The 141,128-nt window shown below is 49.8% G+C and overlaps 3 protein-coding genes, 1 long non-coding RNA gene and 1 pseudogene across 6 annotated transcripts; 3 read left to right on the forward strand and 2 right to left on the reverse strand.

The window, feature by feature from the left end:
* The first annotated feature begins 2,482 nt into the window (after positions 1 to 2,482).
* Positions 2,483 to 45,357, forward strand: PRPSAP1 (phosphoribosyl pyrophosphate synthetase associated protein 1). The gene is made up of 10 exons (XM_090059432.1): positions 2,483 to 2,853; positions 20,929 to 20,981; positions 23,693 to 23,759; positions 27,991 to 28,163; positions 28,583 to 28,698; positions 30,233 to 30,288; positions 31,038 to 31,183; positions 39,028 to 39,098; positions 39,891 to 40,037; positions 41,443 to 45,357. The coding sequence occupies exons 1-10, from the start codon at positions 2,603 to 2,605 to the stop codon at positions 41,599 to 41,601; spliced, it is 1,239 nt and encodes a 412-aa protein (XP_089915558.1). The 5' UTR covers positions 2,483 to 2,602; the 3' UTR covers positions 41,602 to 45,357.
* Positions 45,358 to 51,433: 6,076 nt separating this feature from the next.
* On the forward strand, positions 51,434 to 101,769 carry QRICH2 (glutamine rich 2). Of its 3 annotated transcripts, XM_090059477.1 has the most exons (16): positions 51,434 to 52,100; positions 58,289 to 58,393; positions 60,738 to 60,809; positions 61,551 to 61,667; positions 64,399 to 66,382; positions 67,079 to 67,173; positions 73,394 to 73,516; positions 73,897 to 73,971; positions 74,861 to 75,025; positions 76,729 to 76,850; positions 80,294 to 80,359; positions 82,381 to 82,482; positions 86,355 to 86,517; positions 88,242 to 88,329; positions 92,325 to 92,447; positions 94,152 to 101,769. In XM_090059477.1, the coding sequence occupies exons 1-16, from the start codon at positions 51,672 to 51,674 to the stop codon at positions 94,343 to 94,345; spliced, it is 4,023 nt and encodes a 1,340-aa protein (XP_089915603.1). In that variant the 5' UTR covers positions 51,434 to 51,671; the 3' UTR covers positions 94,346 to 101,769. The 3 variants fall into 3 exon arrangements, with proteins under 3 accessions (XP_089915603.1, XP_089915604.1, XP_089915605.1); XM_090059478.1 differs by lacking the exon at positions 82,381 to 82,482; XM_090059479.1 differs by lacking the exon at positions 58,289 to 58,393.
* On the reverse strand, positions 76,858 to 92,330 carry LOC149858902 (uncharacterized). The gene is made up of 3 exons (XR_016443762.1): positions 89,466 to 92,330; positions 88,396 to 88,496; positions 76,858 to 80,493 (listed from the first exon to the last, which is right to left on the reverse strand). It is a non-coding gene; the product is annotated as an uncharacterized LOC149858902 (long non-coding RNA).
* A 6,787-nt stretch (positions 101,770 to 108,556) lies between the features above and the next one.
* Positions 108,557 to 108,792, forward strand: LOC149858903 (U2 spliceosomal RNA; annotated as a pseudogene).
* Positions 108,793 to 118,251: 9,459 nt separating this feature from the next.
* On the reverse strand, positions 118,252 to 132,021 carry UBALD2 (UBA like domain containing 2). The gene is made up of 3 exons (XM_090060546.1): positions 131,498 to 132,021; positions 130,074 to 130,136; positions 118,252 to 120,024 (listed from the first exon to the last, which is right to left on the reverse strand). Exons 1-3 carry the CDS (start codon positions 131,615 to 131,617, stop codon positions 119,704 to 119,706), a joined length of 504 nt encoding a protein of 167 aa, XP_089916672.1. The 5' UTR covers positions 131,618 to 132,021; the 3' UTR covers positions 118,252 to 119,703.
* Positions 132,022 to 141,128: the final 9,107 nt, after the last annotated feature.

Below are 141,128 nucleotides of genomic sequence, written 5' to 3' on the forward strand. Positions count from 1 at the left end.
GCCAGCCCCGACCCTTCTCCCCATCCCAAAGAGACTCATCACTTTTACTTACCTGCCTCCCCAAACCCAGAGACTCAGGCCATTTGAGTGCACACAGCCTCCTTGAGAAGAAGCAGCTACTGAACTTGGTACCGCACAGCTCATTCACTGTAACGCGATTGTCCACCTGCTCCAGCCAGTCAGTCTCTCCCCCATTCAGGAGCCAACAATGGCCATTGTCATGCATACAAATCAACAGAGCTGTATTAACGCATAGGCAAACTAGGCACATGCCTGGGGCCCTAAATGAAGAAGGGGCCCAGTTGTGCTTACTTTTTTTCACTCCATAATTAGAACATGTAAAATAAGGGCCCACAAGTTTGTGTAGGGCCTGCTAAAGGGTTAATCCAGCCCTGCAGATCGAGGCTGAAATGCAAATTATGGAAGGTCAGGCAAACAATGGAAACTTCTCCGGGTTCTCCGAGGTGTTTGCCTCCCTACACCTGGTTTCTGGCCCCCACAGCTCAAGGGGTCGAGGCTCAGTTTGTGTTGTGGGGGTGACGTGGAATGGATCTCAGCAGCTCCTGGTTTTCAGAGGTTTGAATGTAGCCACATGTCATTGTGCTTTAAAGGGCACAAGACACCACAGGGCAGGTTTAACTTGGCATTTATGATGTTTATAGCCCCGACAAGCCAAAATCTATATTAAAGCATGAGGAGATGCAAGATCTGTTCATCCTTATCTTTTTTTCAGATTGATGCTATAGTTGGGAGAGATGCTAGATAAGCTTTGGGGCATAAAATGCTTACACACAGGGCTAAGAAGCAGAGATATCTTATCTGATGTCTCTCTCAACTCAAGAGTTGGTCCAATAAAAGACATCCTCCAGTAACTGCCATAGCTCCAGGATCATCACAGCTACAAGACTGCTTAAAAGTTTGGGGGCAGTTAACAAAAGAAGCAGTAACGAGAAGACAGGTTTAAGGAACAAGGCAGGTGGAGCCATGTCATCAAGGGCAGCCATGCCCAGCTCTTTCTGGGATGGGGAAAGAAACCAGGGAGGTGGGGCTGTCTCCAGGGGTGGATCGGGGGGAGGCTAGTAGTAATAGTACAGTTGTACCCTGCTTTGATTCCTCCCCTACCCAAAGTTTAAAACCACCTGCCTGGCAGTGACAGCAGCATTTCTAGTCAGGCAGCGCTGTAGGAGTCACTTGATTTAGTGGCTTGCTGTCATCTACCCGAGTCCTCCTCAACTCTTCATTCCACAAGGTTAAGGACTCTCTGTCCATTTAAAAGGCCTTGATGTTCAGCTGGACAAACTAGCCTTTCTTCTGCACTTCCGTTGTCTGATCCCTGCTCCTGGTAATGTAGCTCCTATTTCACAGCCCTACAGACCATTTTTAACTCTTTCTAAAAGCATTAATGCAGGTATGGAAATAACTTTCAGCTGGAGGCACTGTCAAGACACTCCATCAGGCTAGAATTTGTGAATCCCAACAAGAGATGTCCATTTAATTCTGACTGCAGGCCGAATGAACCAACATCATCTGATTTTTTGCCTAGTTTGTTGTGGGTTTGTTATATATAATACATGATAAAGAAAACCAACGCACATTCCAATTCAGTCTTTTTTTTTTTGCTCTGATCTCAATCTGAATAATACAGACCTACACCACTAGTTTATGATTAAATCTTCTAGTGTACTTGGGTGTAACCAACCCCCAGTGCCTCCCAGGAAGGCTTACACATGTAGCAGGAGGGGCTGGTTACACCCAAATACACTAGAAGATTTCATTATAATCATATTATTCAGATTTCTATAACATGTATTATGTATAACAAAACCACAACGAACTAGGTAAAAAATAATCAGATGATGTTGGTTCATTAGGCCTGCAAAGCCCAAAAACCTGGGGAATCCCCATAGCAGGACCTAGGCATGGCTAGGCCTAGATCATCCCCCACCAGCGGCCGCCCCTCTTCTTGAACCCCTCCGTGGATGCAGAGTCCGCGGGCCTTTGATTCCTCGGCGTCAGGGCCCGGGAGGTGCTTTAGGCCGTGGGGGGGCCAGGAAGGCGGCAAGAGGCTGAAGCCGGCTGAGGTAGACACCTGCTGGCCCCCTCCTCTCCAAGTCACTGGTTCAAATCCCTCGGAGGTCACGGGCTCTCCAGAGCCCCTTAGCACAGAGGTTCTCAGCCCCCAAAAGCAGGTTGTACAAATATAGGAAAGGGTGGGGAGCAAACTTTAAAAAACCGGATTCTCCTTTAAAGGCAAAAAGCAGGAGGGTTTCCCCCGGCAAGTGGCTGCTCGGCGACGGCGACCGGGTCCTGGTCCAGCAAGGCACCGGCGGCCGCCGCAGGGGGCGCTGCCGCCCAACCCGCCTGGCGCCGTCCCCTCCCATCGCCACCATAGAGCCGAGCGGAAAGGGGGAGCTAGAGCGCCCGCCCGCGCGCGGCGGCCATTTTGGGTGTTGGCAACCGCAGCGGCCGCGGCACAGTCAGGCAACGAAGGGCCCTCCCGGCAGACGCCTGCTGCCAGGCGGAGAGTCTGGGCGGCTCCCCAAACCACCCCCCACGCTCGTGGAGTCACCGGTCCGCCGTGAGCTCCGTGCCCTCAGTCAAGATGGCGGCGGGGGAGGCGTCGCGGAGAAGATGGCGGCGGGGAGCGGGTGGCGCTCTAGCCCCGCCTCTCGCTACCCGCGCGGGGCCGGCCGTGAGCGGGCGGCGGACGATGCCCAGGAGGCTGCTGCCGCCGCCGCGCCGCCCCGCGCCCCCCCGCCCCCCCGGGGCCATGAACGCGGCCAGGAGCGGCTACCGCGTCTTCTCCGCCAACTCCACGGCCGCCGGCACCGAGCTGGCGCGGCGCATCACGGAGTAAGTGCCCGGCCCGTGTGAACGCTCCTTGATCCGGAGCGGGGCCCCGGGGGGGGCGGCTTCAGGTGGAGGCCCCTTAATCCGGAGCAGAGGTGTGCGTGTTGTGGTGTGAACGTCCCTGAATCCGGAGCAGGTGCTGTTGGGCTGCCAGAGTCCCGTGTAAAGCCCCCCTCCCCAATCCGGAGCAGGGCCGCGTTTGAGTCCTTGTTTCCTGCTCCCTGGAGCCGGGTTTCGCTCGAGTCCCGCTCTGTTCTGGGCTCCCCTGGGAACGGCCCTTAATCCGGAGTAGGGACCTTTCGCTTCACTCGCCTGGGGGCCGGGGTAGGTGCGTGCGCCCCGGTGTAAACGCCCTCCCCGGCCAGAGCAGAGAGCCTTTGGGGTTGCTCCCCTGGAGCCCTCTTCCATTTTATGCTTCCCGTGTAAACGCCCCCTCGATCCGGAGCAGAGCCCCGCTGGGTGTCACAGTCCCAGAGCCCTCTCAGTTTCAGGATGTCACGTCCTTAATCCGGAGCAAGGACCCTGCGGTGTCAGTGTCCTGGAGTCCGTGCCAGTTTCATGCTCCCGTGTAAATGTGCTCAGACCGCAGAAACCCGCTGTCGCGTCTGCCCCAGATCAGAGGCATGAGCCTCCCCCCGGGCCCCCTTGAAACTCCTTTCTCGGGGCACCTGTCTGGGATCTCACTGCTGAAAATGTTTCAGTGCTTGCCCAAGGGCGGCTGGTCGAGCTCCCCCGGCCAGGCTGGAGCGGGGGAGCGCAGGGTGGCGAGCAGGGAGGATGGGCGGCGCAGATGGGGAGACCAGGTTAGTTCAGGGACACAGGAGTCTGCTGCTTCCTTCAGCCCACTTTTCTAATCAGAGCCTGACCTTGATCTGGCAGAGGAATGTTAATTGTAAGTCATGTTTCACTGTAGGAACCGTATTCAAGAGCCAGCCACAAAATGCAGGGTGTTTTTCCTTTCCAGCCCAGGACAGCACTGTAACTTCCTTGTCTTTTGTCCTTTGCTTTGAATGGAGTTGGCTCAAAGGGGACCAATGAGTGGGATCTAAAAGGGGCTTCCCTAAGAGCAGAGCAGAGCAACGTGCTGTTGTCAACCTCAGAGGCCGTGTCCAGACGAGTGCAGATGTACGGTATGTAGCGCTACAGGCCCATCTGCAGTGCCACACATCGCACGTGCAGACCTTCCCTGCACTGAGCAGTGGGGGTTTGACCCCAAGAGGTCCCTGGGTCAAAAAAAAAGCCATGCCAAAAAAAAGCAGGGTGGCATACGTGGCAGCAGCATGCACTTCCCAAAACTGGGGTCTGACTGTGCTCCGGTTGCCAGCCAGGCTCCCTTATCCCACCTGGGGTAACCTACTGCGCAGCAGAGCACGTGTGGCACAGGTGCTCCCCAGGGACAAGTAGCAGCAGCACGAGATGTGCCGTGGCTGCTTGTCCCCAGGGGAACAAACTGTGCTTGTCTGCACTTGTCTGGACGCAACCTTCCTGGCTTTGGGTTTGGCTTCTGCTCTTGGGCTCTGTGCTGTAGGAGGCAGGGCAGGTTTGCACTTTATAGGCTAACCAAAGTGTGTGTCTAAATATATGCTTTGGTGAGAGAAAGCTCACTTCATCAGATGCTGTGAAAGGATGCACAGATGTAGTTCAGAGTCAGCAACTCAACATGGGGAGACCTCTGTGTCCTATTGTGAACAAATCACCAAGATTACTGATGTACGGGTGACATCTGAACTGCAGCATTTGTTGTAAGGAAGTGTATAGGACAGAAATGTTCCAAAAAAGCAAGGGTGCTATGAATTTACCTCTGCTATTTGAGTGCCTTGTCTAGCTGTCTTAGTAACTGTTGGGTTTTCCACTTAACACTGATAATCTCTTTTAAATGTAATGTGTAATTTGTTTGGGGGGTGAGGCTTTGAGGGGGAACAGACTTTAAGTGTCATTAGTGTAATAGTAGATGTTCGTGTTGCAGGGTAAAGGGGATGTACGTAAATAGGCGCATGCAGGTACTTTATTTAAAAAGAAAAAGCAAAATGTGCGAAACCTGGATCAACTGCTGGAAATGTAACTACTTGTCTTCACAAAGCTGTTTCCAAGATTTTTAAACACAGCGTTGCACAGCTCTGAAGACAAGCGTTGCACAGCTTTTTCCACGTGCGCGCATGAGGGACCGTGTTCTTGTAAACTTTATTCTATTTATTCTAGCGCAACTGATCTCCTGTGCTTTCATGTGGTCTGTCCCCCGTGCCTTAAAAATCTCTTGCTTCAACATAATAAACAGCAAACAGTTCCTGGAGGATATGGGAGTAATTTGCAAAATGTTCCCCATATGAATGGCAAATGCCTGACCTTCCTTCTCAAATCCTCTGGGCTTTTGTTTTCTAAATGAATTGCCCTCTGGAAGATGGAGTGAGAGAGAATCTGGCTTGGCTTCTTCAGCGCCTCTGCTTCCAAAGGTCAGCCTACAGGGTGCTGAGTCTGTATAGCATAACAGCCTTATCAAGTTTTGTTCTCAGGGGCTTTCCTCTTTAATTGGATCAAACAGTGATAGATGTGAGACTTTAAACATGATTCGAATTCTGTTTTTGCATATGAGAAGGCAGGTGTCCCTAGAAACAATACATGATTGTAAGCTGCTCCCTGGCTTCCAGTGGCATTTCGTTGATAAATGGCAGCAAAATCCAGGAAGTGACCTGCCAGCTGTTCTTCAGGAGAGACCCTTTTTTAAAGAAAAAAAGGCCTTGTCTTTGTTGTGCTGCCTCCAAATTGGATGTTCAGTTAGAAAGGTGGAAGATATTAGGGTCCTTACTGAAATTCTCAAGGCCTAAACACAGTTTCCTCCTCTTTAAAGTTGGGGGCTAGTGATATAAAGCTGTGACAAGCTTGTTGGGATCTAAAGATGTGACGTTCTCTAAGCAAGGTAGTAGTGGGATTATAATGATATAGAGAGAGAATATAGGATCTGGGTACTTAAAAGTGTTTTAAACAGTCGTCTGACTTTCACTATGCGCTGACTTTCTCCAGTAGGTTGAGGGACTATGGTAGCATGTGTCTAACCACTACCTTGTTTTTTCAGGTAGCAAAAGGTGTATGAGTTAGCTTCATGCTCAGTGTAATAACATCCTGGCACGTGCTCTGCTGGCGGTGTCAGGTGCACCTTATATAAGAGGTGGAGCAGGCTTAAGGGTGAATGCACCATCTAATGCTGGATTTACTCACATAGAGCATGCATTCCCCTCCCGTCTCTTCACTCCTGGTCTAGAAAAGTGGTCAGAGGGAGAGTTAATTGCGATGGCTCCAGATCAGTACTGAACCAGGTAATATGTTCTTCTCAACCTGTGAACTTTAAAACCTTACAATTGCCTGTGAGAAGCCACAAAGATCAGATCAATGCGTGTGTATTTGTGCTTTTGTCTCCCTTGAAACGTAGAGAATCGGAGTGGCACATCTGAAGACTAAATGTCAGGTGTTAACATGTTAATCATGGCAGAAATGGTAAGGGTGCTACATTTGCACTCAATTTAACACGCTGTAAAATGGCAAACCAGCCATAAAAGCAGTCCTCATACGATGTAGAAAGTTTTTATGACTGGTTTGTATAGCACATTAAATTGAAGCTGATTGTCAGCCCTAGCCCTGGACTTGCGGACACTCAACTTTCACCTTGCTGATGCAGTGATCCCAGGCTGGTAAGTAGAAAGGATGCGATTGGGATTTGATCCCCAATCATAGAATCACACCTCCTGCCACTCACGTGTGCTGGGGTCCCAGAGACCCAATTAGATCCTGCTCTCCGACTGCCAAATGGAATTAGCGTGGAGGATATAACACATTACACATCACTTGCTACTTTCTCAGTTGAGAGGATAGGTGATTGAAGTTAGCTAATGTCTCTCATGCTCCGGCATGTCAGCATGTTCTGGAATGTGATGTTTGCAATGAGTTAATGGTAGCTGTAAGCGTGTGTACATCCCAGGCCTTTAGTTGGCTTGCAGCATGAAAAGAGACAGTGATCTAAAGATAGAAGGAAGACTGTGAGTATAAACAACATGGGCTAATAGGGACAGGAGGGAGACTCTCGAGCTCTCTTCTTTCCATCTGGTGGGGGTAGCGAGCAGTATGCACTGTCTCTGGGAAGAGCCAGTGCCCTGTGAGATTTTGTAGCAACCCCCTTTAGCTGAGAGGCAGTATTAATGTTCCAGCACAAAGCAGTGACATTGCCTCCCTGTTGGGACCTTTTGGCAAAATGCAGAGAAAAACAGAGAGGGTGATGTCAGGGCGAGGGAGGACAGAAGATCATCCACTCAGACTTTTTCCTTCTGGCTTTGCTGTATTTTTTTCTGGGGTTATGGGAAGCCGTGGGGAATGGGACTGTCACTTCTTTCTTAAGTGCAGGAGGCTGGATCCAGCTTGCACAGCTGCTGTTACCCAGCCTGTCAAGCTACCGATGGACCACACCAACTTGTGGCACCTGGTGAGGGGCATGGACTCCCATAAAATCTAAGGGCCTTGGTCCCTGGTGGTAGCAGGAGAGTGAGTGAGGGATAAGGCTCTTGGTCACCCTCCAGCTGGCACTGCCATGTGCCCTGTGCCAGGCTCAGAGCCGGAGCTGTTGCTGCCATCTTGGCGTGAAACACAGCTTGGCACCAGCAGCTCCAGCTTCAGCATAGGGGACACGGCAGCATGTGCTGGGAGCAGGAGCCCCACAGTCCAGTTCCAGTCCAAGGCAGGAGGTGAGTGATACCCCTGCTTCAGTGAATCTTCACATCCTGGGATAAACTTCCAGGGACTTGAAGAATGCAATTGTATTGGAGCTGTTGGGCTTAAGGAGGCAAATGGATAGCTGACGGATAGCAGACAGCATCAAGGGAGAAGGGAAAGTGAGTGCAAGATGGTTCTTAGCTTGAATATTGACATTGAAGAGTCTAGCACAGGGCTTGAGGCACCTTGAGAGAGAGTTTCTGGGTGGTTGGATGAAACCAGTCACCCTCCCTGTTTGCATAATATTTTTACACTTGCTAGCACTAAGGTCAGGGAGAGCCACTCATGCCTAATGGATTAGTAAGAACAGGGTAAAACCTGCACAATGCTTACTGCTGACTCTAATGCCTCATTCTCCTAGTGACTGGAATGAGTGATGCCTCCAGAAAGCTGGTCTAGCTGATTAATTCCAAGTGCTAAGTGCCTCCCGTGAGGTTCATTGCTCAAATCTGTGGCCGTGTTGGTGGAGAGGGTGCAGAATTGTGCTCTCAAGAGAGCAGGAGTTATTTAAGCATTTGACCCGATGCTGTGAAACTGCATCTGGAGGGGAGGAAAGAAGCATTAATTCCTATTTATCTCCCTCTCCTATTCAAAATCAGGAGAGAAATCAAACTAGACTTGCAGTTCTTGCATTAGGAGGAATGGCTATAATCTGTATTCAAGAATTCACTTCAGTCTTGGACGCCATTCAAACTCAGGCTCTGGCTTTCCTTGCCCTCTGCTGCTCATGTTCAAGGACACTGTCGCTGCACTTCAAGACCAAACCTAGTCTAGAGTCCGTAGCACTTTGGGCCACTCTGAACAACCCACCACACTTTTGGTATAGGCACAGAATATGCACTAAAGGAAAGGGCACTGTTACTGGGATGCCAGTGCCAGAATAAAATTGTGTATCAAGTTTAAACAAAATTTTCTGTTTAAATTAATCTTTGCTTGCATTCAAGCCTCAGTGTGAATCATGTTGAGAGAGAATATATTTTGGGTTTGTAGCAGAGTGGAAGAAGAGCATGCAGCAGAGAAACCTACCCACGCTTTTGTGTACTTCATTACTGAGGACAAGTAAACCAGAAAACTCCAACCTGGTGCTGGATATTCAGGGTAGCAAGGCTCTGTGCTGCTTGGCCCGGCCATTTAGATGAGGTCTTGTCCAGCGGGGTCCATAATGGCTTCTGTGCTATGTGTTACTCGTTATAGTGTACAGAACTGTGCCAGATGCTTCCCAAAAGATGAAGCGAGACGCACATCTTGTCTTAAAGAGTTTACAGTGTGAATTGTGAGCGGTGCACAGCAAGTGAGGGTGCTGATGGGGAAGGGTGGGAGGGAGGCACAGAGAACAGCTTGTTATGCTGCTAACATGAAACACCTTCTGTGTATCTAGAAAGGGTTGGATGTATTCTGCAGTGGCACCAAATGTATCTCACGTGGCAGAGTTATGCTCTACAATTCAGCTCTTCAGAGGTATTTGGGATTGGGTTTTTGGGGTGTTTTCGTTTTTGTTTTTGCGGGGGTGGGGAGGGGGGCGGTTGGGAAGAAGACCTTAACCTTTGCTAGCACAAGCCAAGTACTTCCAGTCCACCTCCGGGTTTGCCACTGTGCACATGGAGGGCCCCCCCACACTCCTGTGGGACGCTCCATGCGCCCCAGCATCACGGCATTCAGGAGCCGCACCTGGTACCTTGAGGTATGTAGAAAAAACACTTAAAGCTGTGTCTGCGGCTGACTTGCTGATTCTCTGAATCGGCATCGAATCTTCAGATTTGGATTCGGCCAAATCAAATTGGGGGCAGTGATCCGAATCAATGAATGGAATCATTGTCTCTTATTTGGGCTGAATTGAATAGGGCCTACTTTACACACCTCTAGTGGGAACCAGCCGTAGTCCATCCTTTGTCACCTAGATCCTGTGAATTTGTGACCCAAAACATCTCTCCCAGTTTTGCAGTTGGTCCAGTAACAGATATCACTAGGAAAGTCTTTGCCTCGTACGTTTCCTGAACCATCATGGCTACAAGCAACATTCCAGTCTGCGTGTGCACGCGTGTGTGCACGTGCACACACACTTACTCTTGTGGGAACTGCCTACAGCCGACTTCTTGGTCTCTGGCTTTCCATGCAATAGGGAGCTAACTGGATTACAGTGCATATCTCCGTCCCTGCTCCGTGGAGCTGAGCGACAGAGGTTGCGCGTCGTGGCCGGGAGGGTGGGGGGAGTTGGAGTAGGCTGCTGAACTGAATTCCCTGAAGAAGAGCCATCATCGAGACCTGGGCTGGTGAGCTGACCTCAGTTATAAGCTTCCTTACACCGGGGGGGAGAAGGAGGTTCTGAGACGGGTCATCTGAATGAAGGTGTGGGAGATGGAGCTGGGCAGAGCAAATGAGCCCGTCCCTAAAAGTAAGCAATACTCCTCATCCCTGAGTGTTTTCAACCACAAGCTACTGAAAATGGGATGAAAAAGAGTCTTTTCATTGTTGATAGGGAGTTCATTACCATCTTGCCAGGAGTTGCTCTGACCGTACTGTTTGAATTCACGTCAGCTTGTTGCATGGTCTTCAGTGTTACTTCTTTATCACTGAATTTTGACTTGATTTTAGGGCCAGGAAAAATAAGTGACTGGACGTCACCTTGTGGGTCTTGGTCTTGTCTTGACAGACTCCCACAGAGATCTTTCTTATAAACAGCTTCTCATATAACCCAGTCACATCTCCAACAATATTATAACACAACATGATCTTTCTTCCCTCCTCCCCCACCTTGGTTTCTGAAGTCCATAATCAGAAAGAAATTAACTTTTGGTGATTTGTTGCTGTTAAGATTTGATGTTGCAAATGTTAAATCAAATCTTGTATTGGAATGCAGATTTGGATAAACTACCCCATGATCTTTTTAAATAATTAAAAATAGCCTGTAGTGTGCTTCTCGGGTCTACCTAGAGTTAAATTTCCTTCTCTGGACAACACATCCAGCGAGGTGCACTTCAGAACTGACTGACAGACTGGTTAAAAGCTGATTAATAGTTTGGTAGTTGCACTGGGAATGGGTGGCTGGATTTTTAGTGAAGTATCCTGTAAAGTGAGTATTCAAGTGAGGTGATTCGGCACCTTTCCAAAAATATACCATGACCATGACTGAGGTGGTATTGCAGGCCCTTTGACATCTGGGCCCAGTGCTAAATAATACACTGGTGCTGTGTTGTACCTAGTCTTTCACATTTATTTTTGTCACCTTTGTGACTCTGAATGTTCCTGCTTTGCTTTATTTAATAAAACACAGCTTCTGTCTCTGGTTGAAAAGAGAACTTATCACATGGCATAAAATGTGTATCACTGGTTGAACCTGCGATAGGATTGATGCTAGAAGTGGTCATCTGCTAATTTAGCAGCGACTGTTTGCTGGACAGGATTTTTCTACCAGCAGATGCCTGCTGTAATCAAAAGCATACTAGGCCAAAAAGGCTTTTGTTGGTAACACTTATTTTGCTTGGAGAAGTGATGCATGCTGCAATGGGAGAACTACTCTGCCTGCCCCTGTAGGCTGCATCCCCTCTCCAGGAGCATTCATTGGCCTACAAATAAATAATAAATAGGTTGGTAACCTTTTCTAGTGTAGGCCCAGCCCTAGTTTGCAAACGGATATTGTTGCAAGCTAACTCCAGTGCCCCACATTCATGTCATTTAGCTGTTAGTGTTAAAGCCCAATGTTCTCCTTTAAAGTGTCCTCCGAGACGGTTCCATCCCATTTGAAAGAGGGTTTGAGGGGTTTGGAAACCATGTGAGGAGGGAAGGCAGAGGAGGAATAGGGATGAGAAGAAAGAGAGGATAGAAGTAGTGCTCAAGATGAACATAGCACTGGTGAGTTTAAAAGCAGCCATCCGATCCTTAGCATTGTCACTTATCACTGTTCCGCCCTGGACTTATCACTGTCACTGTCCCACCTCAGACTTTTGTACCAGCTTCCCTTTGACAGTCTGCGATCACATGTGGAATTTGACCGTTACAAAAGGAAGTGTGATTCTCCTCCTTTTTTTGGAGGAATCAAGCAACTGTTAACACCTTTGGCCCAGGGCAAGGGGTCAGACTTGAAGAAATGGACTAAAGGGCCTGAACCTTCAGCCTCCGCAAGAGACGGCTGAGAGGGGATCTGGTAGCTGTCTACAAACTCAACGGGGGGGGAGGGACCAGCAGAAAATAGGTGAGTCTCTGTTCCCCCGGGCACCGCCTGGGATAATGAGGAATAACGGCCACAAATTGATTGAGAGCAGGTTCAGGCTTGATATCAGGATGCATTACTTTATGGTTAGGGCTGCCAAGCTCTGGAATAGGCTCCCAAGGGAGGTGGTGCTCTTCCCTACCTTGGGGGTCTTGAAGAGGAGGTTGGATAGATATCTGGCTGGAGTATTATGATCCCACCACTCGTTCCTGCCCAGGGCAGAGGTTGGACTTGATGTGTTCAGGTCCCTTCTGACCCTAGAAACTATGAAACTATGAAATCAAGGTTTTATTAATATTTCCTTGAAAGCTAAGGTCTTGGTCTTGCATGTAAGCACTGAGAAACTGGCTTGCTAAAAGGTGTAATGTAGATGCACATACCCATTTAGAGGGCGTTGTATCTGTTCCGTTTAAACAAAGGCCTGGATTTGTCTGAACTGCTTGGATCCTGTGGGCCCCAGTGTTTGTCAGCACCTGAATCAAAGGTGCAGAGATGAAACGGTGTGGCTAAAAGTTACCCTGAAAATCCTCCTTTAGTTTCTCTGCTGTTTATCCACAATCAGTGTTTTGGGCTTTTTAGGACTTGTGAACAGATTGGAGCAGTCCAATAGCTGCTGAATTCCGGTAGCCTCTTAACCAGGGGTGGGCAGTTATTTTGAGCGGAGGGCTGCTTACCCAGTTTTGGCAAGCTGTCAAGGACCACATGGATTGCCTCATCCCTTGACAGATGCCCCGTCCCCTGGTTACCATCTTGGGACCAGAAATCCTACCCCAAGCCCCCAACCTTTGGCATCAGAAGTCCCTCCCCTTGCCTCCAGCAATACTCCTTTCAGCAAGGGATTTTGCCATCTCAAAACTAGAAAAATACCAAATTATATTCTAAAAATCAAACATCTAAAATATTCATTGATTTGATTTTAAAAAAATGTTTTTGTCCTGATTTACATGCATTTGTGTAGTATACACAGAGGTGATCACACAGTAGCTTAAAATGAAGTCTTACTCTTGTATCCCCTGGGGGGGGTGGCATGGATGGAGAGGGGTGGGTATAGGTTTGTGCGGGTGTGGGGGGTTTAGATAGGTGTGTGGTTGTGGGGAGCATATGGGTATGTGTGGTTATGTGGGATGTGGGTGGGTATGGGATTTGTGGGGGGCTATGTGTGGGGGAGGGTGCCTGGGTTGTATGGGGGTGGAGATCTGCATGTATGTGTGGGTGTATGTGTATGGTGGGGTGTGCTTATGGGACTTGCCCTATGAACACGCACTCTGTGCCTCCCTCACTACACACCCACAGTCTCTCCCTCCCTCATTGCTCTCTCTCCCTCCCTGCCTGCATGGATGTGGACAGGGATGGACGCGCGTGTGCGCACGCACATGCACACACACACGCTCCTGGCTCTGGGGTACTGGCATGGCTCTGTGCTCCTGCACTCTGGTGAAGCAGCCCAGGGCTATGTGGTGCTGAAGCTGGCATGCAGCGAAGCAGTGAAAGCTGGGGCAAGCAGAGGCTTCCAGTTGGCGGCGGGGGAGGGTGCGGAGCCGGCCCAGCCTTACTTCTGAGTCCTGCCAGCTTCCCCTGGGTCCTACTGCCCCGGCTCCTGTCACCTTTGACAGGCAGCCAGGAGCAGATAAATATTATTTTTCTAAACTTTTTAGGTGCCCTGTGGGCCAAATAGACTGGCCTGGCCCTGCTCTTAACCCTTCTCTTGTTTCATTGTCCGCAGCATTGATAGGATGGGAGGTTGTCTCTGTGGCCCGTGCTTGTTGAGGGAGACCTATCTTGTAGCCTGTCTTCTTTCAGGGTGCTACTGCTTAGTCATTGTCCCCTACTCCATTGATTCTGAAGTCAAGTCTGGGAGCCTGATACTTTCCTGCTCTTTGGAGCTGGGGTCTTGCCAATATAACCTCTCAGAGCATTGCAAACCTCTTCTTTATTTTACACCATGCAGTGTGGAATCTGCCACCTTCCACAGGGTCTTTCACTAAGATCTCTCCAGCTAAACTACATTAAAGGTTGCCTGACTGCTTTGCTGCCATTGAGTCAGCGGTTGGCAGGGGCATCGGGGTGCTTGTCTCATTAGCAGACAAACATATCGAATTGCTTGCTGATGAAATCCAAATGCAGGTGTCTCCAGCCAGCTGCTCATGTGACTTTTTCTGCATGATCCTGGAGGAAGAAGCTTGAGCATTGAGGCATCTCTTCCCTGTGCATTTTTTTTGCTTTGTTTTTGTTGGTCTGGATTCATTTGACTTGGAAGTCTGGGCCCTGGCCTGGTAATAAAGCCAAACCTCAGGGGTGTTAAGGTTTCTCGCTATTTGTTGTTTGGAGAGCTGCAGGATCTTGTCAGGCTGCAGAATGGAAACTAATGCTGTCCAGGGCTCTCAGATGAAGAAATTACTTGCTGTGAAATAGCCAAGGAGTTACCCATTCAGGTTTATTGGAGCTTGACTGGGTATAGCGGACTGCCCACTCTAATTAGAAGCCATGGTGCAAAGGCTCTGTCTCCGCAGAAGTCATGTGGATGTACCCTAGCTGGCTCAGGTACTGAGAGCCGCGTACCTGCAGTAGCATGAAGCTCATTGTGTGCTGCAAAGCCTACCTGGGAAGCCAAATAAATTAGGGGTGCACCAATAGAGATTTGGGGGGCTGATACCAATAGCTGATTTTTAAGGAGGCATATCAGCCAGTACCAGCATATCAGGTGCTTTCCAATACAGCTGCCTCCAGCTAGTAAGTCCATTGTGGTAGAAGGGGAGAGGGGAGGGAACGGGGGGGCACAGATCAACACCCTTGCAGTGAGGGAGGGAGCAGAAGCAGGGGTAGGTGCTACGCAGCTGAGGTGGGGTGGGGTGCAGGACAGAGCTATGGCTGGGGGAGGGGGATGGACTCCTGCTGCTGCTTGCACCCTGGGAGGGCACCGGGGTGGTGTGTGCCCCTGGATCTGTGCAGGGCAGGCAGGCTGCAGCTGCAGGCTAGAGACAGGTCTGCACCAGGCTCTTCTCGACAGGTGCTGTGCTCGGGGCGGGGGCTACAGAGGGGACTGCAGCCCCTCCAAATTTCACTGTAGCCCTGCTCCCAGCACCACCACCACCACATGCCCAGTGCAGCCCCTGCTCAATGCCTTCCCTCCACCCATGAGCCAAGAAGAGCAAGGGTTGCTCCAGGTGGGCGACTCACGGAGCGGGGCTATAGCGAAATTTGGGGTGGCTGCAGTCCCCTCTAGCCTCCGCCCCAAGCTCAGCCCCCACCGAGAAGAGCCTGGCACAGCCCCAGCTCCAGCCCACCCACTGCACCTCACACAGATCCAGGGGCACCCCCCACCATGCCCTCCCAGGGTGCAAGCAGCAGAGGGAGCCACACACCGCCCCGATGAGCTGTGGCTCCGTCCCACACCCTGCCCCTGCACCCTCCCTCACTGCAGGGTCATTGATCTGCGCCCCCATGCCCCATCCTTCCCCCCTCTCCTTCCACCACCGTGGACTTACCAGCTGCACGCAGCTCTGCTCCTCACTGCCTGAGTGCTGTACTGCAGCTGCACATATGTGCGAGCATTTATCGGCCAAATTAGGGGCCACATCAGGCCGATTTCTGATGCAGCCAATTTTCTTTATATAGGTACCAATCCGATATCGGACCAATGTATCAGCGCACCTCTAAAGTAAATATTTGGGCAGTTTAATCTGCTCTGAGTTGTATGCTGTCCTGGCCACATTGCAAGCACTAAAGCCAGCTGGTTGCAAGCCATCTTAGATGCGTCTGTACACATCGTTGCTGTTTTCCAGGAAAGTGCATCTACAATCATAATAGATTATTACTGGCTGACAGGCTTCATGTAGCAGCAGGGTTTTGCATTTTGTACCCCAGGAGTCAAAACAGGGCCTGGATCATCTGTCTGATAGCAGATAAGAGCCCGGAGGATGAGACCTGGGACTAAGATTAGATCTGGCTCTGTACCCGCTTCCCTCGCTGACTATTATTGTGATGCATTGCCACAAACAAGTTACTTGGACTTTGGGCCTTGTTTTGCCCATCTCTAAAATGGGCATGAGGATTCCTTCCTGGATGAAGTAGTTTGTCATATGTGAACAAAAAATGTTATCAGTCCCCAAGCAATAGTAAAGACTGGGCAGACAGTGGGGTATCCATGTACCTGCTATGCTCCTTGCTAAACCAGACTTTGTTGGTTTTGCATACCATCTGCTATTGCCCTTTAGATGGGGCAGCAGTCAGAAAAATCCCTTGTGCCCAACACATATGGCAGTTCAAAACCTAAAGACAGCTACTGCAGAGTGACAGAGAAGTCCGGTATCCCAGCCTCTGGTCACTATTCCAGTATGTCCCTGGCTACATCCAACCTTTGCGGCCGGTGCTATTGCTAGACACTGCAAACACCTTTTAACTTGCTCTTTGTTTACAGCATCACTAGGCGGCAAAGAAATTTAACTTGCTGTTTTTTTGGGGGGGAAGAATTCAAATGCAAAGGTTCATTGAAACAGCCTGGCTTTCTTTGCACTGATGGTGCATTTTTAAATCAGGTCTGACCAGATAAACTTGCCCATATGCTGCCAAAAACCTCCTACCTTGGGCCAAAGTTTTATGTACAAAACATGATTTTTGTGGTTCTTAGCAAGCAGTAATAAAATTAATTATTACACACTTAACCTCACGCTGCACAGCTGTGCTAATTATGGGATGCCTCCTGGCTTTGCAGTCTAGCCCTCCCAAAGAGTAGCTAAAACAGGCTTGTGGTGTAAGCAGCCAGGTTCATTGTTCAGTCCAAAACTGGCTTTGTTGAAGTTAGTCTCAATTGCAGCAGTTGTGTGTTCATATAAATACAATGAAACAGTATATAGGGAAGATAATGGCATAATCCACACAGCAAAGAATGCATGTATCAGGCACAAAGCCACAAGCTGTCTGAAAAAGCCAAGAAGCCTTTTACCTTGTGCCTTTGTCAGCTGAACCGAAACCAAATGTGTGTCCCAAATGTTTTGCTTACACACAGATGCTGCATCTCAGCAGGGATCTCTAGCTATGCTACATCCAGAACCAAATGCCCATAAATTAATTACTTCTTAATACAGTTAAAGATTAAATCCATCCACCTAACCTTATAGAAGCTGTGTAGTGAAACCTACTTAAAGGAGTGCTTTTTTAAAAAGCTTATCAAAAGGATCTTTGTTGAATAACAACAGGTAAGTTTCCTAGCATATTAAATCAAAAAAATGCCCATTGCTGCGTGGTTTCATGTGCTTTTGACATAAAATAAAAAGCTGTGCTTGCTTCCCTCAGACATGCTGCAGAATGCCTTGCATTTGAAAGCTCATCTAACTTTATCCCAACCATGCAGTTGGTCCAATAAAAGAGATCACCCCCAAAAAATCCTTACTTTTTTGCAGTCTGTGAAATTGCAAATGCATAGCAGTGAGGATCAGAGGCCATGGGAGATGATAGGTGTGAGACATGCCCCCCCCCATCTGTCTCTGATCTATTGTCTCCCATCACCTCTGATCCTCACTGCTATGCATTTGTAATTTCACAGACACTTGCATATTGCATATTGGCTTCTATTCCATCCAGGAGAGCACAAAACACCAGCGGACTCCCCCTGTGCCTGAAGAAAGGTGTTTGCCCAAAAGCTTGCAAAGAACAATTTTTCCAGCTATTTAGTTGATCTAATAAAATATATCACATTTACCCAAAGAACCTTGTCTGCCTGTGTCCTGGGGCATTTAAGGCCTCTATCTGATGCAGGAAGTCTTCAGGCTGATGAGAGGTAAAGCGCTGCTTGACCTTGTACTGGCAACCGGGATGACCTAATCAGCGACCTAACGATCCAAGGGAAGCTGGGTGACAGTGACCACAAGCTGATCACCTTCACCATTTGCTGTAAAGCTGGCAAGTCAGTCAGTGATACAGAAGTCCTGGACTTCAGGAAAGCTGATTTGACAAGCTCAGGAGGCTTGTCAGTGAGGCCCTAAAGGGCCACAACCCAAAGGGGAGGGGAGTACAGGACGAGTGGTTGCTCCTCAAGGAAGCAATCCTGGATGCACAAGCAAAGTCCATCCCATCTCTGGGGAAAGGCAGCAAAAGGGCACAGCAGCCCCCTTGGCTCTCCAGGGAACTGGCAGACCTCCTGCATCTTAAAAGGAAGACCTACAAAGGATGGAGGACTGGAACCACCACCAAGGAGGAATACTCTGGTCTAGTCCAGACCTGCAGAGAGCAAACCAGGAAAGCCAAGGCTGTGACGGACCTCCAGCTTGCTACAAATATCAAGGACAATAAAAAATCCTTTTTTAGATATGTGGGGAACTGGAGGGAAAGCAAGGGCAACTTTGGACCTCTGCTAAACCAGATGGGACAACTGACAACCAACGCCCATGAAAAAGCAAACTTGCTAAATGAGTACTTTGCATCAGTTTTTCACCTGTCCCATGGGACGGCCCTGCCCACTGTGGGTCAGGGAGGCCTGGGTGAGGGAGATTCCTTGCCCTCCACTGAAGCTGACCTCATGATGGTATCCAGCCTGTCAAGGTGTTCCTTCAAGTCAGCCAGCCCTAACAATTTGCACCCCAGAGTACTCAGGGAACTGGCAAGCATCATAGCCCGGCCCCCGGCACGGATCTTTGAGAACTCCCGGTGCTCTGGTGTAGTGCCCGAAGACCGGAAGAAGGCCAATGTGGTACCTGTCTTCAAGAAAGGGCGGAAAGTAGACCCGGCAAACTACAGGCCCATCAGCCTGACCTCTGTCCTGGGGAAGGTATTGGAAAAGATTATCAAAGAGGCCATCCTTAACAGACTGGCTGAGGGCAACATCCTGAGGGATAGCCAGCGCGGGTTTGTTGCGGGTAGGTCTGGCTTGACCAATCTCATTTCCTTTTACGAGCAGGTGACCTATCACCTGGACAGGGGGAAAGAGATTGATGTCATATACCTTGACTTTAAAAAAGCCTTCGATCTGGTATCCCATGATCACCTCTTGGCGAAACTGGCTAACTGCGGCCTTAACCTCACCATGATCTGCTGGCTGGGGAACTGGCTCCGTGGCAGGACCCAGAGGTGGTGGCTGATGAAAGCTAACCGTCTTGGTGTGCAGTCACTAGTGGGTCCCTCAAGGCTCTGTCCTAGGGCCTATAGTGTTCAACATCTTCATTAATGATGTGGACATTGGAGTCAGAAGCAGACTGGCCAAGTTTACCGATGACACCAAACTCTGGGGTAAAGCATCCACACCTAAGGACAGGAGGGTGATCCAGGCAGATCTTTACAGGCTCATGAAATGGGCGGGTGAGAACCTGATGGTGTTCAACACTGAAAAATGCAAGGTTCTCCACCTTGGAAGGAAAAACCTGCAGCATCCTTATTGGCTCAGCAGTGCTATGCTGGCTAGCACTACAGATGAAAGGGACTTGGGAATCACAGTTGACCACAAGATGAACATGAGCCTGCAATGTGATGCTGCGGCTAGTAAAGCGAGCAAAACGCTGGCTTGCATCCATAGATGCTTCTCAAGCAAATCCCAGGACGTCATTCTCCCCTTGTACTCGGCCTTGATGAGCCTGCAGCTGGAGTACTGCGTCCAGTTTTGGGCTCCACAATTCAAAAAGGATGTGGAGAAGCTTGAAAGGGTGCAGAGGAGAGCCACGTGCATGATTAGAGGTCAGGAAAACAGACCTTATGACGAGAGACTGAGAGCCATGGGACTTTTCAGCCTGGAAAAGCGCAGGCTCAGGGGTGATCTGATGGCCACCTACAAGTTTTTCAGGGGTGCTCATCAGGATCTGGGGGAACATCTGTTCACCAAAGTGCCCCAAGGGATGACAAGGTCAAACGGTCATAAACTCTGCTGTGACCCATTCAGGTTGGACATAAGGAAGAACTTCTTTACTGTCCGAGCCCCCAAGGCCTGGAACAGTCTGCCGCCGGAGGCGGTTCAGGCACCCACTTTGAACACCTTCAAGACGCATTCAGTTGTTTATCTTGCTGGGATCCTATGACCCCAGTTGGCTTCCTGCTCCTGGGGCAGGGGGCTGGACTTGATGATCCTCTGGAGTCCCTTCCAGCCCAAACGTCTATGAAATCTGTGAAGGCATTTAAGGCAGGGGCGGGCAATTATTTCGGACAGAGGGCCGCTTACTGAGTTTTGGTACGCCATCAAGGGCTGCATGACAGGCAGCCCAGGGCAGATAAATAGTAATTTTCTAAATTTTTTAGGGGCCCTGCGGGCCAGATAGAATGGCCTGGTGGGCTGTATCCAGCGCCTGGGCCACATTTTGCCCACCCCTGCCTTAGACCAGCATGGCTACAAGCAACATGTCTGAAACATACATGACTCAGTGGAGCATTTCATTTGGATTCTGCCCTATTTCATCTTGAAACGTACTCTCAGCCAGAAAAATATGCCTTTTATTGAAACCCTAGAGAGATGGCATCTGATAAATCCTGAGAGAACTGACTGACACGCTAAAAACCGCAAGCTCTGTCATTAATCTGTAGCAAAAAAGTGTGCTCCAGATTCACCATGTAACTTTAGAGTAAATAACATGGTTAGGGGAGCAACAGTAGCATTAGTGAAGGGAGCCTTGATATTTTGGGTGGTCTGCCTGGCAGTGTTCAAAGAGGGCATCAGGAGCCATTCAGAGATGCTTGACTTAACGTAGACATTTGTTTGGACATCACAATTTGTACTTTTTTTTACCCGTTTTTTTTTTTCCTTTAGTAATAAGCTTGCCGTAATTTTCAGGCTCTGGACAATATCTCGTCTTCTGTCCATCTCTAGGGGATAGGCAGACATAGCAATTTTATCAGTATCAAATCATGCAGCTCTAGGCTGTCCTGTGTGTTTGCTTCTGCAGAGATACAAATGTAACAAAATCCTTATGACTTAAAGGGTTAAAGTTGCAACCATTTAGCTGACTTGTATCATTACAGGAAGATGCAGATATAACTGTTACATCCCAGCAGCTGATCTTGGAAGCAGTACTTCTCCCTCCTATATTAGAGCACTTGAAAGGTTTATTTGTTTCTACCCTCTTCATATGTCAAGACACCAGGGATATAGAAAGTTCAATTAATTTGATCTATAATTAACTTCCTCTGTCTTCCCTCCTCAGGCGGCTTGGTGCTGAGCTGGGAAAATCTGTGGTGTACCAGGAGACCAATGGAGGTAAGTCAGAGCTACTGTGCTTATGAAAATGTTCCTCAAGTAACTTTAGAAAAGAGTAGCAATTCTACTAACCACGTCAGAGAGTCATAAGGATGACCCGGTGACACGCGTTACAGTAAGAACTGTTATGACTTCAGCCAGGAGAGCACTTCTGCTCCTAGCTCTGACTAATTCATCTATGATGCTGAGCAGTTTGATTCAGTTTCTGTGCCTTAATTTGCCCAGCCTGTAAAGGGACTGCTTTGTTTGCGAAATACTGAGAAAGCAGTGGAGAACAGCTACAGTAAAAGCTTTGTTATCCGGCACCCACCGGGAATGGAGGGTGCTGGATAACAAAATATGCCGGACAACTGAGCGGCCCAAACAGGCATCTTTGCCTGTTCGGGCTGCCGCCTGTCCTGCTGCGTCTGGGGTGTTGCCAACCCCTCCTGTGGGCCCCGAGGGACAGGGAGGGGGGACGCATGCAGCCCGCTATGCCCCTGGACTGTGGGGGTTTGGCAGCAGAGGCTGCTTTCCCCTGGGCTGTGAGGGCTCCACGAAATCGGAAGTGCCACAGCGGGCACTTCAGGTTTCACTTTTCCCTGACAAACTCTTACAAGCTGGCATGCCGGTTAACCGAGCATGCTGACTTGTAAGGTGCTGGTTAATACAGCTTTTGCTATAAAATCTAAATTCAGATATTTGTTTTATTGCAAATGTCCTTCACATTAAACAAAAAAAGAAAGGAAAGGAAGAAAGTCCAGGGTCTGCTCTTTAAACTTATTTGAATCATAAGATGGGATATTTCTGTCCTGTCACACTGAAGAGAGTGCAAATTTGAAGAGTTCCAAGATGAAGTATGTTCTGCAGGTTTGACCTCATCTCCTACTTCATCATATTAAATGCTTGTCTTCAGATGTCAGAGTGCTCTGTTGCAACGCCTTTATCAGCCAACAGTAGAGCCCAGTGGCCTCACTATAATTTAGCACTTGCAAGCCCTTCTCTGCCATGTGTATTAAGGGAAAACAAAGAGAGGAGAAATGTTGTCACAGAGTACCCGAAGTGGAAGGCTAGACAGCGAGTTCTGTAACTGGAGAGGGAACCTAGCCCTGAGAGACGGTCCAACCCGAACAAGATGAAACCTTGTGCCAGAGCAAGGCCTGGCTGGCTGACCTTTGTGGCTGCATGGTGCACAGGGTGATATATAATCCTGTCAGTAACTCCAGTCCTAGGTATCAAGTGCTTTATATATCTGTCATAAGACCTTGCCATGTGGATACCTGGCATATTGATTTGGTGCAACTGTAAGTCATGCACCGCTAACATTGCATGGATGAGGCCCAGGAAGAAGTGGGTAATGCCAGTCAGCGTTCCTCTGAGCTGAATGGCGTGCACAGCCATGTAGATACTCTCATGCCGTGCTGCCAGGCACGCCTGCACATGCCACACAGCTTAGAGGGAATGCTGATGCCAGTGTGCTGACCCAGCTCCATCAAGAGACCCAGCGGGTGGTGGTGCTGCCTCTGTGCTTCCAGAGCATCACTCCTGGCTTGTTCTTGTATATTCAGGAGCTGCCATTCTAACTTCTGGGTACTGATTGGCTCCCTTCCAGCAACAGCACTAGCTTTGGTTCTTGCTTGCTGCCTCCTTGCATTGAGCCTACTGGGGCGTTTGCCCCAGGGTCCAAAGTACTCCTTCCTCATAGCAGATGGTGAATCTTTCAGCTATCTAAGCCCTTCGAAGCTATCAGGATTGGCCAAATGGTTGGACTTTGAAGTTGGCAGCTCAGTATACTTTCCCCTTCTCACTGCCTGTATCCTCTTGTAAGGTTTTTAAAAAAAATCTTTCTTGTATGGAAAAAGAATGGTTAAAAATAGCCTTCAAAACCCAGTGGGCCTGCTCTCACTTGCAGAGCTGCTTTAGAAGTGGCTTTATTGCAAATTAGCATTTGAGTGGTAGACTGAGATGAATGACCTGGAGGCTTTGATTTCCAACATGCAACTTTCCGTTCCCTGTCAAGGTTGACATTTCTGCTTGCTTCACAAGGAAACTGTGTGAAGGGGGGGACAGGGAGACTTATTCCCACTTTGAACTCAATATTGCTAATGGCCCTGTACCCTCTCCCACAGGCACAGAGCTGATGTTGAATTTAAGGCACATGCCACCCACTGTTGCCACCAAATTCAACTCTCCCCACTGCCACTGGGGACAGGAATTAGTGAGGTGGTGGTGGCAGCAGCAGGGTGCCTGGATGCTGTGGTGTAGGGGGAGCAGTAAAGGGTCTGAATAAAGGCTTTATAGCTGCTTTGAATGTGTTAGTTCTTTTTTCACTTGGTGTGGCACCAACAGCTGTCAGTGCCAAGAGAAAGGAGGTAAAAACCTGAGCACGGCTTCTTCATGCTGCCTATAAGGGTTGAATGGTTCCCTTCTCCCCCATAAGGTTATTGCTGTTCAGGCTAATAATATAGGGAGAACTAAGCTACATCACTGGGATTTCATGCAAACTCGGTTCCCAGGCTGGCCACCCTTCTGGAATATCCATTTGGCTCTTTCCTTCAGGCTTACCTAGGCTGATATGCAAGTCTCCTCTACATGGGTGGGTTTTTGTAACTTCTGTTGCTTTCACGCCTTCCCCCTGAACATAACAGCAGTTTTGCCCAGCTCGCTGCTTAATGCACTTCCTTCTTAAGCAGCTCGGTTGAGAATTGACTGCATGTTTCTGTCCTCTTCAGAAACAAGAGTTGAAATAAAAGAATCCGTCCGGGGCCAGGATATTTTCATTATACAGACAATACCCAGGTAAGCGACCTATGGCTTTGTTTTACAACTCTGATCGAGAGTCTATCTACAGGGAGTGTCCTGGAATTTCCAGCTCCATGGCCTTGTTCTGCAGCGGGTGTGGTGTGTCTGTCCCCGTCCCCCCCCCTTCTGCTTGTCAGCTTAATAATGTGTTTGGATTTTTTTCCCCCAATACTACTCTAGCGTTGACTTCATTTCAGGCTTGAAGGGGGGGTATTAAGCTGTAAAAATTCCCAGTGGGTGGGTTGCCATCACAATCAGCTGAAAAGCTTCTCATTAAATGGTCTAAGTGTGGCACTTCAAGCACCAGCAAATAAAACCAATGGTTTTCAATAAAAACTTCCCTGCTCTGTGCCCTGCTGTCCTCCCCAGCTCTATTGCTCTATGATCTTGATGGGCATTTTCATCTCAGGATGTGTAATTTCCTTTGCCTTCCAATTACTAAGCAGCAGAGCTGGCAACAACAGGAGTGATTGCTTTCATTACAGGTTGGATTGCTCTTGCCTTTGATTGTAATGATGTGAAGTTGAATTCATGCTGGAGCTCTTAGCTTCCTTCCTGTGCTTCTACAATTGTGACCCCTTCTCTTCTGGTTGTTACCCATGTGGTAGTACTTTCTTCCTCAGATGGGCCTAATTTTGCTTTCTGGTCAGGGCTGTTCTGGTGTTGGTTAGAAGAGTAAAGAAATACTGGAGATTCACTGGGGGTTAGAAACCCCCCTGCTAGTATGCCGAGAATCCTGGTGTCGAGGGTAGATGGGCTGTCCAGAGAGCAAAGAGTTCAGCTTGGAGTTGTGTAGCAGTTCTCAAGGGGTCTTGCCAAGTGATTAGTTAATATATCCTATGAACACCTTTTTTTTTTTTTTTTCCTGGCCTGTATATACAAGGTCCAAGTATTAAAACTTGCATCCTTCTGAAGGCCTGGCTTTTTTAAACAAAGACCTTCATGCGAAGGCAGCTTGGATCTTTCCCAAGAGGGGAGGCTGCTAGGCTTCTTTCTGTCCCTGGAGAGCCACTCCTGAGTTCCTTACATTCAAGTGGGGAAAGAAGTCATGTCCCTCTGAGCTTGCAGATTCCAGCTGGAAGAAAACCTGCTGATATTATCCAGTATTTGACACAAACTCCACCTTCCTGTCACACAGTCCTAGTTAGGAAGCTGTCTTTAATACTCTGTAGTTTAGAGCTGTCTAAATTTAAACTTAAAGACAGATATGGTATTTTAGTCAAAAAGACAAATCCAAAGACACTTGAGCAGAAAGGAAAAAAACCAAACAATGTCTCACTGTCACCTTATAAAGTCCGCTGCATTTGTTTGGACCTGAATAAATTATTCCGAGCAACAGAAATACTTTTCCTGTCTTTAAACACTTTCCCAAAGGGACAGGCCCTCTAAATGAGCAGTCACGGTGGTACAGGGAAGCAATCTCTTATTCCTCCTCCGCATTTGTACTTTGCTACATTGCTTCAAAAGGGTGGGCTGAAGGTTGACACTGTTCTATGTTACATTTCAGCCTGCTTTTCAGGAGTGCAAGGGGAGGGGCTGTATCAGATTGCATTCTTATTTTTTCCACCATGGTCATCTTAAGCAACACAGTTTGCTATGCCAGTATTTTTATATACCTGATGAAACGGTAGTATTTGCAAGATGGAAGAGTCGCTGATAAGTGGAGACGGCAAAAGCTGAAGGTGAACTGGTTGGTAGGATAAACGTGGAATGAGCCGCACAGCTCCAGAAGTGTTAGCATACATTGTATATAGAGTTGCTCTTTCATTGAGCTGGTTGCTTAGCCACTAAAATCTCTGGGAATTTTGCATGAAAGGCTACAACATTGTAGAGGTCTGGGATAAGAATAAAAGGTACTGGAGACCAGGAGACTGAGTGCTAGCAATGGGTGATGGCCCGCTTCAGGGGATAGTAAGTGGGTAGAGAGAGGAGGGAAGAAATATATGGTTATTAAAGGTCCCTGGTAAAAAAAAGCACAGACTCAAAGTATGCCAACTGCAGAAAGCCTTTCGTGCAGGTCTCAAGGGGAATAGGTATTTTTTCAGTATTGCCTTCAGAAAGGAAGCAAGCATAGGATGAGATGAATGCAAGGAGGCAGAAGTGATGATGACAAGCCAAGCAAATTTTAATTATTTTGACAGCTTGCACAAACAAGAACCATTTGGCCTTATAGCTTCAATCTAGAAACTTCCGATGCGCTTGCCACTGAAGGTTTTTTCTCTTTCTCCATTAGTCCTCCCTTGATTTATCACAAGGGATCTTTCTGAAGAAGCAGATATTACCTCCATTATGGAAGGTTTTTAAATTTAAATCAGTGGGACTTACCCCTATTTGCTTTGTCTGTGTGATTTAAAAATATAATGCAAGAAAAGATTTCTTAAAACATGCTTCGGAGTTAACTTATAACCAGGTTTTAAGAGGGGAACAAAACAGCCAAATACTGATCACTAATATCATCTTGCTCTCACCTCCCAGTACCAGTGCCCTGATGAAGCCACTGAAGGAAAGAAATAGTCCTTTGTCTTTCTACATGGTGGGAGGTTTATGAGTTTTATGTAATTCTTGGCGTGGTGTTTTGGGGCAAACAAAGCTTTCTTGTGCATAAATAGGATTGCGTCTGGAGCCAGCCGGGTAACAAACCAATTCGAATGTTTGTAAATGAAGGAGCACAAATGGAGGTTAATTTGCAGAGAGACGGGGAAGTAATGAAGAAAGAGTGATGGAAGTGGTTAGTTGTATAATACTGGACAAGCCAGGCGCAAAGTGAATGGCCTGTTGCATCTTGAGCACGTCAGCCAGGAAGGTTAGAGGGGGAAAAGGGCATTGTGTTAGAAAGCAGCACTTGCTCGCTTGAGACATCTACAGTGGCTCTTCTTCTTGCGGGGGACAGATGCATTTTGGGAGTTCCAGAATGGAGTCATCACCAGGATGTGTGTTACCACGTCCCACAAGAATTGGCTTAATTTGTGTTTTCTCCTGCTTCTGTCGGAGTACACAGCTGAGTTGTCCCCTAAGGTAGCTATATACATGCCTGCTACTGCAGCCTGGTAACCTGTTGCTGAATTGGTGCATCACTGGAGAACTTCCCCTGGGATAGCTAGTATAGTAGGTTGGGAAAGGACATCTTTGTTCCCAAGAAAATTGCTGCATTTGTTTGGCCTGTAGTGTTCATTTTCCACAAAGGTCTAAATTGCTTTTCTCTTCTAAACGGCAGCATCAAAGCTTTTTTTATGATAGACCAGAACAGGATGTGTGGAGAATGAGCTTACTAAATGTGAAGAAAATCTTTGACGCCACACTCTTCTTCTCTCCCAAGCAAGGCTTAAAATAAGATTAATGCAGATAAAGCTGTAGCTGGAGAGTTGCTATGGTACTTAACTTTGTACAGCCATTCAGTCTCTCCTGGGAGAGTTGTTGTTCTCCCAGGAGAGACCATGAGGCTGCATCCAGATGAGTGTGGACATGTGGTTTGTGGCAATGCAGACCTATCTGCAACACCACATACTGCACATGCAGGCATGGCCCATGCTGTTACCTTGCAGCGCAGGAAAGGGTTTGACCCCAGGAGATCCTGGGATCAAACCTGTGTCAAAAAAAATTGCAGTGATGCATGTGCTGGCAGTGCGTGCAGCCCCAAACCACAGCGTGACCGGCTGGAGCCATGCTCCTGCTGCCAACCAGCCTCCCTGCTATGACTGCAGCCCTGGGAGGCCCCCTGGTAAGGCTGCCTGGGCCAGCATGGTTGCTGGCTCCAGCCTCCCGTACCCCACCCGGGGTAACCTGCCATGCCCCAGAGTGTGTGGCACGGGTGTTCCCTGGGGACAAGTAGCAGTGGCACAAGGTGTACTGCTGCTGCTTGTCTCTGGAAACAAATGTCCGCGCTCATCTGATGCACCCTAAGCATACAACTAGTCAGGCTTTTTTCTCCCAAATTAAAAAATGGCCACTCCAGGAGAAAAATAAGCTGGGCACAACCAGGATTAAATCACTTTCAGGAGAGGTTCTCCTTGGACAGCAAATGTCTGTACATGCTGACAATGCAGGCTGATCATGGGCTCTCTGTTAGCCAGTCAGAGCTGCCCCATGTACTGCTATCTGTTTTGCCAGGCAGACTAAACACAAGCTCTTTTTTTTGTCAAAAGGATTGGTAAAGAAATGGGTTATTTGGGAGAGGATCTTTAATCTGAATTTGTCAATATTCACATTTGATGGTTTTTAAACTTTTCAGGGATGTGAACACTGCTGTCATGGAACTGCTGATAATGGCTTATGCCCTGAAGACGTCCTGTGCCAGGAATATCATTGGGGTCATCCCTTACTTCCCCTACAGCAAGCAAAGCAAAATGAGGAAGAGGGGCTCCATCGTCTGCAAACTGCTGGCTTCTATGCTGGCCAAAGCAGGTGCGTGCCCTGCAAGGAGATAGCCAAGAACACTAGCCTCCATCACTTGCTGACCTGCTGTAGATCTCAAGAGTCAGCTGCACTTGCATTGCCTTTTTTCCTCCAGTCTTTGGACAAGTTTCCAATCCTTGAGCCATCTAGGGACTGACTTCTTCCATCTGGGGAATATTCAGCACATACCTGAGTGGAAATGCTATATTCATCTGCCTGCATTATGCTTGCTCTAGTGCTGTTTTTATGCATGTTATTGATTGTCAGTATTTTTGAAAGCCTTTAACTTGTCTAGCAATTATCTTTGTTAAAACCTAGCATTAAAATATTACAAGTAGAATGAGTAGAGAAACTTAGACATAATTTCAGAATTTGTGAGACTGCCATTGGGGTAGAAGAGACATCATGACCTCTTGTGTTTTGTTTAGGTTTAACTCACATTATCACTATGGACCTTCATCAAAAGGAAATCCAAGGCTTCTTCAGCTTTCCAGTAGACAACCTGAGGGCATCCCCATTCTTGCTTCAGTATATACAGGAAGAAGTGAGGTTACTCTAGTTCTGTTGATACTAGATGGCATTTAACCTGTAGCTCATGTAACACGATTGCACTGTCTGTTCTTTTGCTTATGTGGGAATTGCTGTTATGGGCCATGCCAATAGTTGCTCTCTTTCTGTGTTCTGTCTCTGGCAGAATATCGCATGCTTCTCAGGGCAGAGGAAAAGCTCTTTAACTTACCAAATTAAGAAATGCTCAGCTGCACTGGCAATTACTTCCTGATCCCAAACTGAAAATTAGTCTGTGTCCTGAAGCATGAATTTCATTGTTGCATTCAGTCGTTTTCTTAGCATCATTTGATATGGTATTTTGCATTCATGCCTTTTAATCACTTTTTAAATCTTCTTAAGCTGTTCTGTCCCCAGTCTCAAGTGAATGGCTGAGTTATCTAAGTTCTTCATGGACTTTGTCATGTTGTTTCCAGGAGAACTGTGCAAAAGGGGCAGGGGGAGGAGGCCATTTTTTTTTTTAACCAAGCTATTAAAAAGACTGATTTGGACCCCAACATTGCGATGCAGATTGCAAGAGTGGTAGGTTTTAATGGAGTGCCCAGGCTCTCCAGAATAGCATGGTACAACCAGCTCAGCCTTTCATTCAGGATGGAAAGATTGAGTACAGTGAGTATAGCTTCCTTTTTTCAGGTATCTTGAATGAGAGACTGGAAAGAGGTCCTGTACCTCACAGATTTCATTAAAGGTAGGGAGCAATCCCAATGAACCTTAACCAGAAAAAATATTTTCCCATTCCTTCTCCCATTCCTTTCCTTGGACAGGATGTGCTGAGAGCTGGTTAACTCTTGCTCTTTGCCTTAGATATGCTGCATTGAGCTTTGTGCCCACTATACATACCACATTTTCTCACCTACATGATTTAAAATAAGTGTGCCTTGTTGGTTTTTTGGTTTCTTCTTTTAAAGGTAGAATGAAGAGAGAAAGATCTTTCCTTGCTTCTGAAACAGGTATCTCTGCTGGGAGAAAAGAGAAAGTGTCCACAGCCAGCAGCTAGGGAGCCCTACTGTAGCATTACTTCCAGACCCCTCCCCTGCCCCTCCTGACCTGCAGAGACAGGAAATGCTATTACCATATTTTTTCCATACTTATAATGAGCCCCCCAGTTTCCAGCAATTGATGAAGTTTGGGGAAACAATGTTTGTTGTATGCAAGAAAATAAGGTAGCTTAAATAGCCAGTAATGAATGGTGGCATAGAAAAGCCAAGTGACCCACAGTCATAAGCTCCATAAGTTTAATTTCCATAAAATAATAATCACCTTTCATTCGAGTACTGTCTTATCTGGGGGCAAAATATGCAGGTGCCTGGCCTTCCATCCCAGCTTGAGTCAGTATGATTACCTTACCCGCCTCCCTCTAAATATTAGTATGTGGCAGTTGTAGTGATTTTTTTTTAAAGCAGTAGACATAATTCTTCTTGGACCCAACTGTAATGTTAATAACAAGTGCTTACCTCATATATAGTTCAAAACATATAAATGTTTTGTATCCTTTCTGTCTCCTAATCCAGATCCCAGATTATAGGAATGCAGTTATTGTTGCCAAGTCCCCAGATGCAGCTAAAAGGTAAATAGAGGTAAATCTTACTAGTTGGCCGGGAGCAGCTCGTTGAACTCTCGTAACATTGAAGGTGCCTGTGAATGGGCAGGGTGTGAGCGGAGACAGTAATCCTATCTGTCAGACCCTCTTGACAGCAGGAGGATGGATTAACATTCTCATTGCTGCCAATATATGAGGAGCGAGTGTCTAGATTATCACAATACTGACCTTTGCACGTGTGGGAGTTGAGACCCAGTGTCTCTGTTCCCAGCAGCTGGAGTACTGAGCCATTTCTGTTCTTCTGGGTGTTAGAGGAAGTCCAGGCTGCTTACATCTATTTAAGGGGTCTCAGAGCCAAAACTGGGTATAGTTCGACATGTCACTTCCAACCACTAGTAATTTGGAGATCATAATTTGTGGGTAGCACCCAGATGAAAGGCTCGTGTTCAAGGTGCTGAGCCTGAGGATGGAAGTGATGTTCAGTCTTCTGTGAAGACAGCAGGAAGGAGAACACCAAGAACCTTGTGGAGCAGAGAGGTAGAGAAGAGACTGGGTGTTCGGGGTATGTGGGGAAGGATGAGCCAAAAATGCTTCTTAAATGCAAGTCTGTTAATGTGCAGGTTTAGTACTAGGGAGAGAGTCAGGCTGGAAACTTACTGGTACGTAGATCAAGTCTTACATTCCCCTGTCCAGTGTAGGGAAGGGTCATTCCATGTGATCAAAAAAAAAATTGAACAAACCTCGTATCCTCCACTTGCGCTTTTGCCTTCACACAGGGCCCAGTCTTATGCTGAGAGACTGCGACTGGGGTTAGCAGTGATTCATGGGGAAGCTCAGTGTACAGAGCAAGACATGGATGATGGACGCCATTCTCCTCCAATGGTCAAAAACACCACTGTGCACCCTGGCCTGGAGCTGCCCTGTAAGATTATCACGCTTTCTCCATTTCATTTCTGGGGTAGGCGTAGGGGTGGGAGCTGACCATTGGCTTAGTCCAGTGATTCTCAACCAGGATGTTGTGGCATATTGGGATGCCTTGTGGTGCTTTCAAGGCTGCCAGAGGGTGAAAAACAAGTGAAAACTAAAAGCTGGGATTTTCCCAAATGTATCTTGAGTCTAATGAGAGGTGCCTCGAGTCTAAGAAGGTTGAGAATTGTTGGGTTAGTCGTAGTGGTACCACTGAAATTGATATTACAGCTAGCGTCATGGTGGCAAAGCCATACAGACTTCAGTACAGAGACACCAGTGGGTGGCAAAATCTTCATTTGAATGAAACAGAGTGGACTCTGAACAGCCGCTGAGCAGAGAGATGGTTTTTGACTTGGTTATGAGAGCAGGCCTTTTCCTTTCTTGTGCTGCAGTCACCTTTTCCTGCCCACTTCCCTCTGAATACCAGGGCTTTTCCATTGAATTGCAGTAGCCATTCTGACCTGGGATCTGAACTGTGCCTGTTAGTCGTACTTAGCTGCTATATCTTCTTGCATACAAAACTCTGGAATATAGTACACATCTTCTGTTGTAGTAAGTAACAGTCACAGCAGCTACGGAGCTGAGTCTGCTTATTATTCTGCTCCTTGTGGATTGCTGCAGATTTTATTATTGGTTTCAACTTTAAGCTGGCAAAACCTGCTCTTACTCTATTTCTCACAGGTAATGCACACTCCAGTTTCCAGGTGCTTGTTTTTGGGGAAAGGTGTGAATTTCCCCAAGGACATACGATATTATTTCTGGAAGGGTTCTAACTTGGGTTGTCTGGCCAGTATAAATGCTTTTGTAGAAGTGGGAACTCTGGTAGCTGAAGGAAGGGTGTGTTCTCGATACCTACCACACTTGTTGCAATATTAGGATTCACAGTGTGACAGCAGGACTGGTAAGGAAGAAGTGCAACTCTTTCTTCCCTTTTGAGAGCTTTAGTTTTCCAGGTCTGTGTTGTGGCCAGTAGTCCCAAGATTTCAGAATCATGGCCACAGTGCATGTGGGTGAGAGTAAAATGGGAGCATGGCATGTTGCTGCTTGCAGCTGAACTGTCAAGCAAATTAATTGAGTGTGATACATGTGTCTGAAAAGGTGAGCAGTAGTTAGTTATAGATGGTTCACTGTTGTCAGGTTTAAGGGTGATTGTGTAATCAAAAATGTGTGTTCCTTTCTTGCCCTTGGTGCAGTGCATAGAGATAGTGTCCAAACTAGCTGATAAGTGCACAATCCTGGAGACGAGGTGGATGCAAAAGGGAATCATCATCGTCACAAATGCCACTTGTCTTGGTTTCTGACAGTAAATTTTGTTCTCTAATTCGGTCTCCTCTGTTCCCATGAAACTGAATCTGGCATCACTGCATTGGTCTGTTTCCTTCTTACCCGCATATGAGAGCAGTGTGTGCCCCCTTTATGTAGGTACAGCATGCAGATCCTGCATCAAGGCTTAATTGGTGATTGTGGAATTTTCAAAGTGATTTAAAATTTATAAAGTGACTTCCAGGAATCTGGGTTTTCTGTTTCCCATAGAAAAAAGAGAAAAAACTGTGGATTTTCCCTTTTACCTGAGAAGAACTTGGATTTCTCATTTCAACAGAGAACCAAGTAGACTTTGCTATTTTGCAAAAAGCTGTCTGCAGGCAGGCAGCAGAGTTGCAGCCTGCAAGGGGATGTGGGGAGCGGCAGGAGGGTGGTCAGCAGAGACGACCCAAGCAGGGTGCAGGGCCTGGGGCAAATCAGCCTGTGTGGGGCCCTGCCCCTGAATGCAAGGAAGAGCAGAGGAGAGGGAGAGGTGGCAAGCAGACAGACGTGAAGCTGGCAGCAGTGAAGAGCCACCTCATGGGTCCACCTAGCTCTGCGGGACCCCCCCAAAGTGCAGGGCAGTAGCCGGGGCTGGGACACTGCTGCAGGGGGCAGGGGGCTGTGGCCCCATAGCCCTGGCAGCTGAGGGCCTGCTCTGGCAGGATTGAGGAAGACAGGAGGCTGGGGGTGGGGAGTGAGGGGCACCAGCAGGGCCAGGGGGCTTTGGGAGTGGAGTAAGAGCCTTGGACCCATGTCCTGGTGAGCCAAGGGGGCAGGGGGAGCTCTGATTTTTTCCATGATAAAAGCAAAAAACAAAATCAAAAACCAAAATTTATAGGTACTTATCATTTATTTTACTATAGTGACTGAGGCACTGGTAGGCTTCCAAATTGCTTTAAAATTGTAAATATATCAATAAAACTTTGTGTTCAGTTGATACCTGTATATATAATGGTGTTTCATTGTAACCTCAGATTTTGGGGGTTTTATCAGATAATTTGCCATTTATTTATTTATTTATCAGGGAAAACCAGGATCCCTGGTGATTTCCTGTCTGGCAATACATGTGCAAGTGGGCTCATGTTCTTCACCTGCATTGCTTTGGGTGCTCTTTAAAAGCCTACGCAGAGATATGCCTGGTCCATTCTAGCTGTGGTATCAGAGTGTGGGGGGGGAACATATTTTCAGGCTTTGCTAATCCAGACACGATCTAATTCAGCAACTGTCACCTTCCTCTTTATTTATTCCTCCTGGTATCTTGACAATTAATGACATTCCAGTCCTCAATACCTGAAACACAAATGTAAAACTTTTGCATAAACTTGGCTGCAGTTGATTGACAAGGGGGGATTAGGATGAAGTTCAGGGATGATCCTTGCCAGTAGCATTTTGCTGTCATTTTACTGATTCCCTCTCCAGTCCTTGAGTTTTAATCTCTAGTGGGTTTTGAGCGAGTGCTGAGTTCTGCTATCCAGGCTGCAAGATACCAAAGAAACAGCTGGTGGCAGAAAAGTCCATGAGCTCTGTCTCTTTTTAGTAAATGCTGCCTGTGTTGAGATGCCTGCCATACATCTGTTTTTAATAAGCTAAAATTAGACATTTGGAGTTAACAAAAATAATATGAGGTCCTATGTTTATCCTCACTGTAGCTCTTTCTGGTCAGATTAGCTCAGCATGCAACGAAAGAGGCATTTTTCTAAATGTCAGTTCAGCAAAACCCTGGAGGTCTAAACGGGGCTGGATTCTTTCTGCCTTTGGCTCTGTCATCATAATATGCCCTCTGGGCATGGGACCTTGCTGCTAGTTTTGGTAACGGAAGCCTAATAGAATCCAGCTAGGTCTCGCATAGCGTTGTTGGCCGTGCATATTGTTTGTGAAAGAAAGATCGCAGCATGCACTGCTAACGAAGATCTGTGCACTCCTTCAAGCAAGATAGGACAGAGAAAAGCCCTAGGTTGTATGTGAAGGAGATGTTCCAGGTAGAAGCCCTCCTTTAGGGAATTTGGGAAGAGATCAGAAAGTTGAGGCCTTCCTTGGCATGACCTGCTTGCTCTAGACATGATCCACCCTTCCCTTTCCAGTAGGGTGAGGAATTCCTTGTAGACAACTGTAGGATTTCTTTCATGCATGTGACTTCTGAGTGAGCAAAGACTTGTGGACCAGAGACTGATTAATGATAGAGACCCAAACTGAGATGTGCCATTATATGGAACATGGGATCCGGGACCCCTGTGGAACTGAAGGTCTAATCCAAGTTTTATAATCGGTGCAATTCTGCATGGGTTTCCTTGTGAGCCAGCCATGGTCCACTCAGCATTGTCCCACAAGCCTTTCCTTAGGGTTATAACTCACAGCATGGCCCACAGTCTGAGCCAGTGATGCATAGGCCATGTATGTATACGGTGGCCAAGTTCTAACTCTACTAATAAAGCTTTAATGGCTCATCTCATTCACCAAGCCAGAAATGCTTGGTGCTTAGGACTTGAAAGCTGTTCTGTATTTGTTTTTGTCCACTCCATGGAGCCTGTATCTTAATGCTTACATCCAGCTTTGGGTTGTGCCTTATCAAAACGTATGTAGATCTGTGCTGGTTTCCTCTGTCTTGATAAGGTGCCATCACATGTTGAAATTTGTTCGTGCAGTTTTCAAGCTTGCTGCCAGTTGCAGGTCAGCAACATGCCCGTTTCACCCAGAATCAAACAGGCTGTCATAAGGAATGTGGCTGAAATTAAATGACTTTGCACTTGATGCATTGCTCCTCGTTTGTGCTTTGGGTATGGCATAAGCAAGTTATCTCTACTTCCCCTCTGGACATAATTACTACTCCTTGGATTTGCTTTCTGAAGATCTTGTAAATGCAGCATTGTTTTTCTTGGTGAATACCACTTTTTAACACATATGAACTGTCGTAACTATTGGCTTTGTATAAAGGCACCTGGATATCCCTTAAAGCATGCAGGCCATTTACTGAGACCGCTAGTCTGAAAGCTTGTGAAATGCCATATCCTCTTTGCATATCACATTGCTTTTAACAGTGTGCGTGCCAGTGCATGCCAGTGGTGCTCAACCTTTGGGCCCAATGGGCCAGATGAATGGCACAGGGCCAGCTGAGGCCCTGGGGCCCAGCACTGCCCCCTCTCCGACCCATGTGCTGGGATTGAGTCCTGGGGGCTAGCATTAGTCCCTCCTGCCCCCCATGCACTGAGATTGGGATTCTGAGGCCAAGAACTGCTCCCTTCCACCCTCTGCATGCTGGGATTGGGGTCTGGCACTACCCTTGTCTGGCCCTGCATGCTGGGATTGGACGCCCCATCCATTGTGCAGGGTCCAGGGCTCTTTGTGGGTCCAGAAATTTTAAAAGCCTACACAAAGAGATGCCTGGTCCATTCTAGCTGTGGTGGACCAGCAGTGCCCTGGTCCAAGTTCTGGACCTGGGGTGAGTCCCACGGGCTGGATCTGACCCACAGGCCACGGGTTGAGCACCCCAGTGTACACAGCACCCAAATCAAGGGAACAACTATTAGGGCTTTTTACTCCTCCATTGTGTATAAGTAGGATTGTTAAGACTATTTTAAAGGATATAGGCAAACTCAAAGTGGAACGTAGCCATTTTTATGAAATGAGCTTTAAAAAAAAATGCCACAGGCTGCTGTCCCGATTCTGCAGAAGCAGTTGCAGTCCAGTTCACTGGAGTCAATCTAGGGTTTCCATCAATCATGTTTAAATCCACCGTACTTGGTTTATATGTAGTCAAAAGAGATAAAGAGGTTTTGTACCTGGAAGAAAAAACGTTCATGACTTCAAGCAGTGTTTTTTTCAAGCCACCACATCCTTGCGCTCCTGCAAACATCAATACAGTTGAAGTTTGGGAGGTGGGATGGGGTGGGGGGTGGCCACTGTGATTACGACCTGTTTTACCTCGCACTGCAGCAGTCTGAGTTCTTTTGAGGTTTGATGCGGTTGTATGGATGGATATTGGCTTGTATTTTTTTTCTTTTCTTTACAGAGATAAGGGATCAAGAAAAAGGGAGAGCAGCTCTTTAGGATTCGGGTAGGTCTCCGTGCTGCCTACCCTATTTAGAAAAGCTAGAATACTACATTTATATGTAGAGGAAGGACACAAATTGCTGCTGATTTGGGTAACTGGCATTTTAAAATCTGGGCATAGTAAGAAATACTAAGTTTCCATAAGTTTCCATTATGGAATGCAAAAGCATAAGCTGCAGGCGAAGTTATGGATTTGCCAAGTTAAACAGTGCTGAATTTCAACTCTCCAGATTTATTATTCACGAAACTAGATAATGATTAAACTCCTCGTAGGAAGGAATGAGCGCTTGCATATCCAAAGGATTACTCTGATTCCTCTTCCATCCTTAACAATCATCCCCAGATGAGCAGGGTTTTTGTGCACAGCAGATAGGCCAGGGACAATTCCATTCTGAATTAGGGTGAATGGATTTTTAACCAGCTGATAGTGCTTGCAATTGAAATACTTAGCCTGCTTATTTCTTAGGAAGTTTAATCCTAGTTTATTAAAAGCACCTTCTCTAGTCTTCCTCTTTGGCATGAGAACTTTGTTTCTCTCTCAGTGTCTCTTTGCTACAGAAAAAATGCCAGAGATTGAGAAATCTCTTGTATTGAGAACCTAAGTGGCTGCATACATGTGGTTTTATACTAAAATTCAGAGCTAAGTAACACATGCTGTTCCAAACAGGATTCTGGTAGATTTTTTTTTGAAACTTCATTAGGTTTAAAGGGCAGGTTGTCTTTGGGCTATGGTTCAACAAAGTGTGCTGTCCCAACATAGACCTTTGAAACTGTACTCCTCATTTTTCATACGCTAAAGTCTGATTCACCTGTTCTCCAATAAATTACTGACTGGTGTCAGTCCAAATTACTGAGAAGTTACAGCTATCATTGGAAAAGTATGAGAACGATGTGACAGAAGGGGTTTTCAACAAATTGGATGTATATTTTTAGGACCTGGTAGAGCTAATGATGCCTCCTTCACCTTTAGCTTAAAATCCCCTTTTAATGAGGAAAGGCTTTTACTTTGGTCCTGGTAAATGGCTAAATAATTGGCAAATACTTTTATATTTCTTTGTAAACATGGTGTTTGAAAAAAATGACTACTTATATTTCAAAAATGTGTTTCTCTGAAACTTACTACAAGTTTCAGATTGTAGCAAGTTTAAGCACTTAACAGAGGGGAGAAGAAAAAGTATAGATGGTGTTTTTGTTTTTATTTTTAAAAAAAAATCTTTGAAACCATTTTAAGAAAGCTTTGGCAATGTTAAGAGTTTTTTGTGATGCCCATTGGTGTTGATTTCTTGCCTTATTCAAAATCTTGTCAATGAAATGTATATACCAAACTACTGTATTTCCTCTGTGTTATACACGAGCCCAGAGACTTTTGTACCTGGTGGATTGTTATAAATCGAGATGTTTTTGTATTGTGGGGGAAGAAGTTGCTGAAGGGTGGCCTGTCCTTGGCCAGAATCAAACAATTGCTAGCAACATGCCAGTAATCTGAGTGCTGCAACTCATGTGTTTCTCCTTACACCTAAAGGAGAAACCTAGAACCAGAGAGCCATTCCAAACACATGAATGCTCCATTTTGCTATTGATGCTGACCCCAAGGTAGAGCGTTGTCTGTTGTTTGTAGTTTTGAATGCCACAAATCCCTATGAAAAGGCAGTCCTTTGAAGACTGGCAGGGGGGAAATTGCACTGTCTTACTGAACAGATCTGTCCTTTTATGCATGTGATCACCCTCAAGAGTTTAGAAGCAAATCTCTGTACCACTTTCAAGTTCTGTTTGCTGTGCTGCATTGTAGAATTAAAACTGAAATGGACTGAATTCCTCTTTCCCTGCATCGGTGCTACTTGTGGAAAGCCAATAAATGTATGCCTCTGCATTGAAGTTGGCCAGCCCTGGTATCCTGAGGGTCTTATTGGTCTTTGGGATGCTGACTGGTGATGTGCATGAAGGAAAACTCCAGAGTCTCAGATCCTCGCAGGAGTTCGCAAGGCTAGCAGTTAGATACATCCCTTAAAACAGTTCATGTGGGCAGTGAACACGCCATGCCACCAATTCCTTGGTCCCTTTTTGGAGGAGAAGTGCATGCATAGAGCAGTACCATTGCTTGCATCACACTTAGATCAAAGGCTGCTTTAGCACTGGGGCATCTTGACACACAACTGCTTTTAAGAAAAGAACTCTCTTAAAGCCAGTGGGAGATGCAGGTAATTGATAGCTCTAGAAATTAAGCTCTTAATTTTTGTTAAGATGCTTTGTAGCTGCTCTCTTTTCAACCTCTGGGCTGAAATTAAGTTATGTAAGTTTATATGAAGTGCTAGCAGTTTCTGAGTATATAAAAGCAGCTGACAGGCTTAACAGAACATGTCTGGGCATCTCCTGCAATGCAGTAGATTGGTCTGTGCATGTAGCGACACAGATCTCACTGGGTTGTGTTGTGTTTTGTTTTGTCAGTGATGATGGCCAAAGAAAAACCACCAATAACCGTTGTTGGAGATGTTGGAGGAAGAATCGCCATCATTGTGGTATGAAACTGAAAGAGAGGACTGCAGGATGGGACCATGTGCTCCTAATCCAATTTTTAAAATGTGTATGCTAAAATATAGATGGGAGTCCTGTTCTGGTATAGAAACTGACTGCTACAGTACTGGAAAACTAATGTGCCTGTTCTTTCCAGTTTTCCTACTAAATATCAGTGCTCATCCTGCCGTTCAAATGGTTATATGTCCTGGAGAGAGAAACCCTGAACTGTTCCTTGTGAGTTATGCCTACCAATGTTGCATAAACCCAGTATACACAAACAAACCTGTAAAAGTGTAAATGTCTTGCTGCTCTTTTCATTCTCATCCTGCTGCAGGATGTTGAAATAAGTGTATTTTTATCTTTTGAGCAGAAGGTTTTGGCAGATGAAGGGACACCATCAAGGCCTTCTCTGTTCTGATTATTGTTTCCGCTCCAAACCTCCTGCGTGACCTTGAACAAGCGAGAGCCTCTCCCTGCCTTACTTTTCATATTTATCTGCAGCAATGTGCTACCTCTCAAGGGTGCTGAGGCTTGGTTCATCATTTCAGGGGCACTTCAGAATTGCACTGATGAGCAGCAGAAACATGCCTGCAAATAAATATAATGACATTGATTAGTAAAGGCTTTGTTTTTGGCTTGGATGGGTTTTTTTGATCTGCACCAGTGGCTGAGATGTAACTACTGTAGCTTTTGAAAATAAATATGGATTCTACAGCTGTAGGAATGGGGAGAACCAAATCTTACTCTTACTGTGACATGTAGCAGCCTTCTGATCCTGATGTCTTTTCCCTCAGGATGACATTATCGATGATGTGGAAAGCTTTGTAGCTGCTGCAGAGATCCTGAAAGAGCGAGGCGCTTATAAAATTTTTGTGATGGCCACTCATGGGCTCTTGTCTGCAGATGCTCCCCGTCTGATTGAAGAATCCTCTATTGATGAGGTATGGTCCCCTGTCTTGTGTGTAGGCTAGTTAAAAAATGCCAGGCCAAGAAATGCATTGGCTTTTGGCTTCCAAGAAGCAGCATTCCAGGGTCACCCCTACAAAACAGCTTCCATTTCACTCTTACCTGGTAGAACTTGTACAGAAGTAGGAGCACATGCTTAAAAATCCCTGTTCCTCACTGGGATTCATTTGAGGACAGATTTTTGACGCTTTGGGTTAAGCCTAACCTCCCTCTGGCTTCAAGTGTATTAGCTGAGGCTATTGATTACTTTTCCACGAGTGATTACAATTCACCTGACATCCTTGTGCTGATGAGGACAACCAAACTGATATTTGTCAGTTGGTGGGAAGGCCAAAGAGCCCAGGTATGGAGCACATGCCTTTAACTATAAATGAGGCTTCCAGTGTAGGTATCAGAAATGACTTGTTTTTCACTATGTTAGAATGGGGGTGTCAAACCTACAGTCTGCAGGCTGGATGTGGCTCCTGGAGCTGTCATTAGGCCTTCAGGGCTCCCAGAGGGACTGGGAGTTTGGGGCAGGGCCCACTGTGAAAGCTCTGGATACAGAGCTCTGCTGGAGACGCATGTCAGTGGTGGGGGGTGAGCACTGGCTGTATTGACTCCCTTGGCCAGAGCTCACCCTGTTGGCTGAATCCAGACCCAGTCTGTTGGGGAAAGCTGAGTTTGACACCACTGTTATAAGTATGAAAAATACCTTTCATTTAGTTTTGGTTCAGAGACAAATGACCCTTTTAAGAATCATTTCTCCGTATAGATGCCCCGTCTGCCTAGAAGACGATCAATCCCACCCATCTAGGCTGAATGGAGAGGCTACAATACAGCCACCATTTCAGGAGCAATTCTTTCACTGCCAGTTATGGTACTGGCTTTAACCTCCACGCACTGTCCAAAGGATGAGGAGCTGGGATTATATCTGTGTCCTTGGTGCTCTATAGGTAGTTAACTGTTCATACGGACACTTCTCTCTTCCACATGTTCAGCATGTGGTTGCTTTTCTGTAGTATAGCCCTTCTGGGTATTACTCTGGTTTCTGTCTCCCATTTGGAGGTGGGCCACTGGGTGGTTTTATGCATCAGAACAAGTAATTTAATCTGACTGTAAGCAGCCAAGAACCTGTGAGTTTAAATAGATTTACTAGCCCCCATGGAGTCCATTGGTGGAAAATATTGTTTGTATCATCCCCTTCCGCAGATGATTAGACTTGAAGGACCTCATGTCAGTCTTTGTCTTCACATATGTAATTCAGATGGCACCTATCTGCATCTCCTACTAAGAAGCTTCAGTTAAGAATGGCTCCTTAAATCATTCATGAGTAGCAGTTGGATCTGAATGGATACGTTGATCATGCTGTTAATGTTGGGGTTTTTTGGTAATCTGCAGGTGGTGGTGACCAACACAGTTCCTCACGAAGTGCAGAAGCTGCAGTGTCCCAAGATAAAGACAGTAGATATTAGTTTGATCCTCTCTGAAGCCATCCGCCGAATCCACAATGGGGAGTCTATGGCCTATCTCTTCCGTAACATCACTGTGGATGATTAGATTCTAATGATGTCCCTGTCCTGGGTTTCTTAATGAGAAGGGAGAAGGAAAAGTGCATGAAAAAAATGCCATAAATTTAGAGAGAACACAGCTGTTCTTTTTTTTCTTTGTTTTTTGTTGGGGGGGGGGAGGGGGGAGGGCCGGCGCTGGGGACAAGAGGGAAGACATTAGGGACAGGAGCCACAAGATTGCATAGTAAAAGTAAAACCGAACAGCACCAATGCCCGTAGCCTTTTCTCCTCACCTATTATTGGGGGAAATTAAACTAGTTATCAGAGCATGAGGAGGCTGTGAATTGAAATACAAGTTGCTAATGTTTGCCTCGCATTCCAAAACGAAAATGAGGGGGACATTTGGAAGTCTTCTTGCTACATGTTAACTGGTAGGAGTCTTGATTTTGACTCCTAGTCTCTATGAATTGAGTGATAGAGTTCAGAAGGGAATACTTCATTTAAGCTGCTTGGATGAGTAAGTAGCTCTCTGCATGGCTGATGTGCTAAACGTCCATCTGCCAACTGATAGCCTCATTTCTACCTTACAGATTTATTTTTATGAAATGAGTTGTTGTAAGTATGTTCAGCAGTAGCAGCCTAGAATGACCTGCTGGCAGTAATTGGACTTGTAGGAGTATGTCCAATCTTTCTCAGCAAGGCAGTGGGTACAGTTACAAAGCACACCAGCCTTTCGTCCCTTGAGCCTTGAGTTTTTACCATGCCTCCATGGCAAATAATGTGAGTCTGGTTCCTACTGAAACACTTACCTGAAAGCAAAATCAGGCACTAGTTCTGATGTGGCCGTTGGCTCAGAGATTGCCTACAACTAAAATATCATGGTAGTATGGGCCTGAGCAGGGGAAACTCAGCACAGTGTCTGCCTCAAATTACAGCAGTACTTTCCAGAACACTAACTCTCAACCTGCAGTACAAAGCTAGGATTTTTAAAAAATGTATGTTTGGCTCGTTCTAGACCCCTTTGCCCTATAGACAGCTGTCATCTCTGGACCAGGTGGCTTGCTATGGTAAATGTATTCACTTGGCAGCCTTGTTGATCAAAGGATGACACAGCTGCTTTAAAGCTATTTTCAGAAACCTGCTAAATGTCTTCTGCCCCTGGAGACCCTAGGCCTGGTTGCTCGCTCCTTTCTCATGTAATACTCACCCTTGGCTTTTAATGGAAAAGAAGAGCAGGTGGCTTTGAAAAGGAATGCAGGGTTTCACTGTGTTGTGATTCGAGTTTTTCTGGTCTCTCATAAGACCCAAGGGTATATTCCAAAATAATCTGCTTTTTGACAGGGCCAGGTCAGTGTGCACTCCAGTAAGACCTGTAATGTTTTCTGATTTGCTGCATGATCAACAAAGCATTTGGGGGGGGCTGTTGCTTGGGAGAGAACAGGGCAGAGTCATTTTGCTGTCTCTAGCAAGAGTTTTGTTTATAGTATTACTCATCTGTCAACTTGTACCTACATACGTCACCCGCAAACGTTAACAAACACATCCTGAGGGTGTTAAAGAGCAAATGCTAGCACCGAGCGCACAAAGAGCCTTGAGATGGTTAAACAAACAAAGGATCTTTTTCAGCAGAGTAAAAGTTCATTCATAGAGCTGTCGTCCTAGCCTGAAGCTACTCTGTATGAAACCACAGAACTGAATGCAGGTAAATGGCCTTCACTCCTGGTATCCAGCTGTTGAGCAAAACCTCCAAACCAAATCTCAGGCGATATCCAGGACTCTGCTTAATGTAGTGACTATGGAGGATTTTACCATGTTTACTAAGCACTGGAAAAAGTTACAGCTGTGTTCTGCTATCATGATCACATGCTTGGCTCCTCAAGGCTGCTACCAAGTGTATTTTAACATGGTACTGTATTTTAAGTATTACTGAAGTTTGAGTGTATCCACCTGCATCCCCTTGTTCTTAACTAGCAATAGGCTGCAGCTGCGTAGTAGTTGCAGCCAGTTTTATAAAACTGGCTACATTTTTGCCTCTTCTCCTGTTTAACTAGTTTAGACCAGAACCTACTATAAGCTTGATGATTCATTTCCTGAGTGGGCTACCCTCCTGGCTTCTTAATTTGGCCTCTCTTCAAACCCCACACTGCCTCGCAGGGCAAAATGAATCAGGATGCACACTAGTCATAAATTGTTTGTGTTAGAAAATCCCCCACAATTTTAGCACAGTTGGCAGGCTGTGTTTCTTAGGACCCTGGGCACCAAGGAGAAGGATTACAAGTCAGGATTAAAATGCGTCGGAAGAGCTGAGTGAGTGTCTGCTGAACCACCTCTGGCTTGGATCCATGCTGTCATTCCTTGGTTTCATCAGCCTTATACCTAGTGTCTCCCCGCCAACGCACCCTTTCATGGACTCCAGCTCTGAGTGGACTGCTGCTACTGTGACACAGCGTGTATGATGTGCCCACTCTTCTGGTCACTCCAGGGGGATTGGCATCATGCCATTTTAGGAAATGGAGGCATCTCCCACTCAATCGCCTGTGCCTTCTGAGAAAAATATTATCCAGTATGTATAGACTTAGACCTTCTGAATTTGTGGCTTTTGTTAGTTATCAGAATTGGGCTTTCGGGCCTGCTGCGTGAGATTTAAATTCTTACAAGTGGTGCCATTCAGAAGTTTCGGTGTCTCTGCGTGTTACCATTATTTCCATCTCTTTGCTTCTGTTCGCTCTCCCTCAGATGCAATTTTTGTAGTTGAAAACCAAAATGGGGGCTCCATATTAGCTTTTAACTTCTGAAAATTTAGACAGTATCTGGGGGGGAAAACTCAGTTTGACCTGTGCTGTTCTCACTCCAGCAATTCCCTGCCTTTCTCGGTTGTTAACTCATCCGGTTAGAGAAAGATGTTAATGGTCGTACTAGCTATATGATGGCATTAGTTTGTGCTTTTTAAGGGGAAAAGCTCCTTTTTTTTTTCTCCTACTTATGCTTGTTGCTAGGTCACTCAGGTTCAAAAACAGTCTTCCTAAGATTTTGACTGCATTTTATTTCCAGGAATTATTTAGCACAGCATGTAAAATAGCTGCATTTATTTTCCCACTTCTATGGCTTTTTTTTTCCCCTTTAGGATAATATAGAACTGCCAAACTCCTTTTTTTTTTTTTTTTTAATGCATTTAGCATCAACCTTCTGAAACAAAAATTTCTGTTTCTTCAACTGTGGACATAGAGAGAGTAAAGACCCTTAACACTCTCAATACCTCAAAAAAAGAAAAACAACAAAAAACCCAACTGTAAGTGCTGCTTCTGCAGTGCTGCATGGTGTCTCATCTCCCTGAATACAGACTTTCAACATTTACTGCGTCTTGATGGCTTAAAAACTCCTGCTTTCTGCACACGACTCCAATCTCCTTTAGAATAGCAGTTTGATTATCTCTGTTCAGGAGATGAATCTTTCCAAGTTCAGTCTCTCTAAGCACAGACCACGTTAAGCTGCTTTAAAACTATACTTTAAAATGTAATTGGTGTGGGCTGTACTGAAGTGGGTGAAGGATACATGGAAAAATTATATATAAGCCCCATGGCACCTTTTCCATGTCATGTTTATGCATTTTCCTGTCCAGAGCAGAGCAAGGACAGCTGTATGGCTGGCATAAGTATATAGAGTTCATAAAAATCTTACTTGATCTCGATGATGCTCTTAACTAATTTCTGTGGGGAAAAGTGACAGGAGCGCTTACGGGAGTGTCTGTTAGACTCTGTAGAGAAACTCCAACTGTGGATGCAAATAAACTCAGTTCTCAGTCAAATGTGCCTCAAAACTTTATTGCAGCCAGCACGTAGCCACGCAGCTTGCTCAGAAAACCGTGTCGGTGGGGGGGTGCACATCAATGTGTGTGCGCACTTTGCATGTTTCATAGTTCTTTAGCCCTTTGACTTAAGAAGCTTAAAACTACGAGAGAGCTTGGGTCCCTCTGACATCTAAATGCCATCAATGGGGCCGCTGCTTCGGTGGGCAAAGTGGGGAGTAATGTGGGAATTGTTCAAAGCTAAACGCACTCAAAGGCAGGAAGATCATGAAGTGTACCCTTTCCTGCATCTGCCGGTCTCTGCTGTCTAATCCTCTACAGGGTTAAAGTTCAACTGACATTCTTTCTTTGGGGTAAGATGGAAAGTATCTTCTGTCGCATTTTTTATTTTTATTTTTTTTTGCCTTTACAAAGGTGATTGTCCTGGCCTTTTTTCCAGCTGTTGCATGCATTAAGAGTCCTCTATGCTGGCAGGTGGAGTACCTATCTGACTGACTGAATTTATATCACCATCATGTCATGTCTTTGATCAAGAGCATGCCAGGTGTCCTGCCTGAGGTTGTACTGTGAGAAACACTGCACGAGGAATCAAACTGCTTGTTTTTTCGTTTGGATTTTTTTATGCTGGATGAGCTGCTCAAGATTACAAGTGACCCCTGCTGCAGGATGAGAGAAGTTGGTGAAGTTTCAGGGTTGGTTTCTCCTTGTCTCTGACTTAAAATGTGCTAATTTTTATTGCTAGATATCATATGACTCAACCAAGCTTGTTATATACAGGCTGTGTTCTGCACCCTTCCTCCAAGTTCATTTAAGTGAGTAGTCCTGTTGGCTCAAACAGGCATTGTATAGGTCCACACAAAATTAGTCATCCCAGGGGCCAAACCCTTCTAAACTCGTAATGCAGCAGTTAAGCAGTTCAAAGGGCATCACTCGCCATGGGTCTTTCCTCTGCCTGCAGATCTGCTGGAAAGAAATGTGACTCTGAGTAATTTCCATAACAGCATATGGGGAAAATAACTCAATAGGGCTCCTGCAGATGGTTTATCTTGTGGTCACCTCTGCAGAGGCCTCCCTGCTGCAGGGCTCCAGATTGTGCTGACGCAGCATGAGACTGGCTTTGGCGTTATTAGAGCACCTGTGTTAGCCTTAAGCCTATTCAGGTTTAAAGGGGGCGGTAGGGAATTGCTGCTTTCTCTCAGACAAGACTTGGCTGCTGATTTTTTTTGTTTTGTTTTGTTTTGTTTTTCCCTACTGATGATCCCCCTTGACCTTCTAGTTCAGTGACTAAGCAAAGAACCAGACACAGGGAACAGAGGCAACCTCCTTCTAAACTGTTCCCAATATAAAAGGGGTTTTGTTTAAATGAGCCCGTTGGCAGAGGTGAGTTGTGACGGGTCTTCCATACCCGCACACTCTGCACGCAGAAGTGGTGACCCTGAGGATGAGGGAGGAAATACCAGCTGCTTTTAAGTTGTCAAAGATACACTAGTAATGTCCAGATCTGGGAGAAGGGGGATTGCAAGGGAGCGTTTGGCCCAGGATGCACTTAGGATCTCTGAGCATCTGTTTTGGCTAAAGCTTATAAAGGTGATGTTGACACTCGGCTTTGTAATCAAGTTGATAAGCTCTTGAATGGGGGCACTTAAAGGTTGCCAGACAGATAGGCCGGGAGTCAAGGGCCTCCTGGTTTCAGTGGGTGTGCGTGATGTGGCAAAGAGGGTGCGCTCCCTGTTCTAAAGTACCTACCATTTTGATTGTGCAACAGGTGTGCAAAATACCGTATCATCTTGCATATGACACTCGCCCTTTCCCACAAATTATCTGCTGGAAATCGAAGTGTGTGTTGTTTGTGAGAAACATGGTAAGGGCAGTTTCTGCTAGACCAGCCAAAAGCAAAAGGAAGAGCTGCATGAGACTTGCAGGACGCAGAACAGTGGGAAGGTTTAGCTCCCTGGCTACTGTTGCTTGGTTGCTTGCTGCAAGGATAGAATTTTTTTTCTTCTTTCTGCCTTTTCAAAAAGCAAGGTGGGTTATCTTATTCCAGGGCATGTAGTATGTGAGAAAACAGGGTGAATGGCAGCGACTGGGCCTGCTTTTACCTAGTCCTGTGTGCCCACAAAAAAGCTCCTTGCCTGCCTAACCACCCCATGGCAGTTGGCCACTACTGAGTTTACAGGGCAATATATGGCTGAGTGCATTGTACTAGGCAGTGAGAAACATTAAGGCTTAGTATGACTTGGCACAAACCTGCACGTCATCTCCTGATTAGTGATCATTGCGGTAGAAGGGAAACTCAACCGCTCGCATGTTTTGAGTGATCGTTCCAAGCTTTTGGTTTCTAGCCCACGGCATTTCATGATGGCTAGAAAGCGCTCTTTACAGAATTAGGCCTAGAAAGCTTCAGGTGGAAAGTTAGGAACAGGACTGTATCATGTATCGTGGATGATCTATCACGTCTCTCTGCCTAGGAACGTGTGCCTGTGGTAGAAACTTTCTCTAAATGAACCCCTGACCTACCACCGTTGTTGGGGAGGTTTTGAAGTGGTGATTTGGAGGGTTTCTTTAGTTAATAATTGCCTGTGAACACAGGACAAGACTCAGTAACCTAGGAGGCTCTTCCAGCCCTGTATTCTTACAGGTCGGTGGTGTAGTCCCTGCCCCAAAGCATTTTATTGTTCACTCTTGCAAAGCAGTTTTAAAGGAAGGAGCCTTTGCTGGCTTCAGGTCCTGGACTAGAACTGGAATGACCTGGGTATTCTGTTCTCGGCTCTCGCACCCTTCGGCTAATGGTTTTCGTCTCTTTGTGCCTGTGTTTCTCCTCGGTAAGATATCTCCTGATGTGCGATTGTTGCAAGGACCAATTCACGAATGCTTGTGAGGTGCTTGGATACCACAGGCATATTGGATTAAGGATTCTCCCGTGGGCGAGAGGAACAGAAGCTTTAAAATTTGGATGAGAAATTTGAACCTGGCAGTAGTTTGGCCCTGACTTACTATGAACATGCCAATATTGTGTAACACCTGTCCATCTCATACTCCTGGGGGCCCTGGATGAAGGCTTTCAGTTGAGGCACTCTTTTGAGCACCAGGTATGGGTTCCCTACATATCCTTCCTTGAGAAAGAGAGGTTAGTTTCCCTCTGTTTTTCCAGCGGTCTTTCTCTGCCATTGGTGACATGCCTACAAGACAGCACTCTGAAGCCACAGAACCATAGGTATCCTTTTGGGTCACTCGGTCTAATGGGAGGGATACAAGAACCTGACTTCTGGGAACCTCCATCCAAAGGGAAGAGCTTTCCCTATGCAGAGGTACAGGCCATCATGGGAGTTTGAGATGGATGCTCTTCTCTGTTTTGTGGACTGTGCTGACATCTGCTGGATGCTGATGAATCTGAAGATCTTGTAAACTGAGCCATGCGACTCCCTGAAAGTGATGATCTCTTAGCCCGCAGGGCCTTGAAACATGATGGAGAAGGGCTCTGAACCAAGAAGCAAGGCTTATAAGAAACTCTCCTGTAGAACAGGAACATGGCTACCCCTAGCAGAGTCAAACTTTTGGGCTTGCTGCCATTTTCTAGTGCTCCATTTAAGCAACATTGGCATCCATGCGTCTTTCATCGAAACAAGAAGACTGCAGCCAGAAACCCTCTCCTAGAGATATTTGTGGGCCCTGTTCTGTTCATCTGTATGTGCATGGGGGTAACTGTTCCCTCACTCCTGTGTGTAGGAATGGTAAAAACATTCCCGTCTCTTTCCCGCTGCCCCCTGTAGCTTCAGCCATGCTGCTTAATGGTAGCCCCATGGGGAGATGTGGGAGACCACATCAGGATTAAAATGCTGAAAGGGATTGTAGCCAGAAAAAGAGTTGGAATGTCTCCGATTCCCATCGCATCATCGGTTGCGTCATTTCCACCGTCTGTGACCACAAAGAAACTGAACTAAAGCATCTCGCCTTGTTTACGAAGAATTTGAGCCAAAGCTCATGGAAGTCGGAGGTAAAATTTTAATCAAATTTGGAGGCTTTGGATCAGAAATATTTCAATTTGGGAAAAGCTAGTGGGCTGGGGTAAAACAAGTTTAACACAAGAAGCGGAGTACTGCTGCTGTCTGGGGGGATGGGGGTGCTATTTTAAAAGGGGAAAGCAAATTAAGGATGATACCAATAAAGCATAGACAGTAACAGTCATTGGAGAATTTATGGCTTAGCTCATCTAAGTAATGGCATTAACTAATGGTTAGAAGAGTAACGGTGTTGACCCCACTGGCCTGGCCAAGTTCCAATTCAGGAAAGTAAAGTCTGCTTTCCAAAATTTGCTATTTCAAATGGACATGCTTCCATTATGATCAGAGGTCTAGGAAATGTGACCTCTGAGGGCACACTGAAAGAGTTGGGTTTTGTTTAGTCTAGAGAAGAGGAGATTAAGAGGAAATGTGATAATAGTCTTCAAATATGTAAGGGTGGTTGTCATTGGACAGGTTTAAGAAGAGGTTAAACTAACCACTGTCAGGGATGGTTTGGGTAGAGTTGATCCTGCCTTGGGGCCTGGGGATGAGCTAGATGACCTCTCAAGACCCCTTCCCTCTTTATTTTCTGTGGTTTGCTGCTTATCTAACGCTGCTGTTTCACGCTACAGAGCTGCAGCAGGGGGAGATGTTTGGGGGCAAATCACACCAGTTTAAAAGGAGTACAGACTGGGCAGGATGCCTTGAGCCCAGTACGTGTGTCCTAAGGAGAAACTGCAAGCCCTTGGTTATCGTCACATGATGTACAGTTTGGATTGTGAAGCTCCTTCCCATGAGATCTCGTTACAGCCAAGAGCTCTGCAGGATTAAGCAAGGACTGGGTGTTTTTGGCAGGTCCTGTTTGTAAATGAGGATTTAAGTTGGTGGATCTGTATTTACAGCAACTCTCAATGATGTGCCTGAGGGAAACATGCAGGTCACTGCAGGCCTGTGCCTTCACCTTTGCTAAAGATGGATGCTGAGTTTGGAGGCAAACTCCTCTCCCCCTTTTCCTTTTGTTACAAGGGGCAAGGAAGGATGATCAGATGATGATGGCAGCTGCTGAGAAGCAGAGCCCTGGGTTTTCCCTCCCAACTCTAACCTTAGGAAAGCCTCTTCACTGCCCTGCTCCCTTCCCAATCTCAGGCTTAGTTTCTCCCTCTTGCCTCTGAGCAGACTGCATCTCTTGGGAGCCTTTCCCTGGGTCGGCAGGCTCTCTAGCGAGACCAGACAGGCAGGTAGGAGCTCCTGGTGCCCTGTCTGAAGGCTCCTCGTGGGATTTTCCCCTTTGTTCTCACCCCGGCAGAGCCGGGGTCCAGGCGGGAGTGGATTTTCCTAGTGCTGAGGAGAGGGGCTGCCCGCCCGATACCATCGGCCCTTCCCCTAGCTCAGAGGCTACCCCCTTCCAGGCATTGCGTGCCCCCTTCCAGATGTTGGGTGGCCCCTTCCAGATGTTGCATACCCCCTTCCAGGCGTTGCATACCTCTTCCGGTGTTGGGTGTCCCCTTCCAGAGGTACCAGCTGCCCGCCTGCCCCCACCACCGGCCGCTCGATATTTTAACCCCTTAAATGCCAATGATTATTATAATGAACATGAAATCGGCCACTACACAGTGCGTCCCCCGCCCCCTCCCCCCAGAGAGGTCGTGTGTACCCCAGGGGTGCCCACCACAGTTCGGGAGCCCCTGCCCTAGTTCTCAGCCCCCCACCCCATAGCCCCGTGCTCCTGTCCCCCTCCCCCCTCCATCGCTGCCAAACCCCTCATCCTGGCTGCCCCCCTCCCCCCGCCCGCTGCCCTCGTGCAGGCAATACTCGCTGTTGCAGCTCCCTCAGCGCAGCCATGTTTGGGGGGGCGGGGTACTGCTTCCCGAAGCGTATTGCGCCGCGGAAGGCCCTGGGGAGGGGCGGTGCTTCGGCTCTGCCTAGCAACGCCGAACGCTGCGCTGTCACAATCGGCACCCAGTCATGTAAACAAAGGCACATGGGCAGCCGCCGCGGCCAATCGGGCGGCGGGGGGGGGTCCGCGGTGGGACCAATGGGAAGGCGGGGCGGTGCCAGCGGGCGGCTCTGGCGGGGCATGGCCGTGGGCAGGGGCAGCAGCGGGCGGGATCCGGCCCTCGGGGCGTAGGGGGCATCCCCTGGGCTCCATGGAGCCGGGCTGGGGACAGGGCTCCCGGCAAATGCTGTAGCCACCTGGGGGGAGCTCAGCGCCTGGCAGAGGGACCCGGACCTCGTCCGAGCCCTCGGCCCACCCGCGCGAGACCCCCAGCTCTGCGCTTCCCGTGAGAGGGCGGCGCAGGCCGGGGACAGGCGATGGCGCAGATCAGCTTGTCCGAACTGGCCGACCTCTCCATCGGGACCCCGGAAACCGGGCACGTCAATTTTACCGCCCTCCACACCTTGCTCCACGCCATCATCAAGCACCTCAACCTGCAGGACCTGCAAACGGAGATGCGGGAGGAGCCCGCGCCTCCGCCGGGCAAGGGCCAGCCGTGCGAGGCGGCGCCGCTCTACGCTGACCTGGAGAAGAAAGTGGCTGGGGTAGAAGCTCAGGTGCAAGACGTGGCGGGCCAGCTTCAGGGGCTGGAGAAGCAGCTGTCTGCCCTGGAGAAACTCCCTTCCGGGTTAGACCTGCTGCAGAGGGCCAAGAGCGGCGCCCAGAACGGGTCCGCGGTGGCCGACATGTGGCAAATGATGCAGATGAAGAAGAGGATCGAAGCGAACGAGAACGGCGTCTCCAAGGTAAATCTTCCCGTCCCCCGCGCCAGCCCGCGTGGCTCGTGGTGAGGGCAGAGGAGCAGCAGGCGCCTGCTAGAATCGCGGCGCTGGCTGGGCAAGGCGCTTGGCAGCTTTGTGCCTCGGTTTCCCCTCATCGAATTGGGATAGCAGCATCCCCTGGTCTAAGGGATTTGAGAGATCGGGAGGAAAAGTATTAGAGAACCAGCCTGCTCATTTTTCATGGGCCACTGGGCACCTTAGTACATGTGGGTTGTCTGTGCGCGCTGTTAGTGCTGTTCTGCTTTACTCTGTAATTCCCAACGTTCATCATTTCTAGTGATAAGCACTGCGACTCCAGATTCATCTCAAGTGAAGTACGGTCTTAAGCGAAGGCAGTTCAGTTCTATTCACGAAGGAAAAACACACCTGGAAGCCAGCCAGCTCAGGACAGTTGTTGAATCAATAATGATGAGAGCTAAACTCCAAGGGGAAATAGTTTCTGAAAACCCAGAACCAGTTGCCTGTTCCCCAGTCTGTGTTTCCACCACCTGGTGTATTGGGGGGTGGTGTGGTGTGGGTTGGTGCGTGCTGTACTTCCAAGGCTGTATCAGAGGCGGGGGAAACACAACTGGGGTGTCACACAGCTCTCCTTACATCTGTGACTTGTAGCATGAATTTTACAAGAGCTGCTCTGCACTGATTAATCTGAAGCCACAAGAGAAATAAGTTCTAGATCGCTGTTACCCAGTTGGTTAAAGTGATGGATAGATGAGGAACCTCCCACCCTGACCCTCCCTAATGCAGTCCACGTTGTTAACTACGGGTGGTGGATCCTTGTCTTCATTTATCTTCAGTCTAGAGAATGCGTTATTCCCCCTGGGTTTTCATTCTCCTGTGTAAATGATCTTTGTCGACATCCATTAGGCAGCGCTGAAAACCGAGCTAATGATGAACTGCAAATTGCCCTCTGTTTTTGCCATGGGGAAGCATGGCTTTCTGGGTTTGCTGTTTCCAGCTGTACCCCATCCCTCGGATGGGACTTCTACAATAGTCAGGCCCTTGATATTTATTCCCGATCACCTGCAGCTCCTGTTCCTTGAGAGATGCATTATTTTGGACCTCTGAAAATCCAGCCTGTAAGCACTGTCTGCCTTTGTTTCCCCATTTGTAATGTGCGAATGATGCCACTGGTCTAGTTCCTAAGTTGTTGGGAAGCAGCTTAATTAATGTAATCAGGTGCTTCAAAATCTTTCTACTCCAAGCTTCTTGGCCTCTTGAAGGCTCAGGTCAAGCGTAGTGCCTGTTCTTAACCTGCCGGGGGAAATCCCATTCATCTGTGTCCATGGAGACAGTTTTCCTAAGGCGCACCCCAGGAGAACTGCTCTCCTGGTGTGGTTCAGTACCCACCAAGGTGCAGCGGCTTTAAGCCCACTTTATGGAAATGGGAGTCTCCTCCCTAGCTTGCTCCAAGGGCCTTATGGCTAAGGGCAAGCAAAACTTGGGGGCATCTGAACCCCAAGCCTCCAGGCTTGGGTCTGTGAGTAGGACACCTGCCAAAGGATTTGGAAACATCTGAAGCCCCAGGTGTGGGTGATGTTTGCTGGTAGTAGAGCCACTTACAGTTCTGGACTGACTCACAGATTTGGAATTTGATTTGGCTAATTTGGCTTAGAACATGGATACATTTAATTTAAAAAAAAACTCTACTCCAGGTCTCCACTTGCATTGCCCTGGGTCTCTCTGAAGGGTCCAACCTGCAATATCCATTGAAATCAGCAGTGGATTTACAATAAAATGCACAGCAGATAGTATTGCCACCTCTGTTCCCATTTTGTAGCACTTGTGTCGTATGTTATGTCCAGGTCCACATGGGCAAGGTAATAATATTGTCACCTGTCTCTTTTCATAGTTTCATAGTTGTTAGGGGCTAGAAGAGACCTTACAGATCATCAAGTCCAGCCCCTGGTAGCAGAGGATCGTTGGACCTGATGATCTGTAAGGTCTCTTCCCTGACCTCTGGCTTTCCTGCACTTGGCTCCTTTCTCCTGTCTATGGGCCATACCGCACAGCACCATCCTGGATGGAAAATACCAGAGGTTTGTGCCCCCTTTGCTTGTTCCAGATACGTACGGAAGAGCAGAAAGGTTTGATTTGTGGGGAGGTGGAACGAGGCACGTGAGTGTTCCTGCTTGTTGCCACCTTAGGAATCTCCCTGTTTAAGTTGCTGGTTTTGCTGGAGAGGGTTGGGATCCCTCCAGCACAGGGGTGGGCAGTTATTTTGGGCAGAGGGCCGCTTACTGAGTTTTGGCAAGCCATTGAGGGCCGCATGACAGGCAGCCCAGGGCAGATAAATATGAATTTTCTAAATTTTTTAGGGGCCCCGCGGGCCGGATAGAATGGCCTGGCGGGCCGCATTTTGCCCACCCCTGCTCTAGCACCTTACTTGAAGGGCTCAGGGTGGTGCTCCTCAGTGAGGACCTCTCTTCTCCCAAATGTTCCTCAGGCAGTTGAGATAATTAGATGTTAACAAATGGCAGCCCAGGGTGTCAGGTTCCCTCCTCCCACTTCCTGCAGCCTCGCTTGATCAGGCGCTGGGTGCTGTTCGCCCAGTGGTCTCGTTTCACACGCTCAGCAGGAGACCATTATTGTCCCTGCCGCAGCTCCCAGCACAGTCGAGGGTTCACGCCGCCTGTGTCGGGGCTGGGATGGGGGCTCCACACTGTTGTTATTGGGGATCCTGCATCTCCCTCAGATTCTCCTCCTCCTTCCTCCAGCTGTGACTGGATGGTGGATTTTTCATTTCCTTTTGGCTTCCATGTGGTGTTTGGAAAGCAGGAGAAGGACCTTATCACTGGGTCTTTTTCCTCCTCTGTCTTCCCTCTGCTAATCCTGCCTCTGATCATGGCCACAGCCCCCGCTCCCACGATCCACGCCCTGCTCCTCCATCCTGTGCTCCATAACTGGGGTCTGCAACCCTGATGCTATATAGTGAGAAATCTCCCTGCCTCCCAACTGGCTGTGGCTTGAAGTCTCCAAGCCCAGCTCAGAGAGGAGGGACCATACCCCTTGGGTCAACAGGGACTATACTGTTTTTCTTAGCTGCTGTGCTGGCTCCAAGGAGAGAGCTTCTTCAAGGAGATGGCAGAAAAAAACCTTGTTCTCTGTTCCTTGGCCACACAAAACCCATAGCTCATTTTTTAGATGCCTCTAATATTTATGTGACCTGAGCCTAGGAGCCATTCACTGTTAGAGGAAGATCTGGGTGCTCCCTCTAGGCTGAAACCTTTTCCTGTGTAGAGGACTCTGCTTGGGCATTGCTTATGGATAGTGATGCCTCCTTCCAGCAAGTATAAGGTCACCCTCAGTTTGCTCAGGAAACAGCTGGTTGAAGTTAGCAGCTGCTGACACCTGGATCATCTGCTTCAGGACTGCAGCTTCCGGAGCGGGCCATGGCATGGAGGCCAGTGGGCATGGATCTGATATGCACATGAGAGCCATGGGTCTGAAGTCAGCTGGCTGCCCCTGGAATGATGCCCAGAGGTGAAAGGGAGCATCATGCTCAAAAACTTGCTCCATAGGAGCTGCATTGCAGTGGTGCTAGGGGAAAGAAGGCAGCCCTAAGACAAAAAAGGCAAATTCCTGGTGAGTTATTCATCCCAGGACATGGCGGGTTAGTATTTAAAGAGAAATTGTCCCTTTTCTGGGCCTGACAACAGTTCCCCTTGCATGTTGTATCAGTGCTAAGATTCACGTGATACAGCTATTCCAGCCCAATCCTCCAGGCTGTAAATGTTTAATTATTTGCTGTTGCTGTCTTTTATGGGACTTAATGTACAGGCTGGGTTAAACATGTCACTATTGTGACCTGTGGGAGCCGAGCGCTGGCTTCTAATTAGCCTCGCTTCATTGGCAGAGAGCTGATTTCCCACCCGTCACTCAGAGCCATGCTGACACCTTATCCTGTCTGAGTATAAGCCTGGGGCAGCCACTGGTATGAGCCAAGAATGCCGTCTCAGCTGGGAAACAAAGGTCTAATTCTACCATGTGGGCACTCACTCTGAAATCAATGGGAGCTGAGAATGCCCCACACCTGGCATGACTGGATCCTATAACGGCTTTGTGGAATGGTTTGACTTATGCCGAGTTAGTATCGGTGTAATAACCCATGCAAGGTGCCTGGTAGTGGGCAGCAATAAGCCCCTAAGAGACAAGAAAGCAAAATTTCTGGTCAAGACATTAGAATTTCCCACTGCCTAGGGCCAGACTGCGAACTCCATGCAATGGGGTGAATTTATCCATGTGCACAGCACCGCGAGGCTCTGAGGTCCTATGCTGGCTGTCAGCACAGGGGAGAACTGACCACTTCCCTTAACTGGTCCTCCGAGGAACTGCTCATTTAAGCAGCTAATTAACCCCTTTGCCTAGGGGCCTCCCCATATAGCCTGGGGTGAATGTTCCTTTCCAGTTGTGCTTCCCAGTTCTTCCACATAGTTCATTGTTGATGTGGGTCTAACACTTGGCCACAGTCATCTTCAGAAGCGCTCAGCATGGTGCTCTGAGGCTTAGAACATGTCAGGACACTTGGGTCTCTGCCCCTTGCCTCTGCCACTGAATTATCTCGTGTCCTTGGGCAAGTCATTTTGCATCCCCTTGCCTCGCTTTTCTTGTCTGTAAATGGAGGAGAATCCCTCTCGCAGCCCATGAGGATGAGATTATGCCGCCTGAGCCCCTGCTCTGAGAAACTTGGTGTGAACGCACCAGGCTGATATAGAAATCAGCATGTCCAATGTCGGGCCGATCAAATGGGGGATCAATGGTTTACTAGAGACCAGCACACTTTAGCACTCCAAATAGCTTCAAAGGGAATGTCCCTGCAAGCTGGAGTCCCTGCCACCATTGCAGCATCCAGGTGCCAAAAGTAAGGCATGCCTGGCTCTTTATAGCCACAGTTGTAGGGGTTGAAATGAGGGTACCCAGTCCTGGCAAATCTTAGAAATGCCAAGCATAACTGCTCACTGAGAGGAGCTTAGCACACCCAGCTCCCCTATTCAGCCAGTCCCTGAGACCTTCGGAGTGCTTTTCCTAATGTTAGTGCCTGGTGACTACTGTCCCCCATTTAAAGGGTGAGGAAACTGAGGCACAAGACAAGTGAGTGACGGCTGATAGGTCACTTCATGAGACCATGGCACAGACAGGAATAGAGTTCAGATCTGCAGTCTTCCCTGCTCTACCCCTGAGACAAGCCTGCAACAGCAGGTGTTGCCTGTTGAGCCTGGGCCACAGGAATAGGCCAAATCCAGCCCACAAATGGTTAAGTGCACTCACGAGGGGTTGGCATCAGCTCCTGAGCACAACAGTGGAGCTGGATACCAGCACGTCTGGACCAGAGGCAGGTTTGTTGTGAGATAAGATGCTAAATGCACATGAAAATGATCCCAGAGAGAGCAAGGTAGCACCCAAGCTCTGGCAGGAGAAGTCTGCAGAGCCCAAACTAAGCCAGGAAGGCAGGGGATGAATGAGCAGTGAATGCCTTTGCATTGTGATGCCTTGGCACAGACCTGGGGGCATGTCTGCACTTGATCTCTCCATGCTTTGTTAGGTACCAGTGCACCGTGCTTACCTCCTGTGGGCACACATGCTGGAATGGGGGCCCCCTGCCAGGCACTGCCATTTAACCCCTTTGTTAAGTCTAGGAGGCCCTTGCTCTCCTGCCCAGCAGTGGGAAGCAGCCAGGATTAATGCAGATGTTGTTTGTTATTAGCTGCTATTCTCATGAGTAGCTTTGCTGAGCACCCGACTGTGACTGACTCCCCATTGAGAAGGATCACAGAATCGGGGTTCCCAGGGCTCACCTAGTATAACTTGCAGGGTGTCTTGATTATAGAGACTTTGCTGCTTTGCCCAGGTTCAGAAGCCCGTCCAGCTCTATAAGCTGGCTCATTGGCAAGTCCCTTGCTCACCTGTAGCATGCCACCTACACAGCATTGGCAGCTTGTGCCCACCTCGTTGGGTCCATCTCACGGTCCTGTCAGTCAGGTGAGTGTTATTTCCCCTCTAAGGAAGCTGAGGCCCAGAGAAGTGACTTGCCTGCAGTCACACAGCCAAGGCAGTGGCAGAGCTGGGACTAATGGCTCCCTGCCCTGTACTAGACCTTACTGTGGCATAAGAGGTGTCATAGACTCACACCCCCACCCACTCCGTTTCTGTTGCAGTCCATGTCTCTGTTGCAAGATCTGCTGAATGAGGTCAATGGTGTGAAGATGGCTCAGGCCTACATGGACAACAAGATCAAAAAGATGAAGGAAAAGCTTGGCTGGGTGAGTCGGTGCCCTGCCACACTGAACGGCCAGCCTCTCTCCTGGTGCTCGAGGGGAGAGGTCCCCTTGGCGTCACACAGGGAAGCTGAACTGTCTCCTTTCCCCTTAGGAAAGCCAAACACCATCCTGGTCCCTTGAGTCCACTGAGCCCTCATTTCCTGCCACCCCCGTGTACCCGTAGGGCACCTGAGGCAAACAGTATCGCTCTGCTAGGACACGGCTGTCTCCTTAGGGCTCCACCAGGACAGGGCACGGCAGTGTGAGAGTCAAGGTGATGGCTCCATCTGCAAGCTGAGGTTGCAAGGGAGAGTAAGGGCATTAGGACGAGGCCTGGCAGCAGCCCCTCCTCACGTAGAGGACATCATGCAGCACTGCGTAGGGATGGGAGACTGCCAGTATCCTGCTAACTGCTGAAGAAACAAGTGCTTCACAGATGGGCTAAGGGAGCCCAGCACTGGACAGCAGACAAAGGACCTGTCCATGCCCCTTTAAAGACTGCAGCGAGGAGCCATCCTTCCATGTCCGCAGGGGAGTGAGTCTCCAGGGAGCTTCCTCCTCACTGGTGCTGGCCTAGGGTTTCCGCAGAGAAGCAGCTGTTGCCAGGAGGGAGAGAAGCTGAGCCTCGTGATGAAGCCACGGGGATGTGGCAGAGGCTGGCTGTACCCAGCTCACTGCTCACCCCAGCAGGGAATCCCCACCGCGGCCAACTGAGGGGGCACTTGCATAATGTGCTGTCTCCCTGTGGGGACACAGCATGCTGCAAGAGCTTGTGGCTTTTTTGCAAGCCTCACAGGGCTTGGTACAGGGAAGGAATAAACATCTCGTTTCCTAGGGCGTGGAGAGACAGAAGCTGAGGGGTGGCCAGGGCTGAGCGCTTGCTGTGCCTTACATGCTCAGTGCCTCTGGCCCAGCTATCAGCTCTGTGCACTGACAACTCAACTATCCATAAACCTAGCTCTAGCCCTACCCCTGTGATCAGCAACAGTATTAATTGACCTCCTCATCCCTCTTCCATTGCTGGTGCTAGCCTTTCAGCTCCTTCCTCTCCTTTTGGCCTTTTCCTGTTACTCAAACTTCTGAATGGAAGAAATTGGAGTAAAGTTGACTCCAGGCTCCTTTCTCCACCCTTGTGAATAAAAGATCTGTGCTGCACCAGTCCACCCCCTTTAAATCCATTTCTGACACTCACTTCTTCCGTGCCAAAATCTATTGTGGTGAGCACCAAAATGATTCGCAAGGAACTTGGTCAGGTTCAGTGATTCAGACATCTGAGGCTGGGCTTGGAGGTTTTTCCTTGGAGACATTGTCCATGGATTTTGTACCCATTATATATCCCCATCTGCATGTAATACTATGAATTGAAAAGAACTCGTTTAGAGTGGTGGTTTTACTTGCCTGCCGTGTTTTGAAGGGCTGTGACCAAGACCAAGAAAACCTATCCTATGTATAAATATCTCACCTTGTCCTAGTTTTTAACCCTGACTAGTGACTGACTTCAAATTAATACAGCTAACTACCTCTCTCTAGTTTTTAATGCCATTTTAGATAATCAAACCAGAAAGGGACTTAACAAAACAAAAGCCCAATTCAATTACGTTGTTCCCTTCACATGCCTGTAGATGGTTTTGCAAGACCTTACTCAATTTTCCGGGACATTTACTGATCCATTTTGCACTTTGCTCACATCATTGGTCTCATTAGTTTTGTTTTCTATTTATAGGCTCATTTCATGTGCAGCCCAAGGGTGGTTGTGTTGATTTTTCTAACACCAGGTTACAGAATCATAGGAAAGTAGGGCTAGAAGGGATCTCATGAGGTCATCTAGTCCAGGTATGTTTGAAAGGATACCATCCCCTTGAGCCTATGTTTTTGGCTTCTTTCTGCTATCAAAGCATACAAATTTACACGAACTGAAGCATTTAGACTAAAGGAGCACTCCTGTGTGTCTCTTTTTGCTTAGTCGGTAAATCCCTTGGCATAGTCAGTTAAGCTCTTTCAAACAACAGTGGAAGCCAAAATGTTTCACAGGCTGGAAAATATGAATGGGAAACCACCACTTGGGAAGTGGACCAATGGAGAGGTGCAGGAGCTGAAACAGCATTTAACTTGGCTTTTAAACAAACCACATTGAAAGTTGAAGATGCTGGTGCAGAGGAGGGAAAAATATATGCCAGTATGTATATTATGTATGTGGGTGTGTATATGCACAATAGAGCTGAAGTTTTCTCTCTAAATTGGCCATGCCCCTTTGAAAGCATTCCCTCTTCCTCTCCCCCTCCCTCTCATACACATACACCCAGTTGCAGAAGGCTGACTAAATTCCCTTTCTTGCCTCCTTTTACAGCTAAATCCCCAGGAAGTTGACAGTCAACTGCAGCTCTGTTTCATGGATCAGAAGAATCTGAATACTGATTTGGTATGTTCCTGGGCAAAAAGCCTTATTTTTTAGTTGCCAGGTCTTTCCCTAGCTCTTCCCTTGACTTTTTTTTTCCAGTTAATCCTTTCAGATTTTCCTTGTTTCTCCTTCCCTGTTATGCATCTTATTTTCTCTGGGTCTTCTGACTCAAGGTCAGAATAAGAATCATGAAGGCTCACATCCTGAAAGGTAGTTGGCATCTCTGGTACTTAATGACTTTGATGCCCAGCCTGCCTCAGGGTCAGGTTTTAAGATAAAATGTGAACCTCAAACCACTTGTAGTAGGAGTCGAGATTTGGCTAGGTTTCTATATTGTCCTCTTTCCTAATGATAGAGGAGGAACAACTCCAGGTTGATCCATATGCCTCTCTTGGTTCCCCCCTGCCACCATGAGATTGTTCAAAGATAGGAAATGTCCCTGCTCCTACAAAAAGGAGTGGTGGGGTAGACAGCTCAGGAAGATCTCCTCCATTGTGGAATGAAGGATGCTGTTCCTTTTCTTTTGCCATTGCCTGGCTCTGTGTTTTCACTGCATCTTTATTGATCAGTCCCAGAATAAGTCTGAAGTTCATTTTATGGAACCTATGTTCCCTGTCTACCTATCATCTAGGGTGATTCCTGATTTACTAGTCTCCAGGAGTCAGTGGAGAAAACAACAAAGTGCCTTTCTGAGAACAGCAGTAATACAGGGCATAGAACCATCCTTATGTTCATGTGTTGTTTTTGGTTGTTTTTCTCTAGAAAAGTCTAGAGCAAAGATTGAGCCTCTATCCGAGTCCAGAAGAACTGAGTAATCTGGTGCGATGGGAAATTCTGGAAGACTGCCTCGTGACAAACAAAGGCAAGACCCCACCTTCTGTGAGTGTTTCATTCAGAAGTGGCTGGTGGGCTGAGAATCTATACGTGGCCTGTTTCCCTACTTCTGCGCAGACAACAACTTTAATAGAAGGGGAGGGAGGGGAATGTATAAATCCAGGCCTTTCCCTGTCCCCTGGAGGATTGGTGCTGAAGGATTTGACCTATGTTTGCTGTTGAAAACTGGCTTTCAGGAATGTATAGCTCCGATGCCATGAATGGTCCTCAGTGATCAGACTGGGATTTGTACTTGAGCAGCCTCAAAGCTAACAAAGCTTTTGTTTGTTATAGGCTGTGCATGGATCTATGCATGTCACAGCTGTATACATCCCTAGGGCCACACATGAGTTGTCAGGGAAGCCCCATAAGCGGTTAAGTTACCACATAACCTTCTACAGCACCATGCAAGTGCCAACGTTATTAATTAACCATCTTGTAGGAGTCACCCTGTCATTAGTGCTCCGTGTAGCTAGTTGAACAAAGTTGTATGCCCACAAGGCAGGGTTTGAATGCATGGATACATTGTAGAGCAACTGTGCAAGGATCAACTGTTTTAGGCCAATTCAGGTAGGGGGATCAGACATAATTATCAGTATTTTAGCAGGTCCAGAAAATAGGTGAAAAACATGTGGAACTGCAAATCCTGGAACACTGATATGGTCTATCAAGCCGAGGAAGCAATTATGGATCTTCTATGCTAGTTGGTATTCAGCCAGATACTTCACAATCACCCAGATTACCTACTGAGATCCTGCGATGGGCCTCAGGAGGGAAGAGCTGAGAAGGCAGATTGCCCCAAAGGAGTCCAGTAGCCATGGCAGTTTGTTTCAGGACTTGCTTCAGAGCGCTCGGAGCCAAAAAAAGCTAAACAAAAAATCAAACCAACCATGAAACCTTTTAGGCAACAAGTTAATTGATCAGTTGAGAGCTGCTGTTCCATGGCTAACCTGCAGTGAAACACTCCTGACAGTCGTACTGCCGCTGCTGTTTTTTATGTCAAACACTTTATGAAATGAACCTGTATCTTAGAGATACAGGGTGCGTCTACACAAGACGGTAACAGCACAGTAGCCTCATTTTACAGGGCAAAACCCATGCCAATAGGCTGTTGTGCAGTATTGTTAGGCTACTGTACAGTTAGCATTACGAAAAAGCCAGCACCAGTTACTGTGCATTGATTTAGTATTTGGTCATCCGAGGGCTAAACTTAATGCACAGTAACTTCAGTGTATTATTGAACACACAGATGCATCCACAGAGATCAGCTGTGCTCTTGTTAAGATTGAAAACCCTTTTTAGTATAATAGCTGTCTCTTCAAAGGCCTTCAGATTTACAGGTATCCAAAGGTATGTGCCTCCTGAAAGTGCTGGTTCAAGATACCGATCCAAATATAGGCCCAGTACTTGAGTTTGACACTCAAACAATGTTTTGCCCTCCCCACTTTTTCTGCCAAGACCTGGGGATCAAACCCTGCCTCTAGTCACATCTAACATGGTCTCAGTCACTCAATCTTTATTCCATCTAGCACGTGGTATCCATTGCCCCTTTGGGGAGGTAAAATGAAAGGTAGTATGCAGATGAGTTTAGCACTCTGCATGCCCAATTCCCAGGCTCCACACTGTTGGTAATGCCTGCGAGTAGCTGGGAGAGTTTGGAGCCAGTCCATTTTCACATGACTTCAGGATGCATGCTGTGGCCATCAAACTTGAAATGTGCCCAGGCAATGTCAGTTTTGGGCTTTAGGCTTAGTCTACATGAGAGTCTTGCTGATGGTTAGCCAGCACTCCCATGGTCTCCCTCCCATTGAAGGAAGATTCTGCTATCAGAGCTTCTGTCATTCCAGGAGGTGGTGTAGGGAAGCCAGCAGAAGAAAACCCTTCTGCCTTCACAGGGAACCCCCTCCGGGGAGCTCTACCACCATAGCTCCTCCAGCAAAGCTGTGGTGGCAGCAGCCCCACAACATAGACCAGTTCTTGCTCTCTACAGACACAAATAGCTGCCATCTGCCTCCGTTAGGTTGGGTTTTACATGAGGGAGATGTAGCTCAGCTATTTTGTATGCTGATGTCTGCCAGAAAGGGGGTGGAGGGTGGAGGGGGATGGCAGGGGGTAAGACTAAAGGGGTAGAGGTTTTGGGTGGTGGTAAGGAGATGGAGGCTTGTGGAGAAGGGAGAATGAATGGAAGGGTTGAGTGAACCAAGCCAAGGGGAAGGGATAGAGATTGAGGAGGATGAGCGAGGAAGGGCAGAACCCTGAGTTCAGGGATGGGAGCCTGTTGATCAGTCCCACCTCTGTGTACTGGGATCCAGAAGACCCTCAGCCCCTTTGAGGGGGACAGGGTTGAGCTTCTCTCCCCACCCCCTCTGTATGTGCTGGGATCTGGAGGCCACCGTTCCCTAGAGGGGTTTTGAAGCTCCTCTCCGTTCTACTGCTCCCCACCTAATGTGTGCAGAGATACCTGTGTCCCTTCCCTTCTGGAAGTGTGAGACCTTCTTTCTCTCACCCCACTGTGAGCCAGCCCTTGAGAGAGCCCAGCCCTTCTGGGTACAGAGCTGAGAAATGACCATAGACTTCTATAGCTGCTGTTTCTCTCTCTAATAACAAAAAAATAGCACATTCTCTCGAAGGGGAAGCATGGATGGGCTCGGTCTAGAACGCCCCTACCCCCACCCGTGGTGCTTGCTCTGTGGCAGTGCCCCCCTGTAAATTGTTTTCCTGTTTGCTCTGTTTCCAGGCATCCCAGTCTGTGGAGACCATCATAGGCCAGACTTCTCTGACCAGGCACCCAGGTTTAGCCACTGACACCCATGCCAGGAAAGCCCCCGTCACTGGGGTGGGGGCTTCAGGGAGCCAGGTGGACTCTCTTGGAACTGCAGGGGGTACTTCCAGGATGCAGACCGGTTCTCCTGGGACCCAAGAGAGCACCCCAGCAGTTCAGACCAAGACGGCTGGATCACGGGGAAGACCTCCCTCCGTGTTGGGAGGGACCTCCGAAACCAGGGCAAACACCACCCCCTCTGTGGCAGCAGGGACCACTGGGACCAGAGCAAGCACCCCCTCCATGCCATCAGGGAGCTCTGGGACACGAGCCAGCACCCCCTCTGCACCGCCAGGGACCCCTGACACCAGGGCAAGCACCCCCACTGCACCTGCAGATATCTCAGGGGCTCAGCCCAGGGCTTCAGAGGCCCAGGCAGGTGGTCAAGGAATCCAGCTAGGTTCCCCTGGTGCTGGGCCCAGTTCTCCAGGGACTCAGGCTGGGCCCACTGGAGTGTCACCTGGGGTTGTGGGGACCCAGGGGGGTGCTCCTGGGATGGATGTTGATGAAGTGTCTCCCAGTGCCTGGCCCAGTGCCCCAGGGACACCAATGGGGGCTCCAGGGACTGAGGTGGGACAGCCAGGCACTTGGCATGGCTCACCAGCCACTCTGACAGTCACTCCAGGGATCCAGGCTGGGGCTGTTGCTCTGCCGATTCAGGTGGATGGTCAGGCAGGGACTCCCAGAGCCAGGCACTGGGCTCCAGGACTTCCAACAGGTGTGCTTGTGACCCAGATGGCTGCTCAAGCAGGAGCTTCCAGCACACTGGGGACCCAGGTGATGCCTTCCAGAGTTGGGCCCAGCATGCCAGGGACCCAGGTGACACCTCCTGAAGCCGAGCCCAGTGCACCAGGGACCCAGGTGACACCTACTGGAGCCTGGGCCAGCGCACCAGGGACCCAGGTGACACCTACTGGAGCCTGGGCCAGCGCACCAGGGACCCAGGTGACACCTACTGGAGCCTGGGCCAGCGCACCAGGGACCCAGGTGACACCTACTGGAGCCTGGGCCAGCGCACCAGGGACCCAGGTGACACCTACTGGAGCCTGGGCCAGCGCACCAGGGACCCAGGTGACACCTACTGGAGCCTGGGCTGGTGGACCAGAGACCCAGGTGATGCCTTCCGGAGCCTGGGCCAGTGCATCAGGAACCCAGGTGACACCTCCTGAAGCTGGGCCTAGTGTGCCAGGGACCCAAGTGGCACCTCCTGGAGCCTGGGCTGGCATGCCAGAGACCCAAGTGACGCTTTCTGTAGCTTGGACTGGTGCTCCAGGGACCCAAGTGATGCCTCCTGGAGCCTGGGCAGGTGTGCCAGAGACCCAGGTGACACCTCCCAGAGCCTTGGCTGGTGCACCAGAGACTCACGTGACATCTCCTGGAGCCTGGCCCAGTGCTTCAGGGACCCCAGTGGACATGCCTGTGCCTCAGACAGCTGCCCCAGCAGGACCTCCAGGAGACTGGACTGGTGCTCCTTCAACTCCATTGGCCATCCCAGGAACCCAGGCTGGGCCTCCTGTAGCCCAGCCCAGCATGTCAGGGCCCCAGGCAGGCTCCCTAGCACCTCCATTGGGCACCTCAGCATTACAGCCTATGGCACCTGCAGCATCCTCCTCCTCTGCCACCCAGCTTGTAGTTCCATCTGGGTCTTATGTCACCCAGACCCCCTTGGCAGCATCCCCTGAGCAGAAGGACAAGCTCGGAGCCACCGCTTCTTTCCCACGTGAGTCCTCTGCATCTAGCAGTACTGCCAGCCGCTACAGCGAAACCATGGAGGCCCTGCGCCAGATGGGGCAGCTGTCCAACCTCTACGCTGCCCTGAAGGAGCAGGTAAACCAGCTGGAAGAAACCAAATGTACCTACTCAGACCTCAGCAAGCTGAAGCAGCTCCTCCTGGAAACAGGTAGGGCATTCCTCTGCATCCAGCCCCTTCCTCACAGGCTTCAGGCCTTGGGTTGTGATGCAGGCAGATTCCAGGGTGCTCTTCAGGGTCAGTTCCCATACACCACTTTAGGGAGCTGTGGCCTGCCTCTCCACACCTACAGGGAGACTGAGAACAGTGTGAATTCCCATTGAGTTATGCTTCCAGTAGGTTTCTACTAGATGTACTGGTGAGCAGCACTGTTAACAGCTAAGGATGGTTGTCCTCCCCGACACTGGATCCAAGGCAGGTGGCCATGCTTAATGCTTGGGGCTGGCTGTCCAGTAAGCAAGTACCTCATAGTTTCAGGCCGCCACACACTGTAATGGTTTGACTAACCAAAGGTGATAAATAATCAGCTATGTGACTCACGCCCTGACTTTCATGGGGGCCTTTGGTTCAAATCACTGTGGGTAGAAGTGGGCTTTCTCTCCTCTTTGGATCATTTTCTCATTCATATCAAAGTATCTCATGGCATTTCCATGTCTTGCCTTGTCCCAAAGTCATACAAGAGTGCCCCAGTGGGGCTGGGGGGCTGGCTAAGGAGGGGTGCTGGGATGAGCTCATACTGGTTTGGAGGCTATTACTGGGAATCTTCTTGGATGTAGCTGCTTTCAGGGCCTGGCACTGCACTAAGCCATGTAACCAACCCTGCAATATTTCCTTGATGGCATAAAGCCCGGAAGAACGTCCCCAGCCTCCCTGCTGCTGTCCTGGACCAGTTGTCATCCTTGAAAGACATGGCAGAGGACATGAGAAGCACAAAGGAGAAGGTTAGTGGGTGGCATGCTGTCTCGGGAACTAAGAGGGTAGGGCTGAGACAGGTCTAATTATGTAGTCTGTGAAGCTGGGAGGTTGGCATTGGTGAGGCTGTCTTTGTGGTCAAGACTCTGGCATGAGTCTTGGAAAGCAGGAATTTGATTCCAGGCTCTTAACAGATTCTCTTGGGTGAGTCACTTCATTCCTTCAATGACATTACCTTAAACTAGAAGCTGTTTAGGGCAGAAACTCATACTATATATCTTCTAAATGCCTACCACAATGGTTTTGTGTGCTCAGCTGGCTTCTAGGCACGATCTGAATAGAAACAACAAGAACGAGCAATCTGAAGGGAGAAAAGCCCTAGAAAAGAAGGGCAGAAGCGTGATATTGGCTTGTGTCTCCCAACCCCTAGGAAAGAGAGGCCTATGCTCTTCAGAAACCCCAGCCAAATCTACCTGTGCTGCAGTGCTTGCCAAGGGTCCTTTTCTACTGCTGAGAGATACTGAATTGTCCTGCCTTTTGTGTTCAGCTTTGAAGGGAGAAGATGGTTGGGGCAGGGGCAGGAGTGTATGTCGCTTTCTAGCTACAAATATATGAACTGAAGGTCCAATCTTCTGGAGACTTGCTTTAAAATGAGTGTGTTTTATGTTGAGCTATTAAGCTCACCTTGGTCCTTAACACCTGGAGGTCAGTTCCGGTGCAAATCCTTTGAAATGAGTGGAGTAGCAGCTACTTGTACAAGGGTGGCTTTTGGCTCTGGGTATTTTTGATGGGTAGTTAAACCCAGCACCACCAGAGGGTGGGTGTCTGCCCACTGGGCAGAGGTCCATGCAAGCAGGCCTATGCCCTGGAGTCCTGACTCTTGACAGCTGTCGTGGTTCTAGATAATCAATCTGCAGAATGTCTTGGAAGGAGCGGAGGTTGCAGGAGCAGGCCAGAGCGCGGAGGAATCCGGTCAGATTAACCTGCAAGTAGCTAAACTCAGGTAAAAGGAAATGACAGCCAGAGACATGTTTCCTTGCCCATTTTCTCCTGCGTAATGGGCTTCACTAGCAGGCCCTGCTGCCCAGGATCTAAAAATGGGACTGAGGCCTGGACTCTGATATACATGTAGAGCCCCAGAGGATGCACCATTTTCTGCTGTGCAGTTGATAACTAATCAACTGCAAGCTGTAGTAACTAATTGTCACCCACGTGGTTCATACAAGGCAGTGCCTGCACTGATCTAGGACTGAACTCCTGTTAACTGGTCCTAGCCCAAATGGCCCATGAAGACCAAGACTGCTGCCCAGTGGCATACCCCATAATTGGTGGTCCATGCCCTAGGGGCTTAATGCTAGGCAGTTCAGCTCAGCATAAAAATCGTATGTCCAGGGCTAACCCATGCTGACTGGCAAATGTCTCCCTTGTGGAAATGAGTGAGCTTCACCCACCTTCCACCCAGAGGCCTGGTACTTCGTGGAATTGTCCTGTATTTGGTGACCCGCATGCATTCGTTGCTGTCCCTGGATTAATATACTGTCATGAGCAGTCGTGAGTCCCTCTGGGACTGAACAGAGACCTGGACTGTAGTAAATCTGCCTGGGGCTTACTTTAAAACAGGGCCATGGTAGCCATCATAACAGAAGGACCCTGGGCCTGGCTCTGACTAGGTTTTAGACAAAGTAAGATGTGCCAGGATGACCTCTGTAGTTAATGTAGCACACCTAGGGGAAGCATACTGGTCAGAGCAAGGAGGCACATTATTTAGGGTCTGTAAGAGGGTACCAGCACCACAGAGTTGGGGAGGGGGAATCACCAAAACAGGGCAGGTAGGGAGAATTTTGTCTGCTAGATATGGAAGATACACCTGGTGTGGGAGTGGGTTTTGCTAGGCAAGTCGGTCTTTAAAGGTGGAGTCAGCTGTTACGTGGTGGGCTGGGGTATTCCTGGGAGACTTCTGGGAGGTGTCTGGCCACTACGAGACCTCACTCCTTGCCCAGAGCACAGGGGCCTGTCCAGCCAGGCTCTTTCCAGGTGCCCAGAGCTGGCTCTGCATACCCATCCCCAAGAAGCTGGAACAAACCATAGGAATAACTGCATCCCCTGAACTGACCTGAAGTTGGCATGTGATATGTGGGTATCTAACCCACAGACGTATCTTCAAGCCACTATAGTAGGGAGGCAAAATCTGCCCTGAAGTGAAAGGGTGGGGACTTTAGGAGAGTTGCACCCAAGTTGCATTTGGTCCCAAGAAGGCTCTATGCCTTCCTGTGCTGTGTACCGCTCCCTGTCCCTTGCTGCTACCAGCCCCACAAGCAGTCTCTTGGCTCAGTGAGTGATCCTTTGTGGTGTTGGCTCTGTGGTCCAGATCGACGGTGAAGAACATAGAGAAGGAGCTGCGGAAGCTGAGAGAGAAGCAGGATCAGGGCAAAGCCAAACTGGAGCAGTCAGTGACCGACACAGCCCTCTGTCTCCAGGACCAGGTCAGGCAAGAGCCAGGGCCACTCACTGGGTTCCCATTAAACCCCTGCTCCTTAGAGCTGTCTGAATGGCGTTTCTGGGCATTGGTCCCCTTGTGACTCCTCTGAGTTGTTGCTGCTGCCCTTTGTTATACAGTTATTTAGGGCATCAGAGTCCTTGCAGGGGTTTTCTACAAGATTTCACCTCTTGAAGCCAGTGTCCTAACTGGGGCATAGCTACCTGGAGCTGGCCTCCCTGACTGCTGTTCCCAGCTGTGAGCCTGCCGGGGAAGGACAAGAAAAGGGTGGACTCAGAAAAAACGCTTCCTCTGGCCCCTTTGCTTCACAGGGGAAGCATGGAGGAGGTGACAACACTCCCCTATCCCATGGGAGACTGCAGATCGCAGCCTCCCAGATACTGCAGGGTTGGCTGTGGGCAGAGCTGTAGGGTCTGAGTGCATGTGGGGTAGATAAGCAGCCTTGTGCCACCAAGGTGTTCCCCCACTGAGGCCAGTCCGGCTTCTGCAATGCTTCTAGAGCTCTGTCCTGTGCTGAGCGGCTCGAAGAAGGGATCCTAGTAACAGCTCCTCCAGTGTAACAACCCTGCGGCAAGCAGCTGTCACCCCCACCCCTGGTCTTTAAGGATGCTTGCTCCCTCTCATATGCTCAAACCCAGCTAGACCGTGGCAGGGTCACTCCAGGGATGTCCATCCTGTAGCCATCCCTCAAGACCTCTGTCTGCCATTCTTAAGACCATGCTTGAGCAATGGGGGACACCCTCAGAACAGCTTCCCTGCAATATTTTTGGGTTTGGCTTGAACGAGCAGGAGTAGATGGGCAGGAGTCTCCCTGCCAGACCGTGCCAGGGACACAGCGTAAATGTACCCTGAGGGGAGCGCAGCCTCAGCTGTTCCTGACTGGAAAAGTTAGACCAGATGGTAAAGGCCAAGAATGGCTGAGACACATCTATGGGTAACATAGGCTGCCTGAGGTGTTGCTTCTGGGCACTGGGGATTTTACCAATGGGTAGTTTTTGTGGCACCATATGAGTCAGGCAAAAGCAGACACAGTCCTTCCCTGGCACTGGTTGGCAGTGCCTGGGCATTAGAGAGTGCTGACAAACCCACCTTCTTCTCTCCCCTGCCTACAGTTAGACAAGCTTAGGTCTGTGATAGAGGGCATGATGGCTTCCTCCTCCACCTTGCTTTCCATGAGCATGCCCGCTGGCCCGGAGACCACCGAGGCAGCACTGCATGCTTCATGCCCAGCCTGCAGCATAGATGTCAGCGAGCAGGTTAGCCATCTGTTCAAACGCTATGAACAGCTCCAGGACTTAATTAACAGCTTCATGAAGCGGCGCACACAGGGCAAGGCATCCAAGAGGCCGCAGCTTAAGAGCCAGGTAAGGCCTGTGGAGGGAAATGCTGGGAGTTATTTCAGGAGGGAGCTGGAACCACCAGTCTGTACTGGATGAAGCCAAAGAGTGTGAGAAAACCACTGCGGCAGGGATCTGAGCAGCAGGATATGCAGATAGCTGTTGGGAATAGCTGAACCCTGAGGAGGAGGCAATAGGTGGGAGTCATGGTGGTGACAAGCTCTGCCCCTCTGCACCACACAGGAGGCTTGATGGGCTGCCCTGTAGGGTTTCTCGATCCTTGTGCGGCCTTGAGCCACTCCTGCTGGGTGGCCTTGTGGATGGGTGCCTTGATCCTGGGTTCAGAGGTCACAAATCAGAGTGAGTCTGGTGCTTTGTGGCCTGGGTGGAGCCATTGCTGTGTTCAGTGACCCTGGTCAGCACTGCCCAAGGTACCAGAGCTGTGTAGATCAGGTACTGGTAGGGTTGGCTGAAGAGAAGTGCTGGAAGCCAGGATAGGTGCATTGGCAGAGCCATGCATGGGGATCTTGAAGTATGCTGCATGTTCTGATCAGCAGAGCTATATCTTTGGGGCAGCTGTCCGTTTCTTGTTGGGCACAGGCTCCAGGAGCTTTGGGAGAACCCAAGTGGCACTCTGTTGGTCCAAGCTCAGGGTCTGTGAAATGTTTAAGGAGAAGAAAGAGCATAACAGAGTTGGAAGGGACCTCAAGGGTCCTCCTGTCCAATCCCCTGCATTGATGCAGGATGCCCTGTCCCTAAGTTGTCCCAGAGATCTGCCTGTCCAGCCTCTTCTGGGAAACTGCCAGGGGTGGAGATTCCCCAGCAAGGAGCTGGGGATCAGAGTAGGTTTGCCAATTTGATTTCAGTGCAGTCATGGGGTTTCTATTTCTTCCTGTCCTTGATCAGTAGCCCAAGCCTCTCTGCATTCTCACCCCATGCTTGCGTACACTGCTCAGTTTTCTGTGAGATCTACAAGCCATGGAAATGGGAACTCCCACTCCTTCTTGCAATAAGGCACACGTATTACACAGGGAATAACCTGCCTCTGGCTTGATGCTATTCTGATCAGCATTTGGGTGTAACAGAGTTGGAAAAAAACACTAAGGCATAACCCAAAGGAGAATGGGGCTCCACCCACCTGTATTGCCAATGAACAAGGAACTAGAGAGGAAAAAGAGGCTAGCAGTGCTTTCCTGAGTGTCAGTGGCACTGTTGTATTTCTACCCATCTAGTGTTTGGGATAACATAGCAGCCTAATGATCTTTGGACCTTAGCATCCTTACAGTGCAGCACTATGTGGAGCTGATGCAATGCTAAGACATAATCTCATTGATGTAATCTAAACTACATATGGGGCTGAGCGCCAGAAGTCTTAAATTCTGTCCTTAATTGTTCTGTCCATTATCTTCCCTTTGCCTCCGTTTCTGACTCTCTGTATGAATCCACTAGGGGAGACTATGAGGTTGGACTGTGGTATATTCTGAAGACGCTTTAGAGATGAAAAGGACACCTGAGGTAGTGGTTGGGATTCAGTAATTGTTGTCTAGATTCCCCAAATGGCAGGTAACCTTTTTTTATAATCTAGGATGGATTATCCAGCGCCTTTCTACTCCCTTAGGTGGGAGGAGGTGGGGCCCTAAGGTGCAAGAACAATTTCTAGGGCTAACTGTTCAGCTGCAGCCTCTGGTGTAGCCTCAGAGGAATCAGTTGGATCTGTAAAACGGGTTCATTTTGTACAGACAGATCTGAGAGAAGGGTAAGCGAGGTACTATCCCTGACTGCTGGTTTTGTATGTATAGAGTGGGTACCTGATAAAACAACAATCGGCCTTGGGAAGTTTACAGATTTTCCTCCCAGAGTAGGAGAATTTCCGATGGGTTCTAACTTGAGCCAGTTCCAGTACAATCTCTGGGAGCTAGCACAGACCTCCAGACTGAAGATGCCCTTTCCTCAGATGGCATTGTGGCCAGCTTTTGCCTGGTTTGTGTCCAGCAGGAGAGGGTGGATCGTGAACACCTCATACAGCATTTTGCTTGAGGGGGACCGGAGACTGGCTGGGTGTGGAGCATGGGGCATGTTACCTCCTGGTCATCAATTTGAATTGAGTAGCTGCACTGAAAGTCTTTGCCAGTGGATAACATGTGAGTGACTGACCGGGCAGTCTGGGTGAAGCATTTTGTAGGTCCTAAGCCCTATCTCAACATGGGCACAGAGGGCAAATTCATGGCAGTCCCAGTAGTGAGGCAGTGACTAGCTGGACCAGGGGAGACTGAATGGTTGAATGTAAGTGATGGTGGAGGATTCTGATGAGGCCCCTCTGGCCCAGGCTGTGTCCACTCTCCGGGCCTGGGTACCTGGCAGCACTTCCCTGATTATGGGGCCTTGTTTTCGTTTTCCTTCCTGTCTTTGAACCAGGATGAGGAGCTGCTGAATCGCATCCAAAGCACCATCATCAATGTGCAGGAGGACTGCGAGAAGCTCAACACTATCACAGGGAACCTCATCGAAGAGCATCGCCAGAAGCAGAAAGACATTGATGTGAGTGGCAGGCCTGGCCAGAGGAACTGTTATCAGCGTGGTCTGTTAAATGGGATGAGTTTCAGCCATGCTCACGTAGAAGTTAGGCTGTTCTTAGTGTTGCTCATTCTCATGATTCATCCCCATCAGCAAGCAGTGGGGCAGTGAATGCCCCTGAGAGCAAAGAGATCCCAAGACAGGAAGAAAGTGTAGTCATGGAATATGCCTAAGCTTCTCCCTTCTCATCCTCACCCCTGACTTGCTAGATTTAATGGGGGTTTAAGATCTCTGAATCCTAGATGCCTTCAGGTGGTAACAGGGAGTTTGTGCAGTTGCTGGGAGGTGACAACGAATGACTGTGCAGTAGGTTTTCATCCCCTGCTCTCCTGTGTACCTTATAGGTTCTGTTCCAGTCTCTGGAAAAACTGGAAAAGGAGAAAGCAGATAAGGAGCATCTGGAGATGGAAATCGATGTGGTAAGGAGAGGCACGGGCATTGGGTTAGCTGGAGATGGCTACCATCTGTGCCTTCTGGCATAGTCTCAGGCAGGCAGAGTGGGATTACAGGCTCCCCCAGGGGTGGGAGGCTGATCCCTAGCTTCAGACCAAAGATCTTGGATCTACTGCTTCACCATGGGCAGGTCTCTTGAGATCTTTGAGCACAAGTTTAAATGGGGCTAATGACACTTGCCAGCCCCTGTAAGTTGTTCGGAGATCAGCTGAAGGAAGCTCCAGATAAAGGCTGAGATGTTATTATGTAGGATCTATATGATGCTTTGCATCCTCTCAGTGCAACATGAACTACTGAGATGCATGCGTGCATTCTCCCTACGTGTGTGTGTGTGTGTGTGTGTGTCTTTAAAAATAAGTCATGAACTGTACTGTGTGGAAGTTGGAATTGCCAGTTCCAGCCTCTGATTTTGGTCCCTTGGGTGCTCTGGGTCCAAGTGAACCACCATGAATTTTCAGATGTGCTGAGCACCCACTGTTCTAACAGTGTTTAAGCCAAAGGAGACTCTAGTGTAGAGTTGTCCTTGAGGTAACTATGGTAAGTTAGAGGGGTGAGGAGCTGTCTAGGTTTACAAACTCTTCTGAAAAACTAGAGCTGCATCTGCTTCAGTGAGGAAGCTCCCAATGAGGGGAAAGGGGCGAAGGATGATAGCTAGGACGAAGGGTAGAGCCATTGCTTGGAGCACCCAAGTCCTGACTGTAGGAGGGGGAGGTGTCTCCTCGGTAGGGAGTAGGGAGGCAAAGTTTTTGTATGGTTCCACATCAGACTGTGGAACAAAAATGCACATCTCTTTCGAGCCCTGGATCCAGCTGAAGATCTTCCTCTTCCTTCTCTTTTATTTTTCTCCCTTGCCAGAAAGCTGACAAGATCTCCCTGGCTAGCAAAGTCAGCCGCAGCCAGTTTGATGCTACCCTGGAGCAGCTCAACAAAATGATCCAGGATCTGCTGAATAAAATGACAGGGCATGAACAGGACTGGCACAAAGTGCTTGACAAGCTCGTGGTGGAGATGGACTCCAAGGTAAGATGGAGTCATTCACAGTGTCATAGCCCCAGTCAGTATGTCAGCCCTGGGTAGCCATGGTCAGGGCCTTGCCTGGTTTATAAGAGGGGGAGACTGGGAGCTTGTTCCTTTTTAAGACACCGTAAATCTGCTAGAGCCACTGAAGTTTTATAGATATCTTTACACAGGGCCTGGTTCCCTCGTTTATATTGTCAGACCACTGCGATGAGGCCCTGACAACAATCAGGTTGTCAGTACTTATTTTTAGCCCTTTCTTCCTCCCCTTTCTGTCATGGAGCGAGTCCTGAGTCCAGGAACAAAGCAGCTTGGCTCATAGCTGCCATAAGAGAACAGGCTTTCAGGTCTCACATTGTAGGCAGGATCTGGTGAACCCATCTTTCAGGCTGCTGCTGGTCTCAGGGAGGGAGAAGAGATTCTCTGGAGTGTTTACCTTATAAACCAGGAGTCTTCAGGACTGGAATGCTTTGCTTTGAGAATTGCCCCATGTTGAGCTGAACTTTCTCACCCTCTTCAGTCCCTCTGCCAACTTGTCATGGCCTTATGCTTCCCAAATCTGTCCACCATCTTCCCCCATGCCCAGCTGTGCCCCAAGAAGCCTCATGGCCTCCCTCATTGGTTGTGTCACAACACAGCCATTCCTCGTCTACATGGCACAGGGCACTTGGGTATAATAGCACCCAGGCTGGCTCACTTCTACTGGGTGGGAGACTAGAGGTGGTGTAACAGCATTAGCAAAGTGCCCTGTGCCATGAGTTTTGAGGGTATTTATACTATGTCCTCACTGCTCTTGGGGAAGGGTGCACTTAAGTACATCCCACCCACCTGCATCCACCCTCTGGAAATGCAGCAAAGCTGCTCTGAAGGCATCATCTGTAGCTATTCTCATGCATGTTGGAAGACAAGAGGGGCTGCAGGGGGATGCCTCCAGAGTATACTTCACCACTGTGTTCCTGGTCTGAAGTGAGCAAGTGTGTGGGTATCTCTGCCATGGCAGTGCTTTGCCAGGGGGATATGCCCATAGTGGTGTGGTGCCCTACTGTTGTTTCACCACTTGAAAATGAGCTGCATCATTCGTGTGGTCTGTAAACCATAGGGAGGAGAGATGGAAAGGCCCCATTTGGTCCATCAGATCCAAGGTTGTTCCTGCCAGCACATTTCTTGACACTTCATCTCCTTTTTTAAATGGCCTGTGGGAGGTGGGATGGAGTTATCCACCATTTGCCTTGAGACCTTTCCAGACTTGAGTATCTCCGCTAATGGTGAGATCTGACCCTTTAGGATGTCCTTTGGGTGGATGGCTGGGTTTGTCCTTTGAGTCCTGGTTCTGCCACCCCATGTCACTGATCAGGACTTCTTAGTTCCATCAAACTCTTGTTGACCATGATCCTGTCTCATGGTTATCTCATGTTTCAAGCACAGGGCTCTGTGCAATAACCAAGGGGCTCCATCTGGATTGTAGCAACCAGATCTTTATTTAAAGATAAAACCATGTTGTACATTGTGTGCTCAGAGCGGTTGAGCAGTCCTCAAGCCCATGGAGCATCCTTCTGGTATCACCCTCCAAATTGCCCCTCCTACAACTCCTGTTCCCACCTGCAGGTTGCCTGCAGGTTGTTACACCTCGTATCCCATCAGTCACTAAGGAGCCATGATATGTGTGACATGGGCATGGCTCTGAAGAATGGTGCCTTGCCTTGCAGCTGGACCGCCTGGAGTTAGACCCATTCCGGGAGCAGCTTGAGGAGCGGTGGAAGGCCATCCGGAAGCAGCTGAAGGAGAAGTCTCCACAGTATGAAGCAGATGAAGCAGCTGGGATCAGGAAGTAAGTTGCACCTCTGGCTTCCTGGCAGCACTTTTGAACAAGGGGCTGGTGTTTCTGATGTGCTGAGATCACCTCAAGCTGTGTCTGCACTGCAGGCCTGTCCTGAGTAGCTTTAACCTAACCAGTCGTTTACAGTGGCACAGACATCATTGCGGTTTGAAAACGTGTGAAAGTATGTAGGGTCCTGAATGGGCACTGGAGCTGCTTAATCTGGGGCTTCCCTGCTCATAGTACCAGGGCCAACTAGAGTAACAACAGCTTTGTGCCGACACATACTTCTAAGATGATTGCAGCCATAGTCAAGGATATCATCCTTGTGGTTGTACATTGTGTGCTCAGAGCGGTTGAGCAGTCCTTAAGCCCATGGAGCATTCTTCTGGTATCACCCTCCAAATTGCCCCTCCTACAACTCCTGTTCCCAAGCATGCCAAAATCTTCCCAGTTTGACTACCATTTTAATTAAGCATTAGAAGGCCCTAGGGCAGGTGCCTTAGACCAGAAGAGCTATTTCCATATGTGAAGGAGAATAACTAGACCAGTAATGGGCACCATTCTGCTAGTATGCCTGCCTCTTGATACAGCTCCAACTCTATTAATTCAAAAGAACCCATAATCCTAAGGAAAATCATTATACTGATCCATCCTAAAGAAAATCATTATACTTTGCAGAGGAGCTCTGAGGTTCTTGTGCTTTGTCCTAATCCCACTGCAATGCATTTGAATTAATGGTATCTTTGCCTAATGGCGATCCTGCTTCTCAAGATCAGTTGCAGCCAGCGGCTCTACTGCAAAAGCATGTGGCTGGATTCATCAAGGGATACCAAGATTTTCAAAGCTACTGGAAAGATTCAAAGTGAGCAGGCTTCTGAAGCCCCTAGGCAAGCCTGAGAGAGCTCACCCTGAGGATTTAAGAATTAAAATGGAGGAGTTGATCATCTGTAAAATCTGCTGCTTCACACGTCATGTGGAAGGCAACAAGAGGCTGTGGTGATGGGCTGGAATGCAGGATCCTCAGGGTACACAGTGCTCCTAAGTGCAGCACCAAGAATCACAGGTCTGCCCAGCCCTTCCTGCTGGGTATTCACAAGACCTGGAAATCAGGCTCTGAAGCCACCATGAGGAGCCCCCCACTGAAGGGTCAAGCTGGAGGAAGAGGCAGAGGCTGCCCCAAGGGTGGCCTCATGTCTTGAGTACCCAGGTTGGACATGTGGGCATAAGCAAGGGGGAAAGACCTAGCCTAAGATGAAGATGACAGATAGCTGCAACTTAAGGGAGAGGGGGTGGCATTGGTATTCATGGTTTCTGTTCCCAGCTTTGCATTTGCAGCATCTTCCATGGAAGCCTTGCGTTACCCTGCTCCCATGTCTCAGTTTACACATGCAAGTGTTATTTGAAAGCCTCCCTTGGGGTCACTGCTCAGGCTGTGCCTCAAGTACTGTGAGCTCCAGAGATGACAGGTGCCAATGAAATATTCCCATTGCAAAGTTTTTTTCCAGCACCTTGAATTGCCACCAGTTGTGAACCGTTACCCATTCATTGTCACCAGAGGGCACCAGTGCCCTGCCAGTAAGTACATGGGCCTTGTACAAGCTGCCTAAAGCAATGCAAACTGTCAGTTCCTACATAGTCCTGTTAGATGCGGAGCCAGACGACTGACAGTCACCACCTTGTGTGGCCCACGTGTTCTGGGAGATGCAGATAAGATCTGACAGCCCCCACCCTCTTCCCAGGCCCACACACACATGTGTAGACACACACCCCACTCCCACGGGCTGCCTGTTGTTTTCTGTCCTTTGAAGTCAACACGTGACGGGTTAAAAAATAAAAGCAAATGGACTCAGATGACACCAGGCAGGCTGCCCTTGGGCATAGGGGGGTGTGTGTGTGTGTGACTAATTTCAGTTCTGCCCGTAGGGTTATCTTGAAATTATGGGCGAGTTCAGAGCTGCCAGGCAGTCCCTGCCAGATGCATCCCATTTTCCCATCAGTTCAGGGCAGGTATTCCATCATGCCAATTGCTGACTCATGATCATGACCCTGTCCTTGCTCAATGAATGCCGGGATTGATAAGGATGGGCACCGTGCTGTGGCTTGGGGTTCTTGGTTCCCTGCTATCTGAAGGTTGTAAATCTGAGTCCTGCTTCTGAGCCATCTTGCCTGCACCCCCAAGCCTTAATGGAGATGCAGAGGGTATAAAAACCTCTTTAGTTTCATAGGGAATGCCAGGTTATGATGCACACTTAAGCAATATTTTCAGGTGGGTGTTTAATGCTGATGAAACTGCAGCCTTGGTATAACGTGTATAAGCCCCTGTATGTGGCAGGTATGCATGTGTGTGCCATATATTGTTCCAAGTATAAGTCACCCCCCCCTTTTTTATTACTACCTCAAAAAGAGCCATAAAAACTGCTCTCAACTTATACACAGAGTTGACCTATAATTGGGCTCGTGACACCAAGGCAATAATCACATCAGCACCTTCATAGATGCATTGAACATATGAGTGCAGACTATTGTCATATTTGGGGAAACAAAAGTTTTTCTTGAATCTGGAAATGTGGTGCTGACTTACACACAGGGTCATCCTGTCATCAGAGCAGTACAGTATATTTCATACTCGTGTGCATGTGGGGCTGTGGAAGAAAGAGGGGGGCAAAATTATTTAGTAGCGATTACCAGAACAAGGGGTATATATGTGATGCATTTGTTGTGCTGGCAGTGTTGGCTCATGGTTAACGTTGGGGTCAAGACTCCTGGGCCTGCCACTGATCTGCTGTGTGATCATAGGCAAGTCACTTTCCTTCTCTCTGTCTCGGTGTTCACAGCGATGAAAGGAGAATAATGATATCGGCCCTCTTCAGAGTCAGAGGGGAAAGGGTTGCTGTTCAAAAGCATCACGAAATGTACCCCTGAAAGGAGCTGTAGAAGGAAAAATGTAGCTGATATAAAACAGTACGGATTGGTGGAGTGACTCTGACTTTGCCAGCTGAGGCTTTGGCCCAATGTACGCACCTCTTGAGAAATCATGGAAGGGGCCGCAAGAGGGCGTCTCATCCAACCCCTTGCTAAGGACAGGAGTGTCCCTGCCTTAACTCTCTCAGCTTCCACTGACAGATCCCAGAGCCGCTTTAGGTGATCTGGTCTGTGCTCACCCACCCGCATAGTTAGACAGCCCTTCCTAAGCTCCAGCCAGACTCTGTCTGTGTACAGTTTTCATATAAGGCCAGTTCCTAGGCCAGTGTATTTCTGAGAGGTGACCACAGAGTGGATACGTAGTGTTCCACAGACTACTCCAGGTCTTAGCACTTGCTGGGTATATTCAGGCATCCTCTCGGTTTGTACCTCTGTAACATCATCTCTAGTCATATTCCCTTTGGCACAGATCTGAACAAAACAACACCCCAATCCTATAATAACCCACACATCTGCTCCCACCTCTGCAGGCGCCTGCTGGCTCATTTCCACTGCATCTCCTGCGACAGACCCCTGGACATGGTGGTGCCTGGCCCGTAAGTCCAAGATCCTTTTACCAGCGGTGGGGATCTGAGTATGGACTGGCAGAACTGTTTGTCTCCAGAGTGTGCTGGCCCTTTTCCTGCTTGGGGCTGATGGACGGTCACTGCTGGTGGATTTCTTGAGTTCCCTGTGGTGATGGGGGAGATGATGAGGATGGGAATGGAAAAAACAGTGGTACTGGGTGCACCCCTTCCATACCCTCCACATGCAGCGTGGGTATTGCTGTATGCCCTGTCACAACAGAACTAGCGGTCTGACTCCCAGGGGCATTTTTGAAGCAGTTTTTGGGGTGTGGGGCCAGGCTATTTTCTGTACCATCTCAGGTGTCATCTTAAGTCAGTTTCTGGCTTTTGCTGTGCAGAAAACCCTTCCCAGAGGGATATGATGCAATAATTAGATTCATTAAAGGTCACTTAGAGGAACTGCCTTGCCTGATCCAAGCACCAGGTTCCCAGGAGTGGTTTGGACTCACTAAGCATGTCTACACATGCATGTACTGTACAGTAAGTTACTGCGCAGTAAGCGGGTTTTAGACTGGTGTCTACACATGTAGCTGTTACAGTGCAGTAATGTTGTGTGTGCACTGACTTGGGAGTAAAGTTACTCCCAGGTCAGTCTACACAGAGTTACTGTGTAGTAAGGTGTCTACACATGCCTTGCTGTGCAGTAACTACTCAGGAGTAAATTTGCTACCTATATCATGCAGGTAACAAATTTACTCCCGAGTCAGCGTAAGTTACCATAGTTAGTGTGCAGTACAGGTGTGCACATATAGACACGCACCCGTACTGCACAGTAAGTTTTGGTTACAGTGCAGTAATGGTGCATGTATAGATGTGCCCATTAGCTGCAGAAAGAATTGCACCACCTTGCTGTGCTGGCCCAAGCGCAGTGCAGGAAACCAGGCATAATCTGTGTTCCCCTCCTAGTTCTGCCACTGACCCACTTGTGTTTCCCTGGGCCAGTCACTTGACCTCTCCATGTTCCTGACCATCCAAGAAGAGGATAATATTTTCCTGGTTAATGAGTTAATGATTTGTGCAGAGCATGGCTAATGGAAAGTGCAATAAAAATGAACCGTGAAGTAACAAGACCCAGGTGCTTGGCCCTTCCCTGGTCCTTCCTGAACTACTCATTGGGTGGTGCTAGCTTGAAATCCACATGATAGCTTTATTCCACCCATGGGCAGGGATCCAGCGGTACAGAGCTCTAAGCTCTAACTGCCACAGTTTGTCCACTGCTACAATCGAACAGGCGCTGCAGTGGGATAGCAGGGCAGATGGTCAGCAGAATGCCATATGCATCAGATCTCCTCGTCCAGACACCTATGATTTGCATTTCTGCACTTGGGAGAGGTGTGGGCAAGGCCCAGGAATGGGGAAGGAGGGTGTGAATTGGTAGACCAGATAATCCCAAACCCCCTTTGACCTCCCCATATTCTGTATTTTGGCATAGCATAGGCACAAACTGCTCTAACTTGAGCTGTGCAGAAGGCAGGGCACTCGCCGAGTTCCCCAGCCTGCCCCTGCCCTTGCCTCTGATCCATTCCCTGTTCTTACAGGCCCTTTTTCGAACTTCTCCACGGGCAAGTGTTGGCACAGGAGATTTTCTCAGGAGGCCGTTTCTACCCCATCACAGCAGCACTGGGGATTGGGCATAACTGAGAATTGAGCCCAAAGTCTCCGGGCCAGCAGGGGTTAGAATCTTTTGCTAGACCAGGCCCACAGGATTTACAGCCCAATAAATTTCTCCAAGAGCAGTAAGGGCAGAGAGCAGAATTACATCTGCAATACCAGACAGATTTCCTCCTTGCCAGGTGGTTCTCCCAGCTGTTTTGGCATCCCTTGCTGGAAAGCAGCCATCCCAGCATGAGACTGCTCGGGACCCACTTCAAGGATGGAGCCTGTCATCTCCCTCCTCGGCAGTTGCCAACCCTGGACCATGCCAGGCAGTGGATTTAAAGACCAGGCACATTATTGTTCTCCCCTGACTCCTTTGCATTTGGCTCCACCAGGACCATCACACGCATCCCCTCTGTGCCAATGCTGCCGACTCACCGCTCTGTCCGGCCCTACACTGTCTACGAGCTGGAGCAAGTCAGGCAGCAGTGCCGCAGGTATAGTGTACTCAGGGGCAAGGGATTTCCCTCTATTGTTGCACTTCCCAGGCAGTCACTTGCAGTGTGGAGATAGGGAGGAGAGTGGGTGAGATGCTACTGCTAGTTGCAGATGCCTACATCAACCAGGTAGGTTGCAAGATGGGGATGGGGCCCCTCCCGGAGCAGCCCTCCATTTCCATCTGCCACAGCATTAGAGACAAGTAGGGCTCTCCCCACCTCCACTTCTTTGGGGGGCTCTCCCCACCTCCACTTCTTTGGGGCTCAAGGTCTCCTCTTCTAGGGGGAGCATTGCCTGTGTACCTTCTTGGATGTGCTGATGTACCACTGATCTTTGCCAGCCCAATGAATGGCACTCCAGTGCCTTCTTGAAGAACAGCACCCTTATCCCTTCACCTGGGAAGGCACTTTTCCTGGGGGAATTTATTTACAGACTATTGAAAACTGTCTGTGGGCCAGAGCTTTACCTAGGTGTTTAAATCACAGCCCTGAGAGTTATGGTAACTTACAGAAGTGCCTGCACTGCAGGAGTTTGTGTCCCAAGTCCTGCACCAGCTTATGCTGGGATTGGTGTGAACTCTTGGCTGGATTCTCCAGGAGCCTTTTCTTGGATTCCTTCAAAGCTGGGGTCAGGAATCCAGAGGGAACAACTTAGTTCATTACATCAAGAAACCCCATTGATCTCCTAAGAGGTTGCATTGGGGTAAGCCAGAGCAGAGTTTGGCCCTGTTAGATACTTGCAAGGGGTCAGCTGGCCCTTCCCGCCAAGCCCATGCCCAATCCCAAGGGAAACTTTTTAAATACGTTCATGTATGACAATAATGTGTTGCAGGCACATCCTAGCCCCAGACTCGGTGAACCCACCCTGTTTCCCTTGACTGGGAGAGACCGCAACACTTCTTGCACGGCTGAGAGAACCACATTGGCCCATGGGCAGCGAGTGCTGTGGGTCCAGCAGGCATGGTGCCCTCAGGAGGGCAAGTAGCCTAAGCAGCTGCTCTAGGGAGAAGCCTCATCACAGAGCATGAACCCTGCAGCATGAAGTAACCTCATGCTCCCCAGAGGGTTCTGCTATAGGGTGGGAGGTTTACTGGCAGGGCTGAGTGGGGGAGGCCTCTCGTAAGGTGAGGACCATGGTGTCCAGCATTATGAAGAGGTGGCCAGTGCAACTCCCAAATGGTGCTTGTGGGCAGTGCCTGCTGCCCTGTCTTCCAGGAGCAGCTCATTGGCAAGGCTCAGCCTCTCTCCTGGTGCCTTAGCCCTGCTTAACGATGTGATTTCTCCTTTCCTTCCCCCTCTCTGGCTCTGTCTCCCCCAGCCTGAGGTTAGGAGCTGTCCTCTCGCCTCATGCTGATGGGCTCCTGCTGGAGAAGAGCACGGGCCTGGGCGGGCTGCACAGCGTCCACTCCAAGATGCTGATGGATATAGAGAAGGTGCAAACCCACTATGGGGGCACGGCGAGGGCCAGCAGTCAGATGATCAGGGAGCTGCTGCAGTCACAGTGTCACAGCCTGGGCCACTATCACCAACGGTAGGACAGCAGGTCTGAGCCAGGGGCGCTTGCCCAGGGGCTGAGCTCAGAGCATGACCCAGGGCCCAGGAGAACTGCAGAAAAGGGACCATGATGCCAACTCTCAGCAGAGAGCTTCAGGTCCAGGGCAGTCCTCAGCCCCATCTTAGTCGGTATATTCTGTAGAGCCTGTTAATGAGTGAGGCTCAGGCCCCCCTCCCAGCTTGCTGAGCATAGCCTTCCCCCATCCTGACTGACACAGGGGGCCCAGTCCTAGAGTCTTCTGATTCTCCTTATGGCTGCCAACTGTTTGCCATCCCTGCATCCACTATGGCTGAGCAGGCATCTTGCTTGGAGATGCAGCTGGTGAAGGGCTCATGTTGCTCTCTTTCTCCTCTTCCCCAACACCTCTAAGGTGTCTCCTCCACCCCTAGTGTATGATACAGCCTTGGGGCAGAGAGGAGGAAAGGGTTGTGATCAACATGTGGTAGGAGACAGGCAGAGGCTCGGCAAAGCAAGCAACGCACAGCCAGGGACCTATGTCTCTCTGTGCCTCACAGGCACACAGGGCTTAGCTAGCTGGTCCAGCATCTTGTCTCCAGCATTTGCAAATACCAGAGGCTCCAAAGCACCCTGTAATGGCAGAGGACAGAACAGCCTGCCCTGGGTGCAAGGTTGGCCTAACCCACCATTAGTCAGAAGTTGGCGTCTGCCCCTGAAGCACAACACTTAGTGCATCTCTCCCGGGGAGGCGCCCACTGAGTATGGTGGACGTGGGGCGCGATCTGACCAGAGGGGATATGTCATGGGAGGAAGGCAGAGTGCTGGCTCGAGACATGCACTCAGCATTTGAGGGTCCATAGCAACGACTCTTCATGCTCAAACTGGCCTTTGGACTGCAGAAGTGTTCAACACACTGAGGAGCTGCTTGATCTGAGCCATGTTGAGGCCAATTCTCTAGCTGTTGTCATGGTAGCCACTCACTTCAGCCAACAAAGCTCTTTGCGAGGAAACCTCAGTGGTTTCACTGCTGGCTTTGTATTCCAGTGGGTCAGATCCTTCTCAAGACTCACCCCCTTGCTCCCTCCCCTGCCCCACAGGGACAGCAGTAATCATTAAAACCAGTATAGAGTAGACCACAGCAGCTTCAAAGAGACAGCGCAGGGCAGAGGAATGACATCCAGCAAAGGGGATCTTGGCTTCCCCTGCTGCCAGTCCTCTCCATGCAGCCATCTGTCATTTCCTTGGAGCTGCTGGCTACCTGTCACTGTGCATCACTGCTGGTGCTAGGGCTGGGGACCTCCCTTCACTGCCTGGCCGGGCCCCTGAGCCTCTGTCTTTGGGCTGGATGCCTCCCTGCTCTCTGGAAGTCTGTTGTACCCTTCTCTTTGAAACCTGTTTGTGTGTATACGTTTCCCTTTGTCTGCCATTCGGCAGCCAGGCTGACCCTTCTCCCTGTAAAGTTGGTGGCTCTGTGGATTAGTACAATGGACTTCTCCCCACTGGAGATCTGGCCTCAAGTTTCTCAGGCACAATGATAAAAAAGGCTGGGCTCATCTTCTCCTTGTTTGGGCCTCCTCAAGAAAGTCTGACCTTGTAAAGCGTTGAGCTGCCTCAGTTTCTCTCAGTGTTAGTGGGATTAAGCCCAAAACCTCCCCGCACTGTGGAGGAGTAGGAGGAAGTGAGGGTCTCATTTGGGTCTGGGGACCCTTTTTCCTAACTCATGTTTTCTAAAGAGATCATGAAAGGTTTGTTTCCCTCTTCTTTCTCCTTAGAAAGATCGGGAACATCCAGTCTGCTTTTTTCTGGAGGATTTATTATACGAACTGGGAGCTTTCTCAGCTCATAAATGACAGGGTAGTAGAAAGGACTGGACCTTTAACAAGGATCACCCTTCTCCCAAGGGTTCTTGGGCATTTGAGTTAAATACCTGCCAAAACATTTGGCATGGAATTTTAAAGCAGCTGGACAAAAGCCACTTCCCCTCTCAATCACTCTGGTGTGGTTTGCTGGCAGGGTCTTACCAGGCTTTTAGCTTTCCATTGGGATTTTTGGGAAGGGAAAATGGGATAAGTGAAACACCGTGGTCTAGTTTAGTAAAGATGGAGGATATTTTTTTTGTTGCCAGGCTCTCTTTGTATACGCTAAAGCCAGCACAAAAGGTCACATGCCCAGCCCTGTCCCCTGCAGGCCACTCTTGATGTTAAGGGGTTGGTAGAAGGAGCCCTGTGATACTCTGAGGACTCGCAGTCCAGTGGTGAAGAGAAAGCCTTTGCTCTGGTAGCCAGCTGGGCTTCACAGGGTGGCCTGCAGGGTTCTCTGCCATTTCGCTTGCTGAGTCTGCAATGTTGCCTTCCTACAGTGACAAGATGGCAGAGATGGAGTGTGGCTACCTGTCCGTACCTCGGCATTGTGGTGGCAGCCACACCATCACCTACCCCTACAGGCGCTACACACGTCTGCAGCAGATTGCCCATTGCGTGCCAGGGCACCCAGGGGAGACAACTATGCTGGCAGTGATGAAGGTAACAGTGACTACGGCGGTGGGGAGAGAGGCCAGGAACAGTGGTGGCCTATTACAGTATTATCCCTGCATTCCCTCTCTGCAACCCCCTTTTTCCTGCCAGTGCTTCCTTACCACATAAATCAGCTTGCCAAAAAGCCCAGCCTGCCTGCTGTGGCCCTTGGTTCATCCATCTTTGCTGAGCTTGTACATTGCTGCTTCTTGAGAGACTTTGCCCTTACTAGCATGACCACCCTGCTCCTAGGCTGTGGGAGACAGATCCCTGATCTGATGATCTTAATAACAGCCCACTTCCACACCCACTATTCCCTGCAAGGACTGGGACAGAGAGAGACTGAGAGGGAAATACCACATGCGCTAGTCTCCTGTTCCAAAAGGGACACGAGAGCGCGCCCCACCAACCCTAAGGGCTCCTGCATGATGTCCTAATAGTGCCCATTTCCTGGCATCTGTCATGGGCAGTTTCCTTTCTGCTCTTCCTGCTCCCTACAGAGGTTTCAGCCCTGGACTTGAAATGCAGGCCCGATGTTAGAAGTAGCTAGAAGAGGAAAGCAAGGCTGAAACAATCTGTCTGGACTCACTGGCTCCGAACTCCCTTAGATGCTTTGAAAGTACATGGATGTTGTCATCCCCATCCCTAAAAATCAGTTGGATGTAGTTACCTTTGGAAAAACATACCCTGGGTCTTAGCTTCAGCAATGTAAATCCAAAATAACTCCCTGGACTTTTTTAGCTTATCAGAAGGGAAAGGCATTCTATAAAGTACAGTTCAGGTGGTGCTTATGGAGTACCTGCTCTGGAGTGATCTCTAACGGAGGCACACATGCATGTGTCCAGAACAACACTCCTTCTTCCACAGACCCAAGCACGCCGTTACATTTTGTCTGGGATGGTGGCTGGTGGTACTCCTATAAGCAGACTAGGTGCTATTTTGAACCAAGGCAGGGTACATCACCCTGTTTCTCAGTACAAAGGTACTGCTGTGAAGAGCATGTATACAAGGAGGATGAGGCTTTTTTTAAGTGTAGAGCCCTGCTCTGGAAAGTGACTGTATAAACACAGCCCCTGCTTCCTCAGCAGATCTGCCCTCTGGATGTGTGCGGAGTCAGATCTGCTGATGATAGCAACAGAAACAGGATGTTACTCCTGTTCGTCCCATGGAGCCAGCGCAACCCCAGTCGCATGAGCTGAATTCTATTTTTGTCTCGCATATCGTCAGCTCGACAGTTTGCTGAGTCCTGATGGAGGAACTGGTTGAGCTGGAAAGAACCCAACTTGACTCTTGGATCCCTGGATAAGTTTGCTGGGCTAGTGGTTAAAGAAGCCACCGATTTGCATATAAAATGATTGGATCAGATACAGAGTTGCTACAGGTGTGTGTACACCACAGACTCCAGCATGGGGTAGAGGTATCTAGAGCTGGCTCTGAATGACTAGGAGTCCTGACTGCAGCTGACTAGGATCCTCAGACTGTGATGTTCTCACCGGTCACTTGTCTATAGAGAACCCCACAGTCACGTTTTATGGAGGATGTTAGGTGAATGACCCCAGAGAAGAATGTTCCCCCTTGTTCATCCCACCCAGCCTGTTTTCAGGGAGTTTCACTGCTCCTCATTTAAAGAGGAGGCATTTGGAAACCAATCCATGCCGCCTCCCCCACACTGCCCAAGGCTGACATTAACCACTGGCATCATTGTCTTTTCCATCTTTGCATTTTCTCCACAGCATGGCGAGGTGGATATCCTGGGCCTAGATGGACACATCTACAAGGGGCGGATGGAAACAAAGCTACCGTCCATTTCAGGGAAGAATGGTAAGGTACTTGCCCAACACCTGTTTTCTCTAGGAGGGTTTGGCTGGAGAAACCAGCATGTCTCACCTGCACTTGCCTGATGGGTTATGTAGGATTGGGTGGAGCTTTGACCATCTAACTTTGATCTTCACCTGTTAGTAGTGGAATGTAGCTGGTTCTGCATTATGCTGCAGGGAGAGGAATATGGGATTAGATCGGAGAGAATGTCCTCTCCTTCCCCCAAAGCTAATCAGGTGTGCAGCTGGTACCCAGGGCCCCTGTCTCCCTAAGGTCCATAGATTCATAGATGTAGGGTCGGAAGGGACTTTGTAGATCTTCTAGTCCGACCCCCTACCCTGGGCAGGAGAGAAAACCGGACTCAAATGACCCCAGCTAGGTAAACTTCAAGCCTCCTCTTAAAGACCCCCAAGGTAGGAGCCAGCACCACTTCTCTTGAAAGTTGGTTCCAGATCCTAACCGCCCTAACTGTGGAGTAGTGCCTTCTAATATCTAGTCTAAACCTACCCTCTAACAACTTATGGCCGTTATTCCTTGTTACTCCAGGAGGCACTCAGGGAAACAAGATCTCTCCCAATCTCAGCTGGTTCCCCCTTTGTAAGTTTATAGATGGCCACTAGATCCCCTTCAGCATTCTCTTGTGAAGGCTGAACAGGTTAAGGTCCCATAGCCTCTCTTTGTGAGGTCTGCCCTGCTGTCCCTGGATCATGCGAGTGGCCTCCTCCAGACCCTCTCCATGCTGTGCACATCCCTCCTGAAGTGCGGCGCCCAGAACTAGATGCAGTACTCCAGCTGCGGCCCAACCAGTGTCACATAGAGGGGTAGGATCACCTCCTTGGCCCTGCTTGTGATGCATCTGTGGATGCACAACAAGGTACGGGTAGCCCTACTGACCATGTTCTCGCATTGTCGGCCCATGTTCATCTTGGAGTCAATAATGACTCCAAGATCTCTTTCTGCCACCGTGCTTTTGAGAAGGGAGTTCCCCAGCCTGTAGGTATGCTGCTGGTTCCTACTACCTAAGTGCAGCACCCTGCACTTGTCAGTATTGAATCCCATCCTATTTTCATTTGCCCACCCCTGTGACCTGTCCAGGTTCTGCTGTAATCTGTTCTTCCCTTTTAGCATGCCCAACTCACCACAAATCTTGGTGTCGTCTGTGAATTTAAACAGGCTGCTCTTCATCCCCTCTTCCAAGTCGCTAATAAAGAAATTGAACAATGTGGGCCCAAGGACCGAGCCCTGGGGGACCCCACTGCCCACTTCCCTCCAGGTCGAATATGACCCGTCCACCACTACTCTCTGAGTACAACCCCTCAGCCAATTTGCAGTCCATCTGACTGTAGGCATCAATGCTACAGTTGCCTAGCTTTTTACTGAGAATGGGGTAGGAGACGGTGTCAAAGGCCTTCCTGAAGTCCAGAAAGACTACGTCCACCATGACACCTGTGTCCAATGCTTTTGTGACCCAACTGTAGAAAGCAATCAGGTTGGTCTGACAGGACCTGCCCCTAATGAAACCGTGCTGGTTGCCCATGAGCATCATCCCTGATGCTGTCCCATAACAGAAGTGCTTCTTGATAATCTTCTCAAAGAGCTTCCCCAGGATTGGAGTAAGCCTAACGGGCCTATAGTTACTCAGGTCCTCCCTCGTCCCTTTTTTTGAAGATGAGGACCACATTGGCCTTCTTCCAGTTGTCTAGCACCTGGCCAGAGCACCACGAGTGCTCGTAAAGCTGTGCCAGGGGCCCCGTGATAACCCATGCCAATTCCCTCAACACCCTGGGGTGGAGAGCATCTGGACCTGCTGATTTGAACACATCCAGCCCCTCCAGAAGTTCCCTAACTCAGTCCTCCCTGAGCCTAGGCCTGGCAGAGTTTTTCCTGAGTCCATCCTGAATCTCGGTAGGAGAGTCCTGGTCCCTGCACAAGAAAATGGAAGCAAAGAAATTGTTAAAGAGGTCTGCATTCTCCTCTGGTGCAACCACCAGATTGCCAAGCATATCCTGCAGGGGCCCCATGTTACCCAGTGCCTTCTTCATACTCCCTATGTATTTAAAAAAGGACTTTTTGTTATCCTTGATGCTAGTCCTAGTTCCGTATCTGCCTTAGTTTTCCTAATAGCCCTGCTACAGACCCAAGTGGTGGAAGTATACTCCTCTTTGGGGCTAGCCCCTCCCTTCCACTGGGTGTGCACCTCCTGGGTGTCCTTATGTGACCTCCCCATCACCACAATATCTGACCACCTGATGCTAATGGCTCTAGCCTTACAAAACTGTCAGGTAGGGCAGTGCTGTTATCCCCATTGTACAGATGGAAACTGGGTAACAAGATAAGGGACTTGCCCAGTTGCACAAGAAAACAGTGGCAAAGGAGGATACTGAGCCTCCCAAACCCAAAGTCAGCCTGGCACCCAGTGAGCTACCCCTCCTCTTGTTTCCACAGAAGGAACCTGCAGCTGTCTCCCCAACCCTGCAATACTGTTTGAATGACAGTTTGGGGAATGGTGTGTAATCTCTAGGACTGCTGTGGTGCTGGACTGGAAGAAGGCTGAACTGTTGGGTAGTTCACATCCCATGTCCAGCCAGAGATGGGTGTCTGGCAGCTCTAGCCCATGTCCTGTGCACAGAGCACAAGGCTATTCTTGTCCTACTCCAGTTCTGGGTGCAAGGGGAGGCAGTGACACAGGGCCCCCAGTGCCCTGGGACTTCCTACTGTGATGCAATAACTCTTTTTTGTTCCTCTAACCTATCCTTTAGATGTTGCCCCCCGCTTCCACTCACACCCAATCCCCTATAAGTATGGGCCCTACTGTTCCCTGCAGGCCACTTAAACGACCACTCCCAAATTAGGCAACTTTTCAGCATAAGCAAGAGCACGTGGAGCTGTGGAGATGCAACGAGGGCACTGTGGGGTGGCTGCAAGGGTCTGTAAGGCCATGGCATAGCCACTGCATCAGACTGAAGCACGCAGCCGAATCAGTTAAGCACTGCATCAAGCCGTGTGAGGTAACCAAGTGGTGAGGGCACCTCTGTGTGTCACCCCCCTTTCAAAACAATTGCCAGGTCATGGCAGGAGCCTGAATGAACCTGCCCTTTCCTTTCAATGCCAAGAGCTCATCTGCTCTCTGGAAGACTGTTGGTTACATAAGAAAGCGCCTGAGACTGACAGTGGTGGTGGAGGTGCAAAACAATGCGGGCATGTTCAGATTTGCACACAGGTCTCCAGAAGGGAGAGCCATTCCCATCTCACAGGGAGCCCTGTGGAGGGAAAGGAGAGAAAAAGCCCCCTCAGAGTCTGGCAAGATCTGAGGAGAAACCTTACCCCATGCAATCGCCCTGACAAAAACGAGATGGAAACCCAAGTCCTGTTTCTGTCTCTGCCACAGGCTCCCATGTGATGGTGGGCATATCACACAGCCTGGGTTGCAGTTCCTCATCTGCAAACTGGGCATAACTGGAAGTGGGGGTAGGGGGATTATGAGACTGGATTTATTGATGCATGTAGCGTGGTTTAAGATCCTTAGCTAAAGCATGCTGTGAGAGGGCAAAGCATTTCTGAGGCACAGATTAAGCTCCTCACTGAGCTTCCTGCTCCCTAGTGCTGAGCGTTACTAAGCTAATCACATGACAGTGTATTTCTTCCCTTGTTTTGGGAACTCTTCTATTCTGCATGTGGGTACGTGCATTGTGATCTGCTACTTCACATTCCTCTGGGGCCGCTGGTCTGTGAGGAAGGTTTCCTTTATCTGGCTGGATGCATTGGAGATTCACAGACACATCCCCCCATGGGAAGTCCTTTTGGTCTCCAGGCTCATTGACTTGCATGGTGTTTCTTCAGGTTCATGGGGTGGTGTTTCAGTCTGGGGTGGAAGCCCTAAGGTTAACACCCATGTCAGATCTTCCTGGCTCTCCAGCGGGGGTGGAAACCTCTGCTTAAATGAGTCCAATCTTGTGCATCTTGAAGAACCATTGGAGTCTTCATGTGTTTCCCACCAGGTCCTTTGAAAACCAAATCCAAGCTCTCCCAATCCTCCTTCCAGAAGCAGTCGACAGGCATGGACATGGACAGCTTCCCAGCACGCCCTCAGAGTGCCAAGCTGTCTTCCCTCAGTAACACAGGTATGCCCATGGCACTGAGCTGTAGATGGTGCCCACTGGTGAGAACACCTTCCTGAGGGTGTGGGCCATAGAAACATCCCCTGTCTTCATAAGTGTCCCAGCAGACATCTCCCCACTCCGAGCCTGGTAATGTTAAGGGACTCAAGCAGTCTGCTTTGGGGTTTTCAGGGGAAATCCCCCCTCATTAGGTTCATTACCATAGGACCCAGGAATTAGTTGTTATCCACAGCAGAAGTAGCCAGCAGACGGGACATGAACTATAGAACAAGCCCTCTGCTCAGAGCAGGGCCAGTGCTGCTGCCTTTTGTCATGGCTAATGTTCGAAGCCCCAGCAGGATGTTGTCTTGCTTTCTGAAGCCAAACAGTGTATGGGGACCGGGGTCTCAGTGGGGAGGGGCAAGGAGGAGATCACTGGAACACATTTGCCCTTGGCCTGCATCAGGACGAGAAGGCTTCATGTGGTTTGGCCTGCCACATTCCCTTCTCCCAGCCCCCGCCATGCAGGTGACTATATCACCAAGCCGCACATGGGTCCTTCAGCTCTCCCACCTCCGATGGGGGACCTGCATGTTGGACCAGCCGCAGACAGGACTCTACAGTGCCCTGGGGACAGCATCAAGGCCCAGCTCCTCAATAGGGCAGTCCCTGTGCAGAAGGGCCCATTGGGCTGCTTCAGTCCATTGTGACCTGGGGTCATGCTGCCCTCTGGCTCCAACCCTAGCCTTGCAGGGGCTGCTCAAAGAGATAAAGAAACAGAACATGAAGAGAACACTGCGCTCCCCTTTCCAGCTGCTGGGCCTTCCCTGCCGCCACTCCACACTGCCGCAAAGGGCAGCACCTGAAGGGAGAAGGAGAAAAGACCAGGTCTTGATTCCAAGCCTCTTAAGGATGCTGGGGAGATGATGACCAGTACAGCAGCATGCACTAAGCTAGCCCCCTGACTTCAGTTCTTTACAAAAGACCCTCTCCCTGCCAACTGTGATGGACGGGTGGTTTGGAGGCCTTTTGCTATCCTTTCATCAACCCATCCATCTGTCCATGAAGCCACTGCTTGCTGGTAGGGATCAGTGGCCGTCTGGTTTCCAACGCAGTCAGTTAGGAGAAGCTGGGCCGCCTGAAGAAAACCGTGGGAAATCACAGAAGCTCTCAACTGAACTGAGAGACATAATTCACTGCCTGCCATTAGCAGGGAGATTAACTGCACTTAGAAGTGCATTAGCCTGCTAGAGGAAAAGCCAGTGTGTAGCTGGCAGAGTTAGATATAGAAGGAAAGCAGGCAAGCAGGACTGATGGATAGATGGCTTGAAGATGAATATACCTCTAGAGATAGTTAGAAATAATGGACTGGGCAAAGTTCACTACTGGGCAGAGGGACAAAGTTTGCTCATTGCCAGAGCCCTCTGCTCAGTTTTGTGGCTTGGGTGGGTGTCAATAAATGAACAGGGAGCAGGCATTATGAGAAGATGGAGTGGGCAAGGGACAGCGGAGGCAAGAGGAGGAGGCCGGTAGAAGAGAACTGAGGTATGAAGAGTGAGAGCTGAAGGGTGGATGGAAGAACGAACAGAAGGGTGGTGGGGTAGGGAGGAAATGATAAGGAAGTGCAATAGGAGGCAGTGGCAACTACAGGGGACGTTGTATGGAAGGCCAGAGCATCAGATAAGGACAATCCATTCATTCATCTTTGTCATTTTCCCTTGGGGGCAGCGAGGTCCCTGAAGGACAGGCCAGTGTCATCCCAGGGTCGACTGTCCCAGACAAGCCTGATCCATCCACCAAGTCCAACACAACCCCAGGAGGAAAGAGATGACTTTCCCATGCAGGAGAAAGAGACCCTGGAGTTTCAGCTCACTGTGCCCATGAGCCAGCAGACGGACGAGCAGGCAGCTCCGTTTCAGTGATGGTGGTGGCAGACAAGCGGCTCTCACTGGCGGAAACAGGGCAATAAAGCAGGAGCAGAACAGAGGGGAGGCTGTGTGCATGTGTCGCTGCTGTAGGAACAGGGAGTTTTTTGTGCAGGCCCTTCCACACAGCAACACTGTTTCCGGGGGGGGTGGGCAGGCCCTGGCTTGCATAGAAACAGCCCTTCCCAGGGCCTTGCAAGGCTTTCTCCCTTGGTAGCTTTTTTCCAGGAGATGGGGGCAAATATCAGCTTCCCTGGGTGAACTGGTTAGATACCAGCATGTAAACCTCAGCCTCCCCTCATAGGGATGCCTCAGCCAAATGATGGCAAGATTAGTGGCGTGATTGAATGACAGGTGCCAGAGCAAGGGCAGGGTCCTGCTACAAGGCCTGGGGTTGTTCTCATCCCGAGTGAAACAAGAGGCTGGGTGGCACTGCCTTGGCACTGTGGACCATTGCAGACTGGGATATATGGTCTTCACTGGCTGCACCTTTGTACTAAAGAGCAGGGGAGGATGCAGCCTTCTTTGCTTCATCCCCCTTGGGGGTAGCCCTCTGGCTGCTGGGTAGATGTCCCATTCTGCCACCTTGTGGATACCCCTTGAGTACTCTGGCACACAGGTGGTGACGCTTGCAGGATCATCTCCCTACCAGTCTGACTGAGGTTTGTGGAGCAGAAAGGCTCCAAGGGAGAGACTGTGTTTTATGCTGCTGCTCTTCCATGCATTTTCCATTCCCCAGCCCTTCCACAGAGTGTTTGATCCTAAACGGGCCTTGTCTACATCTCTCCCTGGCTCTAGTTCCAATTGCTGCTAGAGCTTATGCACATCCACATACTTGTGGCAGCCCCTCCCATCAGCAGCTGCACTGAAGGAGAGCCACATGCACACCAGGAAGCAGCCCCTGCTGAAGGGACCATGGCAGCTAGCAGAAGGTGTGGGTTTGTCACCATGCATCTTCTGCCAGATGTGGGATGGCAGCAGAAACCTTTTCACTTGGCAGAGGCAGTGTCATGCTACCAGCAGAATGCAGGCTCCTGCCCCCATAGAGGAGCCTGAGTGTGGACTCGCTAGCAGATTTGCCAGGTGAACATTGCAGCATAGTCTAGACTTGAGGTGGCTTCTTGACTGGAGCTGATGGGAGAGCCTTCATCAATATGATGTGCTCTAGTCAGTGGGTCACAGGCTTTGGTCCTTGCTTTATCTAGAGGAGAGCCACGTCTGGGCTCCCAGAGTCTTCAGAAAAAAAAAATTTGCCCTAGGTCCTCTGTGGGCAGAACATCCAGAGTGCAGGAGAAGCCCAGTCATTCATGCTCAAGGAGGGGCCCAAGCAGGCATAACAGCTCTCCAGTGCATCTCAGTTCAAAGTCTGTGCTCAGTTGCTTTTCTGCAAGTCCAGGGGAACCTCTAGAGTTGCACTGGTGCGAAGAATAGCAGATCCTGGCTGATTGCATTTAGAAAGTGGAGTCTCCAGTGCTACACAGGCTACAGGGCACAAGCACTGAGTAAATGCTCTTCACTGGGTTAGTAATTACATCCGGTTGGCTCAATAGATGCCCTAAAGCTACACCATACTCGAGTTCCCAGTGGCATTTTGTCATTATGCCTGGCTATTCTCATCTGTGATTTACAGCAGAAATTCCAGATTATTTCATGTCTGGTGTGTAAGATGAGCCAGTGCCTGGCACCAGCTGTGGCAATAACCTGCCAACCCATGATACCCACCCAGGACATGGCTAGCATTTGCTCTTGGGACTTCTATCTAGCTTGCCAGCCTGAGGCACTTGTTCTGTCACTCGCCCACTCCCTGGTGCTTATCCTACAAAACCTGCTGCTCCAGACTACTGCTTCTGGCTAGGGGTATCCCTGTGCTTCAAGCAAATGTTTATGGCTTGAGTATACATTGCTAGGCTAGCTTTATCTCTCAGCTCAGGTAGCAATAGCTGTGAAGGCACTGCAGGACTGGTCAGCTGTTGGCATGAGGACCCACAGTGGTAAGCGGGGCCTGTATAGCCCAGGCTGGAGCCCTTGTAGTGTGACCTCACTTCTGTTGGACACGTTAGCTCTGGTGCAAGCACACCTGCTATGTAGATCTTCAATGTACATGGAGGAGGACAGACCCCAGGTGCCACAGCCTACATGAAAGCCCTGCCTTCTCATGTCCCTTGGATGATTCGCAGGAGGGAGATTAAAGCCTAAAGCATTGTTTACCTGACCCACCTTCCTCTGGCTTGTCAAAGCAATCGTGACTGGTTAGTCATCTGAAACATGTCAGAGGCTGTGGATTTATTCACTCCAAGGGCTTTTTATGGGGCCTGACTAGTCCCTGCAGTGCAGCCGTGGTAAATTTATCCCTATTGATTTGTCCATAATAACTTGCCAACATGTTATTGTCCATAGATGGGGGAGAAACATGAGCTTTTCTGCTGTGACGTGCTACCATAGATTTATCCCAAGTTACCCTCTGTCTGGCTTCATTGTTTACAGGCTCTCTCACATTTCATTTTGATTAGCATACCTACTTTTTAAGCTGCAGAAACCCCCAGAGTATCTGCCCAAAGCGCCTCCTTTTTGCCTGTTTCTAATGATAAAGCTTCTTAGCCCAAGTGGAGAAGGATTGCTTTTAGATTGGCTGTCAATCACTGGAACTTGCAAACAGAGACAGCCGATCAGTCACTTACCCAAATAACTGTAGCCAACCACCAAATACAGTGATCCCATCCAGTGTTTTGCTATTGGCTTTGACAGAACTGGGAAATAGGTCACAATCTCTATTTAACTGCATCATGCGCCACCAAAAAGTGAGGGCTTGCATTTCCTCTTACTAGCCAGGTGCGATTGGACCTCAGAGATGCAAAGTCAGCATTTCTCTCATGCTTCTCCAGTCAAACCCAACGCCTTGCCCTGCTTATCAGGCTGCAGGTTCTGCAATCCTGGCGCTGTACACGTTCTGTCTGCAAGGAAACCGGAGGGAGACGGCACAAATGCTGTAGATCCTGCGGCAGAGGTTGCCAGCTAGTTCACCCTTGTTCTCACCCTCATTTGGTAGCTGGCATTTCCCATGCAAAACCCATTTGCTTCAGAAAGCATCGTACAGAAGGAAAAACCTTGAAGCTCAGTTTGTGTTGAGGAGAGTGAATACAATATCACTTCCATGGGGTTTGATTTAAAGCCACACATATCCAGAAGCAGGGATTTCCTAGGGCGGTAGCTCTTACTGGACCAGCTGTGTAGTTGCGATAGGGTTAGACAAGCTTTCCAAGGCAAGGCCGTCTTTGTCAGGTCTGATCAGAATTTCAGGGAAACGTTCTTGAGCAGAAGGGATATTTGCTTGCGTTTCGGACGTACACCTGCATTGGGGATCTATTTACACAGACTCAACCTGAGTCATGTGCCAAGCTCCATTTGACATCATGGTAATGCCATAGAAATGAACAGTGGTGACACTATGATGAATCAGGTCTGCTGCTTGTCATGTCCCGGGGTGACGGGTGTGAGCCCTGTGGCAATAGATCTCAGAGAACCCCTTGTTACTGGGGGTAACCTACTTACTGGGTAAAAGGCTTGGAGCTAATTGTATTTTCCAGATGAAAAATAAACGTTTGTGGGCCACTGACTGGCCTAGGAAAGGGAAAGCGCAGACACTGCTGGTCCTGGAGCTCCAGAACTCCCTGAAACCAAGGAGGGATGGGTTGGGTTTTCCTGATGGGACCCAAAATAAAAGTCAGTGGGTTCTTAAATCTGTTATCTCTTACAAAATCCCAGCCTGTGTCCCTCCAAAGATTTGAGAGGAGGAGGAGCGGGTTCCCCAAAACGTTTCATCAAGCTCTGAGCAACTACACCAGCTTGCTAGGCTCCTACCTGGGCTTTCCCAGATCCCCACTTGCCCCTGTGTAGTGAGCTGCTCTTACGTTATCCTCCGGAGGACCCCTTGAAACCCCAGGCAGAACGCACTCAGCTTGCCTGAGACGCGCCTCAGGGGCCAGTGCTGAGACTCAAGGCGAGGAGCCTGGAGAACCAGTCGTGAAAGCCTTAAGTCCCAGAGCTGAGGCCAAACCCAAGGGCTGGGAAATACTGAGCCCAATCGAGTGTTATGCTGCAGCCTGCCTGAGAGCAGTACTTTCCCAAGCACAGGGAGATGTGCCCCAGGTACTGGAAGGGCCGGTCAAACAGCCTTGCTATAATCCAGTCAGGCAAGGAAAGCACTTCAGAGCAGATTGTTCCTATAGGGGCTGGATGTGCTGTTAGCAGCTAGAAGGCTACAGAGACTTGGGACTGTTTTCCCTTTCCCAAAGCTGCTGTTAGAAGTGAATTTGCAAACCACTGGCATCAGAGACGCCCTGTGCTCCAGAAATCACATGTGAAAATGCATGTTTTCCTCTGATGTTTTCAAAGCAGTTCTGCTGGCAAATGAGCCAGCTGGAATGGTCCAGCCGCCCTCATTTGAGAGCTCCCTGCTGAAATGCTACCCAGCCGTTTCCCCCTTCACCTGCACTGCTGCTCCTAGGAGCCCGGGGAGTGCATGGTCCGAGCCACTGAGTTAGGAGGACCAATTCCAAAGCTCAAAAGGAGGCTGGGACCCAAACACCCAAGCAGACCTGGGAAACCCAGGGAAGCCATCCACAGCCAAACCTGGGTCCAGGTGCATCCCGGCTCTCAAGTGCGTTCTGAGCTTGGATAAATACCTGCGGGGGTCATGGGTCTGATTCATCCACTGCGTGAGCAACCTACATCTTCAGCTGCTAAAGCTCCGCCATGTGAAGGACCGATGGAAACCATCTGCTTAGCTCCTCCCTACAGCTTCCAGCAGGATGCTCTGGTGCAGATGGAGAATTTCATGCGCTGCCCTTGCTATGGCTACCCGGAGCATCTGTGATTAATGAACACACCGTTGGCTATGGGGAGCTTTGGATTTTCAGCAAAGCTGGCTTTTCAGCATTTCAGCCCAAATTCAGGCAAAAGGTCTGAATTTCAGCTGAGTTCTTTTTTCTTTTTTTTTCCGGCATCCCTGGGCCTGAGGCTCAGAATAGGCCGTGGGAAGTGAATCCAACGGATATGGGATGCATCTGACAGAAGTTACCAACCTGCACCAGCCTGAGAAGGTGAAGAAACAGCAATGAATGGTCCTGCATGTTGAAGCCATTCATCCCAGCAGCTGGTGTGGTGCTGATTGATTAACCTTTTCTTGCCTCTCCACCCCTTGCCAAATACCCTCACCTGCTTCCCTCCACACCCACTATCCAAAAGCAGAAACCCTGCTACTTTTGGAATAGAAGATGGGTTTTATCTCTTCCCTCCTCCTGACTGAACATCCTGGCCACCGGTAGGCCCCATGACATAAATAACGGTTGAGGAGTCAGCAGCTTTGTTGCAACATGGTTTCCTGTCTCCAGAAAAAGAAATGTGACCCCTGCTCCATTCTCTGGAGATTGTGTTTCTGGTTTCCCTGGCTGTTGATATTGCTTTGCATATCCTCCCTCTTGCCCTAATTTGCCTTTCCAAGGTCCCTTTGCCAGCTGGCTCCTCCCCGCTTCATTTCAACAGGGCTCTGGAGTGTGCTAAGGGCAATTGCAACACCCCAAGATAGGAACATGGAGTTACTAATGGTAAAGCATTGATGGGGAAACCACAGCTGCTCTGAGCAACACAATGGAGGAGCACGTGGCTTCGTCAACCTCTGCCATGGAGGACACAGCAAAAGAACAGAGCAAGAGCGAGAGGCAGCACTGAAGTGCTTCCCCTCTCCCACTGCTGCAAGACCGTACCTTCAGATGAGGCACGGAGTGAACTCGGCTTGCACGGACCCGCCTCCCTTGGCCTGAGGCTCAGCCCGCTGGCCAAGCACTCGTTGGTGTGGTTGCATGCTGCTATCCACAATTCCCCATGCAGCTCCAGCGCACCCATGCCTGGCACTTCCTGCCCTCAGCTGCCACGTTCCTGCAGCTGCCTTCCACCCCAGTAACGGCTACCGCTCCCCTGTGAAGAGGAACAGTAAAGTCATAAATGGGGCTCCAGGCTTCTCTGACATTTGAGGATCCTTTTCCCAACCTAGTGTATCTTCATTTTAATGCATGTCCCCTGGAGTGGGGACTGCCTGTGGGTAGGACTTATACTGCTCTGACTGCAGATGGTATAGACCAGGGGTGGGCAAAATGCGACCCGGGGGCTGGATGCAGTGCGCCAGGCCGTTCCATCCGACCTCCAGGACCCCTAAAAAACTAGAAAATTAATATTTATCTGCCCCTGGCGGCCTGTCATGTGGCCCTCGATGGCTTGCCGTAGCACAGTAAGCGGCCCTCCGCCCAAAATAATTGCCCACCCTTGGTATAGACAAACCCCAACTTAGCTTTGATGGAACTGGGCTACATCTCTGTTACAATTGCTGTGTAGACTGGGTTGTACAGCACTAGCAAGGCTGACTACTGGCTGGTTGTTTCTAGGCGTTACCATGATATGCATCATCTGTTACCCTTTGTTCTGTAGTTTGATCCTCTGTGCGATTGCCAGCAGGAGGAGGAATTCGAGGGAATGGTTGCAACAACAATCACAGCAGCTCAGTGTCTCCCCTCCCCACTCTTCCCTGCTCATGGTTAGCCCTGCCCAGCCCTGAACACAACGGAGAGATCCCAAAGCTGGGTGCAATGCCGTCAGGACACGGTATGAGGAAATGCTCCCCTCCCACTGCCTCTGCAAAACCAAATGAGACAGTGTCTGTTCCCGGAGCCAAAGCGCTGACTCTTCTGGAGGAAAGGTGATTAGAGGAGCTCCATGCAGCCGCCTTTACAAACCCTGCTGACTGACTCTGTATTGGGAAGGGACAGTTTGTTAAAATGGGGAATGCTGAGAGGGGCTCATGTGTACAGGGTGTGCACGGGGGTGATACATGCTCGGTGGTATACTAGCAAGCGTGCGGAGCGATCATGGCTCATGTAATGTTTTGAGAGAGAAAAAGTTTAGAGGCATAATAAGTAGTGGCTGTACAACATAAAGCACTAAACAGAGGTAACTGTCCAGTCCAGTGGCAAAATTGCCCCTGAAAGAATCAGGAGTAAAATTTTCCTTGTGCAAGTTGCACGTCTATCTGTGCTTATCCCAAAGAAGCTAAAGCAGGGACAGGCAATTATTTTGGGCTTACTGAGTTTTGGCAAGCCATCGAGGGCCACTTGACAGGCAGCCAGGGGCAGATAAATATTAATTTTCTAAATATTTTAGGGGCCCCACAGGCCAGATAGAAGGGCCTGGTGGGCCACATTCTGGCCCCCGGGCCGCATTTTGCCCACCCCTGAGCTAAAGGCAAACAGGCTTCCACCTGCTCCCCCACATCTAGTGGTGAGACACAGTAATAGCTGCCTGCTGAGTGAGCTACCCAGGGATCTCCATTTGTCTGTCCACGACTGATCCTGGTGTAATTTATTTCAGTATATAAAAACAATGCTGTTTACACTGGACCGTGCGTTTGTCTGTCCATGTGGTAAAGTGTGTATCGTTATGTGGGTTGGTGTGAATTGAATGCATTTATTTGAGCTTGCAAAAATGCCTAGGTTGGTAAGCTTGCCTTAGCGGGGGAATGTATACAGTGTGGGAGTGAGCACGGGGTAAGGTGTGAGTAGGGTGGGGATGTGCGTTTACATGCTTGAGCAAGCGCTGGGTGTGTATGCAGAGGTGAAGGAGGCATGAGAACGCACGAAAGGTGTTGTGTTTGTTGGTGGAGAGCATGGAAGGCCTCAACCTCCATGGCCTGGTGACACATCTCTGGCTCTCCTGGGAGAACAGTACGTTACTCTGAGAAGCCGCTGGCCCTCCTCCATCCAGCAGGCAGCTCAGAGCGGATACCAGCAGGGTTACTCATCCAAGGCCCAGACAAGCCGGACACAGCAAGTACAGAGCTCTTGGGGAAACCCACTATTGCATGAGCTGAAGTGAATGGAGCGGGGGAGAAAGTGACCACAGGGAAGGAATGAAATCCTCTGGCTGCAGAGCAGCTGCAGCGGGGCAGCTCAGATCCACCCTGGCTTCCTAAAGGCCACATCAGCCATACTCCCCAGGGTAGACCGGACACCAGCTTGTTTGCTTGATAAGCCAAAGGAGGGGGCGGCCTCACCCCTTACACTGGGCAGCACCCACTGGCTACTGCTGGTCAATCTTTCAGATAAAAGTTTTCCCTCAAAAAACCAGGGCTTTATCAAAATGGATCGGATAAGAATGTGCCACGGCTGCGGGGAATGAATGGGCATTTTAGGAAAAAACATGAGGGGGGTTCTGTTTTCTTGAAATGTTTCATGGCCAAAACCCCATTTCTTAAGCACTTCTCCTGTGATGAGCAGGGATCCTGGTTTTCTCTGATTTAAAAACAACCACCACCCAATTTTCGGTTAAAAAAAAGTAACTCCAAATCCACGTTTCCATGATTTAAATGAACCACCACAAATACGTAGATACATAAAGGGTGGCGTTTCATTTGAATCGTGGCAAAATGTGACTTGGGGTTCCTGTTTTTTAACCGAAAGTTGGGGAGTTTTTTAAATCAGAGAAAACCAGGCTCCCTGGGGATGAGGCTGCCCTTTTGGCAATGCTGGGTCACTTGCTAGGCCTGTGGGGGAGGATTGGGGGGTTTTGGTGGACTGCAAGTGAGAATCTGAAGTTGTGAGAGGGTGCCACGGCAATTGGTTTATCTTGATGCATCAGCTGTTTAGAGAAGGCCTCGGGCGGCCAGGTCAAAGTCTGCCCTGGCAAGGGTGATTCTGTGGTGCCCAAGCAAGGACATCGTTCCTGCAAGAGGCAGGAAGGGCTCACTCCTAACCAGGTGCTACAGAGTCCCTGAAAGATCCTCCAGACCCTTAGCAGTTTTCTGGGCCTTTTCCCCACTGAGGCCCCCAGAAGCAGCCGGATTTTCAAAAGTGCCTGGTGCCCATCGGGTTTCATCACCCCACAACGCTGGGAGCTGAGTTTTGGCCCCGTGCTCAGCAGCAGTGGGATCCTTTGCAACAGGGGCTTCGCAGCGGAGAGGGGACAGTATTGCCCAGACACCTCCCGAAGCCAGGGCACTTGCTGCTGCAGTGAAATCTGTGCTGCGGGCTGCCCAGCCAAACTGGCGCAGCCTCCAGATTTGGCGCCAGCGGGTGGCGGGTAAGAGGCTGGTACGAGGAGAGAGGGGGCTTGTTGTAGGAGCTCCCCAGAAGCGTCCCCGAGAGACGCGGCCATGCTGTGTGCGGGGGCAGAGTGGAGGTCCCCACCCGGGAATCTCCAGGGCTGTGTGCTGCAGCTGGGGAGGAAAGTCTTCACCATCTCTAGGGGCCCCGCATCTTTCTGCGAAAGGCAGAGCACCTGCCTTCACTTTCCCCCCCGCCCTCCGCCCCCGGCAGAAGTCACGAGTCCTCTCCGCTTCCTCTTTCTCTGAAATCCAAGATTACCAGAGAACAGAAACAGCCGGTGAGCAACGGCCGCTGGCAGGAGTGAGGCTGATGCACACCCGGCCGCGAGCTGGCGCTGGGCCCGGAGGCCGTGCTGCTGCGTTACAACATAAACACCCGCGCGCGCACTCGCACACTGCTGCTCACATGGACCGCGGGGCGGGTTCTGGCACCCTGGCACCACCCCTCTGCCCAGCGCCTGTGGGGGTCATAGGGGGCTGAGGAGAAACGAGTTGCAAAGAGCCACAGCTGAGGACCATTCATCAGCGGCATGGAAAAGCGGTGTTTTTAAATATGCTCAACCCAAGGCACAATACAGCCTGGTCCTGCTGCATCTGGTGTAGAGGAGCTGCGGTTGCTTTAGCTTCAGTTGACTGGGAGCAGGTGGCGTTGAGTGCGCTGAGCTGGCTGGTGTAGGCAGCGAGTGCATTTGGGCAGCTGCTGGCAGGTGGGGCACAGGCTTGGTGGTAATTCGCACCGTGTGTTCGGCTGGTGCAGCTTTCCTCTGCTCGCTCGCGCACACACACACACACACAGACGGTGGTGTTGGGACTTCAACAAACACACACGTCCTCACAGCCTCCCCCGCACGCGCACTCCTGAGAACTTGTTCTCTCACATCAAGTGACACCTGGCTTCACGCCCACACCCCCGCAACAGGAGGCCAGGGCTGCGCTCCAAATTACCCAGGCATACAGAAACCAGCTTACTCATGTCAGCTTCCCGCCTCGGTATATGGCTGGGTCGCTCCCTCGGGGTTGCGCTTTTGCTCTCGTTCCCGGGGGGGCTGCTGTTTCGTGCACTTTGAGGGACCAGAGACCCGGCCAGGCTGCCACAAACGCCCTCGCACACGCTGTCCCCTCTCTGTGCACTGTCAGCTCCCAAGTGCTCTGAGCACAGATTTGCTCTTGGCCCAGCACCTTCACCCCACCTGGGGGCTACCAACTTTCTGATCTCACTTGCAAACCTCCATCGGGGCGCCCCAGCCAGCCCGTGAGGGCTGCAGGGTGGAGATCAAAGGGGAGGGGGTGATGCCGTCCAGGCCTGTGAAGCGGAGGATGAACGGAGCAGATGTTCAGGGTTTTCCATGGCGCTGCCCTGGGGACTGAGCCTCCACAAATGAATGATGAGAACCTGGTGGCTCAGTCAGGTCGGAGGGAGCCAAGAGAGTTAGGTTTTGTTTCCTGGCCTCGGGAGGGGCTGTTGGCACCGAGAAGGGTGGGTGGGGGGAAGCACCGTGGCCAGAAAGCAAAACCGCAGCAAGGAACAGCAGCTTCCGCTGAGTCGTGTTCTCGGAAACCCGGTTCAAGGCAGGGCGTTCTTTCCCCTTCTCCCCCAGCATCAAACCTGCGTTCCTGTCCCTGCCCAGGGCCCCTGAAAGTCCCTGCCCTCTTCCTCCCACTAACATACCCCTCCACCCCCAATCCTCGCGACACACACAGAGCAACGTCATAGTGATACCAGCTCTAGCTTAGCGCCCCACGGCCCAGCTCACACGGCTCCGGGGCAGCACCACCGAAAGGGGCATTTGGGCCAAGGGGCCCCGAGGTCAAAGCCCGATGCACCCGTTAGAGAAGGAGTCACAGGTGCCCAGCGTTTCTGCAGGGCGGAGTCTCCTGTAACAGCCACCCTGAAAGTGCCTGAAGCTTGAGTTAACCTAATAGGGAACGAGGCTGGGTCAAGCTCCAGAAAGCTTTGGCTGCTCCAAAGCTCAGGGCTAGTGTCAGCAGAGCGCACGGCCGCGTGTGGGACCCTGGCTCTTGCTAACTCCCTGCCTCTGCTGGGTAAGAAGAGCTTGTGGGATCTGAGCCTTGTGCATCATCCAGCCTTCGATCCTACTTGCTCTGCCCCCTCTCAGTGTGGCGGCCACTTCCATAGGTCCTAGTTCTGTTGTGCTTGGCACTGCACAGACATTGTCACAGCCTAAGCAAGCACCTCCAGCCTCTGGCCTTTCCCTGTCTCCTGTCCTTTCTGTCTTCCATGGCCTCATTCCTATGCTTGCACTGTCCATCCCTCCCCTACACCCCCCTTCCTCTCCCATTCACACGCACAGTTTCCTTTCTTGTCTGCTGCGCACTTTACCCATTCACAACTAAATAGCTGTATTGAAATCCAACCCATTGTATCTGGCCCTGGACAAACCAGTCCCTACCCCAACTATTTCTTACTAACACCTGGTCTTGTTTGCATCCTGTTGACAGGATCCATGCAGGGTTGGGAAGGCTCCTTGACTTTGATGAAGCATCTCATTGCAGCCTAGACAATGCTACCACTTGCTGGGTTCGGTCTCTCTTCCCACTGCCTGCAAATGCAAGGTAGTATATGAATAAGATTAATTCACTAGTAAATATTTGAGTAAGTCACCAGGATTGTTTTTCTATTTCCTTGTGCTCCTCCATCTGGCTGTCCGTCTGCACCAGGTACCTTTTGTCTTACCTACACTTACACTGAAAGCTTGTTGGGGTGGTGGGGAGCTATTCCTCTGTTCTCTACGTGTGCAGCACCATGCCCGATAGAGGCCTGGCTTTTGCCAGGGGCTCGTAAGCCTCATTACAAACACACACATACACACATACATTTTTCAAGGGCCATAAAACAGGACTTGAACCTTCTGCTGCTCTTCCCAAAATGGGAAGAAAAAGGGGTCAAGACATGAGCTTTCAGAAGTGAATAAGGAAGATGCATCTTGCCTAGAGAACAATGTAAAGAGTCCATGTTCCCTAGCAAACCTGTAAGTGATCTCGGTCCCCCTCCAGTCTCTCCACAGGAGCAGGGCAGGGGATAGTCATAAGCAAAGGGGTTGAGTGACGCCTAGTATAAGCAAGCCAAAGTGACAGGAAGTCAAAGGGAAATGCAGCCCTGATGTCCGGCATGCACTGGGCCAAGAGAGTGCTGCCTGCTCCGGAAACGCAAGTTCAGAGCCAGCCCATTGCTGAGAGATCTAAAAGCACTAGGAGAGGGTGGCTGCTGGTTTCTGTTCCCCGGTGGAGGTACATTTTAAAGAACTGCATGTCTTTGGTCCAGTCTCGTTCCTCTTGAAGCAGCAGGAGGGGGCCCCACGCTGTTGGTGGAAGTGGTCTCACGCACTGTGTCGGGCTCTACGGAGACACACTCCCACCCAACACTGGTACTGGGAGTCTTTGCACACCTTCCTCCCAAGGACAGTGATTGTCACCACCCCACTTTGTAAGGGCTCACAATAGTGAAAGACTTGCCTGGGATCCCTTGGCAAAATGTTATGGCAGGGCCAGGAATAGACACCCCAGTCCCAGGCCCTACCCTCTTGGCCCTCATTCTTGCTGATTGGCAGCCTCAGCACCAGAGAGGAGAGGCCAATGCCCGCTGGAACCACAAACCCGGCTCCTGGTAGAGCCACCCAACATCACAACCGCGCCGTGCCCAGGTAGGAGTGCAATGGCAGGGTGGTAGACTTCCAGAAAAGGAAAAGGTAACTCAGTCTGAGTCACATCTTCCCTCACAATCCCTAATTCTCAGAGAATGAAACCATCAATCCCTTGCCCCAGAGAACAACTTTTCCAGTGAGCAGCTGTATTTTTAGAAAAACATTGGATCCTGGGGTCTTATGATGGAGGTCCCAGCTGATATCTTGGGGGCAACATCTGACCTCCAAGACCTTTCAGTATGGTTCACAGTCAAAGGAAATGCTGCTTTCTATGAACCCATTACTTCAGGTGGAGAGGGAAGAGTGCTATATGAAGCTTCCTTGGTGCCACAGGCCAGTGAAGCTTGGAGAGCACTGTCCTCTGGACCCCTACCCACAAATATACATCTAGATGTCTACCCTGGCATGTGAGGGTCAAAGAAGGTCTGGAGCCCCTTCAGCAGTGACACATGCCAATCTGCGGAGAAGCAGAGTAGGTTTGAGGAGGGATGGGAGCAAAAGCCACACACCTGCTACTGGACTGTGGGTGACATTACATGGTGTGGGCGAGGTGGCCTGGTGAGTCGTACGCACACACATTGCACCACTAGGACCCTCACAATGGCAGAGGCAGCTGGATCGATTAACTTCAGATGCCTGGATCATCTCAAGACCCAGGGAGCTCATAGAGTGTGAGGCCTGTACTGCAGTCAAGAGGTGAGAGATATCAGCATGTATCTGAGCACCTTGACAACTTTAATCTACCCAGCTCAGGTACCCAGGAGTCAACCTACCGGCAATACCAACTTCAGTACGGGCTACCAACCCAAGCAAATAGCAAGGAACCCCAACCAGCTCTCCCAGTCTTGACATTCATACCGCCATATCTCCCAAACTAGCTGGATTAAGTGTAGCCTGAGCATAGTGCAATCCCCACTCATGACTACGGTGCAGCCCTCTGCATAATCTAGGCGCAGGGCCCTTTGACAAGCCCAGCTCTGAGTTAAATGCCCAAGCAGAAACTAAACACCTTTTCAAATGTAGCTCTGAGAAGACACAAAGACTTGCAGTACCTAGGAAAACCAGCCCCAGAAACTCCCTAGTTCAGGAGTGGGCAATTATTTTGGGCAGAGGGCCACTTACTGAGTTTTGGCAAGCCATTGAGGGCCACATGACAAGCAGATCAATATTAATTTGCTACATTTTTTAGAGGCCCCTGTGCACCAGATCTAGTCTCCTGGGCCACATTTTGCCCACCTCTGCCCTAGCTGGTCTGAGCACTGCTTGCCATTTTATAGGGGCCTTTCCCAGCATGCTCTCTGGGTACCTGTCCCTTTAAATCTGCAGAGGAGCTGAGGCTCGCCTTTGGTTCCTGGCTGCTGCTCCAGGGTGGGAGACTCTCTCTTCCAACAGGTAGGTCTTTCTTGCCTTTTATGCTTTCTCTTTTCTTTCCAAGGTTGTGCCCTCCTTAGTACAGGGGAAGCAGGGTGACCACGTAGGTGAGCTCCCCAGGGTAGTTGTCTCTGATATATCCTCCATAGGAGGTCTATATTGAGCAGATTCTTTTTGGTATTGGGTGGTGGAACTGGAGCGTGCTCCATCCACTCCATGCATTGACCTGGTATTGCAGTGCTTCCAGGACTGGTGCAAAAAAACAGGGGGGAAAAAAAAAAAAATGTGCCCTCCTTAGTGACTCTTTCCAAGGCGATGCGTCCTCTGTGCTCTGCAGCCTACTCGCTTGAGAAGTGTAGCTGGATGAACAGTGGGGTTGTTACTCTCAGTTTCTTTCTGCCTCCATGTCCCTCTGAATCCCCTTCTGGGGCTGTCCAGTTCCTTGCTGTTTTCTTTTGGTTGGTATTTGAAGCAGTTGCTTGTGTTGTGTTGTATAACTCTTCATAGGGGGGAGCCCTTCCAAAGGTGTGCTTGGTTAAGCCCAGCAAATCCAGGTGGTGAAGGCCTTGTTGCGGGTGGATCTCCACCTTCAGAGCAGGCCCCTCCGCCTGCAGTCGCTTCCCGGAGTTTTGTCAGGTCTGTTTTGAGAACCCGACAAGGGATGAGGCTGCTTCTGCTTCCCTTAAAAGGTTGTCCCCTACCTGATTCACATCGTGGCTGGTGAAACGTGCCTTTTTTGTTCCGCTTCCTTTTTCCTTTTTGAGCCCTCCTCAAAAAGATCCTCCGAGGAGCTGGACACCCAGCAGCCCGAGTGACGTGCCTAGTTGAATGGGGTGAACCAGCACATGAGAAACCAGGCTGATTGCTCACCCATGTGAGTGTTGGAAACGCTGCTTCCTCTCCAGTGCTGAGCAGTATCTATGCTAAAAGTGGCTGTGTGTTGTATGTTGGGGCAGCGTGTAAGTGCCACAGAACATTTCTTATGTGGTCTTACTTCTTGGAGACGGTGGTGGCCCATGCAACACAGGGCTGAAGGTACATTGCACAAGCAACCTTGATTCTGGGTTTCTTAACTTTTGTGTGCTTGGTTTTGGAACTTTAAAATGATCTTTTATTAGTGTGTGTGTGTGTTTGAGTGTCTGTACATGCACGGGACGTCCTGGTATTTTAAGAAAAGGGGGTGGGGGGAAGGATACCATCGTGCAGCATTGCATTGACAACTATAGCAGGGGGACAATCTTTAGCCCCATCCCATAACTCCGCCGGTTGAACTGAGGATGAGAAATTCTGCAAGCTTTGGTTTTACATTTGTTGACAGCAAATGAATGACGAGCCTCTGACCTTCTGGTTGGAGAAACGAGCATGCTTCTAGCGGGTGAATGGGAGAGGGCCTACCTATTCAACCTGAGCATCTCAAAGGAGACAGCATGGGGGAAACATCTGTCCAACCTGGTTGAGACCAACACCAAGCATGGGAACCTTCAGCTTGTGTGGTTAAAATCTGGCCAAGTTTAAACAACTGAAAATAGGGCCTTGATAGAGAACAACGTGAGCAATAAAGCATTGCTAAACAGCAGGACACCCAGCTGAGTGTCTGGTCTTAGACCCTTTCCAAAGCCCATGCGACTGCGTCTGCTTCCACTGTTGCCCGTCTCTGAAGAGTGAGCTATAAGCCGGGGGGTCAAAGTGTCCGCTCTGGGAAATGGTGTCCTTAAGTAACTAGAGTGGTTATAGAAGTCAGCTTGGGACCTGGAGGACTCTGGCAGCTGGATGCTGATGTGGAGGGGCACTGGGATGGGAGCTGTGCCCTGCACTAATGCCAGAGACGAAGGCAAGTGAGAGCATTGGACCCGATGTGGGGCCAAATCATAACAACCTGGTGGGTCACTGCAGGAGAAGCTTATTGAGGATGGAGGCAAAGTTCAAATGCCTAGAGGCCTTGAGTTGTGAGCACTGAGAGGGTTTCCCTAATGTAATGGGCTGGGGAAGAGTCCAGCAGCCCTCTGAATTGCCCCATTCAGGCTGCTCTCCGTTTCGGAGAACTCTGGGCGCACGTCCGTTGCCAGAGGAGGATGTGGGCTGGCGCCCCTCACCATTAGACCTCTGACAGTGAGGTCATGCCATACAGAGCCCTCTGTGCCCCCCACTATCCCTTGCCTGGCACCATCAGTGGCGTTGCTAGACCTGGTTTCACACGCCTCCTGCCACACTTTGCAACGTAGATTCCTTTCAAAGTCTTCCTCACAACCCACTCTGTACACCTGAGCCTGGGCGCAGCCTCCCCATGCTTTAAGCAGTCACCGTCCTTCTATACCCTCCTTCAACCCTTCTTCAAGCAGCCATCCAGCCAGTGGTCCCCCCCCTCGCCTGTGCTGCTGCCTGGTGACCTAGTGAGTGCCAGCGGGGCTCAAGCCTGCCTCTGGCGTGCCCTTAAGGGGTAAATAGTCATGGGCCCTAAACAAGATCAGGGCTCCATTGTGCCAAGGGGTACCACGAACTAAGTGACTTGCTGCCCTGAAGAGCTCGCAGCCTAAGCAGGCAAAACAGAAGGGTTGTGGGGGCAGCGGGAGCATCTCTGCAGGTAGAAACAGATTATGGCATTGGGTGATGGTGCCAGTCTGGACAAAACTGTAATGCGAGGACCATCGCCTCGCACGAGCGCAGCCAGCTGCACCCAGGCAGTATGACTTGTCCCATGCAGGTGACTGTGGATTATAAGGCCCCTGGTGCAGCAATTGCCTCGTTTCCCATTTTCTATGCATCTCCGTGGATGCCACACATAAGCTCCTCCATAGAAAGCGCTCACAGTACTTGTGCGCTCACTGAGGAAGCCATTGTTTGATTCCCAAGCCGCAGTGTTTATCGCACGCGCACACACACCCCTCCTCCTTTTCCTTGCCCTAACAGAAAGGTGCACAGAGTTAGCCTAGTTAGCTGTTTCATTAGCCTGATGTCAGGCAGAAGGCAGGGCAGGGTGATACCTTAGGCTGCTTTTTGGAAAGGTGGGGAATGGAGCCAGGAGATGCTGCTTTTAGTGGTTATCTGGGCTCAGTATCTCAATTGCTCCAGTACAATTGGAGAGAGGAAGGTTTCTTCGAGGGAAGCAGTGGCCTCTGGGAACAGAGCCTCTTGCGAGAGGGCACAGCCTCAGGGAAACCGGGGAAATGGCTATGGGGACTTTCAAGGAAAGGAGAGGGGCTGTACAGAAGCGTCCCCATGCTGGTGCTATCCAAGTGCTGCCTGTCAAGCCCTCTGTGTAGGAGAAGGCAGAGGCAGGATGCAAACAAGGCCACATTTCCGTGAAGAAGCAACGCCTCATGTTGCAATTTCACGGGCGTTGCTGACTCATTGTGACTCACCCAAACCTTTCACTCCCAGGTTAGCCCTGGAAGGTGATGCTATGAGATCAGCAACCTGGGTACAGCGTTTGCTGGATTCCCTGCAAGCCAGTACTCTAGGAAAAGGTGGGTTTTGGGTCCTTTGTAGACTCAGCTTGAGAGTCAAGTTGGCTTCTGCTTCTCACACCTCCTGTCAGAGGCACGGCAAGCAAAAGCAGGTTGTCGGTGCGTGCGCCATCCAGTTGCGCTCAGTGCTTTGCCGCAGCGTAGCAGAACGAGATGGCCTATGCAGATCTGTTGCTGAGACGCTGGAAAGCGGAGAAATCGGCCTCTCTGCTCCACCGGGCTGGCTCCGTGCGGAAAGCAATAACCACTTGAGTCAACGATGGCGATCCTGACACGCTCGGGGAGGAGGTGGGTTGAGCAGGGTGGCCTCTCCTGTGTTTCGCTGTCACTTTTGGGAGCAACGCCCCATTGTCAATGTGTCATTACAGCTCCAAAATAGCAAGTGATGCAAGTGATGAGTGTAAAATTACAGTCCAACCTCTCCTCTCGCTTTCGTTCTGGGCAAACCGTGCCCTGTCCTTGGAAAGCTCAGCTGAGGAATGATCGGCCTCTGCTGCCGTCTCCCTAGTTTGCCACGTGTCGCTTCCAAGACCCTGGGTCAGACCCAGTCTGGGTCCATAGCTTGGGCTCTGTGCCTGGTGCAGGATGAGTTTGGTGCTCACTGCTCAGTTACTAATGGGCAGATATAATCTACCAGGAAACGGCTGCATTGGGCAAGGGGAACGAGGAGTGATCCAGTGATCAGTGCATGTGGCGGAGCAGGCCAAAGGGATGCATCCTACGGGAACGTCCAGAACTGCCCTCCCAACTGGAGCCAAATGCTCAAAGCTCAGCCCATGGTGCCCGCCGCAGAATGTGGGTAAAGGACTTTATTGTCTCGGGCTGCCAATCCAGCAGTAAACTGCAAGCAGGCGAGTTCAACCTGTGCTTCCTGCTGGTGAGACTGGCTCCAGCCCTCATGTTCTCCTTCAGTTGGGAGGGGAGAGAGCAAACAGACTGACCTGGAGCTTTCCGCAATGGGCAAGGACAGGTGCAGTGGGGCGGCTTTCCGCCTGTACAAAGACTGACAGTACCTTCTGCTGCCCTAGACACGCATCAGACAGGTGTGACCGAGAGATCGAGGCCATGCTGGCAGGTGACTGCAGCAGTGCTAGCCAACCTGGCCCCAGGCTTCGCTCCTTCTCTGGAAAACACAGTATTCAGTGACAGCAACGCAGGGATCACTAACGGCCGGAGCTTAATCCATCTGTGAGGTAGGGCGCTGGCTGGCTCCCACCTCCAGCTCCTGGCTGGCTGATATTTTGGAGGGCTATTTGAGCCCCGTTTCCTCAGACATATCCAAGGTGTTGCTGCCTTCGTATTCCCACCCCTGCCCTCTGGCCTACGAGCTAATCAAGATGTAGCACATCCAACTGCAGGCCCAAAGGTGATGCACCTCGGGAGGAACAACCGGCACCATACCTACAGGTTGGGGAACTCCCCTCTTGTCAGCACGGAGGCGGAAAGGGATCTGGGGGTTATCATCGACTCCAAGATGAACATGGGCCGGCAGTGTGGGGAGGCAGTCAGGAAGGCCAACCGCACCTTGGCATGCATCCACAGATGCATCTCGAGCAGGTCCAGGGAGGTGATCCTCCCCCTCTATGCGGCACTGGTCAGGCCGCAGCTGGAGGACTGCGTCCAGTTCTGGGCGCCGCACTTCAAGAGGGATGTCGACGGCATCAAGAGGGTCCAGAGGAGGCCACTGGTATGATCAGGGGGCAGCAGGGCAGGCCCTACGAGGAGAGGCTGCAGGACCTGAACCTGTTCAGCCTCCAAAAGAGACGGCTGAGGGGGGATCTTGTGGCCTGTTATAAACTAGTCAGGGGGGATCAGCAGGCATTGGGGGAGTCCCTGTTCCCCCGAGCACCGCCAGGAGTGACCAGGAATAACGGTCACAAGCTGGCAGAGGGTAGGTTCAGGTTAGATATCAGGAGGCGCGACTTCACGGTCAGGGCGGCTAGGGTCTGGAACCAGCTTCCAAGAGAAGTGGTGCAGGCCCCTACCCTGGGGGTGTTTAAGAGGAGGTTAGATGAACATCTAGCTGGGGTCATTTGACCCCAGTACTCTTTCCTGCCATGGCAGGGGGTCGGACTAGATGATCTGCTCAGGTCCCTTCCGACCCTACAAACTATGAAACTATGAAACTATAATGCGTTGTTGCCTGCTGGCTGAGCTGGTTACAACACACAGAGTTGGGTACCCGCAGATCCCTTTCTTCCCTACGTTGCAGCTAGGCTTCAAGTAAGTTGTGTTCACGTATGTGCCTTCTGAAGAAACCAGGCAGCTAATCCCTAATGCCTCTGCAAAGCCTCAAGGAGCAGCCATTGCAGTTAGCACGAGTCGCGTGGAAGACGGTGATTCTGTCTTGTGTTCTTACAACTTGTCTGGACGCGAGTGCTAGGAGCTTGGCGGATGCCTATTGCCTACCGCAGGAGTTCTGCGGACTTGGCGTGGAGCTTGCAAACCTGGATGGACAGATTGTGTTGCAACAACTTAGTTCCTCGTAGTGAGTCACGTCCCTTGAGCTGCCGTTACAGTCAACGGATCTTTGGGGTCACAAATGGGATGATGTTATGTGCCGGTAGCTTGGGCAGCATAAGTCAGGAGGCACTCAAAAGCAAATGGTAGGGGGCGAGCTGGATGACCTGCGCTTGAGTGTGGCTGAACTGGGACGCTTGCTGTGTGAGCATGGGCAAATTCATGGAATCATAGAAATGAGGGCCGGAAGGGACCTCAGGAGGTCATCTACTCCAACCCCCTGCTCAAAGCAAAGCCAGCCCCAATTGTCTCACCCCAGCCAAGACTTGTCTAGCTGGGCCTTAAAAACCTCCAAGGGTGGAGAGTGCACAACCTGTCTGGGTAGCCCGTTCCAGTGTTTTACTACCCTCCTAGTGAGAGGTTTCCTACTATCTAATTTACTTCCCTTGCTGCAGCTTAAGACTGTTGCTCCTTTTTCTGTCATCTGCCACCACTGAAAACAGTTTGGCTCCATCCTCTTTAGAACCAGCCTTCATCCTTTCAGGAGCCAGGTAGTTGAAGGCTGTTATTAAATCCCCCCTCCATCTTCTCTAAATAAGCCCAGTTCCCTCAGCCTCTCCTAGGTCACATGCACCAACCCCTTAACCATTTTATTGCCCTCCCCTGGATTCTCTCCAACCATCACGATTTTACACTTGCTTACGCATGTCCTCAGGACGACGCGTTTAGCAGAACTCGCGCATGTGCTGAACTCTGGCAGGGCCGTGCTATGAGTGTGTCTGCCGTAGCCTCCAGCTTGCAACCGTGGAGCTGTCAACCATGCATCCTAGCCCCCACACTGTGCCAGCCCTTGGGACCAGAGTTATACCTCTTCTCTTGTCTTAGCTTTCTCTCCTCTGGCTTGTCTTGTGTACTTGCAGTAAGTGCTTCAGGAGAGGATTACCTCTAGCTGTGTGTGTGCAGTATCAAGGCTGGCTGAAATCACAGTAATACAGGACTGGCAGGGGTTTCAGGGCACCTTGTCCAACCCCTGCACCATGGCAGGAGCAAGTATACCTAGACTACCCTGGACAGATGGTTGTCTAACCTCTAATACAGGTATTGCAGACAACAGGGAGGTGGCTGGATCCCTAAAGGCTTGTTTCCAGACTTCCAGATTGCACAGCTCCCTTGAGTCCATGTTTCCCACATTCTCTACCAGTCGTTCTAGCTCTCTACTCTGTTCAGGGATTACCAACACCACTTGCGCAAGCTGGTCTGTGAGGCTGGCCAGACACCGAAGGCAAGGCTCCCCTCTGGAGGGTGTAAGGACACAGGGTGGAGAGAAGGCTTCTACCTGAGATCTGGATGGAGAGGGGAGGCTTTATCTGCTTGGAAACCTTGAGGAGCCTGCCTTTCAGTGGCTCACGCCTCTATGTCCATCCAGATCCCTGCACTCAGTCCCTCTAGACCTCGATTGCTTTTCCCGTACACCTTCCTCCTCCTCCTTTCCTCAGAGCATCTCTACCTCACTGATCCCCTCCTGTAGCCCCTAGCCCCCAAATGTGTCCCGCTTCTGCTAGCCCCAGCCCTGACCCACCCACTGCTGCCTATGCTTCCCCTGCCCCGCTTGCTCCCAACGCTGCTGAGTTCGCAGCAGTCCCAGTTCACGACTCTGCTTACATTGTGACGACTTTGGCTGTGGGAGCCCAAGAGCAGTTCCTTGCATCTCTAATCCCCTCTCCCGCCTCCCGTACTTGGAGGGCAAGACACTTCGAAGATACGGGCCACCCCTCCACATGGAACAGCTGCTCCCGCTCCACGTACACCGAATATCTATCCCAAGGCCTGGGCCTGATCGTGCTGGGGGCCGAGTCAAGAATTCTCATTGATGTCAATGGAAGCTGAGGCTAGAACGGTGCACGTGCTTTCTTTGGGTCGTTAACCTTCACGCTGTTGGCACAAGTCCAGAGTGCCATTTGGCAGTGTGACCCACGGGGTAGGGTACTGGGACCCTTGGCCCATCCCTGCCATTGACTTAGGGGAGGGGGGCGTGACAATGGTCAGGGCACTTCAGCTCCCACATTGGCTTCTGTTCTGCACGCAAGCTGATGCGCACGGCGCTGCATCATTTGCAGCTGTAGAAGTGGTGAAACACACGTCAGCGTGGAAAAAACGGCAGCGGTGTGCTCTTGAACTAAAACTTTCTGTGTTTCCGTTCAAAAGCAGACTGCCGTTTTCTGTGTGCAGACTCACATTTCGCCACTTCTACAATTGGAAGCGATGCAGTGTCGGGCACTTTTCAAAGCGCCCGGTGCCGTGGCGCTTGCATACGTAAAAATGCCCTGTGATCAGCCTGGTAGGAGCTTCTCTAGGGCGAGGATTTCTGCTGCCCGTCTGACAGGCTCTGGCACAGGAAATGACCAGTTATCTAGTCACGTCCTACGTGCTGTGGAAAGGAGGGATGTAGTGTTCAGCTGCAACCAGACTGCATTTCTCCACCCCATGGGGGTTGAGGGGAATTTTCTGACTTCCAGGGTTTTTCCTAACTCTCCAAATCTCTTTTGAGGAAGCACCTCTGTTCCAAGCCTTTGTCCAAGCATGGGCAGACAGAGGCCAAACTCCCACAAAAGAAAGCAGCTCATACAATCCCTCCCCATGTTGCCTATGGCTGCTTTCAGCTAATACGAGGGATGTGCAACCTTCCTAACAAGTGTCAGAGCCCAATATCTGTGGGCTTCATGCGTCTTCACAGCACGTGTCTCTGACTTAATGCTTGGTGTGACAGGTCTGGCCAGGATATGGGGTGGAGGCTTCCCATGGACACCAGGGAGAAGCAAGAGTGCGGCACTAACCCAACCTCTCCCTCACCTTCCCTCTTTGCTGAAGAACATGGAGTGTCCCTTTCTGCCTGGCCTCCCAGGGCAGCTGTGCGGACAATGTCTGCGCTTGTGCTCCAGGTGACACATTACCTGCCCCTTCTGGTAGTCAAAGCATGAGGCACAACCACCATCCCTTTGCCACAGGTGACTACCAAGGAAAAACTAAGACTTTCCTCCTCTCATCCTCTTCTTGGGACCGTTCACACCGCAAGTTCAGAGTCCATTGGACTAGACTGGCTACCAGCCCGTCTTGTGTACTGGTCCACATCCGTAGTGCCAAGGTGTCAGCCAGAGCCTAGGAATGAACATCCTTTGTACCTAACTCTGGCTAGCACTTGCCAAGTCCTCTTTCAAGTGGCTCAGGAAGATCTCTCGATACCTCTAGATGCACAGAAAGGACAGCAGGGAGCAGGCAGGCTTTAGCTCAACGAGAGGGAGGCATGCACGAGCTGCAGGAAGCGGAGGGGAGAGTTCTCAGCCCCCAGGATTTGTCTGTGCTATGTATACCAGTTTAACACCTCCCCCAACCCCAGATGTAAGGGTTACAAGCTCCTAGCTGGGGTGAAGCTCCTCTCTCCTGAGAATTCGTGCCAGTGCATTTAGGAGTGCTCAGCTGGTGTGAGCCACTGTTACATCCACAGTGTTAACTTCTTGGATAGAAGTCACCCCCCCTAAAACAGTCTGCTCGTGTACAGTCAATACAGATATTCTTCCAGGCCCCTCTATCAGAGCACCTCGATGGAACAGAGCTGCAGTATTTGCTCCTCCCTGGCCCCTCGGTCTGAATGGCAAAAAAGGGGCATGAGGGTAATGAGACCGTAGCCCAGAGGCAGGGTGGAGGGATGTGGGTACAGAGACAGCTCTTCACAGCCCACAGGCTAGAGCTCTCTTGCTGTGGCAGCAGGTGAGAGGAAAGAGAAGGCAGGTACCAGTGAGGTTAAAAAAGTGATTTTTTTTTTTTTAATTTTTAAATTAATAAAAAACCTTCAACCTGTTGTTTTTTAAGCAAGATTCTGATTTGAAAACTTAAAAAAACAAAACAAAACCCACCCAGCCCCTCCCAGCTCCTTGGCTGTAGGCAGCACGTAGCTCTCCAGCTCCAGATCTGCAGCAGGGAGCGATGGCTGGGGCGTTCCATATACACAGCACCCCTTCCAGCTCATGGCTCCATACTTGAACATTGTCTTTTGCAAGGAATGGGGCCTGTGCTGAAGGATGGAGAAGCCAAAACATTTCCAAAGGGGAGGGAGGAGGGACTTCTTCCTGGGGGTGACAGGCCTGGAGAAGCTGGATGGAATCCCAAGATAGTTTGGGGGTAGGGGGGAAAGGGGCACGTAGCAGGCTTGGATGAACTTCAAGAGAGGCCAAGGAGCAAGCGTCCAGGAAAACCAGAAACTCTCTCCCCTAACTTTGTTGGCCTGTAGTGGACTGGTCTACTTAGAACATCTCAGTCAAGCTGTGCTCAGGAGAGCACCTGCCTCCTCTCCAGCTCTGGAAGCAGATGCATGTTCCCAGGGTGCAGCGGCGACTGCCAAAAAGTAGCCCAACATGAGCCAGAGAAGATTAGTGAAGGGACAGGAGAATGCAAAGAGGCATCTATACCAGACGTTCCTGGAGGGACAACGTACATGCTCTGGAGACAAGTCAGGCCCATCACTTCTCGTTTCCCACTCACGGGTACCATTGCGACACAGGAGCAGCCTTGGGTTCAAGCAGCATGTTGCATCCCTGCTTGGACTTTCCCGTAGCAGCCAGGCTCCGCAAGGTGCATCTTTCTCCCCCACTGCCACCACCCTTTACTGGAAAGGCTCACATCAGCCAAGCCACAAGCTCAGATCCATTGCATCCAACTTTCCAATGGTCAACACCATATCCCACCTGCCAGAGGTCCTCCCTGATGGGTGAGGAACCATACAGCAGCCAGGGGAGGGGGAAAAGGGGGCACAAAGGCAGTCTGAACCCCCTCCACCCTACGTGAGGGAGCACCTGGCAGTCCAGCAAGGTCCTCTTCTCCCAAGCAGTATCATTACCCCACTGACTACTAGGAGGGGAGAGGGTGTCGCTCCCTACTTATTCTTGGCAAATCTCTCCATTGCTCTTATTCTCTCTGGATTTATATACATTAGATATATTTATATATTATAGTTATATATTAAAAAAGGGTGGGGGGAAGAAAAAAAGACCAGTTATTGACTCTCTGAGCGAGAGAGCCACATGGGCTGGTGACCATCCCTGCAGGGTTACAAAAAAAAGAGAACTATAAAATATTCCAGTGCCATTTTTCAGGAAACCCCTCTTCTCCCCCTACCCTGCCGCCCTGGCCTGATCTCTTCTTTTTCCTCCCCCACCCAGCCCCTACCCCCCACCCCATCTTGATGTTCAGTGAGTCTTATCTCTGCCCATCCATTGCAGCCATCGCTTTCTGCTGGGATCCTCCTTGCTGAGACACTGGTGGCCACATGGGTTGCTGGTGGTGGAGGTGATGGTGGAGGTTATGGCTGGTTGGAGATGAAGGTGGTATCCAGGCAGGTTGGTGGTTGGGTGGAGAGGAGGCCCAGAAAGGGCTGAAGTTCCCCGGTGGGGAACAGGCCATGGATGTGATTGGGCTGTTGCTACTCTGTAGGTTCTCTGAGGTCCGCAGCTTGGAAAACATAGCAAGAGCATCCGGGAAGTTCGGCGGAGTGGCTGGAGTATTGCTAGGTGTGCACATCTGCAGGGAGATAAGAGACAGGGCACTGTGACTATCACAGGGACTGGTGCTACAGCAGCGAGCACCATCTCTGCTGGAGCTAGAGGTAGAACCTGTCACTGGCCAACTGGGAAGTGCCTGGTCTGAGCCATTTCCTCAAGGAGGACACCTGCTCTTCTCCCCAGTTTCAACAGCAGCCTCGCTCCCATGATGGGATTCAGAAAGTAACCGGCGCTAAGCATCAAAGGTCCTAACACAGAACTGGCACCAACGCAGGAGCTGCATCGTCTCTCCCAGGGCCTACCACGAATCTGAGCTCACAAAATTGCTAGCAAGACCAAACAGGAGGCAGAAGCTCTTGCCCAAGGTCACTGCCAATTAGCGGCTACAGCTGGGAATCCAGCCCCCCCGCCCCCGCCGGTGTGCTGGGCCGCAGTGGTCCAACGGGAGCACCTGGGCACTCGCTCTGCCGCATCGCCCACTTTGGCCTGCAGTCTTGGACCATCTTAGCCCTTTTGCAACTCCACTTCTCCCCGCTGAGGTTTGTGCTTATTCACCTGGGAGGATTAGCTTGCCAGGGCCCTGACAACAGCGATCGTTATGCTTGCCAAGTATTATTAATCATATGCCAGGCTGCCCCCCCAAGTTTGGTCAATTATTACAGTTTTTCCCATCACTCCTCAATTATCCTTGCGATTGCAACCGAAAAGTAAACATTAACAGGGCAGGAACCTCCCACACTCTCCACGCCCCACAAGCACTGCTGTTGTGGAGCTCTGACGCCAATGCCACGAGACTGGAGGTGGCCACTGCCGGACAGATTAGCTAGAGGTACCTCCTGGATGGCTGGTTGCTGGTAGAACTGAGGCAGACAAGGGCCAAGGCAGCATTAGGCCTTGTGGGGGTGGCTTCCCAGGAGGAATAGAGAATAGCAACGCCACCTAAGCCACGCTTCTCACCCACAGCAGCCCACGCAGCCGTGCAGGCACTTATGTGCTACCTGCCAGGCTACTAGAGACCCTGCTGGGGAGCAGGGAGTAAGCCTGTGTCCCTGGCCTCCAGGCTACAAAATAGCTGCCCCGAGGTGTTCAACTTGGAGGGACCCAATGTACTTGGAGAGCTGGAGTTCAGCTCAAAGCTGACTGCTTCGTGCACTGGGTCCCTAAAAAGAAAGGGAAAAAATACCGGGGGGTGGAAAAGGGGGAACCCATCCGTTCTCAAACCGAGCCACCCCTTTGTAGTCCCTCCAGCCTGGTTCTCTCCTCTTTGCGCTTCCCTGACTGGAGCTGTCCCTCCACCGCGGGGGGACAGGGTGCGATTTCTTTTTCTTTCACACTTGTTGAACAGTAAAATGATGGATGCAATTTCCCCCCCATTTGCCTGTGCTCAGCGCTGGGCTGCCAGGCCTTAATGGTAGATGCTGCAGGGGAATTTTGAAAGGTCACAGAAACTTATCTATTAGCTTGACTCGAGCTTACCAGGCAACCTGGAGGTGTCAGGCAGAAAAAAGCATATCACCAGCCTTCTGTCAAATCAGTTCCCGCTACCCCTGCTGCACGATTTGGCCAGTATTGTGATGAGGTGTCTCTTATCCTTTCTTTGTATGCTATTTGATTGGCAAGTTTACAGGCTAATTTAAACTATTATATAAAATGAGGCTGGAATTGCAGCAAAATCTAGGAGCTAAAGCATCAGAAGGAGTATAAAACCCTGGTTGCCTGGATCAATCTCTTGCCAGTCAGTAACCTACAAGAGACGGTAACCCCAAAGCCATCTAGTCTAGTTTTTCCTCACTGTTCCTTCCCAAATCAGGCCTTTATCCATGATTTTCCCAATTTATTACCCCTTCTTTACTAGGCATTACTGGTGGGAGGGATTTCTGTCCAGACCCCAAGAGCACAGGACTGAACCGAACGCTGCCTGTATTGCACCGGTGCTGCGCCTGTGGTGGGCGGAGGGAAATAGGCTAACAAAAGGAAATTTCACTGAGTTTCAGCTCTTAGAAGAAACAAAGTGATTTGCAAACCACAGCCTCCCCCACCCAGGGCTAAACGGTTTCCACAAAAAGCCTGGAGTGAATGCAAGGGATCTGCTCGCTTCAGCATCTCACTCCAGCTAGGCAAGAAACGCTGAAGCCTCCGAGTGCTGCTGCTTCCCCCTCTACACCTTCAGCCTCCTGGAGTTTTTAGAGCAGATCCAAGGCCCTCCTTGACCCACTCTTCCGGATCAGAAGATTACAGGGTGGGGAAGAAAGGTGTGCATGCAATACTTGCCCCCAGTGCTGAACCAGCCTGGGGAGCCCTGATCCAACTGCTGCCCTCTCCCAAATCAGCACGGCCCAGCGTTCGCACTATCCCAGTGACCATGGGTAGCAACGGACATCCAAGAGCAAGTTACTACAACACACAACTTTCCACCTCGCTGAAGACTTTGCTCCGATTGGGTTACGGCAACTCTGCCCCTGCAACCCCCGGGGCAGCGAACACCCGGTGGAACGTGATCATCTGCTAGCGGCCTTGTTAGGATCCAAATCATGAATGAATGCGAATCCAAGACCAGGGAACACGGATTTTTCTCTTTAAAGGCCAAAGCAGGCAGGCCTCTCAAGCTGGTCATATGCCTGACATTTCCACCCACTATTAATAGACAGGGAGAAACGGTGTTCAAAAGGTCAGAATATGGCATAGGTTTGGGAGGGAAGAGGGGAAGAAGCGATGGTTACTTCAATTAGTAGTCACGTGAAGAGGGAGGAAAGCATCAGAGACCACAGAAACACGTGCTGGTGCAAGCTGGTCTGCACCCTTCGGATCCGACAGGAACCGGCTCCAAGCAGACACCCGGCGGGGGGAGCTTGCTGGCTTTGCAACTACTGGCAAGAGCAAAGCCATCTCTTGTGCATTTGAGATGTTAAAATGCACAAGACTCGCACGCTGTGGGGATATGGGGCATTGTGTGATCCCCTGCGACTACAATTCATCCCGAGTCCTTCCCTGGCAGCCTTGCGAAGCTCTACCTGCCTACAACACGCAGCGTTCGTCTCCTTTGGAGCAAGAGCTCACCCAGGGACTCTCTGTTCTTCAATGCACACTCCCTCCCTGTAAAGTACAGGGTGGAGGAGCAGGGCTGGTTCCCAAGGGCTAATGACAGTTGTGCAAGACTGTGTGGGACTGTTCAGATCAGGGGCAGCCTGGGCGTGCAGCATGTGGCAGACCGGGGAGGTAAGAGGTGATGCAGTGATAGACGGGGCAGAAAGCAGAGGAGCTGACTGGGCAGGGGAAGGGGGATCGGAGCGGCACTCAAGGAGGGTGTGAGGTTAATTTATGATACGCCTACCAGATAGGTTGCCCTCACCACCACTGATTTAGATGATCCTGAGCCAGCTAATCGCATCCCACCCATCAGTAAAGCACCATTTTTACCGAAGGAGGGCTGTGGATTTGCACACAATTCAGGATGTCACTAGGGGCCAAACTCCACAGCTCCTGTTAAAAGCAACTTATCAGTTTCTTTTGGTTTCCTGGTAGCCCTCAATCCTTCTGTGCCTTCACTCTAATTTTAGCATCCCCTTCCCTCCCCACCGTTCCAGCCCACTCCTACTATAGGCCTGCACACTTTCATAGCTCATCTCACACCCCAACTGCAGGGGAAAGAGCAAATCCACCCAGCACAGCTCATAAGACACAGCTGAACTAGCACGTGCCTGCCTACAAGCCAGGCTAGTGGGGCAGCAAGGGAACAGCAGTATAGGCGCACACACACACACAAAAAAACAAACCACACACAAAAAAAAAGCCTGCATGGGGCTGAGATATATTGAAGCCAGGCAACAACCCATCTCCTTATCGGGTGTCAAAGTCTAGGTGGGTCACTCCACTCTGATTCAGAGGGGAGCTGATAAGATAGTCTTGCTGGAGCCAGTGCGAGAAGCAGCAAAGGTCCCATTCAGCGAAGTACTTACTCAGATGCCTGGAGTCACCCACGTGCACAGGCTCGGTGCTGAATCAGGGCTTAGGCCAGCACGTGTTAACTGTGCGCTTCCAAAAAGGCCATGAGATGGCCAGGTTGTGTGTGTGGAATGGCTGACTCCTGATGGCCTGAAGAGGTGGGAATACTATAGCAAAAACTGAAGTCAGCCCAGAAAATCCACCCCTTCACCACTCACAGGAGAGGCAGGAAGCGTGTACCTCCCCCATGCCCAGAGGGGGAAATCAGCCCCACATGTTGCCTCCAGCTCAGGTCTTTGTTATCGGAAAGAAGGGCAGAGAACTTACAGAACAGGCCGGCTGAACAATGACCGGGCAAGGGCACAGGGAAAGGACCGCATCACACCATGCAGGACTCGCCTCTTCCTACCCACCCCATTCAGCAACAGACAGAAGTTGCTAAATTAGTTTGCCACTGGTCGAGCAAAAGATCTGCTCCTCTGGGCTCCATGCAGCAGGAGATCTGCTCCTCTGGGCTCTCTCACCATCCTGAGGGAGTGGACTGGATGAGCCGAGTGGTCTTTAAAGGGGGAAAAAAATCTGTCTTGGGTAGAAGCACTGTAGACACACATACACTTATCCCATAATGAACCCTAGTGCGGAAACCACCTTAATCCATACCTGCATTACTGCAAGGTAAACTAGTAGACCAGGTTTAAACTGAATTAAGCATGACCACACAAGGGTTAATTAAAACTGGTTTCAGTATACCTTTAGATAAACTGACGCAAGTCTGTGCACAGACCGGGCCCATATTTTCTGCATAAAAGACTTGCATTTCATTTCCACGTGTGACACCACTGGAGGGCTGGTACTGCCAGATTCCTCCTCCGCCGGGTTGGACATGGGAAAAGGAGGCGGCGAACAGCTCTGTGCTTAACTATCCTCACACCCACCTGATGAGAACTGTGCTGAGATTTTAAGGAGGCTTCCAAAGCTGTGCATGGAGAAAGAAGGAACACGAACACGGTCTGATACTCAGGCCTATTAAGACAGGGGGTGGCAAGATTTTTTGGGAGGTGGGCCAGCGTGACCCAACTTGGACAGGAGGCAGGTTGGTGCTAGGCCCCAGTCACCACTTCTCTGCTGCCCCCACTTTGTGGGCAGGATCCAATGGCCCCATGGTGCTGATCTGGTCCACGTGGCCATATACTGACAAGCCCTGGTCTAAGCCTTTTCGGTAAGGGCATCATATAGCTGAACGAGCTGAATAACCGTCTCCCTCTACCTCAAGTTCCCCCTTCTTTTGCTTGTGGAATTCGCTGCCATAGGACGTCAGTGATGCCAAGAACTTATTCACCGAGGTCTCCAGCATTGGACTTTCATCACTGGTGACATATAGGGGGTGCATGCACACCCCCTGAGCGTGGTGGCGCACCCCCTATGAAAAGGCACCAAACACTGCTGGCAGTGCCTGCAGGAGGTTGCCACGTGCCACCACCGCCCGTGACACCGCCAGCGGTGTCTGCGGGTGGTCCCCAGCCACCGGTTAGCATTTGCCAGCCCCCCCGACAGCACCATGGCTGCCTGTGGAAGTGCTTACCACCACCACCACCGCCACCTGCCAGAGCTCGCCATGTTGTTCGCAGTTAAAGCCCTCGCTGCAGGATTGAAGCCACTCTTGGGAGGTCAGGAAGAAACCTTGGATCACTCTGAATCTACCTGCTGGAGGACTCTCCCACCTGCCTCAGCAGCTCCTGGGCTTACGAACAGGAAGCACGACTAGAAAAGCCCCAGCTCTGATGCAGCCTGGCAGTGCCCATGTTCCTGCACAGTGGGTCTGCTCACCTTTAGTCCCTTTTGATAAATATCAGAGTTTCACTTGCTCTGCCCACACCACTTGCAATCAAGCATTCCTAAGACTGTAGCAAAAGGAAAGGAGGTGGGTTGTTGTCCTCTTAATTCAAGGAAGCTGGGCCTGGCTCTGTCATGGGAGCTATAGGGCAGCTGTCCTGATGAGATGAATAGGGGCAATCTGTGGATAAGGCCTGACTCCACGCAAGGGCGACAGACAGGGAGGTACGAATGATTTGTTACACAACAGCTCGCGGGCAAAGGGCGCAGAACAGCACATCTTCCAGCAACGGGCAAAGCAGGAGAGCTGATTCCCCGCCCCAGGAGAGCACGAGGGTGCAGACAGCCGTGCAATACATAGCCACGTGCCAGGAGCAAATGGGAACGTCTACCAGTAATCACTGAAGACTCGCACCTTGCTGGCTCCACCATCACTACAGAGCCGCTCACTTCTCTCAGTCTTCCTGACCAGCAAAGCCTGAGTCCTGTGACCTTCGGGGGGGGGCAGGAAGGAGACGCTGGCTCCTGTGCCAAATATTGCTCCACCTACTCATCTAAATCCAGAGCAACGTGCCTGAGGCCTACAGGAAAGTGAATCAGGCCCAGCTGCCTCCAGTGGGGATGCCACAGATGGACAGGGATGGGCTTGAACCCCAAATTTCATTAGGACACTGCCAAGAACCCACCTCCCTCCTGATGCAGGCTGTCTGGAGCCTACTATCCTCAAGGTGTCAAATAAATAGTTAACAATAACTTAATCTTGTGTTTGGAAGACAGAGCCCCACGTAACAACATGACAAAGGCGAGAAAGAGAGGGAGGGAGCGAGCAGCCGAGCTGCTGGACGTGTGCGTTGGCTGGAATTCACGTCAAAACACCACCGTTGGCCAGCAAAGCACGCTCTGCTTTGGCCTGCAACCCAGGAGGGCTTGCAAGTGTTCGGCAGCTGCAGCTGACCTCTCACGCAGGGGCAGGAGCAGAGATTCAAATGACTGAACCAACAAAAAAGCAGCAAAGACCATCAGCCACTTCTCTGGGGGAGGCTGGGGTTTTCTGGATCATCCTGCTCAGCCATATCACGATGCCAGCTATTCAGTGCCTTACAGGGCTGACCCCCCTTCCAGAAAAGGGGTCTCAGATCTTCCCCTCATTGGGTTAGGCCATGCTTTTAAAAAAGCCACACACAAACCACAGCACTCTTAAAAAGCTAACCTGGCACACAGCTGCCTACAGGCATAAAAGGGGACTATTGCCTCTTTCTGCCATCTCCTATTCTTGTTTTTCCATCCCCCCCTCCACCCCCAGCGCATCAGGGTGGAGAAGAAAGCCTTCAACCCCGTGGAAGGCAGAAGGAGGTTGATCACAAGTGCTCTACCCTGCACACAGGCACCATTGTTGCCAGCAACGGGCCTGCAGCCTTATCGGGGCCCGACTGCCAGTCCAGCCCTGCTTGCGTGCATATCGACATCAGACGTTTCACTGCAACGAATCCAATCCGGGGAGGAGCGAAGGTATATTTTAACTGCTGCTTTGCACACCAACTTTTTAAATTCTGGAGTAAGCTTTCTAAGTTTCAACCAGCCGTTTAAAAACAAAAATACCTGACATTCTTTGGCAAGGCCTAAATAGAAATCTCTCTTCTGGAAATGGTGACTTAGGGATCCTACCAAGTGGAAGAAAAAAAAAAAAAAAAAGGCACTTCATTCTGGAATGAGCAGCAGGAGATAAGATCCCTTTGTGCATCTCAGAGTCACTGGGGCTTTGTCTACACACAGGAGTTTATAGGACTGGTAACTAAAACACCTGGTCTGCTAGGAGATTCTTCTGTAATGCATGGGACTGAAAAAGCATTTTTAAATGGAGTTGCTTTGGGGTTTCCCCAAGTAATCTCTCCCCCTTTCCCGGTGTCCCCCTCCCTCCCCCAAAAGAGGCACGTCCCTCTTAAGACTGACGCGACAAAGAACAACCTGTAAGATTCTTGTAGTTAAAGACGTTCATGTGCTTTGGGGAATATCACTGTTTTTTTCTAAGAAGGAATAGAGGGAGGTCTCTGGCATAGTGTGGGGGCGAGGTGATACGCAGCCGTTTAATGATGAGTAACCCCAGGTTCCTGCTATACTTTTTCTTACTCTTGGATTAGACCATGCCGCACGTGCACCAACTGTAAATCCCCTCTTAGTCTCGGCTCTCTCAACGGCCCCAGTGGCTCGTGGCATTCATGTTCTGGGGCAGAGATCTTCTAAAGGCGCTGGGGCGGGGAGTACAGGAACACCAACAAAAAATGTCAAAAATGCAACCCAGGCTGAGGAGCTGGGAACGAGGACGAGAGGATGGGAGGTTCAGTGCAGATCATGACTTGTACATCGGCTTCCTGATTAATATATAACTAGTCATAAAAATGAAGGGGGTGGGGAAGGGATGCAGCTTGCTTACCAAGCAAGCCAGGACTTCCTTTTGTGTTAGAAACTATATTAAAACTGCTCCAAGAGAATCCAGGTTTTAGAGGCTTGTTAAGGGGAGGGTAAGGGCTTGGCAGTGGGAAGAGACTGCAAAGCAATTCCTTCCCCCCTCCCCATGCCCTTGCATTCAAGGAGGCAACCAACTCACTGAAGTTTCTGCTCAGGCCCGAGTCAGAAATGATCCCATGAGTAATGGGGCCAGCATAGCCCCGATGCTCGATTACTGGGAACCAGAACCTCAGGAGTGTTTGCACAGAGCTTTAAGTGATTCAGGATGAACGGCAAAAAGCTCCAGCCTCCCCCTTCAAAATAAAGGAAGGAAACAGTCAGAGGCAGATTTCACTTCGGTGCACCAGGGTGCAGCACATGGGGAACTGGATGTAAACCAGCCTGAGATTAAACACCTTAAGCTTCCTGTCGGCACCATAGGATTCATGTTGGTAGGGAATCGCCTCTGCTGCGCATGAAGCATTTCATACACCTTGAATCTTGCCTGCCTCAGCCAGATCTGGAGAAAGCCTCAGAAGATGGATGGTTGCTGAACTGTTTCCCCCCCTCAAGTCTCAGTGTGACCAGCTGTCAGTGGGAACCTGCCCTTCGGCCACCCAGCACATATGAATCGTTCAGCTAATTTACCCATCCAGCAGATCTTATCCTAGATGGATCGGAGAAGGTGCAAGGCCCTTTTTACAGAGGCATCATGTTCTTGGGGGAAGGTACCAGGCTGGGAACTTCCAGCTCTGCCATTGTCCTGCGTATGACCTTGGGCTACTCCTTTTAAACTCGTGCCACGCTCTTCCCTCCCACATTTCACCTTGCAGGTTTCAGACTGCCAGTTCTCCAGGGCAGGGACTTCTTTCTATGACTTCACTGCACCTGGCGCATGGGGAAACTGATAGGTGTCGGGGCTTTGGTGGGCTGACGTAATACCCACACAAGCATCTGCCCTAGTCAAAGAGCAGAGACAGTCTTGGGAAGAAAAAAAGGGTCCTGCGTGGAAGGGCATCAAAACAAAGTCAACCCCTGCCCCCCTTTTCTAGATCGCTCCTGTGAACACCAGCCTCCAGGCCTAACCACCCTACAGCAAGCAAAGGAAGAGAGGGAGGGAGGAGGTGGAGCAACAAACACTACATCTTAGCTTTAATCTGCTATTCTCCCCCACCCCTCAACACAGCAGTTTCCTTTTTTTTAAAAAAAAAAAAAAAAGAAGAAAAAAAGAAAGAACCAAAACTTCCCCTGCTTTGCCAAAGAGACTTGCCCTCAGCCAAGGTCAAGCCAAGCTTGTTTTTGGTTTTCCTTTTGCTGAAGTTTTGTAGGGGCAACTTGCAAAGGAAGGGACTCGCTCCACTCGTTCCTCCCCAAATCACACGGGGTTGCAGCGACTCAAACAATCCACCCTAGATCTCCATGAAGACAAACTATTTCCTGGCAGACATTTTGCCTCTTGTTTACATTTGCAGCCCGTGTGTTTCTCTTGTTGCAGTGCAATATGGCTGTCACAAGAGCTGACAGTTTGGCATGCACAGCCACTTCTGCTTGCAGCTCTTCCCCCCTCCCCTTCCCGGAATCAAAGGTGGGGTCTCGGATGCAGGCCGCACAGAGGAAAACCCCTTCCCCTCCTTTACACATTTTTCTGTGGGCTTGGGGCTTGCAAACTTGAGTGGCTTTTGGATAGGTGCAGCTATTTAAGAGGTTCTCCAAGCTTAAGAAGCACCCTTTTGGGGTTTGATTGGTATCCAGGACTCAGATGTCCATTTAATTCTAGCTCCCATAAAGTGAAGCGAGTGGGGCGGGGGGGGTGGGAAATGCAGCATGCCTGGAGCTGGGGTCACTTACCATCTGATGGTGGTGATGGCTGTTGGGAATGTTAGTTTCTTGAAAAAATGCGCTCAAAGCAGTCTGTAAAAAACAACGGTGGAGTTAATGTCTAGCCCTGAAAAGGAGTGGGAGATCCAAAGATGCAGATAGCAGAAAGGTGCCAGGGACTGAGAGTCAAGATGTTTCATTTCAAAGAAAAAAAAAAAAAAAAAAGTGATTGCATTTCTTTCAACTCCCCTTAACTGCATTTCCACTCTTAGCAAACAATGCGGGACCAACAAACGGGATTGATCTGCCTGTTTGCATTTCTCAGCCCCTGGCCTGGCCTGCCTTTGAAATGCTAATTCTCTCCCCTCCTAAAGGAGGCTCCAAAGGAATCCAAAACAAGGCATCTGGGGCTGGGCTCAACTCTCTCCCACTCCTGCCTAAGCTGAAAGCCAGGCACAATCCTGGAGAGAGAGCAGCACTTGAGCACCCTAGAGCCCAGGCTGGTGCGACAGCAATCAGGTTAGGAAGAGGGGGCACCGTGGGAAAAGCTTTTCCCAAGGAACATACAAAAGACAGACGGGGGGCGCTGAAATGAAGCTTTCCACCACGAGATCAGCAGGACCAAGCCCCATGGCCAACCTTCCCTCTTGCTCCAACTAGATTTAACTTGCCCCCCAATCCCTTTCCTCACCAGCGTCTTTACCCACGTGAAAGAACCAGGGCAAGCGAAGGGCTGGAGTGGACTTGGCTTTTCATCCTCCCCCCCTTTTAAAGGGGCTCCCCCACACTCCCCTCTCCCCTTCCAGGCTGCGTGGGTGGCAGCTGCAAAACCTTCTCCCTGCCACACTGCAATTTCTCTCGCTTCTGCAGAAAGGTTGCACCCCTCATATCCCTCTCCCCCCCCAGCAAAGTGTGTGTGTGTGGGGGGGTGCTCTAAGGAAACAGATCACATCTGCTTCTCTCCCAGCACTGCCCGGCCCAGGCTGGCCTGCGGCTCTGGTTACAGCGCCAGGTATAAATAGACCCTGGAGATCTGCAATCCCATGGCTCCTTCCCCTTCTTGGATCCGACAGAAATATCATTTATCCCCCCTCCCCACAACTGACATGACGTGCCAGGCCCCGCGCCCTCCCCGCTGCTTGCTGCAATAGCCGACGAGGCTCAGAGCCGAGTAATGATTGTTTATGTGCAGCTCCGGGACTTCCCATTCAGCGCCGGCGGCCCCGTGCTGCGTGGCCGGGCGCCGATCCGGCTTGTTGTTGTTGTGGGAGGCCATCCACGCACGCCGCCCGCCCGATCCGCCCGCACCGCCGCTCCCAGCGCCCACAGGGTCTTTTTGCGGGGCTCGGATCCAACAGCGGCGACACAGAAAGGACTTAAGAGCAAGGGGGGGGGGGATCATAAGCGATTAGACGGGCCAAAATCAGACACCCCCCTCCCCCAGCCACACGCACCTCGAACTGCCAGTGTGCCGCTTGCAGCAGCTGCTTCGCCTGATCCGCCGCGCAGCCCGCGGCCACCACGAACTGGTTGATCATGACCTGGTGCCTCAGCTCCTCCATATTCACGGACATGGCGAGACACGGAACCACAACAAGGATGGTGGGGGGGGGGGCACACACGGCGGCAGCGATGGTGCGTGTGTGTAAAGGACGGGGGGGGGGGGCGAGATCCACAAAGAATCCTTGCTTCTCCTTCCCCGAGGCTCCCCCGCTGCCCTGGGCCGACTCGAGCCGCCTCTCCGCCTTCCCTGGCTTGGATCGGCAGCGAGGGAGCGGATGTTGTTGTCCCCCAGCCCCTCCGGCTCCTCGAGCACCACAAACAACAGCAGCTAGGGGAGGAGCGTGCGGGTGAAGCAGGGGGGAAGGCTGGAGGTGTCTCAACGTTCCATTCCCCGCGTTCCGAGGCCGCTGATTGGCCGCCGCGGCTTCTCCACTTGTCCGAACGTTCGATTCGAATCTTCCAGCGTCCCGAGCCGCTGCTGGGTCCCCAGCGCCCTTCCCCCTCCGCCGCGCCCGATTGGAGCCCTCGGACCGCTCTCCCATTGGCCGGCTGCTGTGTTTTGGATGGGGGGAGGCTGCCTATTGGCTGCTGCCTGCGCAGGGGCGGGGGAGGCTGTGCGCCGGGTCGGGCGGAGCTGGGCGGGCGGCGCGGCGTGGTGGTTGGCTGGTGCCCCCCTTCTGTTTCTCTCTGCTTATAAAAAAAAAAACAACCACACACACGCCCGGACACACACACGGGGGGGGGGAGCGGGTGTTGTAAAGCCAAGTTCATTCAGGAACTTCATTGAAACCAACGTGCTCAGCTGGAAAAGCGGGGCCCAGCAGCGGCTCTGACTCATTTCCTCTCGCAGGCTTCGGTCATCCTGAGAAGCGAGAGGATCACAATAGAGGCAGCTCCGAGCCGCTGCTGAAGCTTCCGACTCTCGCAGGCCCTGGCAGGCCTGGGAAAGGGCTTTGTTGTTTCTTTCGGTGCGAGCTCACAAAGCCTCTTTTATGTTGGCCCGGGAGGGGGGGCACCGCTGACAGCTTCCTCCCTGGAAAAGTACAGTGTAAACAGCTGGGCTGGCCTGGGAGGGCGCGGGCGCTCCTGCAGCAGCTCTTGCCATGTTGGGTGGCGTGGGCATGGCTCGGATCCAGTTAGCGTGTGATTTCCCCCCTCCCTGCGTGGCGGGGCTGATTGTGCAAGTGAAAGCAGGATGCAAACTGGCTATCAAGTTATTACGCGTTTTCCAGCAATAACTTGGGAACTGGTTGGGCCTTTTTAAGGTGCCATCATAGGCCCCTGCAAGCATTAGATTTATTACTACGCCGTTCACTGGTGAACCATGCAGTAAATTTAGACCCGCCACATGCAAACTAATTATCGCACAATTAACGGGTGAATTGTGCAATATATGTCAACCGGCCATAGGTGCAAAGTAATGACTGGATAAAAATGACTCTCCAGCTATAACAAGAGCCAACCAGCTGTTAAGTTAGGGCTTGGAAATGTGTAACAGCTCAAGAGCTGGTTTCTAGCCCGCTGTAGTTTGAACCTGACTCTGATCCCTAACCCTCCCCCCTGCAATTTACAGCACTGAACTGGGAGCACAGTGCAAATTAAAGCAGGATAGAAACCAGCTATAAAGTTATTACACACTTTCCAGCAATAACTTTATAGCTGGTTTGACTTCTTAAATAGGCCCCTGCTGGACATTACATTTATTATGCAATTCACAGGTCAGTTGTGTAATAAATGTAGACCAGTCAAACATACAGAGTAATTATCACAGCTATAAAAGAGCTAACCAGCTATAAAGTTACCACTTGAAAATGTGTAACTGCTCTAGACCTGGTTTCTGTTCAGCTTACATTTGAAGTGTGTGTGTGTGTGTGTTTACGCGCCCTCCCCCCATGTTACAATGCTGAATAGGTTTGAGATGCAACAAATCAAGACCGTTTCAGACTGGACGTAAGGAAGAATTTCTTTACTGTCCGAGCCCCCAAGGTCTGGAACAGCCTGCCATCGGAGGTGGTTCAAGCACCTACACTGAGCACCTTCAAGAGAAATTTGGATGTTTATCTTGCTGGGATCCTATGACCACAACTGACTTCCTGCCCCTGGGGCAGGGGGCTGGACTCAAGGATCTTTTGAGGTCCCTTCTAGCCATAATGTCTATGATATCTATGAAATCCCCAATCCTAGCAGTTGTATGGGTGGGATTCTTTCTTGGCTGCATGGGCATAACTGCCTGGGAGGAGATGAGGACCCCAGGTCTCTGGCATTGATTCCCAGCTCAGCCCCGGCCTTGAGATCTCTGTGCCTCAATTTCCCCATCAGCAAAATGTAGCCAATGTTACTTCCCTTACCTTGCAGTCTTAACATTTGTGAAGAGCTCAGGCAGGAGGATGCAAAGGGCCATAGAGAAGGCTGCAAGCAAAATGTCAGCTGATCATGTCAACAGACTTTACAGGCATGAAGGAATGAAAAGTCCCACCTTGGCCATGTTACCAGCGGGGAGCTGGGGTAGACAGGCCAAGTATTTTAGGCCCAGTTTGCAGGAATCCCTGGCTCCAATCTCTTGCTTAGTCCCTGTTGTCTGTGGGGCTGGATTTGAGTGAGGACCAGCCCTTTCTTCTTTTAGTCCCCCTGTCCCACCTCCACTAGTGAAGGTGACCTGCAGAGACTTTCCACCTGCCAAGACCTGAGCTGAGGGCTCTGTTTTGCCTGCAGGAGCTGATCATGTTGATATTAATTTAAACAGTGTCTGAAGCTGCTCATTGGGGCAAATTGTGCTTCTGTCTGGTCAGTGAGTGCATCCAAGGTATTGTTGCTGATCTAGGAGTAAGTCCAGGTCTCACTGGGCACTTCCTCAATGGTGAGATTCAGGCAAAGGGTGGTCTCAAGACAGGGCAAGGCAGAGCTCTCAGGTGGGTGACTGTTGCTCCATCATGTTTCTTATGGGGTTCAGCAGAAAGCAAAGCTATGGCCTCAATAGCCATGCAGCTACCCCATGGTCTTCTACTCCCATAGAGGCCCAGCTGCTCAGATTTTGTGTGGGCAATACGACTTCTCCCTCCAGCCTGCTGTTAGGCCATAGCAGACCTCTGGATCCCATGGTTGGCTTCCCCTCCTCATCTCTGTAGTCCCCTGTATGGCACCAGTCCCACTGTCCTCAGGGACTTACTTGTTTTCTATTACTCAAGCACTTTTATACACAAAGTCTGTACCCTCTGTGACATAAGCAGCAGGTTATCACTCCCTCCTCCCAGCCCTACCTTTAAATCCCTTTCTCGTGATGTTCCTTCAGCTAACTAAAGCAACCACATTTGACAGAACAAAATCTAGGACAGAGGCCTGGATGCTCCACTGAGACTAATTTCAATCGACTGCAACTGGCCTGCTTTGACAGCCTGGCCTTAACCTGAATGTCACCTAATGTTGATCCAGGAGCACTTTCTCCCCCTCAGACTCAAGACAAAAGTCCTGCTGCAGCATATCCTTAGGGACCCCAAGCCACAGCCCTGAAATTTGGGGTGGTCCCAGAAAATCCAGGGCAATTGGGGGTTTGAATTCCAAATATGTGCCCACGAGAGAAAATCCATTACAAATGGAACTGAGGAGCGCTGCATTGTGCAGTCATAGCCTCATTTCTTGTCGTCTCTCTGTGCCTTTTGCACTGCAGTCTCTCTTCTCTTCTCAGCCTACAGCCCAGCCTTGCATGTGCTGGGATAGTGTCTCAGGTGATGTAAATTGGAGTAGCTGTGTTGCAGACATCAGAGCTACACAAATTCCACCTGCTGAGAATCAGGCTCCGGGTGTTATTGCCAAGTGGGGTGCTTTTTTTGCTTGTAAGCAAATAAGTAGATGGGCTTTTGGACTCCGGGGGGGGGGGGAGTGTAAGTGTTTAAGCCTTTGGAGTCTGAGCCAGCTCCCACTGAAGTGCATGCGAGCATTTCCAGTGATCTCAGTGGGGACAGCATATGGGTCCTGAATCTGCAAGATGCTCAGTGCCAGCTGCTGCTGCAAACATATGGACCCCCATGGAAGTTAGTGAGTCTGCATGCCAGAACGAAGGGTCCTGCGCTTCTCGTTACAGTTCATGGCTCTGATCTTGCAAGCCCTTGAGGAAAGGAACCGTGCCTTCTAGCATGCAGGCGGGGTTCCCTGCAGACCATTGGAGCCAGCGTAGGAAAGGTGAATACCACCAGGTAATCTGGATGAGGAGGAACTGAATATGGAGTGTCATTAGTGCGATAGCTGCTGTTTTATAGGTCTTTAGATAAGATTTTAATAGATAACTCATTTTACAAATTTCTTTTTCCTGAATTTTCCTTACTCATCGTGCCTGATTTCAACACCATTCCCACTACACACCCCTAAACTTTAAAACCAACTGCCTGGGAGGGGCAGCAGCATTTCTCCTCCCACAGTGCTGGGGGAGTCAATTGACTTCTTGGCTCATTGTTATCTCTCTGATTCCTGCTAATCTCTCTCCACTCCACAGGTGTTAATGGGCCTTTCTCTTAAATGGTCTTGATGTTCCACTACTCAAACTATCCTTTCTTCTGCAATTTTGCTGTCTCTTAGTGATTCCTGGCAATGTCTCTCTTCTGTTTCACAGCCCTGCAGACTGCTTTTAGCTCTAGCTAAAAACCTTAACTCAGGTGTCCTAATATTAACTCAGGTATATAAATGACTGACAGTGAAGGATTGGAGGCACTGTCAAGATGCTTGAGAAGGGTAGATTTTGCTTTATAAAGCTGAATAAGGGATGCACATTTAACGATAATGACTTTAGAATAAATATCCTTTGACTCTTTTGAATATTTTTTGCCAAGTTTGTTGCATTTTTAAAAACTTAATATATAATCTAGCTAGTGAGTACACATTCCAATAGTTATTTTTTTGTTTTTGCTTCTATCTTAAACTGAATAGTATTGTGCTAGCCCCTAGCATATTAGTAAGGCGTCTAGTATGTCTTTAATTCAAGCACGACACATATGTTTCTCCATGTGATGATGTGCCACACCATCTGCAACTCCCTTTTCAAAATCCTAGATCTGCCCCCCACCCCCTGACTTGCTATCATTATAAATACATGTATCTAATCAGCTTGATGGTCTCAGAGGCATCACAATCCAATTAGTGATATTATAGCTCCGTGCAATGGACGGGCACCAGAGGAATCCTGAGGTCAGAGAGCAGAAAGCTGACCGCCCCCCTCCCACCCCAGCAAAGCCAGGCAAAGAAAATTGGCAAGAGATGATAGATGGATTTAAAGGACACAGTCAAACCTCAAGTTGTTTGCTCTCTTCTATGATGTTTAAAATGCATTTGACTCACTGCTTGTACTAACCAGTGGGAAATTCGCAACACAGATCTCTTTTCCTGACCCAGTTTTTCTTGTCTCCAGCTGCCATACACTGACTGCTGGAAGGTTGCTCATCATAGTGCCTGCTGGCATTTTATTTATTTACTTTAAAAAACCCCACCACTTTGAAGCATTTAATTAAAATGAGAAAGGAGCATTGTACAAAGCGCTGCATTGGAAGGAGAGAAAATAAAAATGGAGTCAGATAAAAAGACCCTTAAGAAATTCAGATGCTGCAATGGCAATTATAGTGACAGGGGGAAATATAAAGTTGCAGTCAGATACCGATTGTACAATGAAGAAGGCAGCTCCTGGCTTCAGATGAACACCGCTAACTACCCCTCTCTGTACAATGAAGTCACCTATTGGTCAGATGCCATCGGAATCGCAGCCTTTGTTCACGCCGTGGGAGAAATTATGCTCTGTAATAATAATTTGATCGAAACCACAGAGAATCGGCCTTGTCCTACTTCTTGTTTCTCTAATTCAGTAAGCCCAGAAATATGAAAACCAAAACCAAAGGAACTTGATTTAGACTCAAAAAATTTTTTTCTATATGATCTGGAGTTTCCTGCTTTACTAACAGTTGTTGTGCTTCTAAATATGACTGTTTTTTCTGTTTCTTAAAGGTCAGGTTTTATGAACAAATAGGCATAACCATTCTCTTGGTACAGTCATTCTTCTCCCACCTTCCCCCCGCTGTTGAAATATAATGTCTTCCCCATTTGCATCAGAAATGGGCCTTGTACTTTCTACCTCAGAGGTTTTATGCTCTTATGTAACTTACTGCCAGTTCTGTAAATGGTGGACAGAAACATTCATATGCAAAACTGAGCAGGGTGAAATTCAGCGCCGCACCAAGGCATCACTTGGGGGTAACAGCCATGGATGATGACTTGGCCTCATGTCAGTCCTCTGGAGAGAGGCAATTTAGCTTAGTCTGCGCTGCATTAATTAGTTACATTACTCATCCAATCCAGGAAGAGAAAGCAGACCGTGTGACTTATATAATTAACGCACCATAACTTGTGAATATTTGCCATGCTGGGGGGAAGTACTGTTGGCTGAGGCATAAGCTGAAATGATGAATGAACTGGAGAATCTTGTGATCGGAAACTCGCTGAGAAGCAAGCAGGAGTTGCTGGCCAAATAGTGGTTGCATGAGTTTTGAGGGTATAACCTGGCTGTTGAATGGGGATTGTATGCAGATTCAGCAGCCAGTAGCTATTCCTGCAATGTGTCTGATTTAAAAAAAACAACAACAAAACAACCCCACAATATTGCTATTCTTATTAGTGGGCTCTTATTTGTATTATGGCAGGGCCTAGAGAACAGATCTTAGTGCTAGTGCTGCATAGGCGCAGTGAGAGGGGGCTGTCCCTAAAGTTTTAATGCATTCAAGGCAGGAGACAGGGCAAAGCTTCTTAAGTGTTGTTGCAGCCTCTCCTCTTACTCTGAGGAGCCAATATCCTAACCAAGAAGGCAATGGGGGTATAAGGGAAAGGAAGGATTGTTTATCCAGGTATCTGCCCACGGTCACATGTGAGGTCTCTTGTGGAGCCCAGAGCTGAACCCTAATCTCCTTTGGGGGATCCCAGAGTCTCAGCCACAGAGTGATACTTCAGTCTTGTGACCCAGTCTAGTTAATCAAAAGCAGGAGCTGGTACGATTGTAGCTGGGGATTATGGGCCAGATTCAGATCTCAGCCAACTCATTGAGAATCCGCAACAACCAAATCGCTGGCAGTGACGTCTGGATTTCTGCCGCCGTGACTGAGCTTGGAATCCTGGTCCCTGATCCCTGGGTCTCCAGACTTGCCAGGAGATCTTTGTGGCTTGCCCTTGGCACCTACCAGAGCCCTACCAAAGTCCTTGCTGGCCACTTGTGGGGTTGGGGCCTCGGGGCAGTGTCTCACAAGCTAGAACAATGGCGGCCTGGCTGCGTTGACTCCTAGACGTTTGTGGCAAAGTCCATCGTCACTGGGGCACAGAGGGGTGAACACAGGACGTAGCACCTGCCCCGCCTGCACCTGCGCACACAGGGCAGGCAAAGCAAGGGCAACGCGTTATAGCAGTTCTGCCAAATAGCCAATGTGCTGAAAGCAGATGCAGTGGGAAGGCTACTGTCCGGTATGGTTTAAGACAGAGGTGAGTGTGTCCTTGAGCCAGGGGCTAGACTAGATGACCTCCTGAGGTCCCTTCCAGCCTCACTGACCCTGTGATTCTCCAAGGAGCTCAAAAACCAGCCGAGGCATATAATGTGCTCAGTATCATCTGCTACCTTGGATTGCAGAAAATATGAGCTGTATAAACATGGGCAGATCTAGGCGTTTGAGAAGTGGAGTAGAGATGGTGTGGTACCACTGCTACCCCTCCACCTGCCCCTGTATATAAACCAGCCTTTTTTTCCCCCTGGACTTCTCCTGAGTAAATCAGGGACTGCTTCACGGAACTCAGTGGCCTTACATTGGTGCCTAAGGGATGTGAGTGAAAAGAAGACCTGTTCTCCTGTCTTTTTCTATTGGGAACACCAGCTTGCATATTGTCCATCGTGTTATTAAAGGAGGCTCTTCAAGGTAAGTAGCACAAAGCAACCAGAAGAATTTATGGTCAGGTTGTACATCAATGAGGGCATTGATTTCTATCGGTCTAGTCTAGACTTTGGCTGCTGTGTCAGCTATTCTGGGATGATGCTGTATCTAAAAGCCATAGACATCAGTAACCGTTTCACCCAGCAGGCCTGTCTCTGGGACAGATCTATTTGAGTTTCTGAATAGTGTACCAAGGCATGTTCCACTCAAGCCATAAACTGTCTCTCAAAGGCTCGTTTTGGCTACTTGACAGTTTCCACGTATTAAGTGTCGACTGTACAATGGTCAATCGTTCCTTTTCATAAGTCACACAAACTTGTGCAGTCAGCGCAAGCTGTCCAGACTCAGATGCCTATAGTTATTTTCCCTACACTTGGACTGGACTCAAACCACCTCTAACAGCCTTTGCAGAAGCATCTGTCATACCTGCCCAACACAAATGTGGAGGAGAGCAAAGCGAGGCCCAGCACTCTTGCTTCACTACCAGCTTTGTGCATTTATTTTTAAACAGAGATGATGTTTCAGATCTTCACTGGTGCTTCCCGCAAGATCAGCAATGTTCAGAAGATCTTGGAAGCCTGCCCTAATTCAAGCTCTTTGGAGCTGAGCTGGACCTTCTCAATGCTTGGGGGAATTGGGGTCTGCGCTTCTGGTCCATGTGTATCTCCACTTTCACGTGGTTTGAGTTAGAAGGAAGGTCTTTCTGAGTGCTGGTGCTGTTCAAGCACACCAGTTTCTTAGCCAGCCACACAGAGGCAGGAGATGTGGTCACCATCGTACCCCGCTAGCTTTGACTCTCAAACCAGAGTGATCCTTTTACAGAGGGGGTGGCTTTGGCCATGAGTCTAGAACAGCGATTCTCGAGCAGCCTGCTGTGAGATCCTTTTAAGGGTGCCGCCGGTTGCGACATAATGTTAGCTTTGCTGGGGACACCTACACATGATTCATAAGATAAACACAGAGCTTTGGAAGAGGAATCCAGTGTCAAAAGCAGTCGGACTTGCTGCGGTCTTTCTGAGTTCTTTGCAACAGGGGAATTGCTCTATTACTTTTCCATTGTCAAGAAATGAGTGAAAGCCAAGAGCTGTTTTTTCCTAAGGGGTGCCCTGAGTCTAGTGGAAGTTGAGGCTTTAGTCTAATGGGGTTCCTTGAATCTAAAAAGGTTGAGAAACATTGATCTAGAGTATCACATCTCCAGAGCCACAGCAGAGTCCTTGACCACACTTCTCCCCACACCCTGCATATGAGAGAAAAGGAATCTGGTAAAACCTTCCACAGTTTTTGCTGTTGTAACTTGAAACTTGCCCTGGAATTTCACACCTACAAGCTCCGTGTGACAAATTCAAGGCAGAGCTGACTTTCTGCTGTCCATATAAAGATTGACCGCTACTGGATATAGTAAACTAAAGGACCTGTACTGGATTTCCTGCTTGCCAAAAATCCAGCTTGCTGTACAGCCTGGTTTATAGAAGGATTTACAAGGCTAGCTTCAGCTGGTGTTTATGATCTACCCATCGTGTCCTTGTGTATATACCAACAGTCAATGCTGGGGTTTTAAACATCATTTACAATCTCTTTGTGTTCTACCTGGAAGCCAGCAGCCCAGCCCATGGACAATAAACATCTGAGGGCATCACAA

The sequence above is a fragment of the Crocodylus siamensis genome, chromosome 8 (genome assembly GCF_052110815.1).
Source record: "Crocodylus siamensis isolate JL-2025a chromosome 8, ASM5211081v1, whole genome shotgun sequence".
In the NCBI taxonomy this organism is placed as follows: domain Eukaryota; kingdom Metazoa; phylum Chordata; order Crocodylia; family Crocodylidae; genus Crocodylus; species Crocodylus siamensis.

Bases quoted from the DNA above. Each gene is read 5' to 3' on its own strand.
- PRPSAP1 (XM_090059432.1), top strand. From the start codon at position 2,603: ATGGCGGCGGGGGAGGCGTCGCGGAGAAGATGGCGGCGGGGAGCGGGT. The intron at 23,760-27,990 runs GTAAGCGACCTA...TAAACTTTTCAG, and splicing joins ATTATACAGACAATACCCAG to GGATGTGAACACTGCTGTCA. The intron at 31,184-39,027 runs GTAAGATTATCA...TTGTTTTGTCAG, and splicing joins CCCTGGCCTGGAGCTGCCCT to TGATGATGGCCAAAGAAAAA.
- QRICH2 (XM_090059477.1), top strand. From the start codon at position 51,672: ATGGCGCAGATCAGCTTGTCCGAACTGGCCGACCTCTCCATCGGGACC. The intron at 73,517-73,896 runs GTGAGTGGCAGG...TGTACCTTATAG, and splicing joins AGAAGCAGAAAGACATTGAT to GTTCTGTTCCAGTCTCTGGA. The intron at 82,483-86,354 runs GTATAGTGTACT...GCCTTCCTACAG, and splicing joins GTCAGGCAGCAGTGCCGCAG to TGACAAGATGGCAGAGATGG.
- UBALD2 (XM_090060546.1), bottom strand. From the start codon at position 131,617: ATGTCCGTGAATATGGAGGAGCTGAGGCACCAGGTCATGATCAACCAG. The intron at 130,137-131,497 runs GTGCGTGTGGCT...TGTTTTTTACAG, and splicing joins CGGCACACTGGCAGTTCGAG to ACTGCTTTGAGCGCATTTTT. The intron at 120,025-130,073 runs GTAAGTGACCCC...ATCTCCCTGCAG, and splicing joins GCCATCACCACCATCAGATG to ATGTGCACACCTAGCAATAC.